The sequence below is a fragment of the Diadema antillarum genome, unplaced genomic scaffold, assembly GCF_040938485.1.
Source record: "Diadema antillarum isolate AM-2024a unplaced genomic scaffold, OU_Dant_1.0 seq00001754_RagTag, whole genome shotgun sequence".
Taxonomy (NCBI): Eukaryota; Metazoa; Echinodermata; class Echinoidea; order Diadematoida; family Diadematidae; genus Diadema; species Diadema antillarum.
In genome coordinates this window covers 106,623-243,132 of record NW_027272436.1, presented here as the reverse complement: position 1 = coordinate 243,132, position 136,510 = coordinate 106,623, and the positions used below count along the sequence as shown (strand labels likewise).

At 39.2% G+C, this 136,510-nt stretch overlaps 8 protein-coding genes and 1 long non-coding RNA gene across 9 annotated transcripts in view; 3 read left to right on the top strand and 6 right to left on the bottom strand.

The window, feature by feature from the left end:
- Positions 1-3,720: 3,720 nt before the first annotated feature.
- On the top strand, positions 3,721-8,437 carry LOC139712073 (tubulin beta-4B chain-like). The gene is made up of 3 exons (XM_071623908.1): positions 3,721-3,864; positions 6,060-6,395; positions 6,922-8,437. Exons 1-3 carry the CDS (start codon positions 3,808-3,810, stop codon positions 7,870-7,872), a joined length of 1,344 nt encoding a protein of 447 aa, XP_071480009.1. The 5' UTR covers positions 3,721-3,807; the 3' UTR covers positions 7,873-8,437.
- An 8,463-nt stretch (positions 8,438-16,900) lies between these two features.
- Positions 16,901-40,787, bottom strand: LOC139712056 (enhancer of mRNA-decapping protein 4-like). Its single transcript, XM_071623891.1, has 19 exons — positions 40,621-40,787; positions 39,733-39,880; positions 37,593-37,700; positions 36,696-36,892; positions 35,830-36,019; positions 34,655-34,829; positions 33,051-33,147; positions 32,487-32,587; positions 30,684-31,575; positions 29,609-29,749; positions 27,871-27,982; positions 25,474-25,669; positions 24,426-24,581; positions 23,858-23,973; positions 21,237-21,402; positions 20,662-20,848; positions 19,658-19,874; positions 18,356-18,519; positions 16,901-17,891 (listed from the first exon to the last, which is right to left on the bottom strand). Exons 1-19 carry the CDS (start codon positions 40,785-40,787, stop codon positions 17,714-17,716), a joined length of 3,708 nt encoding a protein of 1,235 aa, XP_071479992.1. The 3' UTR covers positions 16,901-17,713.
- Positions 40,788-41,406: 619 nt separating this feature from the next.
- LOC139712055 (enhancer of mRNA-decapping protein 4-like) lies at positions 41,407-47,236 on the bottom strand. Its single transcript, XM_071623890.1, has 3 exons — positions 47,205-47,236; positions 43,711-43,822; positions 41,407-41,526 (listed from the first exon to the last, which is right to left on the bottom strand). Exons 1-3 carry the CDS (start codon positions 47,234-47,236, stop codon positions 41,407-41,409), a joined length of 264 nt encoding a protein of 87 aa, XP_071479991.1.
- A 7,813-nt stretch (positions 47,237-55,049) lies between these two features.
- On the bottom strand, positions 55,050-60,743 carry LOC139712071 (uncharacterized). Its single transcript, XR_011709553.1, has 3 exons — positions 60,487-60,743; positions 57,302-57,323; positions 55,050-55,214 (listed from the first exon to the last, which is right to left on the bottom strand). It is a non-coding gene; the product is annotated as an uncharacterized lncRNA (long non-coding RNA).
- Positions 60,744-64,638: 3,895 nt separating this feature from the next.
- Positions 64,639-78,587, top strand: LOC139712050 (phenylalanine--tRNA ligase, mitochondrial-like). Its single transcript, XM_071623886.1, has 6 exons — positions 64,639-64,697; positions 67,074-67,728; positions 68,473-68,638; positions 69,529-69,660; positions 70,308-70,465; positions 77,727-78,587. Exons 2-6 carry the CDS (start codon positions 67,090-67,092, stop codon positions 78,012-78,014), a joined length of 1,383 nt encoding a protein of 460 aa, XP_071479987.1. The 5' UTR covers positions 64,639-64,697; positions 67,074-67,089; the 3' UTR covers positions 78,015-78,587.
- An 8,070-nt stretch (positions 78,588-86,657) lies between these two features.
- LOC139712054 (uncharacterized) lies at positions 86,658-93,548 on the bottom strand. The gene is made up of 3 exons (XM_071623889.1): positions 93,495-93,548; positions 90,917-91,096; positions 86,658-89,905 (listed from the first exon to the last, which is right to left on the bottom strand). The coding sequence occupies exons 2-3, from the start codon at positions 91,044-91,046 to the stop codon at positions 87,306-87,308; spliced, it is 2,730 nt and encodes a 909-aa protein (XP_071479990.1). The 5' UTR covers positions 91,047-91,096; positions 93,495-93,548; the 3' UTR covers positions 86,658-87,305.
- A 1,707-nt stretch (positions 93,549-95,255) lies between these two features.
- LOC139712075 (uncharacterized) lies at positions 95,256-112,866 on the top strand. The gene is made up of 2 exons (XM_071623910.1): positions 95,256-95,375; positions 109,647-112,866. The coding sequence occupies exon 2, from the start codon at positions 109,690-109,692 to the stop codon at positions 112,864-112,866; it is 3,177 nt and encodes a 1,058-aa protein (XP_071480011.1). The 5' UTR covers positions 95,256-95,375; positions 109,647-109,689.
- Positions 112,867-125,843: 12,977 nt separating this feature from the next.
- Positions 125,844-132,256, bottom strand: LOC139712072 (cilia- and flagella-associated protein 418-like). Its single transcript, XM_071623907.1, has 5 exons — positions 132,092-132,256; positions 130,613-130,688; positions 129,752-129,903; positions 126,490-126,638; positions 125,844-125,950 (listed from the first exon to the last, which is right to left on the bottom strand). Exons 1-5 carry the CDS (start codon positions 132,223-132,225, stop codon positions 125,844-125,846), a joined length of 618 nt encoding a protein of 205 aa, XP_071480008.1. The 5' UTR covers positions 132,226-132,256.
- Positions 132,257-135,773: 3,517 nt separating this feature from the next.
- LOC139712068 (p53 and DNA damage-regulated protein 1-like) overlaps positions 135,774-136,510 on the bottom strand; it is an 11,378-nt gene continuing 10,641 nt past the window's right edge. Inside the window, exon 5 of the mRNA XM_071623905.1 lies at positions 135,774-136,297. Within this exon, the coding sequence (XP_071480006.1) occupies positions 136,209-136,297 (89 nt within the window). The 3' untranslated portion in view covers positions 135,774-136,208. The remainder of the gene's footprint in view (positions 136,298-136,510) is intronic.

Here is a 136,510-nt window from a genome sequence, read left to right as displayed (position 1 = left end):
TCTAGTTGTTTTAATGATAGCTTTGTTAATAAGATAAAAACAATTACACATTACAGATTACAAATACACACTTTTGTTGTTGTGTAGAAAAAAAAGAAAGAAAAGGGACCCCTATCAAAAAATAATTTGTCCCAAACGATACTGACATCCTGACCATAATATTATTTACATTGTAATGAAATATAAAGTCTCCACGAGGGAGCTCATAATAGATTTCTCAACGAGGGAGCTCATAATAAAAGACTCCACAAAGAAACGTATGAAATATCAATTATTACGAAAATACTCAATAATATCTGCAATGATAGATATGTCTCCGAGAAGGAGTTCAATAGAATGGATGAATACCTGTCAATATGATCTCGTAGTGGAGGAATTGAAAAATACTAATGATCCGCAAGGTACAAAAAAAAAAAATACAATGTTAATATACAGAGAGAGTGTTAATACAAAGTGGCTCTATTATATGAAACGGAAGCTTTTCAAAGTTGGTTTTGAATCAAGTAATTTTTGTTCCGTTTGTAGACAAGACGTAGAAACATATCAACATTCATGTTTAGATTGCCCAAAAAGTGAAACGATTGTGGCATGAGGTCATTTGAAATTTATGTTCACAGGAATTAATATTGGTAGTGATGTTTGGACGACTATTTTAAAATGAATATCCGGCTAGCAAGAACTTACGGAAAAGCTGTCTAAAGTGTGTGTGTGTGTGTGTGTGTGTGTGTGTGTGTGTGTGTGTGTGTGTGTGTGTGCGTGTGTGTGTGTGTGTGTGTAGGCGTATTATGTGTGTGTAGACATATTGTGTGTGAGAGATTTATGAGTGTGTAGGGGGTGGGGCCCATGAGTTTGTTGAGAGTGTTTATGAATGCTAAGTAAGGGAGGTGTTTACACGACCGTATAGATCCCGACCGAAATCTTACTCCTTATACCCCCCCCCCCCCGCCCCCGATACACACACAGTGTTCTTCATTCCTTTTTTCACCTTCTCCTTATGATAATTTAGAATGCATTCACTTACCTGTCATACATAATTAATCTCAATCGAAACGCTGTACGCCAGTATGTTGTTTATTGTTGTACATGTGTGATGTTAACGCCATCTATCGGCAGTGGATATAGATGAAAAACCTCACCACTAAGTACCTTGAGTCTCTGGTTATTTTTTCATTTAATGGCGGTAATTACAGACTTACACACACATTATGCCAGTAGGCCATAGGCCTATTATCATATTCTGTCAATACGAAAAGAGTGAACTGTGTAGTACATAGCATCTAGCCAAGGAGGTGCGAAGAGACCTCCCTGATCTAGCAAATAAAAAAGAAAAGACCAATATCAACAAACCCTGTCTCATTTTTGGAAATATACGAGCATACCAAGTTAAAATATTTCTAGGTACAGGGCTTTTGTGAGTTTCAGAATAATGTAACGGGAACCTTCGGAACGATAAGTTCTATTGACTCCTGAAGACAACATCCGATTCAACTCATTAAGTTTGGGAAAGAGTTTACACGAATTCAATGGGATTTTAGGCTCGAAACATGGGAGGGGTAACACCAACAAAACTGAATAAAGAATGATGATTGTAAAGCGATCAAAGCGGTTATACCTTAAAATTTGGTATTTAGTATTCACAGCAGTGGCGGATCGGGGGGGGGGGGGTTATGGGTTAACCCCGGCTTCTTTTGTTGTGGTTTTGTTGTTGTTGTTGTGCTTGTCAGCGGATTAGGGATTAGAAGACTAGTGTCACCAAAAATGTGAAGACTTTTTTTCCATTAATATATATATATACATAATAACACACATATACATGTTAATATATATGTTAACAATATGTATATATATATATATATATATATTATACGTACATATATATATATATATATATATATTATACGTACATATATATATATATATATATATATATATATATATATATTAATGATATGTATACATATATTATACGTACATGTATATATATATGAAGGGGTCGGTGCAATGTAGTGCTAACCCACACTTTTGTCAAAATTGAGTTACATGCATTTTCATGATCCTTATCCTTAACTCTAACCTCCGTGAAAACATCATATTTGAATTCAACCAATAAGATGGTAAAAAATTAACGCATTCATGTTTTATTAATGTACAATGTATATGGACTTTCCAAACATTCAGCAGCGATTATCTCAAAATGACCATTGTGTGGGTTAGCACTATATTGCACCGACCCCTTCATATATATATATATATATATATATATATATATGTATAATATCTATATAACATGGTTCTTTTGCTTGTCATTGGCAATGGGTCACCCCACTTAGCAAAAAGATCCACCCCTGCACAAGAGATTGACGCCACAGAATTAATTTCTCCTGTTGCAAATCATTATATCGACTGTTGAATCGATATTTATACATTATCACATTAATATCTCCCTTTACATTGCACAAACAAAACGTGTTGGCTCAAGGGACGAACAGATGTTCAGGTACAGCAACCACAACGCTGCTATGATGTTTGCTAGCCAGGGCCAAAACACTTTTTTTCTTAATCGTCATATTTATCTTCATCAATTTGATATTTCGAGATAAACAGTATTCATATGCAAAAGGAGTCCAAATAACTTATACTAACGCCATATTTGTGTAACTCTACGCGCTTTGAATACGAATTCATGCAGAGCAACGTTGTAGTGCGTGCAGGGGTGCGTGTTTTGTTTTTGTTTTTGTTTTTCTTTGACAATGCCCTAAAGTGTGTTGAAAACAAAACTTCTACGTCTTCTGTCTATTCTCAAAGTGAGGTAGCTGATTATTTTTACAACCATTACCAGGGTACCGCGGTGGACACGTTGCAATGGACACGTACCAAAAACTCAGCTACAAAACAAGTTGTATTACCAACGCATATGTGCCAAGAAGAGCTGCAACAGCCAATGAATGGGTCCAATAGCTCGAATGAGCTCATACGACCAATATAACCTCACTTTACGCACAGTAAGGGATTCCCTCGGAAAAGCAAGCGACGCTTAATAACCGAAAAAAGTATTGCGTTATGATTCGTAAACTAAAGACATTACTAAGATCATAACAGTTGTTTCTTGGGATTTTCGGCTTTCTGCAAAGTGAATATTTCGTAAGCACAATAATGATAACGTCGCGGGCATTTCTGGTGGCTCTGCCATATACCATTAGGCCTATGTTATGCGAGTGTTATGTTGTTTATTTCGACTGCACAAACAAGCAATCAAGAAGCAATACATATTCTTGCACCTCATATAAAATAAGTATATGGTATAAAAGATAACGAATACAGTAATGGTAATGACATTGATAATGGCGATGCTATAGTTGCAGTGGGTTTGATGGCATTTGACTACCCATCATAATCTTATTAACATTTTGATGTCTTTGCTATACCTTGAGAATTAAATTCATCATCATTAGATAATGATTATCACCATCATTATCACAGCGGATTTGACGGTCTTTCGTGTTCTCGGAATGTGCTGGCAAAGACGCGCGCATGATTTTTCAATATGGTCCCTTAGCAATAGCTACCATTGAGTAGTCCATGTGTATTGCTTCAAAGGTTGTCTCCTGTACTCTGGCAGCGGGCGACACGCCCCCCCCCCCCCCCCCCCCCCCACCCCCATTGCAAATTTGGTATAAGATCTCTTCGCGCAGGACGCACACAACCACTTTGGACATGTTGGCGAGGAACGCTGTTTCATAGCTGAATCAGACATATCAGGGGGTTCTCAATAATTGTCCATTTTGATTGATCACATCACAAGCAAACATGCGGGAAATCGTCCATTTACAGGTCGGCCAATGCGGGAATCAAATCGGATCAAAGGTGAGTACATTTAACCAGTTTCTCGTTTTCCTGCATGATTATATTCTGTCGTGAATTCTATACTCTACTATATTTCTAAGACGTCACTTCAAAATAACAAAGTCAGAAAATCTATTTCATTTGGAGGAAGACTGGAAAAATGTCGAATAAGTCAGGTAAAGGAAGAGAGCTGTAATCGAAGCTATTATAGACTTTTCTTTTTTTACTGAACCCAATTTATCATGACATTTGTGAGCAAAGTATTTAGGCCTATATATAGGACTCTCGACAAGCCAAATTACTGACCGAATTTTATTCTATTACTTTTGTAAACTGCGTCATAACCTTGATTTGGTGTACGCGTGTTTTGTATGGAAATAAAGGTATAAGAGAGAGGGGCGGAGGGGGGGGGGGGGAGATTAATGGACTGAATGTGTGTGTGTGTGTGTGTGTGTGTGTGTGTGTGTGTGTGTGTGTGTATAGCCACGTATAGGTGCCGCAGTATGCGTGCATACATAAGTTTAAAGGGATGGTACAGTTTCCGTTGGAATGGGAAATGAGGTTTCCAAATGATGATTCTTTGAGATAATGAGAAACCTCTCAGGAGATATTAAAAAAACAACGTTCAATTCTAAGAGGAATTAAATGTTGATTTGATTGGATGAAAATTGGTTTTGAAATGGCTGAAATATACAAAACAAAGTGATCCTTATAAAAGGTGCATGGGACTCACCTTTTATAAGGATTGCTTAATTTGTTTTATACTTTGTTTTTGGATATCTCAGCCATTATAAAACCGATTTTTAACAAATATTCTTTGAATCCCTCTTTATAGAATTGTATGCATTTTGACATCTCGTAAAGTGGCATCTAAGTATCCCACAAAAGAGTTTCCCTCAACCAATACTATACCATTCCTTTAAAATAGAGTGTCCCACCCCAACCCCATCCCCACCCCCGCAAAAAAAAAAAAAAGAGGGAGAGAGAGACATAGGTACGTGTAGACAGAAGAGCCAATACTCTCAACAATATGAAGCGTGCATGTGAATAAATTTGCTGAAAGTTGGCATAGTGCGAAGCCACAGTGCTCTTTGGACTCGACTTTTGAATACCTTATCAGAGTAAACGGTTATGCTTGGGGTTTACTCCTGATTCTTGAATACCGACTCGTTCCAGTTAATACTGTTTGGAATACAGATTATGATCAACCAGTGATTAGCATAACGGTCCTACATAGTGGTCTCTTGTCGATATTTTCGAAAAATGCACACTGGAAACTTTTGCGCGCCAATTGTAACACAGGGTTGGACTGTGACCTATAGGCCTAACACATTTTGTCCTGCAACTCCTCTAAATCAAACCGAATTTCTTATGTCGCTGACCAGAATAAGTTTTTTTTTTCTTTTAATATCGATGTGGTTCTCCCTACATTTTGTTCAATTCACAGTTGCGATATTTTGACATTGCTTTTTATTGAGAACATCCTTGCCTTTGACAATGCCTCAAAGACCTATAAAAGAAAACATTAAAAAGAGCTTAACATTATTACAGCTCCGACATGGTGACGAGTGATTTAATTGTCGTCTATTTCTGAGTCGAATAATGGAGGAAAATAACTTCTCCATAAAACTCCGAAATCAAGGAAACATTGTGTGTTATGAATAGCGTTGTCATGACATCACATGGTGAAAAAAAGATATACAAAAAACAAAAACAACCCATAACCTGAAAAGGAACATATTGCTGTTAAGCTGGTCCTATGGATATGTCTTGTTTGATCATTTCGAATAATTATTCATATTTCATTTGGCGATATTCATATGAATCAATCTGTCTATTTCTCACATTGAATGTATAATGATAGCTACACCTGTCAAAAAACTAATCTACCTGTCTGTTTCCCTCTTGGTTTCTTATCCAGTCCAGTCCAGAAGTAGAACATACCCCCTTATCTCTTAGTCTCACTCCATTATTACGTATGTATATAATTATCTATCTTTCTATCTATGTGCCCCTTTAATTTTGGAAAGGCGCCTCCCCTTTCATAGGGAATTTTTGGCGCCGCCCCTGCACACCATAGAAAACACACACTGATACACATGGTGTATATAGGTCTATATTGTTTCTTGTTATTTCCGTAGTGGAAAAAGAAACTTGAAGTCTCACCATTTATCTCTGTATACTTTTAACCTTTCATTACTGCGTTGCCGACAAAGTTCTGGGAGGTGACGTGTGACGAGCACGGCATCGACCCGGTCGGGAACTACCAAGGCGACTCCGACCTCCAGCTCGAGCGGATCAACGTCTACTACAATGAGGCTACCGGAGGGAAGTACGTTCCTCGAGCCATTCTTCTCGACCTCGAGCCCGGCACCATGGACTCAGTTCGATCAGGGCCCTTCGGTCAGATCTTCAGACCCGACAACTTCGTCTTCGGCCAGAGCGGTGCGGGCAACGTGTGGGCAAAAGGCCATTACACGGAGGGGGCGGAGCTCATCGAATCCGTGCTCGACGTCGTGAGGAAAGAAGCGGAAGGTTGTGATTGCATGCAGGTAAGCAATTCTGAATCTCCGAGATCCTTTGAGTGAACCCAAATACGTGATGTGATGTGGCATTAATAATGTAAATCAAACACAGCAGATAATGATGTGGCATCAATAATGTAAATCAAACGCAGCAGATAAGTTTAGAAGCCTTTGAGAATTAAGGATATCATGCACTCGATCTTTTAGAACGAGGGTAAGTAAACATTGATGGGGAAAGACGGGAATAAATCACTAACTGAACGAAAATAACGACGGAAATTAAAGGACAATACCATGTACTTCACAAGATCAGTTAAAGCAAAGGAAAGAGGAGGAAAAAGGTCAAAGCTATAGCACAGAATATCGAGTGCCCGCTTTTAAGTGTATGCATCCTTTTTGGTTTATGTTAAAACAAAATCATATACTGTACACGATTTTCCTCTTGTGTAATCCAGCAAAATGAATGTATAACCGAACAATCAATGCAATAATAAAGTACATTTTGTCAAAACTTGCATGTTAACAAGAATTATAATTTCGTCACTTTTAACAGGGATTTCAGTTGACCCACTCTCTCGGCGGTGGTACGGGGTCAGGGATGGGTACACTGCTGATTAGTAAGCTGAAGGAGGAGTACCCAGACAGAATCTTCATGTCTTTCAGCGTCGTTCCATCGCCCAAAGTATCCGAAGTCGTCGTCGAGCCATACAATGCCACATTGTCAGTCCATCAGCTCGTGGAGAACACGGACGAAACCTACTGCATCGACAACGAAGCCCTGTACGACATTTGCTTCCGCACGCTGAAATTGTCCACGCCCACATACGGGGACTTGAATCACATTTTGTCGTACGCAATGAGTGGCGTTACAGCCAGTCTTCGATTCCCTGGACAACTCAACGCTGATCTTCGCAAACTTGCCGTCAACATGGTTCCCTTTCCTCGGCTCCACTTCTTCATGCCCGGTTTCGCTCCTCTCACCAGTCGAGGTAGTCAACAGTACCGCGCCCTCACCGTACCCGAGCTCACCCAGCAGATGTTCGACGCCAAGAACATGATGGCCGCCTGCGACCCGCGCCACGGACGCTACCTGACCGTTGCCACAATGTTCCGGGGTCGCATGTCCATGAAAGAAGTCGATGAGCAAATCCTCAACGTTCAAAACAAGAACAGCAGTTACTTCGTCGAGTGGATCCCCAACAACGTCAAGTCGGCCGTCTGTGACATCCCGCCACGCGGTCTCAAAATGTCGGCCACATTCGTCGGAAACAACACCGCCATCCAAGAGATCTTCAAGCGCATCTCCGAGCAGTTCACCGTCATGTTCAGGCGAAAGGCTTTCCTCCACTGGTACACTGGTGAGGGCATGGACGAGATGGAGTTCACAGAGGCTGAGAGCAACATGAACGACCTGGTGTCCGAGTACCAGCAGTACCAGGATGCTACAGTAGATGAAGAGGGGGAATTCGATGAGGAGGAAGGCGAAGTGGAGGAGGAGGCCTAGGACACGTGGTCGATGGACTGTTGTCTCACAAAAGAAAAGGGAAAAGAAGAGAGGAAATCACGCAAAAACAACAACAAACAAAACAAAACACACAGTTCATGTCTTCGTGAACACCGATGATTCTTGGGATAGCGTTTGATCACCTTCCGTAGCGAGGCGATTGTGAGCACTACTGTATTACATGTCACTTTTCTTTCCATTAACGGTAAGAATCCAACTTGGTAACATAAAGGAATAATGCTTCAACTGATTGACAAATTGCCCTATACATCGACGAAAATATTTGTCATTCAATTACAATAAAAACAACAACACTTAACTTTTAATTTGAAAAAAAAGAAAAGAAAAATAGATGCTATTGGCGCTTTCGTTTTATATCAATGAAAACAAGCTTCACACCTCCGGTATGACGAGGTGCCTTTTATTCACAATGGTTGCGCAAACACGATGATATATGAATAGAAAATCAAATGGTTTCAATGGAAATTCAACCATTACACATCAAATCTATCCAGCTCGTAAAGCTTCTTACCTTTTGCTAATGAGCAACTCATCTCAATTGGGGTGGGGGGGGGGGGGGGGGTAACTCGCAGTGTCCCGAGTTATCAAGACAACCTGCGCTTCGCATGTTCAAGGTTTCACTCTTCTTACGGTAATTACGGGATGTGCCAAACTAACTTAAACGTTGTGCCAAAGTAACTTAAACGTTATGCCAACGGAACTAAAGTCAGCTTTGGAAACTGGGAACTAATATCTACATTCAAGAGCATTTTATTTCAAATTGCCACTTATTTTGTCTTGAAACGTCTTTTCACATATCCACAATGATCCCCGAGCGCAAAATATTACCTCATGAGTACGATGATTGTATCAATAAAGTTTTATAGACTTTTTCACAGTACACGACTCAGACTTCGTGCACGTTGAATGATGTTGGCGTTTAAAGTTTGTGTTTGTGGATTTCAGGGTAAATAGCGCAAGAGATCCTTTAAGAAAGGGTGCGCTCAAGATCTCCGTTAACACTGTGTAGTTAGTGATCGGTGTGTCAACTCAAGATAGATCACTGTGATGCGGAACTTTGCTGTTTAAAGTATCGTATTATAGTATCGAGCTACAGTAGTAGATTACTTGAGTGTGTGACATACTAGTAGTGACTGAATACCGTAATGCCCGTTAATGCATGTATGTGAGTGTGTGTGTAACTGTGTATGTGTGTGTGTGTGTTTGTGTGTGACCCATAGAAGTGACGAATGTATAGGCCCTATTAGTCAAAGAGAATACATGTATGTAACATCTTTACTAGAGTTCTTTATAATTCAACCCCTCTAGTAACACCAATTAGGTCTATTGTGGCGGTGAATATGTAATACGCTAGTTTTCTTTGACGTCACTCAGTTATAAGATGTGGTCTATACGTCCACTCCGCGTCGGCCTCCAACAAATAGAGCACATTCAAACCACTTAATGATACATTAATCTACAGAACAAGACAGAAAGTAAGAAAGATATTCTAAAGTTTTACATAAGCGTATATTAGATGATTTTTGTCATGTCATCAAAATTCTCTCATTCATTAACATGCACTTATACCTTTCACTAAATTTCTCTTTTACAAAAATTCACGAAAGAAGTTATTGCATATGTCTATTCACAATTTAGAGGTTGTGACTATTTAGCAGTGACTATACTTTGTAAGATTAAGTTGGGGTCTAGAGAGTAATAATTGTTGAAATCATGGACAAAGTGAAGTATATCGATATTTTCAAGGAACACACGGAAAGATCGAATAGCTGTGAGGCACGACATCGCCTGCACTTGAATTGGAGGTGCTTGTGACCGATATTAATGTTTTACTAAAACATGTTACACTTTAACAAGACAAATAGTATTCCATTAAGTTCACATTTCATTGTTCCATTTGAAGGATCGACTTTATTGACCTTATCATAACTAACTTAAATGCAGGTCAAGTGGAGCCTCTGTTAACTTTTTTTCTTCTAGTATAGCAAAGGACACATACAGGTTCGAGACCGTCATCATTTTACACATACTGCCACATGCAGCTCAATTTCCTACACTGCATGCATGCATTGTGTCCGTGTCTATTTCCAACTTGCCTGCCTGCACACTATTATAGCAAACTCATGACTATCCCTGTAAAATAAACATCTCGCGGCATGTAAATACACACCTGGATTTCTCCATTGTCGAAGGGCGCATTGTAGTTGGACTTTGAAATATTTCTGCCGATAACCTTTCGTCTGCGTGAGCTACTACCGATAATACGTGGTGGCTTTTACATTTATAGAGATACATGAACAACCCATACATAATTTTACTTCTATCGAATTTAACATGGGGAAAAATGAAGTTAGTAGCACGGGATTTAAGTTCTAATTGCGCACCAAATTATCTGAAACATAACAAATACTGCACATTGTCAGCCTAAACGCCGTAAGCGTATCCGGGCAATTACCCCCAGAGGGCAATTACCCCCGGCTAAATACTGGTTAGTGGTAAGGCTAGAGTAAAGATTAGGGTTAGGGTTAGGTTCAGTGTTAGGGGTTAGGGTAAAGGTTAGTGTTACGTTCAGGATTAGGATTAGGATAAAGGCCAGGGAATGGTCTGGGGTAATTGCCCAGGGGGTAATTGCTCTATATAGACCCCGCCGTAAAGGCGAGGGACCACCTACCGGACCCTTGGCAGATCACACAGGTTAAATTTAAACGGAACTTAGCGGGGATTGTTATGGGATTGACAGCATTATAATTGGAACACAGCAACGAGGAAGTTTAAAGGGGATAATTCATTCTGATTATATAGACTGGAGAATATGAAACATGTGAAGTCCGTTCCGAAGTTTCACTCATTTTGTTTTCAGTATCTTGTAACTGATAATAATCAGTGGCAGCCCGAGATTGCACGTTTAACCTCATGAACTGCGACGCGGTTTTATTATTATGTAGTCCCCCCCTCCATTTGTTATGTGTCTCTGGAAAGGACGCAATAGTAATGAATTTTCTTTCTTTATCTCAGAGATAGAACAAGGAAAAGTAGAAATTACGCGGTGCGTAAAATATGTCCCCGCCGGAAGTAGCATTTAGTAGCAAAATGTACAATATAGGTAAAAAGATCAAGGTCAAAGGTGAAAGAAGTCAAGGGTCAAAATTCTATGTAGAAGTTTTGAAGCCCTCACCTAGTGCCATCACATAAAGCAAACGGAATCGAAATCGGGTTAGAAATGGCGAAGGAGTATCATTTTGTAGCCAATGTACAATATAGGTTTAAAAAAATCAAGGTCAAAGGTCAAAGAAGTCAAAGGTAAAAATTCTGTGTAGAAATTTTGAAGCCCTCACTTAGTGCCATCACTTAAAGCAAACGGAATTGAAATCGGGTAACAAATGGCAAAGGAGTAGCATTTTGTAGCAAAATGTAAAATATAGGTCAAAAATCAAGGTCAAAGGTCAAAGAAGTCAAAGGTCAAAATTCTGTGTAGAAGTTTTGAAGCCCTCACCTAGTGCCATCACATAAAGCAAACGGAATCGAAATCGGGTTAGAAATGGCGAAGGAGTAGCATTTTGTAGGCAATGTACAATATAGGTCAAAAATCAAGGTCAAAGGTCAAAGAAGTCAAGGGTCAAAATTCTGTGTAGAAGTTTTGAAGCCCTCACCTAGTGCCATCATATAAAGCAAACGGAATCAAAATCGGGTTAGAAATGGCGAAGGAGTAGCATTTTGAAGCAAAATGTACAATATAGGTCAAAGGTCAAGGTCAAAGGTCACAACTGAAATTCTGTATAGAAGTTTCAAAGCTCCCATGTAGTGCTATCATATAAAGCAAACAGAATCAAAATCGGGTTAGAAATGGCGAAGGAGTAGCATTTTGAACATTTTGATCACACACGGACGCACGGACAGACGGACACACGGACACACGGACACACAGACACACACACGTACGGAGCCCATTTCATAGTCCCCTGCTCGAACTCGTTCGGCGGGGACAACAAGCCACGTTGAAGAGTACAATTGGGAAACGACATCTGTTGAGGATTCTTAGTAACGATTCAACCATTTAAGAAAAGTTTCCCTCAAAATTCGTGTTAGCTTTGCGATATAAATACTAGATGCACTAACGCATTCTGCCACTTTTGTCTTGTTCTGACACTCAGGGAAGAGAAAAACTAGAAAATGATCTATGAATTGTTTACTCCGACCGGAAGGTGGTTGCTGCGGGCGAGGGATATCCTGGAAACCTCAACTTTCACTTCCTGAAACTGAAGAAAATAAATCTCAGAACGGCCTTGTACAATTACCTACACAGCCCGCAAATTTCGTCACCTTGGCATATGATCGCGCGCTAAGTCATGGTCCATATATAAATGCAAAAAGCCAACCAAATACAAATACTTCAACCTGAAGAAAAGCACAAATGTAGTAGTAGTAGTAGAAGTTGTTGTTGTAGTAGTAGTAGTAGGAGTAGTAGTAGTAGGAGTAGTAGTAGTAGTAGTAGTGGTGGTGGTGGTGGTGGTGGAAGTAGTAGTAGTAGTAGTAGTAGTAGTAGTAGGAGTAGTAGTAGTAGTAGTAGTAGCAGTAGGAGTAGTTTTAGTAATATTCTGTAGTATTATTATTAGTAGAGAGCACTCACACAAACTGTCATGTTTTGCAATAAACTGGTTTGCCAATGCAATATCTAACCCTAGAAAGGGAGGGGAGTGGGGCGGCAGAATCCGCACACAGTCAGTCAGTCAGTCAGTCAGTCAGTCAGTCAGTCAGTCAGTCCGTCAGTTAGTCAGTCAGTCAGTCCGTCCGTCAATCAGTCAGTCAGTCAGTCAGTCAGTCAGTCAGTCAGTCAGTCAGTCAGTCCGTCCGTCCATCAGTCAGTCAATCAGTCATTCAGTCAGTCAGTCAGTCAGTCAGTCAGTCAGTCAGTCAGTCAGTCAGTCAGTCAGTCCGTCCGTCCGTCCGTCCGTCCGTCCGTCCGTCCGTCCGTCCGTCAGTCAGTCAGTCAATCAGTCAGTCAGTCAGTCAGTCAGTCAGTCATCGACCGATCGATCGACCAATCAATCAGTCAATCAATCAATGACTTTCATGTTATGGGGTGAAAACATTTTCACACAGCTAAGTACTTCGCACATGTCTGTTCATCATTACACCTCAAAGATATCTGTCTCCTAAATTAGGTTTCTCTCTTGTCTCCCTGGTCTCAAATAAACCATTATTACTGGAACTTTAAATTACTATTGGTTGGAAACCTTGCTCAAGAAATAACCTCTTGGTAAAATGAGAGCTAATCTTGTTGGCAACCTGCCTCAATGAAGTGCTGTCATAGCTATTAAACATACAGACTGAATTTGAATTGAACTGAATTCAATTCAGATACGTTTAATCCAGTCAGAGCAATAACAAAATATATTGGAACATTTACGAACATGGAACTAGTTACACAATGATCTGATAAGGAGGACATGTCCCAAGAAGCTACATAAACAGTAGCCTGACTCGATGCTGACGACTTCTGAACAGCGACAGGGCTGTGTATAGTTACATAAACAGGTAACTTGTGTTGGATGCCCTGATATAACGGTGTGAATAAAATTGATACAAGAATGATGTACATACCAACATATACACATACACATAAACACACACACACACACACACACACAAAAGGTACACTTGTACCCAAATGCATCTCCTGAAAAATTTACCATACAACACAATGATCACATGTAATACACCAATTGAATACTTATTTCAATATAAACATGTTTATTAAAAACAAACAACAGTCTGTGACAGCATTTTGACAAGTGTCAAAATAACTCACATTGATACAGAAAAACTGGGCATCCGGGTAGTTTGACCATCTATACCAGTGAAAAATACTCTGGACTGCTAGTTTACATCACATAAGCTACAGCAGAGTCTTAAAGTCTCCTCTTTCAGCACTCTCAAATACAATGTATATAAAATGAATCGAAAGCTTACGGCTCAATCCCGCTTGTGATAACCACAAACACAAAAATCATCGCGACCTCCGGGCATGGGGGGCAAATCAGGCATTGACTTAGGGGTAACAACCCCACTTATCATCCACTTGGTTTCCCCACATCACCATACAACCATTCGCGGTCTCATCCACGCTTGCCACCGGCGGAGTTTTGCGCATAATCGGTGATGTGCGACCACAGACATTTAAAAAAAAAAAAGGAAAAGAAACATGCCTCTGATAAAACTGGAGCATAGCCTAATAAAATGTCTTCTTGGCATTCCACAAACAAAGATGAAAAAGACTACCCGCATCTCTGGCTAGCCAAGCCCTCTCTTGAAGAAATATCCGACATTTCTTGACCGAGAGAAATAGGCTGTATCAGTTGGAGAACCAATAGGTCACACCTGACCTCTTCCAGGAGCGATGCTGACATGATAAATTCTTCCCCCTTTTTCAAAGGACCTTCTGCGATTATACTCTAACATTCATTTCTATTTTGGGTGGCTGAAATATTTGACACATATGTAAATGGTGGCTGGAACACAAATAATCATCACTTCGGCCCTGTTTTATTTAGGATACTGAACATCTCCTATGCTGTTGTCAGTGCAACATATCGGTGCACTGTACCAATACGCTCACTCCAAAAGGAATATGATTACAAAACATCCCTTAATTCCTCAATTCTCAGCAAGCACATTTCATAAAAATAAGACTATTCTCTTCCGAGATCACTGAAAATGAAATGATCACCGTGCTCCCTGCATGAACGTAAGCAAAAACCCCTCAACGAAGGCATGGCATAAACGGTGACAGAAACTTTGCAGTAACCAAATGACAAGTACCTTCAATTTTTGACAAAGTAAGCAACAAAAAAAAAAGCAACATACCAATTGCTTCAATGCATTGCCATATTTTCAGATCGGTGGAAGCCTAAAAATAAAACCTGATAAAAGGGTGATACAACACACACAAGACAGTTAATGTAGAACATGATATATTGGCGGCACGAAATTTTCGCGAATTGGAGCTGACAGCCTTTTTTGTGGCAAGAAATTTTCGCGAATTGCCACTTGCGTTCAATGTATATAGTGTAGATGAGAAAGTTCGCGTGCATTTTAATTTCGCGAATCTTGGCGCTTGCGAAATTCGCTAAATTAAAATGCACGCGAAATTAAAATGCATTCCTCGTTTTACAGTATCATTCTTCTCTGTTTCGCTCTGAGAAATTCTGTACTTGCACATTAATATACAAGTTGTAGTTTGCTGGTCTTTAAAACGGTTGCTGTGATTTTTTTTTGTTGTATGTCATCACATTTTTGCACTACATAAACATAATATGCATGTAACATGTTCATGATATGTCTCTCATTGTTGAGAGAAAACTCGCAATGACTCATTCACTCTGGTGTCTGCGTTTACGCCTGGTGTGTTGTTTTGTGCTCTGTTGCTTCCAGATTAAAAAGAAAAAATTAGCACATTAAAACTTATACTCAGCATGCATAATCTTCAGACACATGTGCAAATCATATGATCGTAAAAACAATAAAAAAGGGGAAAGAAAACATGAAACAGAATACAACAACCTGATTTCATTTTCAATACCAGCACTGCTCTCCAATATAGAAGGCTCTGCCATGATTGCTACCCTGATGAAAGTCCGCTTGTATTTAGGTCATGTGCACATGGGTACAAATGACCTTCCATTTTTCTCAGATGGTTAGGCACTTTACTCATGTTTAAAGCAACATAATGCAAAGTCTTGCCCATCGTAGCAATGAAGTCATGTTCAAACAAAAATTGAACTGCATAGACCAAATATGGTCAATTAACACTTGGGGGAAGTATCCATTTCACTGGTTTGCACTGATTCCATTAGCAAATCTTTACTATCAATATTGCCAAATACAAATGTGTAATAGGCTTTACTGAACACCCTGTTGCTATTGTAAAGCAAGATATTTTTGCGGCATGACATTTTCATGAACAAGAGTGGACAGCCTTTTTCACGGCATAAAATTTTTGCAGAATTGCCCCTTGCATTCAATGCATAAAGTGCAAACAAGAACTCTTCCGGGCATTTTAATTTTGTAAATCTTGGCTCTTGTGAAAGTCATGAAATTATAATGCATGTGAACATTTCTGGCTGTTCAGTATCAGGTGGATGCGCCCTCAAGCACCATTTACAAGGATCACATGAATGAATGATCATTACATCACAGATGCTTCACTCAGTGAAATTAAAAAACAATTATCCTGTTGCCGGTAGCTCAAATGACCGAATCATGGGCAAAATGGAACAATGAATTGGCTTACTGCCAGATGCCTCGTCACTCCTATCTAGATTTTGTATTCAATAGTGCTTCCATATCAAAGATTTTAAAAAAAAAGAGGAGGCTGTGATAATTGGTTGCAACATGCTGTCTTTTTCGTCAACTTAAAAAAAAAAAAATCACTGCAATGGCCATCATGAGAGTTGACAAACTCCACTGATACATAGACTAACCATATTTGCCAATCAACCCAACTACATCTCTTGAAATCTCACATTGGAAACATTTCCTTCAAATAGCACACATTGGGTACTAAAATCAGTAAAGCAATTCCCCTTCACAACAGTATAGAAAGGCAGTCCAGAGCCGTAATCTGGATACCCCGTACCTTATGCAGCCATAACTTGTGTTTGTAAGGCAAATCTCAGCTTTTGACAAATAGTAGGGAAAAGTGTATGTAAATCAGTCCCTCACAAGATATTTGAGCCAAGAACTTGCTTGTTAATGCTTACATAACTAGACCAGTCTGTTGCAACAGACTGCACGGCACTGGCTCTCAGTATTTTGATATAATCAAGCATAAACTGGTCAAATTCTGCTCTATGAATTCTATCCCTTGATTGACATTATTGATGAGTCAAATCTTTCCATTACTAGCAATAATATTGCAACAACAACAGCAAAAAATATGAACAATGATTAGGAGTATATTCCTTATCATCTTTCATGATTTCATGCTCTAAAAAACCTAAACGCACAAAAACTTTTGAGAAATCTCATTTCTAAAATAAAATTGTGCTCTTATGAACTCTGATGAAGTGGTGATGGCTGACATATAGCACCCTGTATTTGTATTTTATGCCTATACGCCAGTTGCCAAACAATGGGTAAAAGATGATGTCTTTCTTGTCAACCTTACAATTCGATAGAGAATGTGTGCTATATATCCTGGCATTCTGTCATCTCTTTGGACCTGTGAAAGTGTACACTACATGTTTGTTTGTTTGTTCATCTCAAGAAGATAACGATAGCTGCAAACCCCTCCTTTACGATGTATTGACACTCTGAAGTAGGTCACGAGTGTGAAGAAAAGATGCTATGTGAATTTCAGTGCTTTGTCACCTTTTGCATTATAATCAAACTCCGAACTCGAGTCATATCAAATCACTCTCACTCACAAGAGAAAGTAACATTGAGAAAATACTAAGTTTTCCTCTCAAAACATACAGAGTTATGCGAAGACAAAAACCTCCCAACAAAACAACAAAAACATTAGAGACTGCATGAGTAATGATTTGTATGCAATTTCTATTATACCCAGGTACATTTTCACAGAATAAAGAGACTAGAATGGGGCGAGAATTAAACTCCAGGACATCAATGTCAAAACTAATGCGGAGTTATTGCAGAGTTTCTTGGACAGTCAATTACTCCCTTGAGTGGTGGATATCCAGCCCAAAGCTCTGGCATGCATGCAAAGTCTGCGACGCCAGGAGAAGAGATGCGAGTGATGACGGGCCGACCTCGCGAGGCTGAGATCTGAGATCGCAGGAGGCTCTCCTCCTCCTCCTCCCTACTTGAGGGACTGCGCCTGCATGAGGACCCTCTTAAGCTGCTTGGTCTGTGGGTGGTTCGGCTGGGTCTGGATGACCAGGGTCAGCTGGCGGCACAGCTCGGTCACCACGCCCGGCAGGTGCTCCTTGGTCACTGGGTAGGTCATGTCCACTGCCAGGAGGGCCTCGTCGATGTACCTGGACGAAGGTTATAGACAAGAGGAAGGAATACATTCATATCGCTGAATCCTAATCCTTGTGGGGGAAAAAAAGACACTACCAAAACATATTTCTGTCCCACCAGAACTTTGGTGCAGTCACCGCTGTAGTCTTGAGACTCGTTATGCTGTAAAAGGGAATCAATTTTTGTGCATTTTGTGCAACAAGAAACTAGCGCAATCATAAAAGCACACAAATTTTTAATCTTTCCGGGTCAAAACTCACTAAATATCCATGACACATGCCATCTTCCATCGCACCTATATATCACTCCAAAGTCTTTTTTTTTTTTCTTGGTCATGTGATCAATCACAACTTTTCCGTCAACAGAATCCTTTTCTTCCTCAGGAATGGATAGACAATAGGCTAGTTTGTGCTTAATACCCAAAAGTCAACTCTGATAGAGGATGAGAATCGAGACATGGGTAGGGGTGCCAACTTACGTGCACTTGATCTTGGTGTGTGAGGCCAAGTCTTGTGACAGCTGCTGGATGAGTGAGAGAAGGACGGGCTGCTCCAGGAGGCAGCCTTCGTCGGCGAAGATCGTATCGGGCGTCACCTCATTGCAGGTGAAGACGATGACGCGCAGGTCGGATGCATTCAGCGCCTGGGAGAGGAGAGCGACAGTACGTGGGTCAGCTCTATTAAAATACAGCATCTTACGTATGTGACACTGAGATCATGCTTGTGTAAAGATGATATCATACTCATGCAACAATGAAATATGGCAAAGTGAACCTTTCAAGCATGACATTTAAATGCAAAAAGTACAAACTTTGGTTCTTGCTCTTACATAACCAGCCATAGCAATGACACTTTTCTCTTCTAACAGGAGAGCTTAAAGATTGCAGGAGGAGATATCTGGAGTACTGCTGGGAAATTATACTAAAATCATTGCCTTTCTAAGTGCCTTTGACATATTCATAGTTTCAACATTTTTCAACATTTTATAAAGAACACATTTCTAAAATATTCATTGTATAATGTCAGTGAGAACACTTGAAGGCACACTCCTCAATAAGTCTTTTAATCCATTGAGGATTTTGTTACAAAATGCATTTCCCATAGAACCTGCCTGAGTATAATTTGGACTCATCCTCAATGGGTTAAAGAAACTTTAATATTATCATGGTTATTTCAGGGGGTTTCCATTTCTTTTTAAAGTAATTCTTTGCAGCATTCTCTTTATTTCCTTTTCTTTCATACAAATTATTCCATGTGGGTTTCTCCTTCCATTCATCCCATTAACCTGAAATCAGGGGAAAATGCAACATACAGAAAGTCAAGCATGACACCCTGACCATAAAAAGGAACCTTTGGTATGACATGTCCTATGGCAAGGATTTTTAAGGAGTGTGTTTTAAGGGGGAATTCCAGACCATTTAAAAGTTAGTCCAATAAAAATAAGTAAAAATTTATAAGTACAACAGTGAAAATATGATGAAATTAAGTAAAAATCAAGGAAGTAATGAAATCTAAAATTTTGCTTTCTTTTTTTTTATTGAGAGGTGATGACATCATCACCTCACTCATATGCATATTCATATCAATTGTTTGAGATTGTTGTTATTTTTGTTGTTGAAGAGATTAGCAAAACTTCACAATTTAGTAACATCCTAATTTTGATCTGATTTTGATCAAATTTTAAAAGTTATGATACTCAAACTTTAATCGTTTTTCCAGACCAATTTTTATTTGGTCTGGAATTTCACTTGAAGGAGTGCATGAGGCCTAAAGCAACTTACGTGCTGGAAGGCTGCGTTGATGTGCTTCTGCTCCAGCAGCTGCTTGATCTTGGCCTGGACATGCTGGATGTCCTGGGCCGCCGGCACTGGGGTGGGGGCCTGGGAGCGGATGGCAGCCATCATCTCCTCCTGCAAGGTAGCCTGCTGCTTCTCCAGGGCGTTGCTCATCTCCTCCCGCACCATCTCTCGAACTTTCTCCAAGAGCTCCTGCTTCATCCTGTTGGCATGGAAACAGGGAAACAGGGACAAGGAAGCGGTCAATCTCTAAACTTAATCGTTCCCATTTCAACAGCCAATCAGGAAGCAGGATTATTGTCAGTGCAATGACACCTGCCAGTGCAGCAAGAGTTGCTATCATGGCAACTTTTTATCACATGGTGCCCTCAAGTTTGATGCACTATAGGGGCACATAGTGCATGAATCTTCTCAAGGGGTAGATGGGGTAGATAACACAATTTCAGTTGGGTAATGATGAAAATGTGAAATATTTGCCAAGAAGGTTTGTCGAAAGTTTGACTGTCTAAAAGCAAACTGGATAGTGGTTGATAAGTAATTTATAAATTGATTACCGATAATAAACAAATCAGACCAAAGCAGTACCTATCGATCTTCTGCGCTGCAATGAATTGCACGCAGCTTGTTGGAAAATATGATTGCTAGGGCATAATCCATGGTCATGAAACATTCTACCTGCCCAATGCTGAACAGGGAGGGATCATATGGAATGAAAGTCATACACTACTACTGAAATTATTCTACGCTTTTGATCTCAAAATACTCCAAAACTAGTCTTAATCCTGGCAAATCGCACCGGCCACTCAAGTTTCTTGATAGACCTTTTTCGATGTATTGCAAGAAAATTTCAAATGCTGAGAGATGAAGTTTGAAGTTTGAGCCCTTCTGGGAACTATGTTTTGGCTTTAAAATTCTGTTAGGTGCTACAGGCCGAGCAAGTGTGGTGGGACAGGCCAAGCAAGTGTGGCTCAAAATCACTTGTGGCTAACCTCTCGGTTGTGGTGTGCAGCTGCTCGGATATCTCCCCCTGAACGTCCTGGAGAAAAGAAGCTTTCAGTGCGTCACTGCTCTCCCTCTGGGTCTCCACCAGCGACCGCATCTCCTTGAGGAGGGGTTCCTGGCCCTCTCGCTGCTTCTGCCTCGCCTTGCTCAGGTTGGCCTCGAGCTGGTTCACATCTGAATGAGGAGAAAGCAAAGATGGGGAACAAGGTGACATTCACCCATTTTTACTGACTGCTTTGAAACCAGAAACAAAATGAATAGTAATCTTCGATAAGATTCATGAAAAAGCTGATTCACCTCAGTACATCAGCATACAGCTAATGCAAGTTATGCAGCTGAAGCAAATTAAATTGCAAATACTGAAAATGTAATGTAGTAAAAACATTTGTCCACATTCATAATATCAAAAGGGGCGAATATCAAAATAAAGAAAAACAAATCATATAAAGATTAGAAGAAATGACAGAAGGTGTCGAAAAGAATGCAATGATGACAGAGTGGCAAATGCAAGTTATCAAAAGAATTTGAAATACTTGTAAAACTACACAGCCGGAGAACTTACACTCCTTTGTGCCTGCCTCAAAACTCATATTGATCTGCTGAAACATTGAGGAACATGCTCGCTCGAAGGCAGGAACAACAGTACTGTGGAAGGCATCTCTGTAGGTGGTCTGTATCGTGTTTGAGAGGGCGTTGGCTGCGGCTTGGCCCATGGTGTCTGCCACACCCTATGCGGCAAGAAAACACATCATCATGGTATCATTACTTCATTCAAAAACACAAAAGAATCCTGTGTGATTTTACAACTGTATTCAGAACAACAAAGGAAGGGATACCATTTAAATACTGGAATGATGACTAAATGCCATCAAATGCCCTATGAAATACCCCTTTCTTACAGAAAAAAAAATACACACTTAGCTGGCATATCGTGCAAATACTTCACATACATACACATAAAAACATGATACAAACTAGAAATGTTGCTATGGCGACTGATGCCTCCGCCATAATGCATGATTCTCCCAATAGGTGTATAGTACAATGCCTTCACAATGTGTGATGACAGTTTCACATAACTGGCAAAATATTGAAATGACAGGTTTGTCAGAAATATCTTGAATGTTCACTTTCCTTGAACTAGGTTTGCTATAATTGTCTAAGAGTGCAGGTACAGGTATTTGGGGAATTGAGGATTTTTACTTGACTTCTGACTGATCCTTTTATAAGTTTATGCATTGAGTAATTTTCAAGGTATGAAGAAAGAGTGTAATTACAGTACAAAATATATACATATATTTTTTGCATTTAAACCTGGCCTTTGAACCTTAACCTTTGACCTTCAGGCTGGAAATTTCCCAGAGAATCTCTATTAGGTAATACATGTATACATTAAGTTTTAAAACTAATAATGCAAGCATTGCATATTCTAGTATATGAGGGAAATAGTAAAATTTTGAGGAGTTGACCTGGACCTTTGACCCCCCTGACTATTGACCAATGACCCCTAAATTCCCTAGATAATCCCTCCTACCAGTCAGTACATGCGTATGTACCAAGTTCCATGAAGATACATTGAACCATTTGCGAGAAAAGTGAAATTGTAACATTTTCACCTAACCTTTGACCTTATGACATGAAACTCTCTCTGGAGAATATTTACGCGGTAGATGTCTACACTAAGTTTCAAGAAAATACCTTCGGGCATTGCATGGATACGGGGGAAATAGCAACATTTTTAGCATTTGACCTTGACCTTTTGACCTTTGACCTCTTGCCAATGTCACTAAATTCTACTCAACTAATTGCCCCATCATACATGATCCTTGGACCAAGTTTGGTGAAAGCTGCCTCATCCAGTTTTGAGTTATCACGTAAACAGATAAATTTTGGGATTCGACCTTGATCTTTGACCTTTGACCTCAGTCCGATTTCACTAAAAAACTAATCAAGTATTTGTCCCATCATACATCATCCTCGGACAAAGTTTGGTGAAATTTGCTCGATCCAGTCTTGAGTTATCACGTAAACGGATACAATTTCATGATTTGACCTTGACCTTTGGCCTTTGGCCGATTTCACCTAAAATCGAATCAAGTAATTGCCCTATCATACTTTATACTTGGACCAAGTCTGGTAGAATTCCAGTCAATATTACTCAAGTTATCGCGTAAACGAATGCGGACGGACGGACGAACAACCCGAAAACATAATGCCTCCGGCACCACTTTGTGGCGGAGGCATAAAAATAAAACACGATTATATTTGGACAGTTACCTCAGTCAGATTGTTGTCATTCTTGCAAAATATGGTTTGTCTTCAGACAAACTAAAAAAAAAACAAAAACCCACCACATCATACACAGCTTCAACTCCTGTTTACCATGTGTACCACAATCACAAAAATTACTTAAAAACTGTAGAAGTAGTTTTGCTCCACAAAGATTTTGCTTGTGTGTGTATTTGAACAACGCAGTTGTCATAGCAAGGGCTTGTCATACACTCTATGAAGTGCATCTTGCACATAAACATCCAAAGGTCACTACATTTGCCAAGAAGTTCTGAGAGAATTGTTTTTAAGCTCATTGCACCACAAGAAAATTTAAGATGATTTTGGCCTTGCTAGCCAAGACCTAAACTTAATACAAATTGTCAATGCTCCCTGTGTTCATGTCTGTTCCAAAAGCAATTTCACACTCCTAAGACAGGGCTGCACACTAACCGTTTTTTTCTACTGGTGCGACCTGTCCGTCAGACCAGTAGGTACCCAGTTTTTCCCTATTTTACCAGTCTAGTCCTGAAAAAGTTACTGGTCTGACAGTGATTTTTAATGGTCAGGGACCATCAGACCAGTGCCAGTGTGCAGCATTGCGTAAGATGACAAAAATGGAGAGACTCTAACCCCATGCACCTTCTGATCTGGAGATTCTCCCACCTGAAACCACTAGCAAACGGGAGACTCCAACTTGATGTGCGTGCAAAAATCCTTGTGGCCGGGGTCCAGCTCTAGGGTTCTAGATGTTATCTCATGCTATCTAAGGCTTGTTTTTCAACATATGACGACACTATGTAAGAAATCATTTCAAGTGGGAGAACAGGAGATTTTACAAAAATGGGCTTTCGGCGGGAGACCTCCCGTCGAAAGCGGGAGAGTTGGAGTCTCTGAAAATGTGAAAAATCTCACCCTTGATTTCACCAGCTTGCTAATGTTCTCCTTCATCAATTGATCGGTGGCGGTCAGCTTATGGCCTAGGGTTGTGTTCAGCTGGTCAGATAAGGGCATGAGGACCCGATGTAATTCTACATACATAAGACAAACCAAAGAAACAAAAATGGGATACAAATCCAAAGTTAACACATTAGCCATCAACACTCAAGTGGCTCCTGTGACCCTTATTCAAAATTATTGCCTTCACATCCCCCCAGGTACTGACACTTGATTATATATTTTTTTTTAAATATACACAGGCTCTTTCCACCATTGTATGGTGCGAAAACCACTTTAAAACATTTCACTGTGAATATTACATGCTTCTGCATCTCACAACAGTTTATGAAACAGTTCGTATGCACTTGAGGACATTCATTAAAACAAGTTTTCTTCACAAGTGAGTTGCAAAACATAACACAATATTGGTATGACAGTAAGTTTTCTTTTCTATGCAAATGAGTGTACGCCATCAGACACTGTAATGGAAAAGGAAGGGAGTAGAGGAAACAGAAACAGAAAAAGATAGATGGAGAGGACTAACCTGGAAGGACTTTTGCCTCGATTTCTGTACGCACAGTCTTGTCCAGCCGGCTGGTCACCTGCTGTCTCAGGGTCTGGGTGACCGTCTCCAGCAGTCGTTCCTGCTTCTGCTTGTCCACGTTGCTCTTCTCCTGGAGCACAGTGGACAGTCTCTGGCCTGAGTGACCGCCCCAAGGCTAAGGAAAGCACTCTCTGACACAAATGCCCTTGTAAACCTTGGTATGTGCAGCAAAGGGGAATCAGCTGTCTCATATCATGACTCACAAAGCACAAATCATATTTTGTGTGTGTGTTTTATCTATGTCTCAATCCCTAAGATGCTCAAAGCATTTGTGTTACTTGGAAGATGCCAACTGCATTCTAAGAAATCATTCGATGAACATGTTTGACTTTTGACCCTGGCGGGAGTTTGACCGCAAAATTTACAAAGCATACTTTCGTATTTCGCACACAGCATTCCGCAAATGTATCTTAAAGAAATCAATAAGGCCACCGATTGCTAAATAGATGTTTGAGGGATGGTAAGGAGATATAACAATGACGACTGCATACAGAGGGGCAGCAGACAGCACAAGGTGCATCACACCTTTGGCAAGGCGCCTGTATTCTTGAAAGGAGAGAACAGAAAAGTGGGAAGTATGAGTGAAGAATGACTTGGTGCGAGCATTGCATTTATGGGGTCAGGGTTTCCCTCCTCCCCATGAAGTGAATACCAAGGGAGTGTGGGTGGAGGTATACACAAAATTGAAAAAAAAAATAGAAAGGAGAAAAGAGGAGGAAAAGGGGACAAGACAACAATGAAGAAGAAGCAGAAGAAAAAAGAGATAATGAAGAAGATGGAGATGAAAAGGATGACAACAAAGATGAACAAGGAAAAGAAACGATGAAAAAGATGACAGAGAAAAAAGATGGAGACAGAGACAAAAGATGAAGAGGGTGAGGAGGAAGAAGAGGAAGAGGAGGAGGACAAGGAGGAGGACAAGGAGGAGGACAAGGAGGAGGAGGAGGAGGAGGAGGAGGAAGAGAAGGGGGAGCGAGGGAAAGGATACGTTCTTGTTCAGACTGCTTGCTGAGCATCGTCTCCAGCTTGGTCCCCAGCCCCTTCTCCAGCTTGTCGATCCTAGCCTTGGTGGACTGGATGATACTGTTGCTAAGCTGCGCCTTGTTCATCTCTTGCCTCAGCTGCCGGATCTCCTGCTGCTGCCCCTGGAGCATCAGCAGCATCTGCTCCAGGGAGCTCATGATCTGAGGATCAAAAACAAACGCAACCAAAAAAATCCAAGATAACTTCATGAGTATTGATCAACTGTGAGAACATGTTTAAGTTTCTGTTTGGATGTGCTGGTTCATGTGTGTGTGCTAAAAGAGTCAATCATTTTTTATTTTAATGCAATACACCGTTATCTCTTGTTTTGGGACTTTGGTCAAACAAAGAAAAATCAGATAATGTGATATTTATATAAACATAAGTAGCCAAGTTGGCCTACATTGCACATTATATATTGAAAACCACAATATTAACCAGGACTTTTCATCAACTGACTTTTTGCAACAAGAGCATCTCTATGACCACATCTTATTTCCTTGTTTTGCTCTGTTGACGTTATGGTAAGGATAGCTAACTCATTTATCTTTGCACCATGGTGTGTCTTTGGGCTTTCTGAAACTCTAAATCAGCTATTGTGGGGAGCAAAACAAGATGGAGGCTGAATATTTCTGAGCACAATTAGTACACTTAAACACACAAGATGCACACAAGGACACACTTTTATATGCCTTCACACAAAGATCAACTGCCCTGTAGCAAGATTTACCACCTCTTGACCAGCGGATCACAAACCTTTCTCTCTCTCTCTCTCTCTCTCTCTCTCTCTATCTTTTATTTTTTAATTTGAGACAATGGATCTTACTCACAAGCACTGACAGCTTATCACTAGCACCAGGCACCCTTATGCACCTGAAAACATGGAACTATTCACTAATGCACCTTACATGATCAATGGTGAGCTTTATTTTATGCAGGATGTGAGGTTATCCTTGGCTTTTACATTTTAAGCACAGGTGTCATACCTCAATAATGGTCTGGGATTAAATGTTATACAAACACACACAGTCACAGAAAGAGAACACATATGGTCACAGAGACAAAAGACACACACATGAAAGACAAAACAGACTTTGGTTTGACTGACAGCTGGATAAACCAACATATAAAAACGAATGGCAGAAATCAAAGGGTTAATGTTCCACATGTGACTATTAACCTTACCTTGTCAGTCCCTTTGCATAGCATGGTTTGATTGCATCTGGGGTGCTGGGATAAGGGGGCTCGAGACTTTCAAATAAACATCCACAGCAGGATGTCAACTGAATTTCACAACTTCCTGCTTCAGGAAGAGCACTGTCATGTTCCCCACCATGCAGTACGTTCATACCCATACATATCAAGATCAGTATATCTCCTGCAATGAACACGATGCTCTTCGAACCAAATGAATTTCGTGAGCTTTCTAATCAGCTGAAGTCAATCTGAGTAGACAAATCTAAAGTGCTGGTGATAGATCTTTCTATTAGTTTTCAATGGTGTAAACACAAATGAGAATTAACAACCCTCAAAAAAAAACAACAACAAAAAAAAAAAACAAACCACCCAAAACAACTACATAGAAACACAACAAATCTTACTTTTGTCTCCTGAAACTAAACATCATATCTATTGAAATGAATACTACAGATGTCATCTTGGATGAAAACAACTAGTCAAGTTTCTTAAAATTGTTTCAAGGCCACCATAGAACCTAGGCAAGGTGCTACAGACTCACTTGTCCTCTTCCCCCAGGGCAACTCAAACCTCACTCTTGGGCGAGCGATATGTATGGGCAGGTGACTGTGTTGAATAGCTTTAAGAGTGGGGCCCTCTTCCAAATGCCAATTCAGGCAAGTGGGAGATACATTGTACCATATGTCTCCCCCCAAAAAAATTACAATAGCACCCTTTGCAACGATAACTTTAAAAATAGTGAATCAATCCCAATACAATATCAGGGTATAATACTATAACTTGTTACTCACATCTTACAGAAAACCCCATCCGATTTGCTTCAGTGGTCAAAGAGAAATGAGGATCTTTGGAGAGCATGTCAGTAATCCCTTTCCTACAAGTTTTGTCCATTGTGTTCCCAGTTCAAAGAGCATCCAAGTCCAACTTGGAAGAAACGGACCCATGGCATGCTTTACAACGATCCACATTTTTCTGTGACCACTTGACCAAATTGAATGGGGTTTTCTGCAAAATGTGGGTAAGAAGTTACAGTTTTATTTCCTAAAATAGCATTCAGATTGTTTAGTTATTTTGAAAGTTATCAATGTAAAAATCTGATTGTCATTTTTTTTTGAGAGGACATGCTGTATAATTATTATCTATTGTAATGCCCTGCTGGGCTTACCTGGCCCAAGTCCCGTTGGTACTTGTCTTGGCTGACTGTGTTCTGGTGGTGTACCACTGGCCTCAAGTCCTGTGTCAGCCCACGGTTTTCATCCTGTTCCCCTTCATCGTGTCTGCTTGGCAGAAAAGAGAATTCTCTGGTTCATTAATCCTGTGATTTCTTTGCTAGTGCACTCCTGCCAATGCCAGGGCTCCAGAAGGAACAAAGGGGAGTTGAGAGTTGGCAATATATGATTTTTTGTTTTGTTCGAATCTCATATGGTTTATGATTAACAGATGCTCAAAAGCATAAGTATGCAAAGTTGAATAAAGCTTCTTTCCTTGAAAAAAAAAAATTCTTGCGAGAAAGAAGCAATAAACAGAGAGGAACAGTCTGACAGCCCCCCCCCCCCAAAAAAAAAAAAAAAACAAAGAGAAAAGAAAATCTTTGTTAAATTACCACATACCTTCTTCCAATACGATAACAGCTGTGACAGTTACTCTGCAAACTAAATTTGATTGGCTGAAACACATTTCGGAGACTTCTACAGCTAAAAATATGTGCATTCATTGACTGATATTTACATCGAAGAAAAGACAGAAAGAAAAAAAGAAAAAAAAAAAAAGAAAAAAAAAAACATGCTGTCAAGTTGATAAGATCTGACAGACCCACGCCCATAACCCAGAAGAATTATTCTGGGTAGGTTTTTCATTGTATCAAATGCTGTGAATGCTGGCACTCAGTAACAGAAAGAAAAATCAAGGCAAGTGCCAAAATGTGTCTTTCCCATTCGCGTAGAAGGAATTAGTGTTTTTCTAACTCCCAGAAGTTCATTGACCCCGCCTTTGACCGTTGACCTTGTGGTGACCTTCAACTCCCCAAGGGACATTTACAAGCCAAGTCTGGTCACAAATGGACATATGGATCAAAAGTTTTGAGCCATAATCGAAACGCGCCGTAAAAACTTGATATTTGGCCCTAAAAGTTTGTTGACCCCTGTCTGTGACCTTTGACCTTGTAGTGACTTTGAACTTCCCAAGGGACATCTCCCATCCAAGTTTGGTCACAAACGGAAATATGGATCAAAAGTTGAGCCATAATCGAAATGCGCCATAAAAACTTAACATTGGGCCCTAAAGTTCATTGACCCCTGCCTATGACCTTTGACCTTGAGGTTACCTTCTTGTTTGGTAAAATGCGTAACTTAGTAGAACCCCTCTTGCCTCCAAGTTTGATTAAAATTGAAGTCCTCAGTAGAGAGTTATTCAAGTTTTTGTAGCGTTACGGGCGTTACGGACGGACGGACAGATGCCGCAGGCGATCCATTAGTCTCCCCGCACCTGATTTGTGCATGTGAGGGGGAAATTTTGATATCTTGCAGAGAAATAAGGATTTGATGTCATGTCACCACAGAGCATATCAATTTCCAAAGTAATCGTTCAAGTGTGGTTTGATCTGTCGGGTTAAATAAGCATGACCTAGCTCCTTACAAGGCATTTCACCAAGTTTTGAGATTGAATAACTCATTTATTATGTAGGAGTTGATGAAAATATAAATCTCAACTTGTAGCATATAAATGATATTGAAATTTGGGTTTCAAGTTTGACAAAAAACCTCAGAGTTTCTCAATGAGCACATAAGGTAATGGCAGTATAGTTAGAGGCACATTCAGGAGGCTAGTGAAGACTAACACAAGATGCAATCCATTGGTACTCTGCCTGCAGCGGGAACATAAAACATTTCATTGAGTTCCCTCACCTTGCATGTTGGTCCCCTATGTCTTTCAGGACTGTTCCCTCTCCTGCTCCTTCGCCAACATTCTCCAGCTCATCACTCACTCCTTCGGCCGCATCACCAGAGCCTATTTGTCTGTCACCGTACGCATCTGGCATCACAGTCCTGCCAACAACAAGGACAATATCTAATGACCTCATGGATTCATGGTGTATTCACAGCAATATTCTCAGAGTACAGTCGTTGCTAATTCATCACAATGGTCTGAGAATAAGACCCAATTAATCAACTGTCCAGATCAAAAGAAGTCAACATGACTTATCAGTACAATACACATAGTTCAGTACATGGGGCAACACAATGCTCTAAAACTTGCATACACTAAAAGATCACAAGCACACTGAAGCTGTATGTGAAGTTTTGTGTATATAGATCAAAGACAAGCTTTTTTTCCGAGTTTTTTGTCAATTTTGACAGGATTGTTTGCTAAAACAGTCTTGTAGGAGGGATTGATTAATTCTCCAAAGAAAATGTCTATTTCCCACGAATATCTGATGAAAAATGAGTCTAATTAACTAAGTAACTAATATCACTTTTTATTTAAGAATTCAGAATAATATGCCTTGGAAATGATATACCATGATTCTGTCCCATTACAGAGTCATTCCCACTTACATGAGTTCCAATTAAATGGTGGTAACTGTAAGGCAACTTATATGAGAAACAAGCTGAATATATTGTGTATAGTTTGGCGTGTACATATTCATATGTAACAATAAAGTGTTTTGAGTACATACAATCAAATGGGTCTGACAATCTATTTTCTTGTTTCTAACACAAGCTTATGCCACAAAATGTGGTCTTGGGAATATTCTTACATATGCATTTTGCCTGCCATCAAGCATCGATCTATATAACACTTCCAGCAAAATGTCATGGCACAGGCATGAAGAATACTACAATTTCTTCCTATAATATAATACTCAATGTTTTGCACAAACTAGGGAATACAATTAGAAATGCTCATGAAGCACCACATAAATGGCTACAGACTGCTCCACTACACCAGGATGTCAAGATGAATTCCGAGAAAGATCACCTGGCTGGCAGCTCTGTGTACTCTTCATCTATCTCCCGGTTGTCATCTTGCACAGGTAGGTGTGAAATGTCCTCCATCTTGGCACTCATATTGCCTTCATCTGCCTTACGGATGTCCTGCTCATAATTCATCGCATCCTCCTCGTCATCCTCATCATCCGCATCCTGCCCCATGGCCTCAACCTCCTCCTCCTCGTCATCCCCGACGTTCTCGCCAAGGATCTGTGCGACCTCCACGCTGGAATCAGAGATGCGCTTCTCCTTGATGCGGGCGCTCTTCTGCAAGAGTTCTGCCACGTTCTCCGATGACTCAAGCAACCGGTCGCCCTGGAGATCGTTGATGTCTCCTCCGACGGGAGACGGGGGAGGAGATTTGGGGACCTCGTCTTCCTCCTCTCTGATGGAGTCCTCATATGGCTTGGACAGGGCATTGTTCCCTACCAGAGGAGCCTTAACGTTGTGGGGGGAGATGTGGTTGGAGGATGCACTTGCTGTTGGAGTTAGGGTCACTGAACTGTCCGGCGTGAGGGAGGCAATGTCGTTGGTGGCGCAAGAACTTAGGAGGTCCTCCCCCGACACGCTGGTGGCGGTGAGCTGGGTGAAGCTGCTGCTGGCACTGGAGGCACTGTCCCGGAGCACGTTCTGGGGTGTGGTCTTGGTCGGGGAGCGCGTACTCGAATTCATGAGTGACTCCGGCGTCATGAGGTACGGCTGGCTGGAGGAGTGGGTGGACTCAGAGGTGAAGGAGCTGGTTTCTGCCGAGGGTGTGACGGGGTCACGCTGGGGGGATGGAGCAGCACCCGCTGGGTCTAAGTGAGAGTGGTCCGTGTCCGAGGAGGCAAGAGATCGCTCCGTAGCACTGAAACTCACATCAGACAGGCCGTCCCGTAGGGCTGTAAGAGTCACAAAGGAAAGTGACATTCCATAACTGCATGTACCATAATACTTCACACCAATATCCTGAGAGAGATCAAAGCAATGCATATGACACTACTGTTTTGACAAGTTCCACTTTTTATAAAGCTACACACATAAGACCTAGTCCTACCAACTCTTTCTTTATACATTCAAAACTTTCACCAATGAGATCAATAAAAATATTGTCTTAAACAAAATCTTGCATTAAACATTATGAGCATTAAACATAATCTTAATAATCTCTTGCAAACATAATCTTGTCAATATATGCAAACTAACTTACAACAGGCCACAGAGAAGCACTGAAAACACAAAATGATTGGTAATCCCACTGTGTAAGTCATTCTACAACTCTTCCATGTTGTAATGACCTTAAAATATTTGCAAAAAGGACATCTCTTGTCGTCAAGAAATCTGTGCATATGAAATATTCATGTCTAGGGCATATTAGCTAACAGGAAATTTTAAGGAATAGGCCAAAGACCAGTCATGAATAAAGGAAATGCATTCTATAATTGATCTCATCTTTTCTGAATACTGAGAACTATTTCTCACATAAATTTTCTGCAGAATATTCATCACAGTACAAGGAATATATTCCAGCCTTTATTTGTTCAATGAAAAATATCAATAAGATATATATCAACATCATTTAGTGAAATTTCTCAGACATCCAATCAAAAGATAATTTTATGTGTGTTCAGTATCAAGCATCTCGCCACAAAATTATAACTGGCTGATACAAACACACACACACACATAACGATCTAAAAGAACATGAAAGCTGCAATGCCATAAGAATTCCTTAGAATGCTTCAGATTTGCCATGCAGGGGTTTAAGAAAAGGGCAGAGTTGGTGTGAGATGATACATCTACGTGGACATACTGTTGTCTCCGTTGGAGGTTGTGGTATTGATTGAACCCGCCATGACTTCCTGGTTGACAGATGGGCTTGGCTGAAAACGGATCTGAAGCTCTTGAAGTGCTCTACGGAAAATGATGTAAAAAAAAAAAAATATGATGAAGACTAACTCGCTTTGCTTGTCAAAAGTCTTGGGAGTGAACATTTGAAAATTCACCCAAGCATAGAGCAAAATATTACAACATTTATAAATATCAGTTCCACCTAGTAGGACACACCACGCAGAGTGACATGTCATCTATTGGCGATAAAAGAAAAATTAAAAGTCAGAGAGCACAGAACCAATAAGAAACATCTTAAGTACGTCTTACTGTACTTCCTACACTCTGCTTTAAGACTGAGCAGACATAAATTACTTGGTGACCCAGGGAAATTGTTTTTAACTACATTACTGGAAAGATTGGGAAACCAAAATGGATAGAATACACATTTTGACATTAAATTTTCTAAGTTGTACACTAGCAGCAAAGGGGGAAACAAATGCTCAAGCCAGACATCACTGCACTTTCGTAATTTCTAGCGAAATACCTCTTGAAAACACAGAACATCTTGACCAGGACATTGACGGGTTGCCTGTTGCCAACACTCTCCTCATCCTCATCGCCGGGGGACACCTCTTCAAACTCTACTGAAACGAAGAGATAATGGTCATCACGCTCATGTCTGCTCTACTGTAAACGCTGATATTTTTGCGAGATTAATATTTCGCACTGAGCGGCTCAAAAACATATTCGCGGGTTGTTGAATTTGCGCCGTGCAATTATTGTCAGCACATTCACAATGTGCATAGAAAGTTGTGAAGATATTTTCGCGGGTTTTAGAATATGCGCTAACCGGAAGTAGTGCGAAATACGCGAAAATTAATGTACCGCAAAAATGTCTGCGCTTACAGTATTCTTGTTTGATGCACATCTCATCTGTACAGACTATCTACGCCTTCAACACATTGTCATTGGCAAGCTATTGATTGTTTGTGTACTGAGGAACAGCCCTCATCATCACAATATATATCTGCAACCATTGGCCAATGTGCTTCATGTGCAATCCAAACACTGGTCAACAGTCACTGCCATCTCTCCCAGAACAAACATGTATGCAATGTCTGTGAGAATCCTCCTCCCATACTGTGGGGTGGGGCAAACTAAAATTAAAGGATTACCTATCAATTTCCATCTGTTACGCATGACTCTGATGCCTTGATTTCTAATCCGATAGTGCATTTCTTCCTCAGTCACATTAAAATGAGTGGTAAGCTTCAGATATTGATTGCATCATCATAATTACACACATTTGAATAAATTTCTCATGCATACTTCATGCAATCCTAATCTTGAATGTCCCAAAATGGAGCACCAGGGTTGGGGACAGGTTGACTAACCAGTGTACTCTACATAATTGTGTGGTCAAGGAAAGCACCGGTCTCTGTGAAGGTTGGCAAGCTCTCTCACGGATTGGTATGGTTTATTCAAAGGAAAACACTGGTCTTTGTGGAGGTCTGCGAGCCTGGCACATTCCAGTTAGACAACATACCTTACTGCACACTGAAGATGACCGAAACAAGGACATAAGCTATAAGATAGACTACTAATTCGATGTGCGTTAACCACGGGGAGAACCGATACTTAGACGATGCTATCTAGGCCGTGCTCAAAAGCAAATCAAAGTGAACCAAATCATACCACGCCAGATATGGATCGTTTGAACATTTGTGGAGAAAGCGCACCCCGTGAATTATTTCTGGACTCCAGTCAGAAGGGGTTCACATGTTTTTTAGCAACAGGGTCATGCACGTGCATTGCTTATGCTACTTACAGGTGTCCTAAGCAAAGGGAATCAACACTTTTCATTATGACGTAGTGGTGCGTGTTACATGCATTATTCTCATGCCAACTTCTGGCACGGTATGGTGCGCTTTTGGAGCATGGCGGGAAGTGGTCTCCTTTTTGGTTTGGTAGGGTATGGTATGGTACACTTTAGGAGCGTTCTGAGTACTCCTCTGGCACGGGCACGTTATGGTACAATACGCTTTAGGAGAGTGCTTGAACACACCAATAGACCACTAATTTGTAGTAGGCTAACCACGAGGAGAATAGACACCAGGGTGAAGTTATCGACTACTGCTAAGGACAAACCTGACTGGAGTTCCTCGCCGTCCTCAGCATCCTCCAGGGCCTGCTTCGCGCGACATCGGCCGGCGTCAACGATGGCGAAGCTGAGCATGGGCTGCATGAGGAGGAACTCGGTCAGGGAGCTGAAGTGGGCCCGCCCCTCATCATGCTCCTGGTGGAGCTGGATGACATACAACACCTGTAGGATAGGATGAGCGAGGACCAGAATAGGATAGAGAGAGACAGAGAGAGAGGCACATAGAGAAAAGATTACCAAAATGACAAAGTGAGTAATGAATAGAACAACATGAATATTACATGAAGTTATGACAGGTACATAGACAGAACACTGCTGTACTGAATATGTTCAAGCAAAATGTCCTCATTCTAAAACAACATTTATAATGCATCATACAAACCTACAACTTGCAAGAATGGCAATGCCATGGGCTAAGAGATGGAAGGGCACTATTCAAAGCTCTCTGAAATCAACAAAATTGTCTCTTTTTTTTTTCTAAACAAATGCAATGTCAAACTGATAATTCATGGCTAGCACACTGATAATGATAAAAGTACAGTTGAGAGTGGCAAATGCTATATGACACTGTCTCCAGGACTCACTGAAATGATTTCTTACAAAAAATACTCTTGATATACATGTATATATATATATATATATATATATATATATATATCTATACCTATAAAAGAATACAATGTTGATCTTTAGGTTAGACAAACTAATGACTTTACTTTATGCATGTGATTATCAAGGCAATTGAGAATTATTATCATCAATTCTTTTTAATAAGCTACTACTTATGAATAAAGTTCTTGGTTATTCCTGAGGTTATTTATATCATTTTTTTGGTGAGTTTATATATAAGACTGATATACCGTAAAACATGATATAATCGCGGCACGAAATTTTCGCAAATTGAAGCCGACAGCCTTTTACGTGGCATGAAATTTTCGCAAAATTGCCTCTGGCATTCAATGCATACAGTGTAGGCAAGAACTTTCACGTGCATTTTAATTTCGTGAATCTTGGCTCCCACGAAATTCGCGAAACTAAAATGCACGCGAACATTCCTCGTTTTACAGTATTAACATCCACAGAATCTATATTCAAGAACGACTGCCCCTATCAATTTTCTGCAGCTGAGAGTGCCCAGCTCTGCTCTAGAACCCTTTCTGACCTTTCTCTTGATGTCCGATGCCATCAGAAAGCTGGCGCTGAGGTCCAGCTTGACCTTGAGGCAGGGCTGGGGGTCGGTGTTCGGGCAGCTGAAGCGGATGGACTGCAGGCAGGTCCACTGGACGGTGCACCACACCTTCAGCTCCTTGTTGAAGTCGGCCCCGGTGATGAGGAAACGCCAGAAGGGCAAACTAGATACAAGAAGACAGATTATTGTCATATTTTATTATGAGGGCATCTGGAGGGATGCCACTATTATTTGTGAATTGTTTGAATATATGCCGGTGGTCTTCTCATATGTTGGTCTGAGAGATCTGACATCCTACCGTGGACAGTTTTTTAAAATCTCAATATAAGCAATGGAGTCGCTACAGAGGAGGATACATCATTGTCATTTATTGATGGCATTTGGAGGGAGGCAAATATGATTCACACCACTTTTAAATTTAAAAGACAAAAATTTGAAGAAAAAAATTAATCTCCATAGATTTTGTGTTCATCAAATTGACAAGAAGTGTGACTATAATAATATTAATTGCCATTATTATTTGTGAATTGTTTGAGTATATGTCGGTGGCCTTCTTATATGTTGGTCCCGAGAGACACTCATATTTATCCTACTGTGGACAGTAATTCTTATCTTCATATAAACAATGGAGTCGCTACAGTGAAAGATTAGTCAAAATTACACCAGACTTACGTCTCGCATTTGATCTCTAGTTAAACTCTAAGGACACAGAGTATTTTCCTTGTTCAAACAAGAGAGAGAGAGAAAAAAAAACATCTACAACCAACTCTTCCCTTAAAAACAATCATAGCAGAAGAACAATAACAACAAGAGATAGGGGGACTTTGACATTGCCCAACCTGGCATCTTGGTGCTTGTGGTTGTCACAGAAGAGCAGTGAGGTGACCGGAGCGCCCCTGTGGGGCTGGAACTGGTGCAGGCAGCGCGGCGGGTCGTCGGACACCTCCCAGTACATCTGCCAGAACTTGACGTTCCCGTCGAGGCTGGCGCTGGCTAGGACGGAGCCGTCGGGCGACACTGCCATGTCTGTGATTGGCTGCGGAGCGGATACAGGAAATATACAAATTATTTGTCAAAGCCTGCTGTGATTGCTTGTGACGCTCCACCATCAAATTGTTCAAGCCTTTGCCATTATTTCTAGTGCTTAACACCACGTCCAGTCGGAATCCATTTTACATACAATTTGGTATCAAAGGGTGGCGTGGATGAATGCATGAGTTATTCAACAAAAGATGTCCAAATGCTTCATGTTCTGTATGAAACTGATGTGACAGAAAATTTACAAAAAGACAATGGTTCTGCAAGTTATAGTATTTCTTCAGGGCCATAATGAAGGTTCTGTTATAATACAGTTTTAAAAGACAAATAAATTCTGTGAATGTTATAAATTGTCAATTAAAAAAAAGAAAACTATTCGAGTTTAAAAATGTATTATGTTTTTAAAATTTCATTCCTGACTAAATTCCCCATTCCGGGAAAAGAAGAAGCCTCCAAAACAGTAACATTTCATGAACACTAACACTGGTATTCAAACTTCATAAACTACTGCACAAAATAAGAGTGGTTTTGGTGTAGGAATAGCATGATGCAGAACATTCAAAACCACATGTGGAAATCAACTGGCATGTTACACTCCCCTCCCCTTTAAGCAAATGGATAATGCACACACTTTCTGAACCCAAAGTTCTGCAGAGTCTAATCTGCATACGTGAAGTACAATGGACACCATGGCTTACCTTACTGTGGCCGTTGTTGACTTTGATGAGTCCATTTTTGACCTGATCGTACTGGATGTTCTCTGTCCCAAGCTCCTCGGCTACCACAGTTATGTCCCATAATTCGGCCTGATGGAATGAGAGCATGCAACATCCCCTTATTATAAAATGGGTTCAAGAATGTAGCCAATAGGAAGCGCTGAAATGAGACACACCTCCTTCCTTTACTTCAGTACAATTGCACTGCCTGTAATCCTATGGTAGATTGCCGATCGTCTGTGCGCACGGCGGCTCCTTTGATGAATTGCATGCATACGCGCTGTCAATCCTGTAAACAACTTCTAGTTCGGGCTGCCGGCCGGCCGGCCTGTCTTCCCTTGTGCATAACATGTGTGGCGTACGTACGTACGTATACTCTACTATACGTACACTTTGTACAGTACAGTAGACCAAGCGTTATGGGACCGGACGCGTACATGGAGTCACTTTGAAGAGCAAATCCAATGATTTAGCAGGTTAATTCTCACGCCGTTTTCAGAGTATGTTGTCTAGTAGGCCTATATGAGGAGTCTATATCAAGTCTTTAAGGTAAAGGGTGCATGTGTAAAATAAGTAAGTTTTCATGCGGGAACTTAAGTGTCCGGAAACCCAACCCCCCATTATACTTATACTGTATGTGTGGGACTTCCGCGAGTGCGACGTGCGTAAATGTTTGGGACGAACATCTTGGAACGTCTTGACCCACAAAGGTACGTGAAAAACGCTGAAAAATGATGTTAGTTTTCGAATTTTCGACCCATTTTATAAAACAAATGATGCACAGGATTATTTCGTGGCGTTAGTGGAGGCGTAGCTCACTCTCGGGTATTTACAATGTAGTGCAACATGCACTCGGCTTCGCCTCGTGCATGTTTCACAATTGTAAATACCCTCGAGTGCACCACGCCTACACTAACACACTCTATCCTGTGCATCATTTGTATACAATCATGTGTCCAACATAGTCTCAATCTCACTGACACACATGACACATTGTATGACTTGACTGATGTATAGAGGAAAATCTCAAAAGCTTTGGTAACTGTTACAGGACCACTTAGATGTACAGATTTGACAGCAAATAAATAAAAGCCTTTGTTTCACATTGTATCTACGAGTCACCTTGAGGAAAACTCACAAAAAATATTCATATCAGCCCATACCTTGTACCACATCTTCACACAAAGTTATCACTGGCATTTACATCTGTCAGGCAAAGTGTTACTATGCAAAGATTTCAATCTTAACCAACAGCTTGTAATCATGATCAGATTTTGACCTAGATCTACTCATCAGTATGCTATGTGACAATACATCCGTCATTCATATTTCAAGTAAAAAGTGACATGGACATATCTTGGGTAGATAACCCCCCCCCCCCCAAAAAAAAAAAAAACACAACAAAACACCACACAAAACAAAACAAAACAAAACAAACAAACAAACAAACAAACAAACAAACAAACAAACAAACACACAAACAAACACACAAACCCACACACAACAAACAACAAAAAACAACCAAACAACAGATGTCTGGGTGGACAAGTGATGTAACATAAAACCAAGCTTTTTTAAAATACAAGCATTTGCATAATTGTTTACATAATTTACTCCATTAGGATTATCAATTTACTGTGGCCTTCCTCACAACACAAAGTACCATGAGGCCTTGCAAGATTCTGCTCACATTGGCCTGGGTGAAAATCATATCAACTTGCAAACAAGAAATGCTAAGCTTTGATCCATACAGATATGGCTAGCTTCAATGACCATGAAGAACTGATCTTTTCACTTAAGGATGAGTTCCTTCAAAAACGTTAAATGTGCATCTCACAAACACAGACTCCATTCTTACAGTTATGGTATAAGAGTGAAGGATGCAACATTCATGAATCATGTCTGAAACAACAAGAAATGAGCAGCAAAAAAGAATACACAAAATCTCTCAAAATTGATATCTGCCTAATTGAGTTTAAGTCTCCTGAGTATCCTGAGGCTGCTTAAATATGATGAGAAGCCCCTAAAGCATGTTCTTGAGTTCTCATAGCAAAGGCCTTAGGCACAAGTCAACACTGGGGACAACCTCTGATGCTCAGATCAGTCATTGACCCCTGCTCACCTTTTCTCCGTGGGAGACGGCGAGGAGGTTGCTCCACTCGTTGGAGATCTCCTCGTCCGGCGTGTCGTCAGGGAGGTACGGACACCAGACCAGGCGGTGGTACTCACTGGGTGGCTGGTTGCGATCCACTCGGATCTTGGGCATGAACCTGGGTTTTGGGCAGCGAAGTAAGACAGAAGATGGCTTGAAAGGGATAATACTTAGTCTAATTCTGTCACTGCAGTTCTCATACAATCACAAATACATCCACTAGGGAAATGTATGCAATCTATACATACAGTGCATTGCATTTGTGTTCTAAGGGGCAATTTGGAATGTTGTTTAATTTGCATGACATCAGCTGAAACGCAAAATTCACAAAAACAAAACCACAGCTAAAAAGGAGTTCCCTTTTGCAGCCATTAAGACTGGCACCTTAGAGGTTTCATCATCAGCATGAAATAAAATTCTGCACCGTGACAGTCCAGCATCTTAAAATTTCACACATTCAATAATTTTTTTTTAAAATTCTTTGCACAATTAAAACATCAAGAATTATGATACACTAGTATGCCTGCTACTAGATCACAAAGGATTGAATAGACAAAGACTATTTTCGTCTTTAACTAGTACTACACTCTGTACCATCAATGCTATGACCTGCCCTATAAATTCTGCCTTGAAGCCTGCTGGCCTGGCAAAGGGAGTACTTATATTTTGTTTGTTTTTGTGTGCTACTAAAAACGGAGCTGCATTATACTTAATGCTTCATGAACATCAATCACACACATAGAGAACATTCAGATTAAGAACAAAAAGAACAGCATGAACATGAGTCAAACATCAACTGATAAGAAATGTAAATAGTTTTAGTTTAGGGTTTATTTCTCTCTTTTTTTAGCCACTCACTCAATCTTTCCCTCTGTTTCTGTGATCAACCAGACCGAGAGGTTCCCTTTCAGGTCAATACAACCCAGCACATCGGCGTTGTGACAGGCGAAGGCAATGTCTACCAGGATGTTGGAAAATCCCTTCAGTAGTGCCCTCACGGTAGTACGCCGATTTAGTACCCTCATGCCATATCCAGATTGGACTGTCAATGTCAAAGGTCACAATGGGGTAATGGAAAGAGTTGAGATGGGCATTTCCATTTCTTTAAATGTGTCTACATCCATTCTATTGTGTATGCAGGACAGAACAAGCTGTCTGAAATGCTGTGCATGAGTGGGTACAACATGTTTACAATACAACCAGAGAACAAAGTAATTATAGTCTGTACATTTGGGAGAAGCCTTCATACTATGACAAGCTTTCACCAATATAACAATAACTAGCTGATATATGGCATGAAACTAAATATGCTGTTCAGAACAGGCAACTTAAATATTTCGAAATAGTATTGAGCCATTTCTGCTCAAGATCTGACAAATCACCTTGGAGAAACAAAAAAAAAAACAACAACAACAACCCCAAAACCAGTTCAGAACCATTTTGATTTGATGTACAAAATCACCTTGAAATGACACACAAAATTGCAATCAGACAATGACATTGTATAGTATGTTTCTCATAGTTCAACAGGCTGATTTCTTCTATAACCGACAATGCTACCATCAGAAAATCATAGAATGATATCTTTTGCGACAATACGCTGGTACAGCATGGAAAGAAGACAATGAAGTCTCAGAAAGGAGTTCACTCAACAACCGACTTACTCTTGAGAATGTAGACGAGGTACGTGTTGTTCACTGCCACCAGATTGCCCCAGTAGTACTTGGGCTCCCAGTCATAGTTGACTACAGGGGTGATCTTCACCTGACCAGACATAGAAACAAGTGTCATTTTCAGAGTAATCTTGAAATCATTTAATATTTAGCGGCATTCTTTTTTCTTTAATTTTCTTCTTTCGCTTTGTAAAATCAGAGCGGAGTTGATTTATTGCCTCTTTTGACCGCCTTTAACCCTAACTAGGCTGGGGGGGGGACCCTCCGAGGCCCCCCCCCCTCGACGTTCCGCGCGATGTATCGCAATCGCAAAAAGCTATCGCCGCGACGTTTCATGACTTTTTTCTTTCGAGTCTCCCGCATCTTTTGACACCAAATTTGCGACGCCCAGGCGCGCAGTTCCGAAGTTACGCATAAATATGTACGCATGTCAGACCAAAAATTGCTCAAAAACGTGAATTCGTGTACAATTTCAATGCAAACTGCGCTTGCAGGCAAATTTCATAAAAGCATGATTATTTTGGTGTTTTATTGATTAAAATCAATGAATATCATATTTTCTTGTTTGGAGCGATGTCGCGAACAAATTCCATAGAAAAAACGATGAAAAACATAAAGTCGAAAAAACAAAAAAAATACATAAGAAATTAAAAAAACAATAAAATACTTAAGAATTTTTTCAGATATCACAATTTTTTTTATTACATTTGCTTAGGACACTAAAAAGAATATTTACACAAAAAATGTGCCTGTTTTGAGCTTTATTTTGTGATTTATACCAAATAGTCTGATTTCATGCATCATTATGCATAAATTAGCATAATTTAGCATAAATGATAATTTTTTTGAAAAACTAACTTCATGGTATTTTAGAGTACATCATAGGCAATGTGTGTGCCAATTTTCGTCGCGATCGCGCGGTCGACGGCCGAGATCTGGAGGGGGGCCTGGGAGGCCCCCCCCCCCCCCACCGGCTCTATCAACTACCTAAATAGCCCGGCCTAGTTAGGGTTAAGGTACCGTACATGAGTATAAAAATGTAAAACATACACAGGTATATAATGTACAAGTGTGGAACATAAAGTGAGAAGAAATACAGTCAGTGCAAAAAAATTATCATGGTGCTAACAACATATGTTACCGTTACAAGTTTAAAATATTGTATTTCGCGATAAACTTTTTAGACATACAAATAATGATACATAGTGTCAGAAACTACTGTAAAAGTAGATATTTTTGCACGACTTATTTTTCACGTTCGGTTGGTTAAGACATCAACTACCAGAACATATGGCTAGCAAAATTATTCGCATGCTTTTATTTTCGCTCTAATTTCTGGTTGCATGAAATGCGTGAACATTTCAACACCGCAAAATTTCCACTTTTACAGTATTCAATGTTATGCCATTCATGTACAGTGTATTGGAAGAGCTACACGTAAGATTACTAAAGGCTAACAGTCCTGAAAGTTTTATAGGTTTAAGACTTTTTCTTCAGGTGAACTTTCTAGGAATGCAGTGTGCTTGAGAATATGGTTAATATCTTTACACAGAATGCAAATACGACAATACTATCAAAAGATTCTGAATTTTTTAGACATGCAATATATACAAGTTTTCATCATTTTGGAAGAATTTCAGCACATTCTTTTTTATTCTCTTCTACTTTTCCATTAAAATCCATCACAAAAAATTAAAAATAAATTATGGGGAAAAGCATATTTCACAACATTCTTAATGAATGAGAACTTGACAATAGAATTACAACACTGTGACATCATGCAACCTTTAATAGCATGACACCATGCATTAAATGCTACATGTTCCAGCAGTATGAGACATAGCCAGAATGAGACTCACTATTACCAGTTTTCATCTTGTACAATGTGTAGTTAAATTGTTTTTAGGTCTCCCCTAATGCACAAAGGATCACCATTACTGCATAATTACTAACTTCACCATTTCTTTCTTGAACAAATATGTAAGAGCTACAGCACTCATTTCTAATATGTCATCACCAAAGATATTACAGTTATGGTTGGTGAAGTAGTTCCATAAACACTAAACTGGCAAAGTTGCCATTATGTTTGAAATGCCATTAATATTCTATTCAGGACACACAAATACACACATACACACATGCATAATTGGTTTAGTGTCTTATCTTGTGTGGGGTTGCCCTCAGATCATCACCAAGTTGGGTCTAAACGATATAACCACAGATTGCATACAAAAGAAGGCAACCACTGTGACATACGTCTCTGATTAAAACTTACTTTGTTGCTGCCCGGCGTGGAGCTTTCCACACGAGAAGCACTGCTTGGGGTGATGTTCACCTCTCGGCCGTACACGGGTATTGAGCTGCCCCTGTCATCACCTTCCAGGAGGCTACAAGGCATCAAAAAACAAAAAAAAAATAATAATAATTTGGTAAACAAACAACAACAAAAAACGAACAAAGAAACAAACCAAAACCCCACTAAGATTTAAAAGCAGCTATAAATATCAATACAGAGATTCTAGGGAGAACTTTCTCCTTATCACTTTATAAAACAACAATACTTTCAATATGATTTTTCAGTCGTCTTCCAGGAGGCTCGATGGCATCAGAAAAAAAAAAATGAATGCAGAGGGGTGAATTAAATTGATACAGCCTGCAGGAATTACTTTAGAAAATATCACTTTTTATAAAATGGGTTCAAGAATGTAGCCAATTGGAAGCGCTGAAATGAGTCACGTGTGCGTGGGTTAATTTCTCACTAACATCCACGGCCTGACGTCACAATGTTTACACTAGCAGTGCGCACTCAATCAGTTGTTACAAGTGCGTCGCGCGCGACTATTACTCGCTGTCAATCCTGTAAACAACTTCTAGTTCGGGCTGCCTGCCGGCCGGCCGGCCTTTCTTGTGTGCATAACAATGTGTGGCGTACGTACAAAAGTGTACAGTACTCATATGTGCGGGATTTCCGAGTGCGACGTGCGTAAATGTTTGGGACGAACATCTTCGGACATCTTACAAAGGTACGTGAAAAATGCTGTTAGTTTTCGACCCATTTTATAAAACAAATGATGCACAGGATTATTTCGTAGCATTAACTCTATCCTGTGCATCATTTGTATAACAATGCATAAATACAACTGCACTTCTGACACAATTTGTACCTGCCTTGGCCTTGCACTTGTCTCCATTATGTTAGGAAACAGGTGTATGCAAGGTAAAACAAAAATGAGAGAATCTTATTCCTTTTGTGAGGCAAGTGCTTGACACTGTATCATTTCCTTATGTTGTTTCATCTGGTTAAGTGCTATCAATTTTAATTGTGGGAGTAACAACACTTTTTCATGATTGCATGTGATTGACAAATTGCCCTTTATCTACATAAATAAGCGCCGATTATTATGTGCTTCAGCAACAGTGTGTAGCCATGATTTAAAAAAAAAAATCAAGGGCATACAAGTGTACATACTCGGTTTGGTACAGTAAGTCATAGCGGGTGACATTGAACGAGATACCCCAAAAATACTGTACTCGCCAGGACCATACATTATTAGCATCAAAGATAAATGGTCCTTATAAGGGCAATATAATTTGATAAACACATAAATGAAATCATCAAAAATACAGTGTAATTCTGTTTTCTACGAACATTTCACATAGTTGTTACACTTGGAATTTCATCATATTCTCCATTACTTTGTCAGCAATGCAAAATCTAAACTACTACTGGCTGACAAATTACTTACTGCACCAACCATCATATAAAATTTTCGTGATAAAGCCTAAAATATAATTAACTATAATTATAACTATAATTAGCTATAATTAACTTGCATTTTATAGGAACACATGTGAATAAATGGGGGAGGGGTACTAAAATATGAGCAGCAACACTCTAATCTTCAAGTTTATGAACAGCAAAAGTGTGTTGACATTGGCTTTTGAAAAAAAATACCAACAACAAACTATATCACACAATAACTTCCACATAATTATGTAGAGCAAGAGTATTTCAATTTAATCCAGACATGGACCAGTGCACCAAAGAGCAGTAGAAAGAAGAAATGTGTCGATGAAAAATGCCAACTAGAGGTGAACAAACATGAAAATGCAGCAGAGTCACATCTACATGTATTTCCTGGCCTCTTCTACCAAAATATCAACAGTGCAGTCATCCGATTCAGAGGTTCAACTCGCACAAGACTGGCTTGCACCCACAGAAATGCCCAGTCTTTTTTTTCCCCCCTTGATGATAAATCACCGGCTGTACCTGCAGTAGCATGATTTGTGCAGATGACAGGTACACGCCGTACCTCCGCGTTTGTTGGCGAAGAGAAGCACCCTCCTGAGCAGGTCGCATCTGAGTGATAGCATTCTGACACCCGCAGTCCGACATTTGGCATTCCATCAACGTCTCCGTCCCAATCAAACCACACTGAGTCATCTACTGCGGGAACGGGATCACTATCTAGTCTTAAGACTCTGGGATCTCTTTCGAGATAGACCCACCAAATATCTTAAATTGCAAGCTTTACAAATGGGGAAGATAGTCCGCAACACGCAAACATTTTGAGTTTACTACGAGTGCCTGGCTGTCGAAGGGGGAAATTGTAGAGATGTATTTCCCTGCCTGAGGACAGGGTGGGGGTAGAGAAAGGGGAAACTGCTTTAGCCCTAATCATTAATGTCTGACTCAAGCAAGCCTACTTCCTCTTTCCCCACCCCTCTTTTTCCCTTCCTTAAACTAAACATACTCTAAAACCAGATTTTTTTTTTTGGTGTGCATGAAACTTTCATGAATTTCGCAAGGAGCCGCGGTTCACGAAAGTAAGCTGCGTGCGAAAGTTTTTGTCTACAAATTATACGTTAATGCATTGAATGCCAGTACCATGCTGTACGCCATCATGGTCAGCAGTTCTCAAAACTTTCTGTTGCGAAAAGGATCGACGGCTTCAATTTGTGAAAGTTTCATGAAGCGAATGTTTCTGGTTTTATAGTGCACTGCCGATTTGAAATAATATTTGTTTCAGCACATACATATTCCCAAGTAGGGGTCTGTCTTCTTATTCAAGTAAATAACCAATACATAATATTTACGTACAGAACTTGTATCTAGGCTCTATGAATGTACCATATATTTAGCAAGTCTGATTTTTTGCGAATCAGGACTTCGCAACATTTTCGTGGGTGGTTCGTGGTTGAGGAGTGCATTACTGAATGGAGAAATGTATTCACATTCATGTCGCGATCAGAGTTGATATTTCCATGTGTTTTAAAATTCACAAATAGTACCCGACTTGCAAAAATGAAAACCTTGTGAAATATTTTGCAGGTACGGTATATCATAAAGTAAAAACCCAACTGTGAATGAGCCTCCTCTTGTCACTTCATGACTATCATTCACACGTCAGAAATACATCATGGTGGCATTCTGTGAGAATCTTGAGGAAACGCGACTGCCTGAAGGACATCAGTGCCACACCCAAAGCCTGCATTAAGGCAGAATCCTCCCTGAGGCTCTCACGCTTCCCTAGTGCCATTGGAGAGAGCTGAATGTGTCTTCTTGATACTCGATCCATATCAACATCTCCGCATATTTCAGTTTACAAAGTCCTCAAGATTCAATAAACTGACACTGAGCGTTTCTAAGACACACACTAAATCTCTCAGAAACTGTCAGTAATATGAACAGGATTAATACATTCTGAATTCAATATGATTTGATCTTAGACATATAATGTGCGAAGTTAATGCACTGATTGTACTTACATGTTTTGAGTGACTTTTCCATCAAGGGCCATCAAGTCTTTGTTTGTATCAGGCAGCAAATTCTATGAAAAAGAAAAAGAAAAATAGTGAAAGTAACAAACCTGCAATTAGCAGTGGACACTTGATGCTTACATTGTAATTCAACTATGGCATTGACACATCAACACCAAGTATTTATGACAGCAATCACAATTCTTTTTCCAGCTACAGTCAAACCTGTCTATATAGCAGCCATCCAGGGGAAACAATAAAAGTAGCCACTATAGACAGGTTGGTGGCCATTTTGATTTTCTAACACTTGCATTGCATAATAGCATTTAAAATATTTTTGTAAAATTTTATTCATTTTAAAATTTCTTTTAGCCTACTTCTGTTCTTTTGATAGGACTCGGTAGAATTCATGCAATGAATGTAAAAGTCAATGTATTCATGGCTGATCTAACAGTTCAGCTAAATTCTTGAAGCCACTATATGCAGTTAGATATTCACCACGGGATACAAAGTAAGTGGCCTCTGACCACATTTGGCAGGTGACTGCTGTATATAATACAGCAATTTCTTGAGGGGGATTTTTCAGTGGCCACTATTTAAGCAGGTGGCTGCCATAGACAGGTGGCCACTAAGGCAGGTTTGACTGTACATGTATGAAGTCTGTGATATTTCATGTTTTGATTTTAAAAAAAAATCTCCAGACAAAAACTTTTTTGTTGATTCCAAATCTGTATATTTACCCTCCCTGACCTTATGCATCAACGAGTAACAGCCCAGACACAACATCTTTGCTAAACATGTCACAAATTCCACTGAGGGAGAGTAATTCCACCATAGTTTCTTTTATCATTGTCTGTGTCTAACTTCCTGTATAAAGAAACTATCAGCTCTGAACATTTGTCCCCAGTGGTGGCTACTCCATTGCGGGAGAGATGAAACGGTCATGTCTATTCAACAGCACTGACAGAAAATGACTACACTGTACTGTATGTACATGACAGCATGTACACGGACAGTGGCACTGAAGAACTCTTGGATGATGTACAAGTCTGTATCATGCATTTCCTGTACTAACCGGGGGGCCAAAAGCTAAAAACAGAGGTCGAGTTGCACTCTCTCTACAAACTAAGTAGACCATGCTTATTTTCAAGTTTTTATTGTATCAAACAACATTCCACTGGTCTACCTCAAAAAATTTGTTGCGAAAGCCTCCAAATCCAAGATGGCGTCCAAGATGGCCGCCATATTTACTGAATTTGTTATTTGAAAGATAGAATTTGATTGAAAGATCAGATTTCAACAAATGTGATGTCATATGAAAGAGAATAAAATTTTCTACAAGTTGATACCATTTTTGTGGGTTATTGTGATAAGTGGATTGAGATTTTAAGGAAAAAACACTCATTTTTTGATATTTTTCTGAAAAAAGGAAAATCATGAAAATGCTTGATTCGGCATAAATCAGAGAAAGACTAAAGGATTATCTTGAAACGTTTCAAGAATTTTGTTTGATATATAATTAATATTTGGAGAAAATTAGGGGTCAGTACCGTTTTTGGTTCAGGAGTTATAATGTCTCAAACTTGAAAACTCACTATGTAAAAATGGCCACTTTAGTTGTGACAATACCTTGTTGGTCGTAAAAAGAGCCTGCGCGCGCCAAGACTACTACACGCACCACTGACACTGGCGCTTGTAGCAGTGCCAGTGGTGCGTGTACTAGTCTTGGCAAACGCAGACATTTTCTTTGACAAACAAGGGTTTGTGCCTGCAAACTAACTTTTCATACCAAGTGGTAGCTCAGGTGACGCTGATTGCTATTATTTCAAAGTAGATTGTTCTGAAGCAGATGAGATGAAGCAAAGATATCTTTCAAATAGAGGTAGAAGCTTGAAACAACCTTGCTATAGAAAGTTTAAAACAAAATCTGGATCAATCACTCAAAAAATTCAAGATTGCAGGCCATCAAAGCTGACATAGTGTATAAAATTGCGCCAAAGTAAATGTATTATTTCGTTTTTGATACAATTTTGTCTGTTGTGCTATCTTAAACCGTCTTAGGTTTTTATAGACACATTTTTAGAACCAGTGATATTCTACTCTCCGAAAAAGAAAAAAAAACCCAAATCGAGTGGAAGTTCTTGCTTTTGATGTGAGGAGTGAATAACAAGAAAACGGTGAATTTAGAGTGAAATTGGAGTGACTTTTGAGTGAAAATGTTCATTTTCACTCACTTTAGAGTGACCTTAATAGGCAGGGCTCCACACTAACTTTTATTTTTGGTGGCCCAAAGGCAAATATCCGATCTTTTTTGGTGGCCCGATCAGGCCACCTATGTTTTCCATTTCTGACATTTTTCGTGGCCTGACGTGCGTTTTTGGTGGCCCCGGGCCACCGGACCACCGTTAGTGTCGAGCCCTGCCTTAGGGATCACTTGTCACTCTTCGAGTGATCCCCGAGGTCACTCTAAAATGAATGAAAATGAACATTTTCACTCTCGAGTGATCCTGATATCTAACATGGGAAAGCATCTACCAATGGCATAAGCTCAGATCAATTGTGACACTATAACCCACATGAAATCAGCCTAAAAACAATGTAAGAAAAATCTGGTAACAGAAAATACAGTTTCAGCATGCTTATTTGTAAATGTGAATATACAGCACGAATAATCAATTTGGACAATTTTATTCGAGCAATATACTGAAAAGTAATTTCGCACAACACATTTCGCACAACAAAGTTGAGAAATTGCCGCCATGTCGGATCAGAAGGGCTTTCAAGGACATCTACGGATCAGACATTATTACACATATACCATCATCATTCAGGCGTTTCTACAACAGCAGAGTAACATACAAGTAAAAAAGCATATCTTTGATACAGAAGCATTTCTTTTTTATCAAAGATTGGGCCTTACCCTTACACTGCAATGGAATGAGCTCCACCCCCCCCCCCCCCAAAAAAAAGACCCTCAATATGGTTTACACTAGCACAATATCATTCGGATGTATAGGAACATGTGATAGACAGCAATATAAGAAGATTAAAAAAATATATCAAATTATAAGTTATAAGTTGAGATTTAACTTTGACGCAACACACTAAAGGTATTCTACCATTGGGAGAGATATCACATTCGATTTACATGTGCATGCAGGTTAGTTGTATTACAAAACCTTCTACCATTAAAGCCTAAAACATACGGAGATATCACCATTGCTTTTCAAGAAACCATAGCCATAACTGTTGACAATTTAGTATATAAAAAAAAAACATTCTTATCAGATCTATTTAGTATATCTAACAATATTTAGCATTAATATACTGATTTCAGTTTGTACATTAGTTGTTCTATCCCTAACTCACAGTTTAGAACTAGTTTGAGGAATTAAGTAAAGCTGGGTTTTTGTTTTACGTGCACTAATGGTAAATAATGCCTTGAACGACAACCTCGATTAATTACCGCCATCTTGAATTTTGTGTGGATACTATTTTTATCGCTAAATATTACACATTGGCAAAATTTGTGCCAAATTCCAAGCTCCTATCTCTTTTTGGAAAATACTTTCTGTTCAATTTTATCTGCCTCAGAACAATCTACTATGATGAAATGCTACAGTAATAGCGATCAGCGTCACCTACCACTTGGCATGAAAAGTTAGTTTGCAGGTACTTGCAAGTCACTAGACTGTTACAGTATTACATGTGACTATGTAAACACATTGTATGCAAAATTTATAGTGCATAAATGTAATTTTTTCAAGTTTTAGACGTTAACTTGTCAATAGTGTATGATATTGCCTGTAATTCCAGAAATATGAATTATGTCTCAATCTCAGTAAATCTCAATCTCAATCGCAGGTTTCAAAATAATTCTTCAGTTCTTCTTTGATAAATACTACATCATGCATTTTCACATTTCTTCCTTTTTTCAAAACAATATAAAAATATGGATTCCCCCTCCCCCCAATTTATCACAATACACAGCTAAAGTGGTATCAACTTTTAGGAAGTTTTACTCTCCTTCATATGACATCAAATGTGTTGCAATCCAATGTCTCTATCAAATTTTATGTTTGAAATGTTAATTTCAATAAAAATGGCGGCCCTATTGGACCGCATCTGTACGTTGGAGGTTTTTGCAACAAATCTATTGAGGTGTACTTACGGAACATTGCTTAGTATGCTTAATATTATGTATGGTCTTGTTCATAGAGAGAGTGGAACTCGAAATGTAAGTACGATCTTGGATTTGACCCTCTGTGACGTCTTTGGGAACAGATGCGTGTAAATGCATATTATGTAAAATGGGATTTCAAGTTTGAGACATTATAACTCCTGAACCAAATACAATACTGACCTCTAATTTTCTCCAAATATTGATTATATGGGAAAGATGTTAATTTCTGCATGGTTTTCATAAACATTTTTAATCTAATTTTTTTTTAACTTTTTAGAGAAATATTCATCGTGCATTCTGAAAAAAATGTCTCCGTAAAAACCTAAGATGGTTTGAAATAGCATTAAAATGTTCAGAATATATAAAAGCTATATAAATAGACAGCAAAACAGACAAAATTGTATCAAAATCGAAATGATATATTTACTTTGGCGCAATACACTATGCCAGCTTTGATGGCCTGCAATCTTGAATTTTTTGAGTGATTGATCCAGATTTTGTTTTAAACTTTCTATAGCAAGGTTGTTTCAAGCTTCTACCTCTATTTGAAAGATATCTTTGCTTCATCTCATCTGCTTCAGAACAATCTACTTTGAAATAATAGCAATCAGCGTCACCTGAGCTACCACTTGGTATGAAAAGTTAGTTTGCAGGCACAAACCCTTGTTTGTCAAAGAAAATGTCTGCGTTTGCCAAGACTAGTACACGCACCACTGGCACTGCTACAAGCGCCAGTGTCAGTGGTGCGTGTAGTAGTCTTGGCGCGCGCAGGCTCTTTTTACGACCAACAAGGTATTGTCACAACTAAAGTGGCCATTTTTACATAGTGAGTTTTCAAGTTTGAGACATTATAACTCCTGAACCAAAAACGGTACTGACCCCTAATTTTCTCCAAATATTAATTATATATCAAACAAAATTCTTGAAACGTTTCAAGATAATCCTTTAGTCTTTCTCTGATTTATGCCGAATCAAGCATTTTCATGATTTTCCTTTTTTCAGAAAAATATCAAAAAATGAGTGTTTTTTCCTTAAAATCTCAATCCACTTATCACAATAACCCACAAAAATGGTATCAACTTGTAGAAAATTTTATTCTCTTTCATATGACATCACATTTGTTGAAATCTGATCTTTCAATCAAATTCTATCTTTCAAATAACAAATTCAGTAAATATGGCGGCCATCTTGGACGCCATCTTGGATTTGGAGGCTTTCGCAACAAATTTTTTGAGGTAGACCAGTGGAATGTTGTTTGTTACAATAAAAACTTGAAAATAAGCATGGTCTACTTAGTTTGTAGAGAGAGTGCGACTCACTCGTTAAGTAAGCGACTTTTTGGGGTTTGGCCCTCCGGTTATACTCTTTTGGCCTTTCTTCATTACTTTTCTCTTATCAATTCGTTGTTATTGTGTTTTTTTTTGGCATCCTTCGTTTTAAATCAATGGCCACTGATGCTCCAAAATCCGACTGGCATGCTTCAAAATCCGATTGGCATGCTCACTGCAGAAGAATATAATTTTGAAACTTTGCACAGCTACCCATTGCTGTTAACCGCAGAGGATAAACTACGGCTATGTTAAAACCACATTTGTATCACTTCTGCAAGTTTAGCACTATGATCAATAGTGTACACACATGCATACACTGTAAATACACACACACACACACACACACACACACACACACAGACAAAGGCCATTGAATATTGGTATCTGGATGGACATGGAACAAGAAATCAACCTCTTTTGACCTCTTGTAAAATCATATGGATATGATAGGAACAGCTATAGTGCACAGTAACAACAATCAAGGAGAGGGAATTCAGTTGTGATCCCCAACAGAAAATCAATACAATGCAGGCATTCCTCTTGCATCACAGTAAATTCAGATATCATATATGTACTGCCTTCTTCTTGTAAAAAGGACAAATCCTTTTCACCATGTGGCCTTTAATTTTATTTTTTTTTAAAACTCAATGTGAAATTTGTACACAATAAATTCTTAATTCTGAGTCTAGGTAGTTAAAACAATATATTTTCTCCTTTATCTAATTCACTGTTGATATGTGGTACCAGTAATTATGGTATAAGTATGGACAAAAAAGAAATGAAAAGTATGTTTTCATGCTAGTATCAAAATGTGCAAATTGTGTGGAAAATTTTCCAATCTAAAATTCCATCTTGTCCTAACTCCTCCTCCCACCCCCAAACCGACATTTTTGGAGAATTTTACTTTTGTGTTGTAACTTTTTATTTGTTTCATGCATATATATGACAACATCAGTCTTTGATACAAAAATTTTGAATCAAGTAAAAGAGTGCAACTCCAGTGACATAAATTTTGAACTAAGTAAAGGAATACTACTCCAGTGACATCAAAAGACACACTGATATTCATGGAAGAAAGTTGATTTATCAACTATCCCATTTTGGGAATTCATCCCTAATCCTCAAATATTAGAGAAATCTTGTATTATTAAAGGTAATCTGTACCATAGTTGGGCTGTATTTTGCTTATTAGCGCAAAAACTCTCTGAAATTAACTGTCAACAAGTAGGGTTTAAAGGTAATCCTCCTCATCCCTAATTTCCCTTTTTAAATATGATAATGGCCTCCCTAAGGCTACTTGAATTGATTGACAGACTTGCATTACTGTGAAGTTTGGAGGGATATTAAAGGAATGCTCACAAGATAGCTTTATTGTATGTTACAGCTTAGTGCTTGGTCATGTCAGAGGTTAAAAACCACAATTTAACAAGGAAAATTAGGAGAACAAACCTCTGTGCAAAAAGTATACACATACAATGTACATGTACAAGGAGAGTCACTACATTATACATCACATAATGTGACATCTAGTGGTCACCCTGAAACAATTGTCTTTTGCACATGATCAAGACATTACTGGCAAACTTTCTTGTTTGTGAAAGGACATATTTCACACATGACCCTGCTAAAGTGACATTGTTTTAATTTTAATGATGCTAGAACACTTCACCTTAGACAACATAAGTTCTTTCCCTTTAATATAGGCTGAAAAAAAAAACAAACAAAAAGAAATGCATGGAAGCAACCAATGAGGAATTTTCTTCGAGAGACATCCAGCAAAAGTCATGTGACTATGATGGCATTTTCAAAGTCTTCATAGGACTCTGTTTCAGACAACATTTGGACACTCAAAATGATTCATCCTTTTTCTTTGATGAGCTGGGCTCACAAAATTCCCCATTTTTGCTTTGATTTAACCAATCTGTCTAAATTTTTTGTTCAACATGCAAATTCCTCTTTCACAGTATTCAGCTTCCATTCCTTCCTCCCAACAGAATGACAAATCTACACAATTTGAGAAACAAAACAAAACAAAACAAAAAAGCTTGGTTTTCACCTCACAACAACCAAATTTCACTCCCTGAATCATGGATGCAGAGTTGTCATAGAGTACTAAAGCGATAATGTCACAGTCTTTTTTACAGCTTGGCTTGGATCCAAGTGTGAGCATGGTTTAATAGTGCTGTTCACAGATATTCAGGCTAGGTGAGGTTGTTTAGAACCAGTTTCCAAGGCGATGAATGGCTATGACATCAAACTTTGATGCTCTAGGGGGCCACAAATTTGAAGATGCTCATGACGGATATGTTCAAAAACAGCCTTTGGCTAAATCTTGTTGCCATGCTTAAATAAATGAATGAAATAAACCGAAACACAACGAAACCACAATATGGCAATATAAATTCTACAATATACTGTACATGTACAACCAAACGTCTTGAAAAGGCATATTTCTTTACCTTAGCTGATTGGTCTGCTGCAGCGTTCATGGTTGACAGGTCCATTCTGAGATTGACAAAAAACAAATAAACAAATATAAACATGTAGCTGATAAACTTGTATTTCTCCCTCCTCCTCTCAATGCATCTATTTTGTGTATTATCAATTGCATCTTTGTCGATTTCCTCACCATTGATAGCAAATGAAACTCTGTCAATGTTTGTTTTTTTCTTGACATTATCACCTTGTGATATCATTATCCCAATATTTTTCATACGCACAACTACCAAACACTGCAAAAGCAACCTGCCTTGTCTGCCTGTGATTTTGAAAATATTACACACATTGTAGTAGCTTGTGTAAGGAGATTATGGAGAATAACTTTTCCCAAACCCATGTATTAAATGAGATTTTTCTCTCATACTCGGTTATAAATACATGTATGAATACATATGGAGAGCGTAGCATAGAATTTATGTATTTCACACACTTTTGTACATTTGTTACATGGCATACCAATCAAACTGTTTGCTGCACAAGCTTACAATAGAAGGTTCTACAACCAAAGAAATAAAAATGAAGCTTGGTGCAGGTTGGTCGTACAGATGTGTTTGTGTGTGTGTGTGTATGTGTGTGTACTGTTTGTGTGTTTGCACTGGATCAGTGACAGACATGTCATTTCCCCAATTCTCGCTATCGCCAATGACGTAAAAAGTACCCGGATGGTGATTTAAGCGTCATTTACGGTGCATTATGGGATAGTCCGGTAGCAAAGTCACTTCCGTTCGTACGCGCGTGATACGTGAGTAATGCTATTTACACACACAACCAACTGTATTCTACGTGTACTTCCGGTTTTCTCGACTTGAATTACAGCTTTAATATGATTTGAAATTTCTCCATTCTGAAGAAATTGCTGTTAATACGACTATTGGTTGTTGCTGCGAAGCTGCCATGTGTTGTTCGCACGACAATAAATGAAAAAAGTCTGCAGAAATAGGACCCTTACTGGCATGCGAGACGTGACGTGGCAGCGTGGGTGAAGTTTGCGGGTGACTCCACAGCGCAGTACGTACACGTGCGACTTACTAGTAGTCAAGTAGTGGTAGTAGCACTAGATAGTAGGCCTAGTGCCTACGTACATTGTACGTACTTACTTGGAAGAAATTGCTTCGGAGACAGGATAAGTTCGAGATCACTGTTCGTTCCCGATTGTGTTCGCGACATTTCGACAGAGAACAAATTAAAAAAAAAGATGGGCATTCCACGACGATATACTGTATATCCAGGTGGGTGAATATTTTCCAGCATATTTTCAGCGTATGCAGAGATGACTGATCTGTGATGTGCACATCGATCGCATGATCAAGCAGTACGCGCTGTACCGGTATGTGTTAGCTTATGCGCTGCGTGCAGTGGTGGATGCTAATGCAAGGCCGGCCGCCGGCGGGGACTACAGTGTACGAGTATGACAGGCCTGGCCACTCGCTGGCTCGGGCGGTACAGCGGCCTACTGTACTAGTATCTGTGGTCGGTGCTGCGCTATAGGTAAGGTACACGTACGCGCACGCTAGCATTGTGCAAATTATGCCCCGCGCCGGAAGTGCCCTTGCTACCAAGTGCACTAAATCTTGACGAAAAAGCCACATCCGGGTACTTTTTACGTCATTGGCGATAGCGAGAATTCATAAACCATACTTTTCCTTTTATCAAGTGAAACAATTTAGCAGGCTGTATTTTGTTAATTAGCACAGAAACTGTCTGAAATTAGCTGTCAACAAAAAGGGTTCAGGTAATCATCCTTATCTCTAATTTCCCTTTATGATATGATAATGGCCTCCCTAAGGCTACTTGGACACAGATACAATCACATACAGTTCCACATCATGGTATGAGTATTGCCCACAAAAATCATAATTTTGTTCATGAAATTCCAGGGTTTTTACAGTTGCCTTTTTTTCTCTAGTGAAAGTCATCTTCCATTCATTTGCTTGGCTGCATACTACCAGTATCATAAACTAAAAATGCAAAGGATAAAAAAAGCGAAGGATAAGTACAACGGAATATAATCTCCACTCTATCTGTGGGAAGAAATGCTAGGGTCTGGTCATTGTAATATGACAAGTAAATATTATAATGTACACATAGCTTACCTTGGAAGCTTCGGCAGAGAATCTGTAATAGAATAAATGGTAAAAGATGGCAACTTAATCATGGAAGTAAAGACTTAAAGAATTGTACCTCGTCATCCCTAGTTATTCATAAATACATGTTAACTATTTATTTTTATATTAATTGTATATATAGATAAGCTTGAAATATTTTGTTTGAAATAATAAAACCACATATTGTTGCATTTTATGAAAAAATCAGATATGATCATTTTGAACACTTAAATTGGTTTTCTGAGGCACGGCTGTCAACTTGAGAGTAGGGCATCAATGACGTTGCACCTTTTGGCAGGCTCTTACACGATCGCTTGCAGGAATTATTTTTTAAAAATCGCGTACGGAGACAATTTTTGATGTCCACGCGTATAAATTGGTGAAAGGTTATATTTTTTACTCTTCTTAATTATCAGTACAGTGAAAATCTCAGGACTGCTTCCCTTTAACTTGTCTGTCAAACAAACTTTGTTAGCAACAACATTTACTCTAAATGTGCAGTGTATTAAATACCGACATGGTTTAAACACTATCATGACCACGTAAATCCTGGCATTACAATAACTCTCTTACTGCCTGCAAAATACATAATGCTCAATATGGACATACAGTTTGTACATGTACAATGGCATACATAATGTAAGTTAATTGAACATTCATAAAGTTCATTATTTCACAGAATAATTCCGAAAAAGGCAGTGGACATAATGTCCTCTGCGATAGGTTAATTATTGATCCCCTGCTTGAGATTATAAGGAGTTTTAGATTTTCGGGATGGGGACATTGAGAGGGGGAAAACCCATTCTGAGCATCATGTGCAGAATCGCTATCAAAGTTGATCTATTTAAAGCTTGCGTCGTCTGATTTTTTACGACGCGTTCTGTGCTATTCTTACATCTGCTCAATTCACAACGTAGAGAGCTACTGCATGCACCGATCATATGGGGGTGCCATTTCATTCTTTATAGATTGCGTCTTGGCATAATCTAAAGCTGCTTTTCAACACGACGCAAAGAAGAGGAGAACGTCCAGCTCAAGCGTGGTCTACCAAACGTCTGCCCCGCAAATCTATTAAAATCATTGTAGTAGATTTCTAATAACGCAGCATCCATTCATTTAAAGTCATTAATGATGGATGAAAGTTTAAAGCAAGTTACCCATGATTTGACCGTTTCCATGAATAGATCACTCGTACAAATATAAATTCCCTGAAATTCATGAATAAAAAATGGCGCAAATCAAGTGCGATATTCAAAGAGCACAACACTTCAACAGTGGGCCACGTCGCCGGACCCCTGAAATCATTGTCACGACCTTCCCAGAGCAGCTCGCATAAGCAGTTCAAAGGGTAAGTAATGGGTAAGTAAAGTTGCATAGCAACACATAAAGACTTGTTTCATTCCAAATTTTGTAGTTACAAGTAAGTTTATCTGCTTTGAATCTGTACAGCGTGTACACCTACAGCCACGGTGTCAGCAATTTCTGAGATAACTAGCACATTTATGCACTATTTTTATTTTGCATGCCACCGTGCCAGAATTTGCAATATTCGCCACAGTTCGACCGCAATGTGTATGCTTTGAATCTCTCACACAGAGTAGAGTATACTGTAAAAGTGGATATTTTCACGCGACTAATTTTTCGCGCTTGGCCTGACGAGAAGAGTTTCACATGTGTTTTAATTCCGCGGAATCAAGACATAAACCACTGGAACATATGGCATGCAAAAATATTCCCGTGCTTTTATTTCCGCGCTTGTTTCTGGCTGCACGAAATGAGCGAAAATTTCAACACCGCGAAAATTTCCACTTCTACGGTATCGAGTACCGTGCTCTCATAGTGCGATGTAATATACAGTGTGTGCATGGCAAGCGCGGCAATCCATTCATAGGCGGCGCATGGCGGTACGTCGCGAATTCGAAACATGGACATATGGGGTCAAACAATGAGCGCAGCCGTTCGAACGATGATCGCAACACAGGCGTTCGAATCATGCACGCTATTTTGCTTCCGCAATTCAGGCGGTCGAAAAATGGGTAACTTGCTTCACCACTGCACTGGTTGTGTTCTGTTGTGTGGCAATGCACAGCACCCGGCACCCCGTTTGTTGTTTCTTCTCAATCAGGCCGCGCAGGGAGGGGCATTAGAGCAACCATGTGGCGTACTGGAAGTGCTTTCATTTACGCACACTTGCGTTGACACATACATCATTCATACACACACTGCATCCCAAATCTCACACATTGTATTGACACAGGCCCACAGTACATTTACCGGAACACATGCTGTCAAACTCGCAGTGCCTGATATACATCATACGTAGGTCTATCTAGGTACAATACTCAAATTCGCACACTACTTGATTAGGAATCTCGCACTGAAAATATAGAGCCGTAAAGTGCAGAATTAATTGCCGATAAACATTAATTTGGTATAAACATAAAAAGGACTAAACAAGAAGCTTCCGTATGAGTAACCCCGTCACGGGGCGCTGTAATACATGGTACGTATTTGTCCGCATGGGGTCGCTGCTGCGGTTACCGTATGAGTAACTGTTAGTGTTAGTAACATACCTGCCAACTCTACCGCATTTGGCGGTAGACTACCGCTTTTGAAAGATTTCATTAGCATTCAATCTATAGCGCTGCTTGCATAGGCATCCTGGATTCTACCGCTTTTTCAAATGAAAATGTTGGCAAGTATGTAGTAAGTAGGAACAGTACACTCCACACAGCTTCACAGGTTAGGAGGGAGCTGGATATGGATGGAGAGGCCAGTGTAATCACTCACATTCACACTAGGTTTAGGCCCTTTGTCAGAGTATTAAGAGTAGGCCCAACGTTAGACTAGCCAACAATTTCATGAATTTGCAATCGGCTAAGTCAAGTTTATTTTCAGCTGTCACTTCATGTCATGCATGCTACACATTCCATGCACTTTAGGCCTAAATATACTTGTGAAAGTTGTAGCTAGCCTACGTTTAGACAACATTCAACAGAGCAGGGCCAGAGGCTCAGCTACATTCACTTCCCTACAGTAGCCTAACATGTTAAATTTTACAACTTCATATCAGCAGCATCGACCGCGCGCCCGCCCATTAATTGCATTGACATTGCTATGCATGCCTAGTAGACTCTATGTGGAGTACAAACGTTGATTGACTGTGTAATTACCTGTGCTAGCGTGCGGGAAAACTCCGCTGTTACTATTGTGGTTCTGCTGGGCCTTCCCCACATGCAGCAAATCTTTCAGAACTTGCGAGGCGTCACCAGCACTTAAAAGCCTGTTTAATTTTACACGGCTGTCGCTGGGAAGGGCCGGTTCCATGCTAAATTACAAGAGCAGAACATGCACAAATGTGGCCTTTCGTACAAAACAGTCCATTCAGTGCGTACGTACACGTTTCCAGAACATGGAAAAACAACCTAATGTAACATCCCAACAGGGCAGAAAGCATGTAGGCCTATTGCAGAGTAAAAGTACCTGTAATTGGCTGAATCCACTCGCTGATGACATGACGTCGTGTGTATGGTATCTTCACATAACGCAAGACCCCGCAAAACATGACCGAGTTTATAAAGTTCTACAAAGCAAATGCAGAAGGTGATGAAAAGTAACGAATGAATGAATAGATAGATAGATAGATAGATAGATAGATAGATAGATAGATAGATAGATAGATAGATAGATAGATAGATAGATAGATAGATAGATAGATAGATAGATAGATAGATAGATAGATGAATAGATAGATAGATGAATAGATAGATAGATAGATAGATAGAAAGATAATAGATTGATAGATAGATAGATAGACAGATCGATAGATAGATGAATAGATAGATAGTTAGATAGATAGATAGATAGATAGAAAGATAGATAGCTAGATAGATAGATAGATAATAGATAGATAGATAGATCCAGCCTATATATAGATAGAAAGATAAAGATTTGTAAGATTTGTAAGATTTTATTGTCTCTATTGACCCTCTCTCGGGGTATGAGAGTACAAACATATTTACAATATATGAATACAAAAATGATAATTGATAAGTGATAATGTACATGTTCATGTGAAAATAACAGATATAGATAGATAAATAGATAGATACTAAGTGGATAAATGAATGAATGAATAGATAAATAAATAGACTGAGAGACTAGTCTGTAGACATAAAACTGCGCAGTAAGTCACGTTCTGTTTACTCTGTTTTGTCAATTACACAAAAGCATGCATGGACAATAGGAATGATGAATTCACTTTATGATCAGGCGCGCCGGAAGCAGTTTTGGATTGGGGGGGCAAACATTGGAGGGGGCTCAAGATTAGACCATGCATATGTTACACAATATACACATACACACACACACACACACGCACACTCATCTATTATATATATATATATATATATATATATATATATATATATATGTGTGTGTGTGTGTGTGTGTGTGTAAATTTGACGGTCTGTATGCTTGTGCGTGTGTGCGTGAGCAATAACGGGACTACAATACATTACGGAATGTGATACATTCAACAACGCAGTCATTGAGGAACATTGTAAGTTTTCCTTACATAGATTATGGAATGACGGTGTGTAACGATCGACAAATTATATACTGTCAGCAACATAAGGTGAATGGCGTAACAATAAAATGCGAGCGAGCGAAGCGAGCGAGCTTGAAAATTTTGATATTCTACAGTTCCAAAACTGGAGTTTTAATTGTAGCTATATATTTCGCTTTGGAAATAAATGGGGGCGCATCGGGCGCAACAGCTGGCAATTATTGGCAGCAACATAAGGAGAATGGCATAACGATTCAATGCGATCGAGCAAAGCGAGCGAGCTTGAGAATTTTGACATTTTACAGTAAAAAAAAACTCCCGTTTGTAGCTATATATTTCGCTTTGGAAATTAAGGGGGGCATCGGTCGCAACTGCTGGCAACTACTGGCAGCAACGTTAGGAGAGTGGCATAACGATTCAATGCGAGCGAGCGAAGCGAGCGAGCTTGAAAATTTTGACATGTTCACGTCCCCAAACTCCCGTTTGTAACTATACCTTTCGCTTTGTAAATTAAGGGGGGGGGGGGGGGGGCATCGGGCGCAACTGCTGGCAGCAACATTAGGAGAGTGGCATAACAATTCAATGCGAGCGAGCGAAGCGAGCGAGCTTGAAAATTTTGACATTATACAGTCCCCAAACTCCCGTTTGTAGCTATATTCATCTTTCGCTTTGGAAATTAAGGGGTGGGGGCATCGGGCGCAACTATACTGGCAATTACTGTCAGCAACATTAGGAGAATGACATAACGATTCAATGCGAGCGAGCGAAGCGAGCGAGCTTGAAAATTTTGACATTCTAGAGTCCAACAACTGCCGTCGTAGCTATGTTTTTCGCTTTAGAAACTAAGGGGGAGGCGCACCGGGCTCAACTGCTGGATGCGAGAGAGCGAAGCGAGCGAGCTTGAAAATTTTGACATTTTACAGTCCAAAAGCTGCCGATTGTAGCCATATTTTTTCCCTTTTATTCATATATATACATATTTATTTTATTTTCTTTGTTATTCATTTGTTTTTATTATTATTATTATTTTTTTTTGGGGGGGGGGGGCTTTTTTGGGGGGGGGCGGCCGCCCCCCCTGCCCCCCCACTTCCGGCGCCTATGTTTATGATATAATAAATGGACTCTGGTAAAGTGCTAATATTATACCCAAAAGATGCTCATTTTGCTATTGTGAAAACCATGATATGTGATATGTTATTACAAAGTAGATCCATGATATAACATCCAGAACAAACAATGATGCAACAAATATTTAAAAGTTTAGATGTAAAACATTTACTCATAGAAAGAGGTAGGTTTAAAGGGATTCTGGTTCTAACTTCTCAGTGGCGGATTAATCGCTAAAAACAAAAGAACTAAAAAGAAAATAAAACCCGGAAGTGGCACTAGAAATACTAGTTATGGAGCCCCTCAGTTAAATAATTCCTGGATCCGCCCCTGCTTCTCACAAGATAATCTTAGAAATTAACTTTCACCAAGAAATATTAAAGAATATACAATTCTAAAAGCAATTCAAAGTTTACTTGACAAAAATGGTTATGAATGGCTCGAGATACCCAGAAATATGGTGTCCTAATAAAAGGCGAGTCCCATTTTTTATTGTTTTTTGATATCTCAGCCATTTCAAAATGGATCTTCATAAGATCAAATAAACTTTGAATTCCTCTTAGAATTGTAATGCTCTTTGACATTTCATTAAAGGGTTTCTAATCATCTCGCAAAAAAGTTAAAACCTGAATCCCGATTTCTACGCCGAAAACTGCGGGGCCGAGCTAGGCCCTATCCCTTTAAAAGTTCAATTTGAAAATAGAGGTGCAGAATTAAACAACTTCTTAGAATAAGTGTAGAAATAATCAAAATTAGATGAACAGATAGAAACAAATAAAATCTACTGACCGTATAGATACAGATCCCTGTTTAATGCGTCTCTTCTTCCAGCGTACTGCAGATACAGATATCTGGTAGCTATATAAACAAACTTAGAAGTAGAAGTAGACTCGTAGTATCTTTACTGAGGTTCATCTCTCTAGGTGTATGTCCTAATATGGAGATTACATGCTCTCTATCAATATAAGTTGTGAAATATTGAGTAATATACTTATTGTTGATTTCTAGTCATGTGAAAAAAGAGTTGATGGCATTGCCCCTTTCAAACTGTTCAATATTGTTGCCACATGCGCGAATGGAAATAGTGAACGCGATATCGTCGAATATTTCAGGTATGGTGTCTCTGTCGACGATGCATTACGCAAAAGACAGTCGAGAATGCAAAGGCGTTCATGCAATCAAACTACGATCTTTGACGCAATACACTGCACATATAGGGCTATTACTAGCCTATCTCAAGATATTTGTATATTTATTGTGCACACAAACTACTAGTAATAAGTCTAAATTCTCATCAAATATTAAATAAAACAATTGATATTAGATTGATATAAATTTTCTGCCGTAAGAAATCTAAAAAAATGCATGAAAATTTCGTGCCAGGAAATACCTCTCATTCATCTAACTGGAAGGACCTTCAAAAAATCTAGAGGTTCCTTCCTCATGATATCGCTCGCTCGCTGGCATGCGCCGCTTGCTGTATGTACCCGTACCACCACCCTTTGCTAATTGGCCCCTGCTAGCTCTAGTACAAAGTACTAGTAGTATGTTGCGCTGCATGCACTTCGTGGGCGTCTACTTAGCCGGAGCCGCCGGGCCACGTTGGTAGAGGGAGCTGGAACTAGCTAGCACTACAGCCGACAGTAGAAGAAGGCTACCGAGTATTCCACGTGAAGTTGCGATTTTTTTCTTTTTGATTTGTGTACATTGGTGAGTGAAATTTAGATGGTGTTCGATGTAAACTTATGTCGCTTTGGTTAGCTTGCCTAGCCTTGGTATAGACTCGTTGGATAGTCTGTGCTCAGTTTGACCGAAAGATCGGTCTGTACAGGGACTCCACCTCCCTGGTCTGTATCTGTCCGTCGGGGAATGTTCCGCGGAGACTACGTCTGGCTTCACGGATCCCCTCCGACAGCGTCAATGGCAAAATATAAAAGAGTCCTCCGGACAGACGGATCTTTCTGTCTAGTGCTCAGTGTGCTGTCCGGCCGGAGGAGTCTTTTAATTTTTTGACGTTATCGCTCTCCTCCGTAGATCCATGAAGCCAGACGCAGTCTCCGCGGAACATTTCCTCGACGACCAGATACAAACCGATCTTTCGGTCGACTTAGTATTGATTGAGCAAGGTGAAATCAGAATTAAGGAACACCAAACCCTGGCCCTGGCCTGGGGCGTTCCTTTACACAGTGTACTAACAGGCTACATCATTTTAATAAATTTACTTGGCATTCAGGCTGGACGCAGTTACACATACCAGTACTAACCATCATGTAACGAATAGTGTTCTAATTTACTTTCTAAGGCAGATGTAAGACTATTATCTTATCTAGACGATAGATCTACACCATTCCTCTGCAGTGCTAAATTTAGGGTACTACTGGACATGGTGATGTTGCTTTCAATTCAATTATGATCAATATGACAACGAACCATAGATCAAATGTTTTGATCTGGCATTGTTGTTATTATTCGATTTTTAAGGTATGTGTCATTCACTTATGAATATTTACGCCTAATAATACCTACTAAAATTTATACTAACGCTAATATTTTTTTTTTCCTTTGAAGAACATAAATTCAAATTAATAGAGTCTAAAGAAGAAAAAAAAAATTGCTGCATTACTGCTGCAATTTTGGAGATTCTAAAACAGACTGTCAACACCCACCATGGGCCATTTTTGCATATTTTCTTGCCAGCCCAGCAATTATTTCTTACGAAGTGAGTTGTGTAGTTTACTTATCACATCTCTCGGTTACTTAATTGATGATAGGATATATCCTATTGTTGTTGATGATGATTTATTCTGACCACACTGTCCACAGGGGAGGAGATCATATCAGTTCGGGAAACCCACTCACAAGGGGGGCCCCTCCTTATAAGTAACCCGTCCCCCTTATAAGTAACCCTGTCCCCCTTATAAGTAACCCCCGGGGCACCCCTTATAAGGAGTCTCCACGATTTTTTGCAATGCAACGCGAAAATGAAAGGACTGCGGCAATTCGCTTGATTATGTCCATAAAGCTTCACAAGTTTCCTAGTTACTCACGAAATTTGAGCAAAATCGGTTTGAGGCATCATATCTAAAATCATGGATTTAAATGCGATGTCAAACGACCCATGCGAATGCTGAAATGCGAGTGATTACTGGCGTGAGTGTCGCCAGGCGCGGCGGCGCGGCAATGCTTGAGTGCAGACGTGGCGACTGAGTTCATGTTCAGTGATGAAATCAGTCGCCACGTCTGCACTCAAGCATTGCCGCGCCGCCGCGCCTGGCGACACTCACGCCAGTAATCGCTCGCATTTCAGCATTTGCATGGGTCGTTTGACATCGCATTTAAATCCATGATTTTAGATATGATGCCTCAAACCGATTTTGCTCAAATTTCGTGAGTAACTAGGAAACTTGTGAAGCTTTATGGACATAATCAAGCGAATTGCCGCAGTCCTTTCATTTTCGCGTTGCATTGCAAAAAAGCGTGGAGACTCCTTATAAGGGGTGCCCCGGGGGTTACTTATAAGGGGGACGGGGTTACTTATAAGGGGGACGGGTTACTTATAAGGAGGGGCCCCCCTTGTGAGTGGGTTTCCCGAACTGATATGCTGAGAGAGAGAGAGAGAGAAAAAAAAAAGGTTTGTTATACTATTACATGTTGGCTATGAAAGGGAAGCATTTAAGCATTCTTTCCTTGAAATCTCCTCTAAAATGTATAGCCTCTTCAAGTGTACTGTGAACAAAATGCTTTCTATGCTGATGCTGGGAACTTCCTACAGTGTGTACAATGCTGTACAATGGGGTTTTCTTAGCCAGTCAACACTCAAAGCGCACAAATGGTTAAAGCAGCAGTTACTGTAAAAGTGGATATTTTCGCACGACTAATTTTTCGCGCTTGGCCGGGTAAGAAGAGTTTCTCGTGTTTTTAATTCCGCGGAATCAAGACATCACGCACAGGAACATATGGTAAGCAAAAATATTCGCGTGCTTTTATTTTCCCGCTAGTTTCTGGTTGCACGAAAAAAATTTCACCGCGAAAATTTCCACTTTTACAGTATTAGGTAAAAAAGTCTTCATTGTTTTTCTTTCGTAGGGCAGTTTGCATTGACATGCACCATCCAGTGCTGGCTCTGTTGTCGAGGGCATGTATGCCAAAGAGGGTGTTCTTGCAACCCAATGGAATGAAATGTGCCTCAGCATGGATTCTGTTCCAAGGGAGGACGCTGTCCCTAAATCACCTTCACGTGAAGCAGATATCCAGTCAAGCAGGGATGGAGGAGCCAGAGCTCATCATCCAGGGTCAGGAATTCACCAGAGATGATTTCACCACTGTCACCCCAAAGATCATCTCGCGCGTTGGTACCAACTTGCATAACCAGCCGCACCACCCTCTCTGCATCATCAAGGAGCGGATACGAGACCACTTCTACAAGAGCTTCCTCAATCGCCGCGGCAACCCCCTGTTTTCAATCTATGACCACATCAGCCCTGTCGTCACCGTGAGGCAGAATTTCGACAGCGTCTTGGTTCCAAAGGACCACATTTCTCGGAAGCGGGGGGACAACTACTACATCAACAGGGAGCACATGCTGAGGGCTCACACCTCAGCTCATCAGCACGAACTGATGCAGGCTGGGCTTGATGCGTTCCTGGTAGCTGGTGATGTGTACAGGAGAGATGAGATTGACACCAGCCACTATCCGGTATTTCACCAGATGGAAGGGGTGCGGCTTTTGACCCAGCATGAGGTGATTTTCCAGCAACTCATGACAAATATTGTAAGGTACATTTGATATTCAGGCAAAGCTTTTGTTCCAGATGAGCCATTGCAATGGAGCTCAAGTGTGTTCCATGAAGATAGTGTACAGTTTTAGCTTGTGTAAGCTCCTACTGATGCTCAGGGGCCTGTCTTATAAAGACTTGTGATAGAAATCACTCACAAGTTTTTTGAGAGCTGCAATGCAAGTTGTGATTGATTTAGGGACTTGTGCTTGATTTGAAGGCTTTATAAGATGGGGCCCTGAGCTTGCCTGGCCAATTTTGAGATTTTGTTTTCGAAGTCTACTGTGAACAATACTGTATGAGCTGTTATTTTTGCAAGGGTTTAATTTTCGTGAATTTTGCGAATCACAGTTGGATTGCGAATTTAACAAGCGAATATGTGAAAATATTTCTTGTGCCACTTCCGAGTTTCATTTCATTTTTTATTTTTATTTCTTTTGTTTTTAACGAAAAATAAAGGGGGGGGGGGGCGTGCGCCGGTTGCACCACCCCCTCTGGATCCGCCACTGCATACTGCATTGAAGATGACCTTCTGGGTCTCATTGCATGAAAAATCCAATGATAGCAATTCTTGGTATAAATGTAACTTCTTGTAGCAACAACCAATTGAGAAGCAGGATTCTTGTCAATACAAGTACATGTACACTTGCTCTTCCTGCGAGAGTTTCTGTCATTGCGACTATTCATGAAATGGACCCCTGGTCTCCCAGTTATTCAGCAGGTGTAATGATGCGACCGACCTCAAGCTCTTTGAGAAAGTGCCGACCAGGAGGACGCATGAGAAGCAGGAGACACACACGCTGGATGCGGCCAAGCTTGTCGAATTTGAGCTCAAACACATCATCACATCCTTGGCAGAGATGCTCTTTGGGAATGGTAACAGATTCTAGAAGAATATTCTTCTCTCAAGTCTATCAAAGCCTCTCTAACGAGTACCATAGCATTTATTTCATTATAATTTATAGAAGTTATGATTCCATATTTGTCTTGACCAGCAATAAACTTTGAGGGGAGGAGTCCACCAAGAGACTGACTTCTTGTAACAAGAAATTATGCCATATAACTTTTACCTTTCATGACGAGATTCCATTACATTGCTTTGCATATCTTCTCAGATATATCAGTGTTTACAGTGTTTATTTCTAGCTTTCAATAGTCACTCACGATTGGACTTTAGGTAAAAAATGTAACCTGTATATTCCAGTAGTGCATCTTGTTTGTTAGACAAAGATGAGTTTCACAAGCAGTTTAACAGTAAGGACACACTGTAATGGTGTAAAATGCTTAAGTGTTTAGTGTTTAAAAGTGTTAACTTTAATTCTTTTAATGTTCTTTGAGATGAATTTATATATATGTTTAACTTTTATACCAGTGTTTGGAGTGAAGTAAAGTTGAGGCGTAGGAGAGAAATTGTACATACATTGTATATTTGTTGAACATGACATCAGGAATTGTAAAAAGGATTATTAAAGTAATGTGATTTGGTGTTATGAATTGCAAAAAGTTTGAGCTGAGTACAAATTGTGCAACTTTAAATAAAAGAGGGTTTAGCATGAGAAGACAGAATGTTTACAATACAAGGAAACATAGCATGAATCTCTTGATCACAAAAAAGAGTTTGATTAAGAGTTTGAAGAAACATCTATAAGGATGCAGTTCTGTGATACTTTGTTCTACTTACGAACTTTTCAAAGTGCCTTTCTCAGACAGTAACTTTTATTACACTCTTCCTTTTCTTGCAAACTCTCTCGTTACGCAACTATCAGACATTGAATGCCGGTGGATTGAGACAGAATTCCCCTTCACACACCCCTCCTGGGAGCTTGAAATCCTCTTCCAAGGAGAGTGGCTGGAGGTCCTTGGGTGTGGCATCATGGAGCAGAAACTCCTCCAGTCTGGTAGGAACACCCCCTCCTCCCCCCCCCCCCCCCCCACCACCCCTCTTTTATAGGCACAGTGCTGTCACAGCTCTACACCAGCAAATGGCTGGAGGGCTAAATGATATCAAATCAATAACAAATTAATCAAGAGAGAAATAGAGACTTGCAACTTTTATTCTGTCTTTCCCCAGTGTGCGTTTCTGCTTATGTGCATTTTTAGGCGATTGGTATAGATGACTGGATATCCTGACACTAACTCTAAATGAAAAGGGATAAATCCATCCTTAACTGTATTGTGTCATAACCTTTGTGATGGACTGTTGCTGTCTTGTGCCTGAGTTTGTTAGCACAGTATACATTAATGTGAATTTGTTTAGGGAATCAATTAATTGCTAATAATAGGGCCTGCTTATACTAACAAATTACAAGAAAGTGCATAGGCACGTAAATGATATGTATCAGGTAAATGTTAGCTGTAGTTTCAATGTATAAGCCATTGACCAGATAAAGAATAGAAAAGAGCTCTAAAAATGCTGAAAAACCCCATAATCCTTGAAGACTAATAAAGGTACTTGTTTTGCAAGTCCATTTGGCAAGTTAAGCAACCATTTAAAATGAAAAGCATTAAAATATTATTTCAACCTCAAAATGATCTTCCCATACAGCTGGAGCGGGATCTTCCATAGGCTATGCCTTTGGCCTTGGACTGGAGCGGCTGGCCATGATCCTGTTTGACATCCCAGATATCCGCCTCTTTTGGAGCACTGACAGCAGATTCTTGTCACAGTTCAAGGTGGAGGATGCTACGCATGTAAAGTTCAAGGTAGTGTGTCTTGTTTGTCTTAAACCAAGTTAGTCTGCTATGGCTATAGCTTTTTCTGTTACAAGAATGTGATATTTCAGTATCAACTCAAAACATCTGAATTTCTGACCCCAGATCCTTAAATTGCTTTGGATATCATTGTCATGGCAACTGTCATGTAAAAAGATTGATGCAAAAAAAAACTAGAACCGGAATTTGTCAACACTGACAAATTAGGTGATCCGATCTCTTCGAAAATCAATGATTTGAGTCCTGATCCAAATATTCATGACCATACAGGTTTCATCTGTGTTGACGGGACATTCAATCCATTTTTACGAGGTGATGCCGTCATCCAATTAAAATGTTGTAATTATATTAATGAAAGATCATTTAATAAGCTACAACATACTGAAATCTGGGTGTAAATTGGCAAAGGATAAGTGAGATACGCTCGAGTAAACTTGAAATTTGATGACGTCATTTTGAAAATTTGCTTTTTTTACTTTATTAAGAAATTTGATATCTTTTCATCATTTTTCCAGCATCGCCAACCCATGAAATAACATGTACAACTCATCAGCTTTCAGAATATGTAAAGAAAATGGGGGGTCACTGTCCATCCTGACGAGTAAATTCAGATTTAAAATTGGCGGTTTTTTTGCATTGTTGCACTGTATATCGCTATTGACGCACGCGCGGAAGTTCAACTTTGACGGGCCCATATGACGTCATATTGAGTCGGATTGACTTGAAACTTGGTAGAAATATTCCTTGACATTTCAGGCATCCGATAAATGTAAAAAAAACCGGAAATTTATATTGCATATGAGCTGTGCGTAGGTATATGTGCGCGCGCGTACGCGTCCGTCCAATTTTTTCAATTTTTCAAAAAATGCTCCAAATGGTCTGAAACGTGTGCAAAAAAAATTTGAGCTCGATTTGAGCATACAAATATTTCAACGTGCACGTACGCGCACGTTTTAAGAGAAAATATGAATTTTGAGAAAATGAGTGGAATGGGCATAACTTGAAATATATGTGATGTAAATTTCATTGAAAAACTCCATTCCATTAATGAGATATGAGTGAGAATGTGTTTTCATATAATGACGTCATAGTGATGTCACCATCGACCAATCACAATGATATATAAAATTTGTCGTCTTTGGGACATGATACATATATGGTATGAGTTTGAAATTGATACTGTGAGTACTTTCTGAGTAAGTAGATACACAACTTTTGTCCAGAAATAAAGAAAGAAGAAGAAGACTAGAGATTGTAATTTGTCATTACTGACAAATTAAGGTGATCCGATTTTTTTTTTCATCAATGATTCGAGTCCTGATCGCAATAGGCATGACCATACAGGGTTTTTTAAAAAACGTTGGCCGTGTGATGTTTGAATTCTCGTTTAGAAAAGGGAGTCATATCTGCCATCTTTGGTACCAAATTCCGTATACACTAGATAACGAAGATACAACAACAAATACATACTAGAGATTGTAATTTGTCATTACTGACAAATTAAGGTGATCCGATTTTTTTTTAATCAATGATTCGAATCCTGATGACCATACAGGTTTCATCTGTGTTTAGAGACATTGGCCGTGTGATGTTTGGATTCTCATTAAGAAAAGGAAGTCATATCTGCCATCTTTGGTGCCAAATTCTGTATACACTAGATAACGAAGATACAGCAACAAATACATATGACCTTTGACCCACCTTTACACTCCCAAGATGGCATCTGAGGAAAAAGTGGTTATTTTGTGAAATAATTCTTACGACATCGTCTATACGTGTGCAAAATATGGGAAAGATAGGAGAGGTATTCACCAAGATACTAGATGAAAAATTTATGACCTTTGACCCTAATTTACATACCCAAGATGTTGTCAAATCAAGTAGTTGTCATTTTATGAAATAATGTACGTGACATGAACTAAACATGTGCCAAAGATGGGGGTGATAGAACCTGTTTTTCTTGAGTTATTGCAAAGAAAGTTGAAAAAGGAAAGAAGTATGAAAATACATCGAAGATAAGCTTTCATTTCCACAAAGTTTTTTGACGTAATGCCGACGTCGTATCAAAAAAATGGAGGCACATTAACGATAGCCCAAAGTCTAAACTACAACATATTAAAATCTGGGAGAAATTCACCGAAGGTTAAGTGAGCTAGGGCTCGATAAAAACATATCACGTCAATTTTCACATCTAGAAAAATTCTCTCCCATAGAGATAACACATCATAGCGAAGACACAGAAAGATGTACATATGACCTTTGATCCCAATTTGCACAGACAAGATGGCATCTGAACAAATAGTGGTTATTTTGTGAAATTATTCTTGTAACATGGTCTTTACGTGTGTAAAATATGGGAAAGATAGGACATGTATTCACCAAGATACAGGATGAAACATTTATGACCTTTGACCCTAATTTACATACCCAAGATGGTGTCTGATCAAGTAGTTCTTATTTTATGAAATAATGTACGTGACATGAACTAAACATGTGCAAAATATGGGGGTGATAAAGGCTGTTTTTCTTGAGTTATTGCAAAGAAAGTTGCAGAAAGAAAGAAATATCTCAACACATCTAAAATAAGCTTGAATTTCCAACAAAATTTTTGACCTAATCCCGACATCGTATGAAAAAATAAAGGGCACACTTACGGTAGCGTAAAGTCTCAGCTATAACACAGTAAAATCTGGTAGAAATTTACCGAAGGGTTAGTGAGCTAGTGCTCGAGAAAGATAGTCGTGTCAATTTTCATTTCCAGAAAGACTGCACTCCCATAGAGATAACACGTAAACTGGTCAAATTTGACAAGATTACATTCAATCCATTTTTACGAGGTGATACCGTCATCTAATCAAAATTTTGTAATTTCATGTTTGAAAGAACATTAAATAAGCTACAACATACTGAAATCTGGGTGAAAATTGACAAAGGATTAGTCAGATACGCTTGAATAAACTTGAAATTTGATGACGTCATTTTGAAAATTTACTTTTTTTACTTTATTAAGAAATTTGATATCTTTTAATCACTTTGACAGCATTGCCAACCCATGAAATGACATGTACAACTCATCAGCTTTCAAAATAAGTAAAGAAAATTGGGGGTCACCGTCCATCCTGATGAGTAAAATCGGATTTAAAATTGGCGGTTTTTTGGCATAGTTGCACTGTATATCGCCATTGACGCGCGCGGAATTTCAACTTTGACGGGCCCGTATGACGTCATATTGAGTCGGATTGACTTGAAACTTGGTAGAAATATTCCTTGACATTTCAGGCATCCGATCAAAGTAAAAAACCGGGAAATTTCTATTGCATATGAGCTGTGCGTGCGTATATGTGCGCGCGCGTACGCGTCCGTCCGATTTTTTCAATTTTTCCAAAAATGCTCCAAATGGTCTGAAACGTGTGCAAAAAAATTTTGAGCTCGATTTGAGCATACAAATATTTCAACGCGCGCGTACGCGCACGTCTTAAAAGGAAATATTTATTTTAAGAATATGAGTAGAATGCACATAACTTGAAATATATGTGACGTAAATTTCATTGAAAAATTCCATTCCATTAATGAGATATGATTGAGAATGTGTTTTCATATAATGACGTCATAGTGACGTCACGGTCAACTGATCACAATGATACATTAGATTTGTTGTCTTTGGGACATGATGCATACATGGTATAAGTTTGAACTTGATAGGCATAGTACTTTCTGAACTAACCTCTGCACAAATTTTGGGGATAAATAAAGAAAAATGACAAATTAAGGTGATCCGATTTTTTTTAATGAATGATTCGAGTCCTGATTGCAATAGGCATGACAATACAAGTTTCATCTGTGTTTAGAGACATTGGCCGTGTGATGTTTGGATTCCCATTTAGAAAAGGGAGTCATATCTGCCATCTTTGGTACCAAATTCTGTATAGACTGAATAACGAAGATACAGCAACGAATACATATGACCTTTGACCCACCTTTACACTCCCAAGATGGCATCTGAGGAAAAAGTGGTTATTTTGTGAAATGATTCTTGCGACATCGCCTATATACGTGTGCAAAATATGGCAAAGATAGGACATGTATTCACCAAGATACAAAATGCAACATTTATGACCTTTGACCCTTATTTACATACCCAAGATATTGTCCAATCAAGTAGTTGTTATTTCATGAAATAATGTTCGTGACATGAACTAAACATGTGCAAAATATGGTGGTGATAGGGTATGTTTTTCTTGAGTTATCGCACATAAAGTTGCAAAAAGAAAGAAATATTTCAATACATCGAAGATAAACTTTAATTTCAACCAAGTTTTTTTTTACGTGATCCCGATATCGTATGAAAAAACGAAGGGCACACTTACGATAGCCAAAAGACTCAGTTACAACCTGTTAATATCTGGGAGAAATTCACCGAAGGGTAAGTGAGCTAGTGCTCGATAAAGACTATCATGTCAATTTTCACATTTAAAAAATTCCGTCCCATAGAGATAACACGTCATAACGAAGATACAGAAAGAAGTACATATGACATTTGACCCCAATTTGCACAGACAATATGGCATCTGAGCAAAAAGTGGTTATTTTGTGAAATGATCCTTGTAACATGGCTTTTACGTGTGCAAAATATGGGAAAGATAGGACATGTATTCACCAAGATACAGGATGAAACATCTATGACCTTTGACCCTAATTTACATACCCAAGATGACGTGTGATCAAGTAGTTGTTATTTTATGAAATAATGTACGTGACATGAACTACACATGTGCAAAATGTGGGATCAATAGCCATTGTTGTTGTACATCTATCGCACAGAAAGTAGTAAAAAGAAAGAAAAATAAAGAAAAAATATGTTATTTTATAGAAATTTGAAGGAGAAGCATAAAAAAAATCAGAAAAAAGGTAAAGTTATGAAGGGAGATTAAGACTAACTAAAGAAAAAGAAGAAAAAAAGTATTTAAAAAATTAAAAAATATATTGGCAGGGGTGAGCCTCGAACCAGGGACCTTAGGATTACGAGTCGGATGCGCTATGCAATGACCTATTTCATGCTCCATAGGCCCTGTGTATTAAGCAAAATGACGCTGCATCGAAGCCACGTGCCATTTTTCAACCAAGTTTATCGACGTGATGACGACGTCGTATGAAAAAATGGAGGGCACACTTACGATAGCCCAAAGTCTCAGCTACAACATACTAAAATCTGGGGAAAATTCACCGAAGCATAAGTGAGCTAGTACTCGAAAAAGATAGTCATGTCAATTTTCACTGCCAGAAAAACTGCTCTCCCATAGAGATAACACGTAAACTGGACAAATTTGACAAGGTTACTTTCAATCCATTTGTACGAGGTGATGCCGTCATCCAACCAAAATTATGTTTTTATATTTATGAAAGAACATTTTATAAGCTACAATATATTGAAATTTGGGTGAAAATTGACAAAGGATAAGTGAGATACGCTCGAGTAAACTTGAAATTTGATGACGTCATTTTGAAAATTTACTTTTTTTACTTTATTAAGAAATTTGATATCTTTTAATCATTTTGTCAACATCGCCAACCCATGACATGACATGTACAACTCATCAGCTTTCAGAATATGTCAAAAAAATGGGAGGTCACCGTCCATCCTGACGAGTAAAATCCGATTTAAAATTGGCGTTTTTTTTGCATAGTTGCACTGTGTATCCCCATTGACGCACGCGCGGAATTTTGATTTTGACGGGCCCGTATGACGTCATATTGAGTCGGATCGACTTGAAACTTGGTAGAAATATTCCTTGACATTTTGGACATCCGATCCGTGTGAAAAAACTGAAAATTTCTATTGCATATGAGCTGTGCATGGGAATATGAGCGCGCGCGTACGCGTCCGTCCAATTTTTTTCAATTTTTCAAAAATGCTCCAAATGATCTGAAATGTGTGCAAAAAAAATTTGAGCTCGATTTGAGCATACAAATATTTTAACGCGCGCGTACGCGCGCTTTTTGAGATAAAAATGAATTTTGAGAATATGAGTAGAATCCACTTAACTTGAAATATATGTGACGTAAATTTCATTGAAAAATTCTATTCCATTAATGAGATATGAATGAAAATGTGTTTTCATATAATGACGTCATAGTGACGTCACGGTCGACTGATCACAATGATACATTAGATTTGTCGTCTTTGGGACATGATGCATACATGGTATAAATTTGAACTTCATAGGCATAGCACTTTCTGAGCTAACCTCTGCACAAATTTTGGGGAGAAATAAAGAAAAAAAAGAAGAAAGAATCCGTACAGATACAGAAGGTGATCCGAGAGGATACTCGGATCACCTAAAGAAGAAGAAGAAGAAGAACAAAGAATCCGTACAGATACAGAAGGTGATCCGAGAGGATACTCGGATCACCTAATAAAAATAACTTGGCAGAAGATCAATTAGGGACTTCATTGTGTCAATATTGGTATTTATTTGTGATTACAATTATGTGTAAGTGCCAACCAACTGCATTATTCACCACCTGACAAGCGGAGGAACTGCCCTCGGTAGTCTCACTCATGCTACTAGGTCCTGGCTCAAAGATGCAGTCTTCAATGCATGGGGAAAGAGATAACAGAGCAGAAAGACCATAAGCAGGAAGAGGAAGAACAAAAAGTGGTTTGAAGAAATGGAGCAGAGAATAGAGAAAAATATATCAAATTTTTCATAATTAAAAAGTTTTGTACAAAACAGAGGAAAGAATGTATACAGTCTTGTATCTCGTCAAGAATAATTCCACACTTCTCCCGTGTCATTGTGAGCATGATTGCGAAGAATCCAACTTCTGCTTTGAGGCCATTTTTGCAAAATTTCTCCTACTCTGTGTGTCTCCCGCTTTATTAATACAATTCAGTTCTTTCCTTAACATACATAAGTTTTGTCATATTATGATAAAAATAAGGCTAAGATAGCATCAGAGATCATCTACTGAAGTATAATCCTAGAGCAGGACCCTGGCTGCAAGGGATATCCCGCATTGTGCTCATCACATACACTACGCTTTTATGATATTGTGTATATGTTGGTGTGATCAGAGTCTCCAGTTTGCTTGGAGGGTCAGGGATTATAATCTCCAAATGAAGAGATACTAGGGGTTGGAGTCTTTGTGATTATCATACAGATTTTTTGTTTTTCACAACCCCCCCCCCCCCATTTCTTACTCTCCCCATCCCCACCACTTCTTTCTTATTCTGGGTCTTGTTCATCTCCAGCCATTCAGCAAGTATCCTCCCCTCATTCAAGACATGTCGTTCTGGTGCCCGGACTCGCAGTATGAGTCCAATGACTTCTACGATCTCGTCAGGTCCATCGGTGGGGAGTTGGTGGAGCAGGTGGCACTAATCGACGACTTCATGCACCCCAAGACGGCCCGCAGGAGCCACTGCTACAGGATCACCTACAGGAGTATGGACAGGACTCTGACCAAGGAGGAAGTGAGCAAAGTCCACTCCTCCATAAGAGAGACAGCGGAGAGAAGCCTGCGTGTAGAATTAAGGTGAAAAGCATCTGCAGACGGGACTGTCTAAACCAAAAGCTTAAAGTGTGAGTGGTGGAAGCACAATCTGTGTTCATTATCCTTTGAGGAAGTCGCCGCCTCTCTGTCACTGGATGACTGGGTTTCTTTCATCATCTTCACCAGTCTAAAGGTGTTGGACTCACATCTCTATGCAGTTTGCATTTATAATTTCTATAACTGGTGATTGTTTTCATGTACAACGTATTCTCTTTCGAGGAATTGAATTGAAATCCAGCCTTTTCTTTAGTTTACCACAGTCTTGGCAAAGAAACAATGTGCAAGTACGGTACTTTAATGATGTAGGCGACCATGAAAAGGGCCCTTTCAGTGGTTTCTATGTGTACACTGTCCTTGTGTATTGACAGACTCTGTTAGTGTGCAGACTGAGAAAGATGGACCATTTTTCATCAAGACTTGACAATGTTTTACTCTGTCCAGATGCATGGAATAGTTGTAGAATTATGCCATCATGATTTTTAATGATATCAACAGTGACATCACAGATATTATGTGAGAAAAGTTTGTGATGTAAAATGACAAGGTGATTATGGAGGAAACATCAGGAGCAATGTTGACATCAAAGTCTCAGCACTGGAGACCCAGAGATGCTTTCCTATTTTGTATGTCTTTGTCTTTCAAATGAAAAAGAAAAATCCAATGAAAACATTGAATACAGTGCACTCCCGTTATAACGAGCACAGTTATAACGAAATTCCACTTACACTGATATAAACATTCAGCCCGCAATATTACTGGCTTTTTGTTTTTTGTTGTTTATTTGTTCGGTTAGAAATCTGCCAGTCCCGAGGACTTCGTTATAACGGGAGTCCACTGCATAGGAAAAAGTGATCATTATCTTATGGCTCATTTTCCTTGTACTGGTACATTGAGGTCAGAATATATGCTCCTTGTGTGGATATATATATATATATATATATATATATATATATATACAGCTGTAGTTCATCATTTTTTTTTTCCAGGATGCACAAACAAATTGCATTCTGCAGTCACGTAGCAATGCTATATCCAGACAAATTTTTAGTTTCCAATATGTGAAATGTGGCAAGCTGAAATAAATATTTGAGTAAACCTATATCGATTTCATTGTTCAATGACTGATTTGTTGTGCATTCACTGTCATTCTAAGGGAACAGCATGTTAAAGGGATGGTATAGTACTGGTTGAGATAGGGATTCTGGTTTTAACTTCTTACAAGATAATTATTAATTCCCTATACAAATTGTATGAGATATTGAAGAGCATACAATTCTAGGAGGAATTCAAAGTTTGACAAAAATCAGTTTTGACATTGCTGAATCCAGCAACATGGCATCCTAATATAAGGTTGGTCCCACCTTTTATTAGGACCACTTTGTTTTTCTTTGTTTGTTTTTATATTTCAGCCATTTCAAAATGGATCTTCATCAAATAAACTTTGAATTCCTCATAGAATTTTTTATGCTATATAATATTTCATACAAGTGTTTTTGAATCATCTCAAAAAAAGTTAAAACTGCATCCCCGATTCTACCAAATCTATACCATCCCTTTAGGTTGTCTGTGTGACGAGATAGATATCTGATGATGGTTAATGTTAAAAAGGTCTGCATTTTGAAGAGATGCCATGGAATGACTATGTACTACACAGTTGAAATTTCCTCATTATGTCAGGCATCTTGTTATGTAAGGGATAAAATCCAAAGAATATAATAGAATATCAAAGGATGGGATCTGCAAATGTATCTTTGTGTCAGGTATCTCAGTGTATCATACATTGTACCTTGTTACAACAAGGTTCCACAGTACATTGTACACTGTATGATGAATGTTTGAAAGTTGAATAAACTTCAAATCACCCAACTTCATACTATCTGTCACCAACTATATGGGTCTCCAGATAAAACTGACTCCATTTGTCATGCAAGTCAACCACCGGTATTTGTCAACATGTGTATGCTGATACAGTGTACATGTACATGTACTCAATACATTGTACATATCGTGTATATCAAGCATTTTCTCAAGCCTATGAAGTCAATTCTATGTAATACAAACACATCCACACAAACAAGCATGCATTCTTTATAAAGAGGCATTCAGATGTACACCTTATCACTCTTAGAGGGTTTTCCACAGTTGACCAACTGAACGCAAGATATCTTCCTCTTGGACTAACCACAATTCTTGAAAGGCAAGACTTGGAACAAATCAATTCTTTAGTGTGAACTGCATCAAACTACATGTATACGCATTCACCCATCCGTGAACTGCACCAAACTACATGTATACGCATTCACCCATCAAGGTTGTCAGTGTTTGCCAACTTTCATCCACATTTTACAAATTACTACCTGTAGTACACACACACACATACATACATACACACACACACACACACACATACACACTTTGTACACACATACTCCCCTCTACCCCTCTCTATCACTCTCATATATCATGTAGCTGTATACAGTGGACTCCCGTTATAACGAAGTCCTCGGGACCGGCAGTTTTCTTTCGTTATATCGAAATTTTGTTATAACCGAACGAATAAACAATGAAAATACATTAAGTGGACAACGTTACGGCCCGAATTTTTACTTCGTTATAACCGGAATTTCGTTATAACCGTGTTCGTTATAACGGGAGTGCACTGTATTTCCATATGTGATACAGTGTATGTACAAGATAGATAATTTCGTTCAGTCAGTTTGCTACAGAACTTGATACACAGATATTAAGTCGAGCAGAACATGAGTGATAATGTTAACATTTTTCTGTTTTATATGCACCGCAACAACATGAGTTCAATGAGTGCTGCATATGTTACAGTAACATCTGTCAAATGAAGACTAGGTATGAACACCAATGAGACACAACCCTCTGTAATCGGTCCAAATGACAAGCACACATAAATATTTAAAAAAGGAAAATATTACATTATGGTTTGTGAGCATGTAAACATGCACAAGATTTTCAGAATTTACAGTATTGTGCTGCAACTTGGCAGTACAGCACATAATTGTCACCAAAACCCAAGTTATTCCCTTATAATGAAGTGGCAAAAATTGAGATAATGTATAGTATATCAATGGTCATTGATAAATTCATCTTTAAAAATCTCAGTTTGACAGCCTGGTACATGTATATGCAGATCTGGTCAAAATGAAACACAACTTGGGGATTAAAAAAAAGACCCCCCAAAAACGGACTTTTTTGTTCTGCCTTCAAAAAAATTAAAAATCACAATCATGAAAAGTACAGTCAACCTTGCCTAAGTCGAATCTATTTGGACTGGAGAAATAGCTTTGACTTGGACAATATTAGACTTACGAGGGATTAAAATCAACAAAATATAAAGAGAAGAGGGCTTGAAAAGACCTTCGACTTATTCGACTTATGTGAGGTCGACTTTAAAGCAAGGTTGACTCTATAAACTTGTAAAGGTTGCCCTAACCAGAGCACCACTGGGAACAAATGATATCATCTGCATATCTCTCAGTCTTCTTTCTCTGAGTCAAACACCTGGTGATTGTCAGAATGGCATTAAATTTCCTGCTTGATTTTGTGCCACAATGTGCAGTACATTTTCATTCTAACACACTTAATGGGAAGCAGAAATTCATCAGTAAATATCTGCGGGCCATGTATGACAAAAGCAAGCACCTCCTATTCACTCCTGGTATATCTGATGCATGTGATGGTATCTACAGTACATTGTATCATCATTCCTGTTCACATGTGTAATGCTGGATTGGATCTTCTTAACACAATAACTTTTAGAGGAGAAATAAAAGTACAATTGTATATTAATTCTATGTCTCATGCAAAAGTATGACTTTGAAAAAGCGTTACAGAACAAAAACAAACAGAGATTCATGATTCCACTTTTAGTACATGTATGTATGTTGAACACATGAAATAAAAACTAGAGATTGTAATTTGTCATCACTGACAAATTAAGGTGATCCGATTTTTTTTATCAATGATTCGAGTCCTGATCGCAATAGGCATGACCATACAAGTTTCATCTCTGTTTAGAGACATTGTCCGTGTGATGTTTGCATTCTCATTTAGAAAAGGGAGTCATATCTGCCATCTTTGGTACCAAATTATGTATACACTGAATAACGAAGATACAGCAATGAATACATATGACCTTTGACCCACCTTTGCACTCCCAAGATTGCATCTGATGAAATAGTGGTTATTTTGTGAAATGATTCTCGCGACATCGTCGATACGTGTGAAAAATATGGGAAAGATAGGACACGTATTCACTAAGATACAAGATGAAACATTTATGACCTTTGACCCTAATTTACATACCCAAGATGTTGTCCGATCTAGTAGTTGTTATTTTATGAAATAATGTACGAGACATGAACTAAACATGTGCAAAATATGGGGGTGATAGGGCGTGTTTTTCTTGAGTTATTGCAAAGAAAGTTGCAGAAAGAAAGAAATATCTCAATACATAGAAGATAAGCTTTAATTTCAACCAATTTTTTATCGTCATCCCGACATCGTATGAAAAAACAAAGGAAATAAAACGATAGCGCAAAGTCTCAGCTACAACATATTAAAATCTGGGAGAAATTCACCGAAGGGTAAGTGAGCTAGTGCTCGATAAAGACAATCATGTCAATTTTCACATTAAAGAAAATTCCCTCCCATAGAGATAACACGTCATAACGAAGATACAAAAAGAAGTACATATGACCTTTGACCTCAAATTGTACAGACAAGATGGCATCTGAGTAAAAAGTGGTTATTTTGTGAAATGATCCTTGTAACATGGTCTTTGCGTATGCAAAATATGGGAAAGATAGGACATGTATTCACTAAGATACAGGGTGAAACACTTATGACCTTTGACCCTAATTTACATACCCAAGATGGTGTCCGATCAAGTAGTTGTTATTTTATGAAATAATTCACGTGACATGAACTAAACATGTGCAAAATATAGAAGTGATAGAGGCCGTTTTTCTTGAGTTATTGCAAAGAAAGTTGCAGAAAGAAAGACATATCTCAATACATCGAAGATAAGCCTGAATTTCAACCCAATTTTTTGACGTGATTCTGACATCGTATGAAAAAACAAAGGGCACACTTACGGTAGCGTAAAGTCTCAGCTACAACATATTAAAATCTGGGAGAAATTTACCGAAGCTTAAGTGAGCTAGTGCTCGATAAAGATAGTCATGTCAATTTTCATTTCCAGAAAAACTGCACTCCCATAGAGATAACACGTAAACTGGTCAAATTTGACAAGATTACTTTTAATCCATTTTTACGAGGTGATACCGTTATCCAATCAAAATATTGTAATTTTATGTTTGAAAGAACATTAAATAAGCTACATCATACTGAAATCTGGGTGAAAATTGACAAAGGACTAGTGAGATATGCTCGAATGAACTTGAAATTTGATGACGTCATTTTGAAAATTTACTTTTTTTACTTTATTAAGAAATTTGATATCTTTTAATCATTTTGTCAGCATTGCCACCCCATGAAATGACATGTACAACTCATCAGCTTTCAAAATATGTACAGAAAATGGGGGGTCACCGTCCATCCTGACGAGTAAAATCGGATTTAAAATTGGCAGTTTTTTGGCATAGTTGCACTGTATATCGCCATTGACGCGCGCGCGGAATTTCAACTTTGACGGGCCCGTATGACGTCATATTGAGTCGGATTGATTTGAAACTTGGTATAAATATTCCTTAACATTTCAGACATCCGATCAAAGTGAAAAAACTGGAAATCTCAATTGCACATGAGCTGTGCGTGCGTATATGCGCGCGCGCGTACGCGTCCGTCCGATTTTTTCAATTTTTCAAAAAATGCTCCAAATGGTCTGAAACGTGTGCAAAAAAATTTTGAGCTCGATTGGAGCATACAAATATTTCAACGCGCGCGTACGCGCACGTTTTAAGAGAAAATATGAATTTTGAGAACATGAGTAGAATGCGCATAATTTGAAATATATGTGACGTAAATTTCATTGAAAAATTTCATTCCATTAATGAGATATGATTGAGAATGTGTTTTCATATAATGACGTCATAGTGACGTCACGGTCCACTGATCACAATGATACATTAGATTTGTCGTCTTTGGGACATGATGCATACATGGTATAATTTTGAAATTGATAGGCAGCGGACTTTCTGAGCTAACCTCTGCACAACTTTTGCGGAGAAATAAAGAAACAAAGAAGAAGAAAGAATCCGTACAGATACAGAAGGTGATCCGAAGGATACTCGGATCACCTAACTAGAGATTGTAATTTGTCATCACTGACAAATTAAGGTGATCCGATCTTTTTTTTAATCAATGATTCGAGTCCTGATGCTGCAAAGTCTCAGCTACAACATATTAAAATCTGAGAGAAATTCACCGAAGCATAAGTAAGATAGTGCTCGATAAAGAGAGTCATGTCAATCTTCACATCTAAAAAATTCCCTCCCATAGAGATAACACGTCATAGCGAAGATAGAAAAAGAAGTACATATGACCTTTGACCCCACTTTGCACAGACAAAATGGCATCTGAGCAAAAAGTGGTTATTTTATGAAATGATCCCTGTAACATGGTCTTTACGTGTGCAAAATATGGGAAAGATAGGACATGTATTCACCAAGATACAGGATGAAACATTTATGACCTTTGACCCTAATTTACATACCCAAGATGGCGTCTGATCAAGTAGTTGTAATTTTATGAAATTATTTTCGTGACATGAACTAAACATGTGCAAAATATGAAGGTGATAGGGGCTGTTTTTCTTGAGTTATTGCAAAGAAAGTTGCAAAAAGAAAGAAATATTTCAATACATCAAAGATAAATTTTAATTTCAACCAAGTTTTTTCACGTGATCCCGACAACGTATGAAAAAACAAAGGGCACACTTACGATAGCCCTACATCTCAGCTACAACATATTAAAATCTTAGAGAAATTCACCGAAGCATAAGTGAGCTAGTGCTCGATAAAGATAGTCATGTCAATTTTCATTTCCATAAAAATTGCACTCCCATAGAGATTACACGTAAACTGGTCAAATTTGACAAGGTTACCTTCAATCCATTTTTTCAAGGTAATGTCGTCATCAAATCAAAATTGTTTAATTACATTAATGAAAGAGTATTTCATAAGCTATAACATATTGAAATTTGGGTGAAAATTGGCAAAGGATTAGTGAGATACGCTCGAGTAAACTTGAAATTTGATGACGTCATTTTGAAAATTTACTTTTTTTACTTTATTAAGAAATTTGATATCTTTTAGTCATTTTATCAGCATAGCCAGCCCATGAAATGACATGTACAACTCATCAGCTTTCAGAATATGTAAAGAAAATGGGGGGTCACCGTCCATCCTGACGAGTAAAATCCGATTTAAAATTGGCGTTTTTTGGCATAGTTGCACTGTGTATCCCCATTGACGCACGCGCGGAATTTTGAATTTGACGGGCCCGTATGACGTCATATTGAGTCGGATCGACTTGAAACTTGGTAGAAATATTCCTTGACATTTCGGACATCCGATCCGTGTGAAAAAACTGAAAATTTCTATTTCATATTAGCTGTGCGTGCGTATATGTGCGCGCGCGTACGCGTCCGTCCAATTTTTTCAATTTTTCAAAAAATGCTCCAAATGGTCTGAAACGTGTGCAAAAAAAATTTGAGCTGGATTTGAGCATACAAATATTTCAACGCGCGCGTACGCGCGCGTTTTAAGAGAAAAATGAATTTTGAGAATATGAGTAAAATGCGCATAACTTGAAATATATGTGACGTAAATTTCATTGAAATATTTCATTCCATTAATGAGATATGCATGAAAATGTGTTTTCATATAATGACGTCATAGTGACGTCACGGTCGACTGATCACTATGATTTTACTTGCGCTGTCGTCTTTGGGACATGATACATATATGGTATGAGTTTGACATTGAGAGGCAATGCACTTTCTGAGCTAACCTCTGCACAACTTTTGAGGAGAAATAAAGAAGAAGAAGAAGAAGAAGAAGAACAAAGAATCAGTACAGATACAGAAGGTGATCCGAGAGGATACTCGGATCACCTAATTATTTAAATGAAAAACCCAATCAAAAGGTTGTTTTACTATGAGGATGATCATATGAAAGTACAGCTGATGAAATTTTTCAGACAAACCTGCTTCTATGGATCACTGCTGTTTTACCTCGAGAGGTGTGATCTAAACTACCACAGCTGTTAAGTTATGACCAAGAATGCTGTACAGTTATACAATGTACTTGTAAAATGATTATGGTGTGATATAACTATATGTCCACAATTACTAATCATGTAGCGTACTTTTATCACTTATGTGCTCATGATGAAAATTAGCATGACTGACGCCCAAGTTGTAATCTACAAGATTGTGCTTTGAAATCCATTGAAATTATCAATTTCTAATTTTAATCAACTAATTATGCAAATTAAGCCCAAGATCTGACTGGATAGCCTAATTAAAAGCATTAAGAGTCTACTTTTGGTTTGTATATCTGTTTAAACATATTCTTTATTGTTTAAATTAGCATTCTATCTGGTAGACTACTAAATGCACTACTGCGTACTGTATAAGCTATTATTTTCTTGAATTACTGTCGGACCGTGCATTTTACAACACATGAAAATGTCATCATGCGCTAGGGTAATAGTGCACTTATGATAGCCTTGATGTCTATTCGCAAAATACAACTTCTCATGAATATGTCCCTGACCTTCTAATTCGTGAAAATACATGTATCTGTATGCAAAATTAACAGCTTATACAGTAACTGGCTATTTACTCCTAGGTAGCAGTACAAAATAATCATGTCTCACTGGGGATGGTGGTATTTTGATTGCAAGGGAATAGTTTCTCCCAGGAATAATATTTATTCTCAATTTGTAGCTGTGGTGTCCAATTGTAAATACTGAATTACAGTATATGACATGTAGAATACTTGAAAAGGATACTTCAAAACTTAGAGCAACTGAACGTGCTTTGTCCATATTCAGAGAAAATGTTACGAAACTCAAGACATGATATGAATATTGCAGCTTAGACTGCCGGTGGTGTGAGACCAAAGTTGACATCAGTTACCAGAGTACCAATACCATCTTCAGATGAATTAGACTTACAGAGGGCTGCCAAGGAGTGCCATTAATGTCAACAAGCATGCTTCTGATATATGAGACTTCCTATACCCGGTATGCCCTTCAAAATGGAATTTCTGTGTCCGTCCTATGATGCACTGGATACTTCATGGACGATGGTCTCCACTGCGACTGACTGCACATTCTGCATGTTGTGCAGCCAAGTGGCAGCTGCCATATCTTCCTCGGACACCATCCTACCAGACTGATCAGCATCGGGACCCTCGTCCACCTCGAGAGCGCCCACCTCACCCATGTTGTCAGTTCCTACAGTTCCTACCGTTTCCGTGGTACATATCTCGGTTTCTGCCTGCACTTCCGGGACAATGACAATGGTTTCTCCTTCCTGCACCATGGGGAGGCTCTTGGATGCAAGGGTTAGCAGTTCCCCGATGGTGGTGGTCTGAAGATGTTCCACGACATCCTCATCATCCCCGGTCCCATTGGTAACGATCTCTCCCTTCTCCCCAAGAGCTAAGATAACCTGTTCCAGCTTTTTCTGCACCTCCTCACTTTGATCCAGAACGGTCACCTTCTGCTCCTGCATACCATCTCGGCCTGGGATGACTGTCACCACTGAAAATGACTGCATATTAGCCTCATCAAAGACTGCAACACCTTCATCCTCCCCCTCTGGAGGCATTTCTTCCTCGCACATCTCATATTCCCTCGGTCCATCGCTTCTTTTGTTTACACTTTCGGCGACCTCAAAGAAGCTAATGTATTCTTTGTCATTTGCATGCTGTTTTCGTACATGAATCACATATTCCCTAAAAGAATTTGACGAGAAATCAGCACATGCCCTGCATATGTACATCTGGACTCCTTCATGCAGTTTGGTGGTCAAAATATGCTTCCTAAGATTCTGCTTATTGTTGCACTGGTATGGACAGAGTGGGCACTTAAAAGGTTTCTCACCAGTGTGGATGATTTTATGCCGTGTCAGGTGGGTCGACAGGCGTGCTCTGTAATTGCAATTTGGGTGATTACACTTAAATGGTTTTTCGCCCGTGTGCAGGCGAATGTGCTTTGTCAGACTGTACTTAGTTGATGTTGCATACCCACACTGCGAACATAGGTACGGTTTTTCTTGGGTATGCATTCGCTGATGAGTAATGAGGGAGGAGCGATACTTGAAGGCAAATGTGCAACCCTCAAAGGTGCAGGGAAACTTGCGCTCAGGATTGTGCTTCATGTATATGTGTTGCTTCAGCAGTAGGTTGTCAAAGAAACCAGCTCCACATTCTTCACACTTGACGGATCGTGTCCGCTGCATGTGTGTCCTCATGTGCCGGTCAACACCATTCTTGGTCAAGCTCTCAAACTCGCAGAGGGTGCACTTGAATGGCTTTAAACCCTGGTGTCGGTACATGTGCTTCCTCATGTCAGCCATTTGAGGACACTTATAGTCGCACAGCTCGCACTTGAACTGCTTGTCGGGATCGTGACTTCGCAGGTGGGAAACCAAATTTCCTTTTGTGGAGAATGTCTTGTCACATTCGGTGCAACGGAATTCGACGAGGTGATTCTCAGCTGCAATGTGCTCATTTAACAGATCTTCTGTTTCAAATTCTTGCTTGCACTTACGACACATAGCAGCTTTGTGTTCTTTGCTATGTGTGTCAAGTTCCTCAGCTGTCTTGTATTTTCTGGGACACTTTTTACAGGCATGGAGCTCAATCTTAGCTTTTTGTGCATGTATGATTGATCTCAAGTGTCGATTCAACATCTTCAAATTTTTGGTTTCATAACCACACGGAGCACAATGATACATTTTGATTTGTTGTAGTTCTGCAGGATCTTCCTTTATTCTTCGTCCTGCATGAACTGCGTGCCCTTCCTTGGCTCTCTTTTTGTGCTTCCTTGTCGCACAATGTATTTCGATCTTTTTCTTTGTGAGACAATAGATGTCACAGATGTGGCAGTAGAATTTGCCATCTTTGATGTAAACTGGTGTATCTTCTTGGCCGTCATGTGAATCACCTTCTGAAACATCACTACTCTGCTCATCTTCTGCAGTTTCTACATCTGATTCACCTTTTCCTTTTCGAGCTCGCAGTTTCAATTTCTCGCCAGGTTTCACTGCCTTCTGCTTTTGCTGTTTTGTCTTCTTTTTGTTACTCATTACCTGCCCATTTTTCTTTCGTCTACCTCTTCTTCCCACCTGACTCCCACCAACTACCTTGATTTTCAGCACAGATCCCTTTTTGGCATCTCCAGCATCCTTATGTCCGATTTTGTTCTTGCCTTGCAGCGAATCATTTCCGCTCGCTTTTGCAACTGTAGCTGTCCTATTTCTCTTTCTTGTGGATGCACTATCAGCACTTTTCTTGTCAACCCTTTCTCTTTTCACCTCAACATCCATCTTTGAGTCACTACGGTCAATGCCAGACAGAAGGTCTGTGTATGATATCCTGATTCCTCTTCGGCTTGATCTCCGAGGTGACCCCTGAATGTCCACTTCTTCCTCCTTGTTAGTCTGTCCTCTTAGTCTCTTCTTGGCAGAGTCCACTTTGGGAGATGACTGTGGGATGAATAGCTTGCGTTTCCTACCACGTCTTCGCTGCTGATTATGAGGAGGACTGCTGGCAGGTCTGCTTGCAACGGATGGCTGTGTATCGTCTCTTTCTTCAGTATTCTGTTCCTCATCTTCACCTTTTCTTTGCCCTGATGATTCTTCATCTCCTCCTGTTGGTGTATGCAAGATCAATGAGTATGAATAGCAAAAATCAAAAGGCATGAGCTCAATGGCAAAAACACAAAAAATTCTACACTTAATAGCAAAAACTATAGTACAATGTGGATTTCACATAATGATATTGGATAAGTCATTTTTGAATTGCATTCAAGAAATTCACTTTCAAGATTAATATGACACATGGCCATGACAAGACTTTGGGGATCTTAATATTTGTTGCGATTATAGTTCAGTTTCAGACATTAACTTTGTTTAAATATCACCTTATTGTGCATTAGTTTCAAGCACAAAACATAGACAATCCCATGATCCATTTATGCCGATTCACTGACTTTGTGTAGTAATCCACTCCAGAATAAAAATAATTGGAAGCTGACAGTCTACAGATTTCAGTATATCCTTCTATATCTTCTCTCCAAGAGACCACTGAATAAATAATGAGTAGAATATTACTATTAGATTAGATGACAAAATCATAGAAGTATAAAAAGTAAAACCCAACATTTTCTGCATGATGTATACTTGGCTGTGACATCACAAAATGAATCAATTCTCCATATCAACTAGCATCGCAGCATACATCAATTGTAGTTTGTAAAATTGAAAAGTGTCCATCAGGAAGCTCCTTTGCATTTCAAAAAAGTTCTGGAATCATGTAAAAGAGATTTTTTAAAATTATTATCATTATTTTTTTTGAAGGCTGTACCGGTAAATTATATGCATTTTTAAGCAGTTGTCCTGTTCACACAGGTATATTACGGAAACACTTCTGGCAAATTAAAAAACAACAACACACATTTCTGATTATCATGACTGATGTAAGGTACCCAGTATACCCGGTATATATGCAAATATCCTGGTAGCATCATTTAAAAGTATACAAGAGTAGAGAAAGAGAGAGAGAAAAAAAAAAAGAAGAAGAAAAAAAAAAAAGAGAGTATTCAAATCTAGAAAATGAGAGGCAGGGTGTGAATTGTTTCAATATGCAATGCTTTTTATACCTCCTTTCCCTGGAGGACGGGGACTGCACAACACAGAGCATTTTGACTGCCGGTGTTCAACATAAGACATTAGCCCCTTGATCTGGGTGTTGCATCGAAGGCAGACATGCACATCCTCCTCGGACTCCATGTCAAGTACCGGTATGTCACTCAGGCCAGATGTAGACAAGGGCACTTGATCTGTAAACCAGCATTGTGGAAAATTACATTATAAAGAGTTATACATTCCACAGGATTTTCTCAATGTGAACATTATTCATGTAAAGCTCTGATCTTGCTGATTATCTCACAGTGTGTGGACAAGTCCCCCTTCATATACATGAGGATTGAGAGGATGAAGCAATTATCAGTAGAACACATCAGTGAAAGTTTGGGGAATATTGGACAATCCATTCAAGAGTTATGATTTTTTGAAGTTTCAGTGCCACCATCACTGGATGAGAAGATCATAGCTTGTGATGTCATGTGCATAGAACGAAAAGTTATGAATTTTCAAAGTTTCTGCACAGTCACTGCTGGATGAGAAAACTACTAGTTAGTACCGGGTAGTACAACATGTATGATGTTTCATGCGCATGCGTAGAATTTCAGGGAAATTGTGAGATATCTTATATTGATTAAAAAAAAAAAAAAAAAACATTACCAGGGTGTTGATGTGATGAGTGGAAATTTTCGCTGTGTTGAAATTTTCGCGCATTTCGCGCAACCAGATGGAGAAACTATTAACGTTAGAGCTAAAATAAAAGCACGTGACTATTTTTGCCTGCCATGGCGTATATGTTCCTGTGCGTGATGTCTTGATTCCGCGGATTTAAAAACACACAAAACTATTCTTACCCGGCCAAGCGTGAAAAATTAGTCGCGCGACGAAAATATCCACTTTTACAGTAAATTTCATACAAGTACAAGTAGGCTAGATATCACTTGCACTACCAGGTAATATCTTCATGATCGTGTTGATCTTTGTTGTTGGTTGGTACAATCAATGGTCAATGTCATGACTGTCAACAACTAGATGCAGTGTTTAATTAAGTCTGAATCAAAGTAATTTATCTAATTCAGCTCTAGGGTCTAGACTGGCGTAGAACAATATACACTGTATACATGCCATGGCCCATGGGGCCATGGTCATGGTGACAAAATCTGGAAAGAAACGGCAGCAATAGATGCCAAGATGGAGTGTGACGGTGAACCAGTATCTTCGGTAAAGGTATTAAAGGTAAAAAGGGAGGCCTAGCCCTAGGCCTAGATAGAGGAGTCTCTATCAAGTCTTTGTCTGACTCCCGAGGTAAAGAAGGGTGCATATTCTATGAAAAATAGGTACCGTAAGTTTTCACAAACTAAGACGTTAAGTGTCTGGAATCACAACCCCCCATCATACGCACAGACACACAGTTCCCAGTTCATCCCAGTACGGGTAAAGGGAAAGAGTTCCTTATGTCCCCCCCCCCCCCCCCCCACCAACTTGCACAAAACAAACTAACTAACAGTGTTACTATTCCTTTTTACCAATAATAAACTAAAGGTTATGGCATGTCATTTATGGAAAGACTACCCATATTATTACTATTAGTCCACCCACCATCTGCACAAAAAAAAAGGAACCTATCTATTAAAGGACAAGTTCACCTTCATAAACATAAGGATTGAGAGAATGCAACAATATTAGTAGAACACATCAGTGAAAGTTTGAGGAAAATTGGACAATCGATGCAAAAGTTATGAATTCTTAAAATTTCTGTTTTGGAACCGCTGGATGAGGAGACTAATACAGCTTGTGAGTCATATGCGTACAACAGTATAAAGAAAATATAAAGAAAATTCAACATATTTTCACTTTTTTCGCATAATAAAAGAGCACTTGACTTGCCTCTTTCTAAAGGCAGGGGGAATAATATTACCCATAACATTTGTCGGTAACGAGTCGGGGGAATGTGTACTTTTTTCATAAGATGAAATTTTGTGAAATTCTCTTTATATTTTCCTTATATTGTCGTACGCATGTGACATCTAAGTTTTTCACACACTGCAGTAGTCTTCTCATCCAGCGGTTACTGCACAAAAACTTAGAAAATTCATAACTTTTTAACGGATTGTCCGATTTTCCTCAAACTTTCAATGATGTGTTCTACTAATATTGCTACATTCTCTCAATCCTTATGTTTATGAAGGTGAACTTGTCCTTTAAGTGCAAACTAGTGGGGGGACATAAGGAACTCTTTCCGGGTATAGCTTCATGTACAAGCTGCTTCAAGGGATTACTAATAGTAATACTACATCAAGGTATCAAGACATGGTCATGTACAGTTCCGCGCCAAAGGTATTTGATTGTTGTCGCCGCAGTAGGAGAGGCATACCTTTACACACTCATCTACACAACTGACTGCGCGACGCGCGGCGGTCTTTACGTAAATTTACTCTAGAGAAAGCCGAGTTGATATGACATTTAAGAGTGCAAATATCTGCATACGTACGAATCTATATGTACATATACCATAATGAAATGGCTAAATAATATCTTAACATTAAAGAAATTCGTGTTAAAATAATGAATAAACTTAATTCAACGACAAATTACCTTCGAGAATGTCGCAATGCGCCCAAAGTTGGCTGGTGATGTTAAATTATCAACTACCATAAGCGCCGTCTATGGTACGCCACTCTGCTACAGTCAAAGAGATTTTCTCTAGTCGCGCATTTCGTGCCTTTGAGCAAACAAAATGAACAAACGTCAACGAACAAACAGAAAAGAAAGAAATACAAACTTAAAAATGTACGAAATACACAACATATTTCATTGTTTGGTGTTAAGTATGAAAGTAAACCGACTTGGTCACTATCTACATTCCTGAAATATATATAATATATGTAGGCCCCTACTGGTATATATATATATATATATATATATATATATATATATATATATATATATATATATCTTATATACATATATTATATATTTACAGCAGATCTTTGTTTAATCGTGTAGAGGAAAATTGAACAAGGGCCTAAAAAGAAAACTATAACATTCCAAATATGTCAATAGGACCTAAATACTTCTATGAGATGATACCCCGCAGGATCCATAAATAGTGGGCCTACTGAGTCAGGATTGGTAACGCTGTGCTTGTGAATATAGAAACATTCCTGTTAAAGCAATATCTTATACACCTGCACAAATCAAATAAAAAGGGGCAAGTTTTAAATGATCAAGCAAATACACGGTCACCTACACTGCTTATATGATCACTACATATGCAGGTATCACAAATCAGTCAAGCGGTTATCTTTCACTAAAATTAATAATTACATTATGTTTACTATCTTGGAAAAGCCTTTTAAGAGTCATCAACTTATAGTTTTGGTTAGATCGACCACGTACTGGATAAGAAAGCTGCAACAAGTTATTGTGTCTTTGGCAATGGATCGAGTCCATATGTATGCCAAGAGAGAGCAGAGAGAGAGATGGAGAGAGAGAGAGAGAAAACCTTTGAGTTCCAGCTGTAGATGTATATGTGCACCATGCAAAGGAATGCATAAGGTGTACATCACTTGATCCCCCCCCCACTTTTTTAAATAAATAACATAAATACGCAAAGAAATAGATAGAGATCTTGAAGTGTGAGTGTGGTAAGATTATGTTTTTGCGCTGAAGACCCCCTTTTCATTTATTTATTAATTTATTTATTTTTTGCTTGTCAGCTGAAGAAACCCGAAAATTGTTTTTTTTTTGTTTTTTTTTTTTTGCTTGTCAGAAGATATATATATATATATATTTGCTTGTTAGCTCATGGAACCCGGAAGTGCCCCCCCCCCCACCATGATTATTAATATTAGGCTAATATTAGTGGAAGTTGGAATATCCACGGTATACATAGCACATTGCAATAGGCCTACTCACTGAGTCACTGATTCATTTTCCTGATATCCAGTTACTAGTAACTTGTCGTTTTTGAGGTGACTGATAGTGATAAGACTGACAAAAATGAAATAAAATGAAATAAAATAAGGCGTCGACTTGCCTATTACTCCCATCCCGAGGACTTTGTTACACAAAAAGAAATGTTGTTATTCGTCTGTCTTCTGAAGAAGGTAGGGCCTATTACATTGAGTCAAATTTTCATAAATTTGTGCTATATAGAAATGTGAAAATGATATGTAAAAACTATGCTCTCCGTGTTTTCTTTGTCGCAATACCAACGATAACTTTGTAGCGCTTCATACTTTACCAGTTGCATTTTTGCGCTTCATCTCCTGTCACGTGATAGTTTTTAGTATGACGACAACGTTGGAATGTCACGTGACCTAGACAGTCTTCGTGAGAAAAGAAGAAGATGGACTTCAACCAATTTTATGAGTGTGATGACAAAGTCAGTCTTTCTTTCCGTCAAAAAATGGGAACGCTCTGTTTGTCAGAAATCCAGAATTGCAAGTGATGTGAAGTATCAATATTTCCCAAGTAAGTATTTGTACATTGGTGTAATACTTCAGCTGTATTTTAGTCGTTATTTCTGAGATGAAACTGATCGGTTGCAGCGACTTGCATTTTTACTGCTGTGCTGGCATCGCATCAGCACATCGCGGTTGGGCATGGCATGGTTGGTATGGTACGGGGGCTTGGTCGGTAGTAGATGACGTGCAAAAGTCTGCAACTAAATTTACAGTCTCGTCTCCCGGTGGGGTGACGATGACATCTCTAATTTTCTAAAGTTTTTATATAAAGTTTAATTTACACTAGGCCTACTGACTCTAGTCTAGACTAGCTAACCGACATTACACCGACAGAGACTCCAACTCAGTTCGGGAAACCCACTCACAAGGGGGGCCCCTCCTTATAAGTAACCCGTCCCCCTTATAAGTAACCCCGTCCCCCTTATAAGTAACCCCCGGGGCACCCCTTATAAGGAGTCTCCACGCTTTTTTGCAATGCAACGCGAAAATGAAAGGACTGCGGCAATTTGCTTGATTATGTCCATAAAGCTTCACAAGTTTCCTAGTTACTCACGAAATTTGAGCAAAATCGGTTTGAGGCATCATATCTAAAATCATGGATTTAAATGCGATGTCAAACGACCCATGTGGATGCTGAAATGCTAGCGACTACTGGCGTGAGTGTCGCCAGGCGCGGCGGCGCGGCAATGCTTGAGTGCAGACGTGGCGACTCAGTACATGTACTCAGTCGCCACGTCTGCACTCAAGCATTGTCGCGCCGCCGCGCCTGGCGACACTCACGCCAGTAATCGCTCGCATTTCAGCATTCGCATGGGTCGTTTGACATCGCATTTAAATCCATGATTTTAGATATGATGCCTCAAACCGATTTTGCTCAAATTTCGTGAGTAACTAGGAAACTTGTGAAGCTTTATGGACATAATCAAGCGAATTGCCGCAGTCCTTTCATTTTCGCGTTGCATTGCAAAAAAGCGTGGAGACTCCTTATAAGGGGTGCCCCGGGGGTTACTTTTAAGGGGGACGGGGTTACTTATAAGGGGGACGGGTTACTTATAAGGAGGGGCCCCCCTTGTGAGTGGGTTTCCCGAACTGAACTCTCCCGTTTTCGACGGGAGATCTCCCGCCGAAAACCCATTTTTGCAAAATCTCCCGTCCTCCCGTTGGAGATTTAATTTCTCCCGCCCTGGCTCAATGTCTCCCGTTGGAAAGGATTTCTTACTTATTGCTATCGTATGTTGCAAAAATAAGCCTTAGATAGCACCAGAGAGCATCTATAACCCTAGGAACTTCGCGCTTCGCACACATAAACTTGGAGTCTCCCGTTTGCTAGGGGTTTCAGGCGGGAGAATCTCCAGATCAGAAGGTGCTTGGGGTTGGAGTCTCTGCACCGAACGAAGTTGAGTGGCTTGAGCTGAGACGACGACACTCGACAGCTCGACAGAAAGCCATTTTTGCCACTGTTGCTGTTTGCTGATGCTGTGATCTGCTCTGTGCTCTGCTGGGGGGCATTTCATCAAGGGCTTTGTCATATTTTTCGCCCTAACCGTGCCGTGCTAATAACTTTACAATTTTGCTCTCATCGCCAATCGGCATGATCAGGCCTTTGGGTGCAACTAAAGTGTCTAGACTATTTAAACCCCTGGCCCTGCCCTGCCCTGCCTGCCCTGGCCGGCCTGAATTGCCTAACTTTACTGGCTACTGTACTGTGTGTGTGTAGGCCTACTCTATTCATAAAACTAACGACATTAAGCATGACATGCTAATTTTTGTCAGACAAGAGATCTGAGTATGATAGGTGTCCAACATTGACACTAGTAAGTAGAAGTCTAGTCACTAGACTACTCTCTAGTCTATACGTCTATTCATTGAAAGTAGAAACGGACACCCCCGTTTTTATCGCATTGCGTGTAAAGAACGAAAATGCATGCACGAGACTACGCGACGAGCCCACACGCAACAGTGCCAGTGGAGTGGTGTTTTTATTTTTCACTGGCCCTTTTCTTGACTGGGCATTAGCCGTTCGCGTTACACAATGACAGTAATGGGAATTTAAAATGAATTTATTATATGGTAGTTTACCTAGGTTCTATCCAAATAGAGGTGTTCTATTACTGAAAAAAAAGAGAGATTAACAGTATTAATACTCAATAGCAACAGCAAAACAATCATTGATAACATGGCATAGCATAGATTGTATATAGATGCATGATGGAATAGTGTTCAATACATGCACTTTGCTGGTATTGCAATTCATAAATGTTTGGGTGTCAGTTTCAGTGAGTGTGTCAAAAATAACAGTACTTACATGTACCTGGTACAGTACAGAGTTAGTAGCATTAATCATTCACAAAAGAGGTATTAAACATATGTATAGTTAAAGGACAAGTTCACCTTCATAGACGTGGGTTTTGTGAATGCAGCAATATTAGGAGAACACATCAGTGAAAGTTCGAGGAAAATCGGACAATCTGTTAAAAAGTTATGAATTTTTGAAGTTTCTACTCAGTCACAGCTGGATGAGAAGACTACTATAGCTTGCGATGTCACATGTATAACCAAGGAGGTACTAGGCTTGCCTAGTACCTCCTTGGTATAACGATGTAAAGAAAAAGTAAAAATTCAACACGTTTTCACTTTTCTCGCATAACAAAAGAGCACTTGACTACTCTCTTTCAGAAAACAGGAGGAATAATATTGCCCTTATTGCCTTAATGTACATCAGTAACAAGTTGAAGAAATGTGCACTTTATTTGAAAAGTTAAGTTTTGTGAAATTCTTTTTTATTTGTAAATCCTTAATTTGTTTATTTGTAAAATTCATAACTTTTGAATGGATTGTCCGATTTTCCCCAAACTTTCACTGATGTGTTCTACTAAATATTGTTGCCTTCACTCAATCCACATGAAGGTGGACTTGTCCTTTGACACAGTGACTCTTGAAATAATGTAGAATTTGTGGTAGAATACATATAAATTATTCATGGAAATCAGTTTTGTAGTTGTGTTGGGGGCTTGGAGCTGTAGTGCTGTTGGTGTGCGGCCTCTACCTACCCACACTACTGAATGGAGAGGGTGTTTTCTTACAATGATCTATGAAAAAATAAGATCATTTTATACTATAGATCTCAAAATAATCCAAAACAACTCATTGTCAATTCAAATAGGGTCAGCCAGACAAGGTTCTTGGTGTCCCCTTTTCCTTTCAGTATATTACAAGCTAATTCCAAATGGTGGGAGGTGAATTTTGAGACCTTCTGAAGTTCTGTAAACTATGTACATACCTTTAATTCAGCCTTTCCTTCTTTCTTACTGTCCACATCATACCTCGGTCACGTCACTTCACACACAACAGTGTGGGTGCTAATACCATTGTCATCAGGTGATGGCAAGTTTGCTGCTAGTAGTAGTAGATCTTGATAAAGTACATGCTGCTGTCGGTGCAATCTAACAACCTATATTCTGTAGGCCTGAATTCACGAAGGTGGTACAGTTGAAACCATGGTTTATGCAAATTTATACTGCGTAACTACGATTGACAGATTGCATATGTCACCAGATGTCCAGCAGTAAATTTGCAATGATACACGCATGTCAAAGGTACAGTTGAACCTCTCGTATCCGGACAAGTCGGGACCGGGGCTCATCCGGATAAGGGATTTGGCCGGATACCGGAGACTCAATGCTTTATACATGTACATATATACATACACATGTACTGATGTAGCCCATTGTAGTACCACATGTAGTAATGTGTATACTGCAACCTTTTCATTGTTACATTTGGGGATGGTTCGGGATGTTGAAATGTCTGAGGGTTAAGGTAAGCAATTTGGAAGGAAATTTGATGCAATGTATGTTAATCATATTGGAAGTAATATGTAATTCATGTGTGTTTGGGTAGGAGTTCTCAAGGAGTTGGGAATCCCCCTTTCTTCCCGTAATTATTAAAAAAAAATCATGGCGAGATTGCGTCCGGATAATAGAGAGATCCGGATAAAGGGAGGCCGGATAATAGAGGTTCAACTGTATGTCTAAATTCACGTTATTTATAAACCATGGTACAAATTTTGTACCATGGTCTAAGTCTAAACCACCTTCGTGAATTCAGGCCCTAGAGTATCAGTGACAATCCTTCCCACACTTGATATCAGTCAATGTTCGCAGGTACTAGTAACTGGTTGACAGAAAGAGCCCCCCCCTCCCCCCCCCCCCCCCCCCCCCCCCAAGCTCCCTGTAGCATTTCTGAGTGGAAATATACTGGTAAATGTTACAATTAGAAAACACATTCTATTGTATGTGGCTGGAAATGATAGTGGCCTGATTGCTAATATGGTGAGAAAATTGAACAAATGGGGTTTAGGAAATGTTTGATTATGGAGCCCTGAGCTGGGAAGGACGTCCGCATGTGGATTGATACAGAGTCCTATGCCTAAATTCACGAAGGTGGTACAATCTTTGTCAATCGCCAACCAATACTGGACGTCCCCTTTAAACCATGGACAAAGATTGTACCACCTTCGTGAATTCAGACCCTAGGGGTTGGTTTAGGTGAAGTTAGGGTTTTGGTTTGGTTCATTTTTTTGTTTTCAATGTTTCTACTATTCTGCCGTAAAAAGTACCACTCCCCATTTTCAAATAAAAAGCAAATGTGTTGCACCCTCTTTTCCAATGTTGGAATGTAATTAGCAAGAAACAAACAAACACATTTGGAGTGGAGAGGAGTATACGAAGGGAAAATCTCTTCCCCAAGCTCCACGAGAGCTTAAATGTGTGGAAGATAGAGCATGTTACCAGAGTGCAGATTGCTACTAGTTCATCTGATGTCACTACCTGGCAGTTTGTACACTTTTTTTTTCATGAAGGCATAAACCATTTTCTATTAAACAGGAATTGTCTAATTTTCCATTTCAAATATACCTGGTAGTATCAGTGGTTGAATGTAAAAGACTCGTATTCTATATGTTTTCTAGACAGACGTTGTCCCCCATTGTATGCATGAAGTACAATATATATGAAAAAAAGATGGATATTCCATAAATCAGACTGTTGGTGTTGATTTAACACAGTCCTTTGAAAGATAATGCGTGCTATCACTGAACAGTAAAGTCACCCATAATATGGCCTACTGTATAAATGCCAAATATTTTGCAAGGTTTTTGTTTTCATGAATTTTGTGAGTCGGGTGCTATTCGCAAATTTACAGACACATGAAGAAATTGACTCTGATCCTGATATGAATGTAATGTGCACCAATAATGTTTGATTGATGAATTAACTGAGTTTAATAGTGAACAGCCAGAACATTTTAACAGTGAATGTAGACGACCCTGGTATTCCAAGTGGAATGAGAGCTGTATTTTTCAGTGAGTGAGTAAAGATATGATGTAATGTGGTATCATTCACAAAAAGGGGCAGTATGTTACAATAATGGCTCTTGAATGTTGCTAATAAAATACAACTGTAGGTACGGTACCGTACCAATTTCCTGCAACAAACAGGAAAGAGCTCTGTTTCATTACATAGCCATAAAGTGGACTGAAGGTCCTAAAAGTTAATCCCATTTCTCAGTGCTTAGAGCTGTACAGTGCAGTGTAGAGAGTCTGACCCCAAATTTAGCACATGCCTGCCAGGCATTAAACTTTTAAAGGCATTATTTACCATTTGCACAGGAAACAAGAACCCAGCTTTATTGCTTCAAGATCTAAAATGTCAGTTAGGGATAGAAACAGCCACTGTAGGAATGTTGATCAGTATAATCAGTGTTAAGTATTGTTACATTTAAAATGTAAACAATAATTATGATAAAATTGTTTCTAGAATAAATCGTCTGCAGTTATCATTTATTGAGCAAATAATGATATCTCCTCAGTAGACTTATTGCAAAATTTGTATATTATGGTTGGATATTTTGTGATACAACTGATCTACACATATGCATCAAATCTGGTAACGCAAACATTTTTTGAATCACTGCTCCCAATGATAAACAGTACCTTTAAATTGATACATTTCAGTGAAAGTTAATTTGACTAGAGGGGACCAAAAACAAGGGACTAATTTGCCATCCCAGCCAACCTAGCTTGGCAGACAGAGAAAGTATACTGCATTTGCGTGGTCCCTTGTAGTCATGTTTTGTGAGCAATAGAATGCATCCTTTTATGCAGGCTCTGGTATTGCATTGGCATGGAAAGGGAATTACAATTGTAATTATTGCACTTACCGTACATGTAAGTGTAAACACTAGAACTTGGAGTTTTTTCTTTCTCTTTCTTTAAGTTGGCAATACCAGTGACTAGTCAGTTCAAGAACATTGGTGGTCATCTGGCTTCATAGAAGTTCCAAAATAGGTATTGTGTGTCAGAGTTCGAAGCCAGAACTTTTCTTTTTCTTTTTCTCAGAACAGATACTGTGAAGTAGTGTGATCTTTTTATGGTAATTTGTAATTATATAATAGTAATCTATTGATGCCTTGCTGTAAGGGATAATGATGTGCCAAGTGTGTAGCTTTCATCACAGCTGTTTTGTCTACAGAGGTTATACTCTGTAGATCAGACATTTATCCAAATATTGTATGACTGGGGGCTTAGGTAACTTAAGGCTGCATTAGTAGCACACTGTTGATATTTTCCCAGAATAGCCTGAAGGTCACTAGAGTGTAAACATCGCTTGCATAATTTTCGTCACTTGTTTACTACTGTACACAGAACCCCCCCCCCCCCCCGAAAAGATTTAAAAGAGATAGTATAAATGCACTTGTGTGAGAGAAAGAGAGAGAGAGGCAGATACAGACAGCCAAACAAAAAAACTAGAGAATTAGTGTTGTGTTTGAAAGCAATGTGCATAAATAACCGATGAATTGAAATGTTAGCAAACGAGACAAAATCAGCAAAGTTATAGCCATGTGATTTTCAGCCAGTCACCTGATATGATAATTTCAAGGGGATTTCCAAACAGCCAGCTTGGTCACATGGGTGTGACACTAATGTTTCTGTATGTGTGACCATTTGTACCAGATTCCTGAAACAGCTTGAAGTGGAAATATGTATCTATTTTTAAAAAATATTTGCCATCGTACCGTATGTGTTTTTAAAAGCTGTATGATTCTACCGAATAGAAATCAGGGAAATCATGTTCTTACCCATCATCCAAGACAGGAAACCAGTGCCTTCATGAAGATTGAAGAATGATTTGTTATGCATTCGAGTAGGTGGGCAGGTGATTTTTACTGCTGTGTGGCTTTGCTTGTAACTTTATTCCTCTCAAATTACTGTTTTGACTGAACTGTGTGTAAAAGACACAAACGAATTTGCTACACTGATAGAAATTCTTTTATACCGATCTCTTGGAGAATGATGGTTTTAATGGGATGTTGATGAAATGTGTTGAAAATTTGAGCAATGCTAAAAAGTTCAAAGCTAATGTAATGTTTTCAACTGAGCAGAAATGTGGAGCCAAGTCTTGTAGGTGTTGCTACTTCAGAGTTTGACAAACTGATGTTCTTTTGTCATGGATTGCTACAAACACAGACATAAACTGTACAACCTCTGAGTGCTTCACACAAGTTTTATGGCTTGTAATTTACTATTCTTGGAATATGGGACAGTTGCAGTAAGTGAATCACTTCCAACAGTCTTCGTACATCTGAACGCACTCAAGAGTTCGGGGACAGTCAGCAGCATCGCCTGGAATCCCACGAGACCCGCATATTTTCTAATTATAACCACTCCTGTCACCGTCTTCTTCATCAGCTTTTCCTGCCGCTCTTGCTTCGGTCTACAGGCAGAGAGGGGGCTCTGCGACTAGCGACTAATTTCCTATCCAATAAATAGCAACCTCACCGGGGCAAATCACATGACTCGGCGGTGGGTAACGTGCCCGATCAAGTGACACACCAAGCGCTTTGTGAATAATGTGGTTTTTGTCGCAGTGTGAATGAAGATAACCATGGGAGTGGAAGTGTGCAGAAGTCTTCTTTGTGTTGATGGCCTTCAGTTTTAAGTCTCCTCTCAGATCAGATAGTATTCTCTTTGATGAGATGCTGTGAGTCTCTTGACAGTACCCAAGTTTTGTGGAAGTGGAACTAGCATAGATCCTCAGTAGCTGCATTTCAGAGGAAGGTGTGTGTAAGTTTTGAAAGTTTTCATTGTGCTTCAGATTTGCATAAGGTCAAGGAGGAGAGCATCATTTTGTCCTGTATTTTCAGGTAGGCATGGCAAGCTTTCCTTGTGGAAAGGAAGGATGTTTATAACAGCTTTTATGTATAGTGATTGGTACTTTCTAAGTATTGCAGGTTGGGTTAGTATTCTAGATTTTAAGTTAAAGGGACTGTACAGCACTGGTTGAGGTGAGGATTCATGTTTTGAACATTTTTAAGTGAGATAGTGAGAAACCTCATATGAAATATGAAAAAGCATGCAATTCTAAGAAGGATTTAACGTTTACTCGACGAAAACTGGCTTCCAAATTTCAATTTCAATTTCAATTTCAATTTCAATTTATTTTCATATTTCTCGATGAAAAATTACATCAAATATAACAAAATTAAATGAAATACATGACATACATAGAATATTGCAAATATGTAAACATAATAGTGGTCGATCTATTCAGTTTGGAATCTGTGAATGAATGCTAAAGAAATATGAAGGAACCTACTTAAAAAGCGAGCTTGTTGAGCGTAGGTCCCGGTAGGTCCCGGTGGCGTAGGTCCCAAATGGCTGAGATATCCAAAAAAGCGAAAATAATAAAATGCGACATGCCACACTTTTATTAGGATCTCTTTGTTTCACCTTTTTTTCGGATATCTCAGCCATTCCAAAATCGACCCCCATCAAACAAACTTTTGACACCCCCCAGAACTGCATGCTCTTTGACATCTCATAGAGTGGTTTCTGAATATCTTGCAAAATGTTAAAGGCTAGATTTTCACCACGACCAGAACTGTACACACCCTTTAAAGTCAGGTAAATGTGATATTCTTTTGCTGTTAAGTTTGCATTTCGTTGCCTAAACTAAAGAGATGGTTACTGAGAGATAATGTGTCAGGTAGCTATATTGTGTCTTGTAATCGTAAGACTCGGCTTGTCAAGTCTTCTTGGAAGGCCAGGATAGTTTTCAATGATCAGCACACAACCTTTGACTCTGAGATAGAGAATGAAACTACCTTCACCGTTAAACCTCATTAAACAGGTGATGATCGATGAAATTGCTGCTACAGTTATGTTGTGCTGTCTAGGTGAAAACAGGCACAATGTACAAATGATATTCTGGTTTTGATATTCTTATTCAGTTGTACTTTTATCAGCATTACATCAGTAATTAAAAAAAAGAAAAGTAATAAGGATGATAGCATAAGTGGAAGAAATGGTATGGATTCATGTTCTCCTTTGGATTCTTTGAGATTAGATCCTTCCCGAAATCAGACAGTTGCTGCTCCAGGGGTGCAAAATTTGAGGTCTGTCATCTCGCCTTGTAATCTGTTTACCCAGATATCAGAGTGACACGGATGTAGGTGGTGAAGTATTTTGTAATGAGCTCATCTGTACAAGCAAGAACGTGGGAAGCCCAGATGAAGACTTAAAGTGTATAACATATTCATTTTTTCCCCCTCAGTTAATTGAAGAAAGAGCTTTAAAAAGACTTGCCAGCCTTTTTAGGTATCTGTTACAGCCACTGCCTCAACTCCTCATATCGTGTGTCAAGATGATTTGATGTTTCTAGACATGACACCTCCAGGGGGATAAATGACAAGGTAGTTTCATTCTCTATCAGAGTCACAAGTTGTGTGCAAGATTATGGCTTGTAATGTAAATGCAGAGTCAAACAAACTTGAGGTATTGTGTTGGGTCATTTCTGAGCTTGACTGGTGTGTCCTAGTTCACATCAACTCATTTGATTAGTAGTTTTGATAACATTCAGATTGGTTTAAACCTGTTCTCGATTGAAGTTATCCCACACACTTGAAAGTGTTGGGGTTAATGAAGACAGTACACTGTGAATGGGAATGATTGCCTGGGCATTGCTTTGCCAGAGTAAATTTTGACGAAAGAAATGACCAAAATTTAGGCAATCACTAAAGGGTGCTGAATGGCGTGTTGTTGTTTTTTATGTGCAAAGTACCAGAAGATATTTAACTCGATGCAGAGCAATGCATGCAGTCAGTGTATAGTGCAGACCACAATTTGCCCTTCCTCTTCACAAAGGAGATTATTACTGTAGCTGCATGTGATTTGGATTGCGCTTATAATGAAGTGGAACGATTTGATGTGGTGTGGTGGCAGGGAGTAAGAATAGCTCTGTAATAGCTGACTGGATTAGAATAGTGCGAGGGAGATTAACACAGCTGGCTTGGCACATGGCCCAAGGGAGTTATGGATCACCTGACACATTGTCATGTGACCGTTACTGCCCTCTTGATGCACATAGTGGCAATTCATGCATGGCAGTTGAAGGTTGGTGAGCTCTAATAGGCAGCCTAGTGAAAACGTGAAGAGTATTTTGGAGTATAATGCACATTATGAAAAAGCTTTCTTTTTAAATATCATATATTGAGCATCTGCAATGGCCATTTGTGTACTCATTGTCCCATTTCTAACCCAGGTTTTATGCGCTTACTCGCCCATGACCTCACACAACAGAAGTGTTTCAAGTTCTGATTGACAGTGCAGTTCCTCACCGTGTTCCCGTTTGCCATTGAAATAAGAGTAAAATCAAAAGAACAGAATAGCAGAGTATTAAATCCCAAACTGGAACAAGCTTACAAAATTTTTTTCAGTTTCACATGTTTCACCTTAACCTGCACATATAATTCTTCATTAAAATTTCCTCTCTCTCTCTCTTTTTTTTTTTTTTTTTTGGGGGGGGGGGGGTGCGTAAGAAAATAGTAGGAGTAACATCTCTTGCATCAGATTACTGTAGTCCTGTCTGTAACAGCCTACCAGTTATAGACCAATGAGGAAAGGGCTAGTCACACCTAAATTATCAACCAAAAATAAGATTTTTATGATTTTGTATGATTGATACAAACTAATGTGTGAGTTGTGAGATGATGACATTATTTTCTCATCTAATTTGCTCATATTGCTGCAACCAATGAGGTAAAAACATGCAAAACTCTCATAACTTCTAGAGAGATTTTTTTTTTTTTTAATGCTATGTTTGACTTTGATGTACATATTCTACCACTCTGTTTGTCTGACTTTAGTCTTTACAGCATGTACACTTGTATCGCAGTCAACTCAGACATGGTGTGGCATTTACAGTTAAGTCTGCTTTTCAGGTAGTCTGTTTGGATGAGAGTTAGCGTGGAGCTCATGTTTCCCCCCTTCTATTACTGTAGATAATTGATTTATTGATCTTATGAGACAAGCAAACAGCTGCATAATGGAACTTTCTATGGGTGTAATGGTTATGATTTCCTGGGGAAGTTTTTTTTTTTTGTGACGATCAAAGCCGGAGGCCAGTTGTGAATGGTCATTGAAGTACAATTAATGTACCTGTAATTGTGTACACTACTGGCAGCATTTTGGTTTCGTATTGTCCTTCCCTCGATCTGTCCATCTGGTTGACATTGAGGCAAAAACCTTTAAGAAAGATTATCACGATGCCCTGCCCATACGGTAGGTTAGCTATATCATGGCTTGTACATGAGCTGAGTAGATTTTGGGGCAAAATCCTCCTCCAGGTCACAACAGTTAAGGGTGACTGAACCTAAACATTAGAATGGCATTTCTCAGAGCTGTGTCATCAGCAAGGAATGTTCAGTGATATTATGTCCTGATAAGAAGGAAGATGCTGGTGAATGGCAAACGTCAAAGTGGAGGATCAAGTGCTGTATCTGAAATAGTTGTTTTCAAACCATGTGTCAGTATACAAAATAATGACGTACAGGTTTGAGTGCATCAGTTGAAAATGTGTTCATAAGGTAACTATGGAATGCTTAACCGATGAAGCGAAGCCGAGTGGGTTTAGACTAAATTCCATAGTAACCACATGCACACTATTCCGACTGACACATGAGAAGACATGTGCGTCATCTGTGTTATAAAATGGGACAGTTTTCGTGCCAAAAATCAATTTTTTGATCATGTTACCCAATGACGAATTTACTGAATGCATTTCCTTTTGGCTTGCCATAGATGAAAGCCTGAAAATCATGCATTTAGTACTTCAAAACCATGCATTCAATGATTATTGGATGCATGATTTTTCACCCAATAGGCATCTCATACTGAGTGTATGAACGCTTGCTTAGTGTGCGAACCTTTGCTACAAGTGCATGTGCTCGTGCTATAAGAGCACTATAACATGTTTACCACTGTGAGACAGCGTGTAGCCAGTCAAAAATCAACACATGTCTCTTGACTAATGGTGTGGGCCAATTATTTAAAAAAAAAGTATCAAAGGATGATTGGTAGATCATTTTGTGGGAATGCATGAAAAGTCAAGTATAACTCAATTTAAACAAAGGGTCATGCTTAAATAATCCTGGATGTTGATGCTTAAACAATCCTGGATGTTGGTGCTTAAACAATCCTGGATGTTGATGCTTAAACAATCCTGGATGTTGATGCTTAAACAAAAAATTGTAAATGTGAAAGAGAGCAGAGGCTCCCAGTCTCCTGTGCAAAAAGTATCAAAAGTTGCACACAAGTAATAAATTCTTGGACCTTTACATTGATAGCAGAGAACTGGAGTTTTTATGTAATCCTTTTTATGCCTCCGCCAATGAAGTGGCCGGAGGCATTATGTTTTCGGGTCGTCCGTCCGTCCGTCCATCCGTACAAAATTTTTACATACACTGTACGTCCGTCCCGTTTTGTTTTTGTCGATATCTCAAGAACCGTGTGGTGGTTTTACATCAAACTTGGTATGAGGGTATATCCTGGGGGGATAATACTTTGTTTGGATCTTAGGGTCACAGGGTCAAAGGTCAAAGGTCACAGGTTATTTGTGAAAAAAAAGGTTGAAAATTCATGTTTTTCTCCATATCTCGCAAATGGTTCAAGGTATCTTCATGGAACTTATGCTTGTTCCAATGGGCAGTGATTATCTAGAGAAGTTGGTGGTCATGGTTCAAAGGTCAAGGTCAACTCCTCAAAATATCACTACTTTCCTTATATTTATGCAAGATTGCCTGAAGTTTTTTTTTTTCAAACTTGATGTATACATGTATTACCCAATAAATATTCTGTGGGAAGTTTCTTGCCAAAAGGTCAAAGGTCAAAAGGTCAAGTGAAAGTGCTGAATTGCACTTTTTCCTCCATATATCTCAAAAGTAACTCAAGGTATCATCATGAAACTTACATATTTATGCATGTTCAACCTAACAGTGATTCTCTTTGGAACTGTGAGGTCAAAGGTCAAAGGCCAGGTTTAGATAATGCTATTTTCCCATTTGATACTGAAATTGTACTTTTTCTCAATACCTTAAAAATTACTCAATGCATAAACTTATAAAAGGGTCAAAAGTCAAGTAAAAATCATCAGTTCCCCAAATACCTGCACTCTGACATTTTAATCATTCATCCAATTGAACCTAGTTCTAGGAAAGTGAACATTCAGCACATTTGTGTCAAACCTGTCATTTTAATATTTTGCCAATTGTGTGAAACTGTCATCACACATTGTCAAGACATTGTACTATAGACCTATTAGGAGAACCATGCATTATGGCGGCGGCATATCAGTCGCCGTAGCGATATATCTAGTTTATGTTAGAATTTCCTGTACAGATCTTCACTGCTTGCCCCTCCCCCCCTCCCCCCCTCAAAAAAAAAAAATTATCTGGTGGCAAACCTTTCTCTTGAGTGAGGTTCTTTTGAAATTCCACCAGTCTGTCACCAGTGATTTGGAGCTAATGTCATTGGAAACTCACTACTCTGGCAAAAATTCTGGCTTTTGTTCACATGGCTCTCCACAATTTAATGACATAATGAAAGTGCATTTGACTTAACTCCTCCATGACACAGGGAGAATAATGTTACCCCTAACATATGCAAGTATTAAGTCAAGGGAATATGTACTGGTACTTTATGATTGAAAGAAAAAGAGAACACATTTTTGAAAATGACCGACTTGTAAGTGAATTTGTGGAGATTTTCTTTTATATAAATTATACAGTGGTGGGTAGAATGCTCCTGGTATAAATCTTGTGATTTCTGTGCTCCTAATAGTTATGACTCATTCATGGATAACTGCATTTGACAAATTGACTGTTCTTGTGCAATAATGCTAATTTTTCCCACCATTTCTTTTGTTTTCTTTGTTTTTCCACCCAGGTCAGAATGCATGATTGAGAATTGACTGAGAATTGTTGACGCAATGGAAGAAGACACAGCTGTCAGTGGGAGAGTGCTGGTAGAACCCATAGAGTTTGTAGATCTGCGGGATATTGCCCAGGGCAAGCATGGCAGCCATCGCGGCAGCCCCGAGAGGGAGCTCCACGCGAAAACTGCAGCCAAGGGCATCCTAGCTCACGAGGATCATTCTTACAATTGCCTGCAGTTTGCGATACAGGGACAAGATCCTGTGTGTGGGGAGGAGAAAATGCCCTCTGTTGTCTATAGAGAGAATCCGCCAAGACCAGAGTCAGATCTAAGGACACCTAGCAAGGATGAAGTGCTCTCTGTGGTCATCCAGAAACTCACAGAATTGGTGAAGAACAGTGAAAAACAGCGTAAAGAGGCTCCAGATCAGAGCAGTCGCCCAGAAGTCAAGAGTGGTCAGAATGAGGCAAGGGGGGCCTTACAGACAGACAGAACAAGACTTTATCAGTGCCCAAATTGTCCCTGTCTGTTCGCTGTGTCACATTCCCATAGGAAGGATCAGCTCTGTTCTTGTTGTTCGAAAGACACTGTCAGTGGACTCCCAAAGCGAATAGCAAAGGACCTTGATCAAGTGCACTGCTATAGGGATGGCAAGGACCACAGAGGTATTGCTTGTGATGTTTGCAGTGTGAAGGTCAATAGCTATAACGACCTGCTGTACCATTTAGCCACTCATGATGCAAACATCTTCCGCTGCAAGTTTTGTAACTTTGTTACCACCAGCCATGCTGCCATCGAAGGCCACCAGGAGGTCCACATAAACCAGAGAGCCAAGAAATGTGTGTGCAACCTCTGTGGATTCAAGACTGAGGACTTCCAAACCTTGCAGACACACATCAAAGTTGTCCATCAGAGTGTTAAGGAGATATTGTTGAAGTGCTCGGAATGTGGATACAGCACAAAAACAGAAGAGGCTCTGCGGAGCCACATGTGGACACACGTGAAGTCAGGGAATGGGATACAGCTGCCCAAACAGGCAGGCAGTGAACCCAGCAGGCAGAAGCCTAGCTCTGCTGCCAGGCCCAGCGGTGAGGCGCCCATCAAATCGCTACCTTGCAAGGACTCCAAAGTGCGCTCGCATTCTCCCGAAACCTCTGATGCAGCCACAAAGCTATTTAAGTGCCTTCTATGTGGATATCTGTGCGAGAAGATATCCACCCTAAAGGCACATGCCTGGAGGCATGCTGGGCAGGAAGGCTGTTCGTACCCTGTCATGCACAAGGTAGAGGATATCACTCAGATGCCAGCTCAAGAGGAGTCTGAGGAGGCCAGTGCAGTCGATGAGGGAGCATCTAAATTCAATTTCATCGAAGTGAACAGGAATTACGATGGTGAGGTGGCAAACAAAGTGCCAAGTAAATCAGGTTGCCACTGCTTTCCCATAGTGCTGCCAAAGGAAGAGCATGAAATTGTGAGCAAAGTATTCGCAGACGCTACCTCAGTCGACACAGAGCCCAGCGTGGGCAGTGCTGTCTCCAACAAGGCTGGTGATGTCCATGAAGCTGTCTCTGTGGTTTCCGCGCAATCTCCTCCGAGTGTCACTGAGAAGGTGTCACATGAGGCAAAAGATGTGGACTCCAGTGATGCTCTCCCCAAAGTTGCGTCCTGTGACAACAACCCAGTGAAACTGACTGAAAGTGTGAGAGAGAGTCTTGCCGCCACAGAACCCCCAAGTAGTACTGCCAAGTCCACGTCGCCCCAACCAATTCCCCATGAGATGGATTCTTCTGAGGATGTGGTGGAGGAAGTGGTGACAACAGATGAAGTGTCATTTGCAGAAATGAATTTAGTAGTGGATGCTGCAACAGAAGGCTTGACTGCATTTCAGCCCAGATCAAACAGTGGAACTCATAATGAACCGAAAGATGCATCTGTAGCAACAAAGAAAGAGGAAACTGTGAAACCTAAGCATGGAAAAAAACTGAAAAGGAAGATGCCAGCCCAGGATATTGAACATGATGGAAAGAAATCCAGAACTAAAGCCGGTATAAGTAAATTGCTGCTCAATGCTGTTGATGATGCTCTGCAGGTTGGTGTAGGTGATGTGCAGGGATCTAACACTTGTCATGATCAGGACAGTCCATCAGTGTGTAGTAAGACTTTAGGCATAGCAGAAGTTGGCACCTCACCAGCTAAGCCTTCATCTGACGATAATTACCAATGCCCAATCTGCAGACACATATTTCCAGCTACCATCAAGACCCATGTGTGCAGCCAGGGCCGCACACCAATCTTCAAATGCCACAAGTGCCCGGCGAGTTTTTGGCACCTTGGCCGCCTTCAAGCGCATATGGCAGGCCATGAGGCCATTCTCAAGTGCAGCAAATGCCCGTTCAGCTGTGGCTCCGAAATGGCGTTACGGGATCATGTTAAAAAGGCCCATCTTCCCTCCAAGTCGAATGTATGCCCTTCTTGCCATAAGGATATTGCTGAGGAGTCCCCCAAAGCCCATGAGCAATCCTGCGTGCTGGAGTGCTGGTACGGATGCCGGGAGTGTGACTACGTGGCCAGCTCACTGGAAGAACTCCAGAAGCATGGCACTGCAACCCACCACAAACCCTACAGATGCAACCTCTGCGACTACTCATCAGCAACACCCAATGGCATTAAGAATCACATGAAGTTTCACAATGCAGACAAGCCATACAAGTGTCACCTGTGTGACTTCAGTGGTGCCTACCCTCAGAGTCTGAGATCTCACATGAAGAAGCACTCAGCCAGTGGACCTGGCCAGTCCAGCGATCAGTACAAGTGCAAATTCTGCCTGTACACAAGTGGCCACCTCCCCTCCATGAAGTCCCATATGTGGCGTCATGCCAGTAATCCTGGCTATGACTACGATGGCCAGGACATCACTAAGATGGTGGAGAAGGTCAGTGGTGGGATCAGCAACACCAAAGTCGAGGAAGACCCTGTCACAGACACAGCGCCTCCGGCTCAAGCTCATGACGTGAAACGTGTAGGAGATCCTCCGAGGAAGAGGTCCAGTGGCACCACGCCCACCAAGAAGGGAAGTGAGGTTGGCCGAGGGAAGGCCAGCTCCCAGCCGCCACAGTCAAAGCAGATTCAGTATGGCTCGGTCATCTTCCAGTGCTCTCAATGTGGGTTCAAGAGCAATGACCACAACCGCCTCGTGGAGCATCTCAGAGGGCACTTGTCCGATGGAGACTAGACTTTCTCCGAGTTGTAAATAGGCTCAAAATGCTAAAGCCCTAATGAGCCCTTTCCCTTAAAGTCTCTGCCTCACCCCCACCCTTATGTGTGCTGAGAATGACAATCATATCGCGTTTATGTAATAAAAGTTTATGAAATCTTTTTATCCAAAATAACTTTATAGCCTGTTGAAGGAATGTGGACTTGTCTTTTTTGCAGACAAATCAGGGATTTCCTCGTGTGTTGGAAACCTAAATGAGTGTGGAAGCCTAAAGAAAAATAACAACAGACAGACAAAATTGATATATGTGGGTTGTTTTTGTTGTTGGTTTTCTTTTTTTTTGGGGGGGGGAATTCCTACACTTTGTGAAATACGATGGATGAAGTTTGCTGTTAAGAAAAATAGGAAAACAATCCACCTTTTAAATGATTCAGAAATTAAGGGTAAAATGAACTCTCTATGCTGCTTTGTGATTTTGTCATAAACTGTCATCATTGTAGCTATGTGAAAGAGTAATGATGTAGATTTCTGGGTGTAGAATCATATAATTTGCTAGTGTGCCCTAATTTGACAAATAGTGTGCATCAAGAAGAAATTCGTGTGAAGATTCTTTGCTATAAACATCCAAATTTAATGATTCAGTCATATTGAGATGCATATCAGTCCAAGTTACCTATACACTGTTACACTTTCAATTCTTTAGCACATCAGATAGGAGACCTTATGGTAGAAAAACTTGATTAGTCATTTTAAAATAGAATGCTTTAATGTGCCTTGTCATGGAGGGCATTGCAAAAGTGTACAGTACGTGTGTTTATGTTTCATGGAAGCTGTTTGAAGTGTGTACCGGTATACGCGTTAGGTTCAGGAAACATATGTTGTGACACTTCATAAAAGGCAGGAAACACCCGGCTCTCGCCTTCCTTTTCTAGTTCTGCTGAATGTTAATTTTGTTTTTATTTGCTTGATATTTTCCCAATTTCCCCCCTCTCATTCAGCCAGGCTATCTTGTTTCATTTTCCTGCTTTTCACTGGGATATCTGAACTATGTTTGACCAGATTATCCTGAAAGTGTTGCCCTCATTCTCTCTCGCTCGCTTTCTCTTTTAATCTGCTCTGATTTCTGCCTAGTCTAGATTTTGATTCCTCCCTCTGGTTGGTTCCTCACTCTTTCCTCGCTCTTTGCTCTCAGTCACAAACGGTTTCTTTCACAAATTTAATCAGGCATTTAAATGAGGGTTTGTTTTTGTCTCTTTTTTTCCCTTGCCAGATTAATCACTGAATACAATAGTTGAATAATGCAGGAAGAACTGACATTATATCATCATTGCTTTAATATCATGTCTACTGACAAAACTCTGTTCTGTTATGATGGCAGGCAATGTGGAGCTGATACGCTTATATTGCAAAGTATGATAAGTTTCTCAATTTTTTGTAGTATGTTTAATGACAGGGTATACATGTAGTATACATATTAGAAATAGGGTAGATATATGTCTATCATAGACCCATTCGAAACTATGTCATTACCATGTTCAAAATTTGACATTTCCAGGAAGTAATTTGTTCACCACTCAGTATTTTTTTTTTACTGCCTATGTGCAGACCCCACCTTAAAGACTTGCCATGGATATCAAATTAAGATTATTTGAAATGTACCTGAGTTTACATTTAGCCGACAGTATATCGAAAAAAATTAGACTTGAGACAAATAGTGTTCCTCAGCACTTTTACGACCACAATAACTGCAACAAACAACATAGTTTTTGGTAAACTGATTGTATGAGCACTTGGGCCAGTGTCCAGTATGTTCCAAGAGTGTAAATCCCTGTTTTGTTTTTGTGTCGCATTCATGTAAGGACATGGGACTTTGTAGAATTCTGCAGTATTTCAAAAATGAAAGAAAGAGATCGACAATATGTAGTGATAACCAAATTGGTGGTCTTGTCCTGTCTTTTGTAAAATGTATTATTCTATTTTGTTGCTAGCTCCACCTTGCAGTGGCTGATGATGTCTACCTTGGCTTTTTCACCGATTATTAGGAGTAAAGGACAAATTGTATGGAGAGACATTGTTTTGAAGTCATAATTTAACATGATAATCACAAAATGACATGGAAGAGCCCGCACATTTGGCTGCCATCTAGAATGTGTCTTGTGATTAATTCGAACCTCAGAATACCCATGCATTTTATGTGCACCTACCCTTGTAGCCTGCTGTGTGACTCATTCTACCATGCTTGCTGGTCCTACAAATCATTGAAGGGATTTGGTGGATATTGACCTGATAGAGATTGGAACTACAGGAGGGGAAAATGTTGGGGACTGTCCCACTACCATGATCCATTCTTCTTCTTCTTTTTTACTGCCATATCTTGAAATTTTGTCTTCTCTTTCTCTGGAACCCTTTTAGCTACTTTGAAAGTGCAGATGAAAGTTATTGCATCTTTTTTTTAAATGAAAATGGTTTATTTTAAATGTGCCTTGTAAGTGAACTGAAGGGCTTTTGTACAAAAGAGTTTAGACAACATTTTCTGTGTTCATGCATCTTAACACTCGTGTGTTTGTTTTTTTAGTCATGTGTATATGGATTTTTTTTTTCAGTTTTGTTAACAATGTGCATCATTTATAAGCCCCCTTCTTTCTTTCTTTTTTCCCTGTGAGGGTTGCATGGCTATTACTTTTGTTCCTTTGGCTACAGGGCATACAAGGCGAGTTCTCAATGTTGGGGTAGGTAATGAAAGAATGCAACTCATTTTATGATAGAAGTTAGTCAGCTGAAAAGGAGAAGGTGCCACATTCCAAGATGAATGGCTAGAAAACTAAACTGAAGCAGTGTACAAACCATACATGTGCAAATCTCCAGTATTGTATTATGAGTTATGTGTTTAAACATTTTCTATGTGACACAATGTGTTAAATGTCATGGCTCTCTTATTTATTTGCTGGTCACTGGCAATACATATTTATATCCTGTGCCATATTCAAATGCTGAAGACAAATAATGATGTGCGTGTACAACGTACATGTCGTCGCCAGCATGGCAGAAGGGCCTAAGTATTGCGCATTTGAAAAATCACAGTGACGATACCATCATATGAAAGAGCTCTCGAAGCTCTGTTGAATTATGTCACAAATCAAAATTTGATTTTGAGTAAATGTTGAAATTTCAATGTTTGGGCCCTTCTGCCAGGCAGGCAACGATTTTTGTAGTTGTGTTTTTAAGCTGGTTGGTAGTGGTGAGAAATGCCAACAAAAAAATCAGTCTTCTTTGCCTTTGTTCATCCTGAGCTTTCATGATGTTTGATTGGGGTAACAATTTCAATGTTTGCTGAGCAAAGTTAGAGATTGATTTTGCAAGGTGAAGGGGAAAATGTGGTTGTTGCTGGCAAAGGAAGAAAAACAGCCGAGGAGTATTCAAAGAATGGTGAAATTCACTGTTCTGTCTCAAGTTGCGCAAAGAAGTGCTCAATTATTGAGAACAATTAAGAACTATTTATAACAGTGCTAAAACAGTATTCATTTGCTGAAAATTGGACCATTTTGCGTGACTTTGTGGTGGAGTTTTTTGGGTTTTTTTTCTTTTCATCTTACCTCAGCTGAAGGCGAGAAGTAATCACATTGCGTATTTATAAATAGTTATAGGATTGATCGATGTTTTAATGATAGATTTGCAGGAACTATTCAACGTCAAGAAGCTGCCAACTCATGCAACTCAAAATATGTTCAAAATCTTCAAAAAACAGCAAAAAAAAAAACAGACTCTACAAAAGAATGTAACATGTAGAGGTGTTATAAAGATAAATCTCTCAGTCCCAGTGGCAGCATATTTATGTACAATGTCAATAGATGTTCAACACAGTGGGTCTGAGAAAATTTAAGGTGTTTGTCAGTTTTCCGACTTAGTATTGTTGATATTCTTTTCTTTTCATCAGTGGATGTACAAGTATGTTGGGCGAGTGGCAAAGCATTGTCAAGGGAACTTAATTTACTAGGTTTGAGGTGTTCACTGTTGGGTTAGTGTCGTGCCCCCAAAGGTGTTCTTTGCAGGATTCATTGGAAAGTTGGCACAGATATATCCTGCTTGTATGGTTATCTGAACTGGAATGGAATCATGGAATGTGTAGTAGAGATGTCAAGATGATGATAAAATATTGCATGAGATTCCTATCACGTACTAATTAAAAATAAAAATATAGAATCATAACACAGCAGAATCATTATGATAAACGGCTTGTCACCACTAAAATCATTTGGTTATATTTATTATTATCATTTGGCTGTATCAGAATGTTAAATAAGGCATTTGAAAAACAAAAAAGCACAGAGGAACTTTGATTTGGGGGGTCCAGTGTGTTGTTGAAGTAATGTTATGTTGAATGCTATTTCCTGCATGAAATATGAATTGTGAAAATATTGCTGCTGTGGTGAAATTGTTGGAAGGATATTCCTTGTTTTACTCACGCAAGTTGCTATTTCTTTTCAATCACTGACTGCACACTTTAGCTACTTTACAACATGCTGGATGAAATGTGTATGGGTGTTGAGTGGCCTGTCCTCAATCCAAAAGTTCATTATTCTTTGTTTTTACAGTCAGTAAAAGGAAAAAATATTTGAAGCAGAGACACATGTTGAAACTAAGTAAAAAACAAAACAAAACAAAAAACTGCCAATGTTGAGAAAAAGAAACAAAAATGCAAGTAAAGTTCTTCATGAAATGAAGAGTGTGAGAGTACTTTGAAGTGAAAAATGACCTGTTGTAACCTGCTGTGTAATGCACGCCTCATAGGCTGGGGCTAGTAGAGTAGTTGATTGTTGTCAGTTCTAATCATTAGGGCAAACAGCAGGAATGTTACGATTCATTCATTCAATTGGTAGCTAAAGAAGCACTGATTTAGTAGCAGCTCTGCAATCGGCAATTGATTAAGGGCATTATCCATAATGAAGTAATTGACAATGAATTACATGCTGTATGATTTTGTTGCCTTGATGAATTACAAAACCACATCAAGTCGTGTACTGCATAAATTTGATTCTACACTCTTGGTCTGTATGTGTGTCACTTGTAATCATTTGAAATAACCATGTATAGTGATATAAAATCTGTTGATTGTGTTGTTTTAGAGTTTTAGAGTTTGCGTGACATAATATCAGGTTTGTTTGAATCAAGCAATATTTTGCAAATGTGATTTGCATTTTGGCGTATCCCTTGCATGGTTTTACTTTCTTCATTTTTTAATGTAAGATTAGCATATTTTTGGTTTTGTTTTGTTTCATATCAATACCACAATGCTTATGAGGATGCTTGCACTGTGGATTAGAGGTCATTGAACTTTCATTTCCTCCCGCACACATGGGTAAACTGAAGTGGTCTGTTAAATGCCTCTCATGCAAGCCAATACAAAGTGAGAACAATTCCTTGTTTCAGTGATGTTTACAGGTATGTTGCACTCACATGACTTCACTGAACAGAGTGTGGCCAATTTGAGGAAGCATTGATTTCATGCACTTTGATAGCTCTTGACTCTTGTGTCCATCACAGACTTTGAGGTGCTCGTTTCTCTTGTGATGAACATAATTACAATTGTATGTCCACTTGTGATAATACTGGCATGCCTGCAAACAATTTTTGTTTTGATTCACATGTTACAATCTAGTACGTACCATAGTATACCACTTTGGAGATATTTGGTATTTTCTATATGTTGGATTTTGTGTGTGTCTTGTTTGCATTTTGAAAGAAATTTGTACATTCTTTGACCTGCCAGTAAATTTCTGAGATCATCATTACAAAGTCAGCAATACATAGAGGTAATGGTAGGTTTGGACCCCTGTGATTTGGGTTACTATCAACAGTTCCAAAGTACATTTCATTCTTGCAGCTACATACCATGGTAAGAAAAAGGCAACGACCATTCAGCTTTAAGGAATTATCATCACTGCTGTAGCTGCCTAGAGCTTGCTTTAAATTGCAGCACAAATTGCACTGAATTCACAGTGCAAGTGGTTGCAGAATCTGTTTAAAAGTTTCAACAGGGTAAATGCTTGTTCTGTGCTAAAATTGATAATCTTAGCATTTTTAGCTCACCTGAGCCGAAGGCTCAAGTGAGCTATTGCGATCGCTCTTCGTCCGGCGTGCGTCGTGCGTCGTGCGTAAACTTTTTACATTTTCATCTTCTTCTTGAGAACCCCATGACCGATTTTCACCAAACTTGGCAGGTAGCACCCCTAGGGGAATAGGATCGTAATTTGTTCAAATGGGTACCATGGCCCATCTGGGGGGCCCCAGGGGGGCCCAAACACCCTAAAATCAAGGAATCTTTAAAAATCTTCTTCTCTAGAACCAGAAGTGATAGGGCTTAGTTGATACTATGAGTAAGTACATTGATGACTGTAGTTTCAAGTTTGTTCATGGGGGAATCAAGGGTGCCCCCCTTGGGACCCAGGGGAGGGGGACGGGGAGGGGTCCTGATGGGGCCTAAATTGTACATTTTCGTCTTCACTTTGAGATCGCCATGTCTGATTTTCACCAAACTTGATAGGTAGCATCCCAAGGGGGATAGGATCTCAATTTGTTCAAATGGGCACCATGGCCCACCTCTGGGGGCCCCCACTGGGCCCAAACCCCCTAAAATTAAGGAATCTTTAAAAATCTTCTCTAGAACCAGAAGTGATAGGGCTTAGATAATACTATGAGTTGGTACATTGATGACTGTAGTTTCAAGTTTGTTCAAGGGGTTGGCGGAATCAGGGGTGGTGCCCCCACCCCCCTTGGTACCCAGGAGAGGGGATGGGGAGAAGTCCTACAGTTGTAATGGAGCCTGAATTGTACATGTTCATCTTCTTCTTGAAAACCTCATGATGAATTTTGACCAAACTTAGCAGGTAGCATCCCTAGGGGTATAGAGTCTCAATTCCTTCAAATGGGCACCATGTCCCTCTTGGGGGGCCCCTAGGGGGCCGAATCCCCCCCCCCCCCCCCCCCCACACACACACACATTTGGAATATTTAAAAGTTTCTACTCTAGAACAAGAAATGATAAAGCATAGTTAATACCATGAGTTTGTACATTGATGACTTTAGTTCCAAGTTTGTTCATTGCAGATCCAGGACTGCCTTCCCCCACCCTGGAGTTGAGGGGGGGGGGGGATCCATATGCAGACCTAAGTTTCTAATGTTCTCAGTTAAGAGTGTGCAAGAATGCATGGAAGGGGAAATTGCGATACTCAGGTGAGCGCGTGACCCCCGGGTCTCTTGTTTTTCACATCATTTATAATGTTTCATTTTGCCCTAACTTATTCAAACACTTACTGTGAATGCCAGGTCATTGGCTGAAGGCATACTTGTGTAATCATTGAAACATACTTCATTCTATGGGAAGCATGAAGGTTGCTATTATCTGTCTCTATGCATATATGCATGTAACTTGAACTGAGACTAGGTGAATCTATTTTTGGTGCAAGGCAGAGGGAGCCTTTTAAACTGTACTTGATTCTGCAGCCTGTAGTCGATGCTAAGGCCTTTAATGCTTGGCAAATGAGTGTGGGAACTGGTTTTTGGCCTCCTTTTGAATGCAGGCTTCCACTACAGTGGACCTTTGTTTGTTTTACATTTGTTTTGATCTTGTTGGGATTAGCATGGAGTTTCATACAAATGTGGCTGCAGAACGAGTAGTGTATTGTAGACCATGGCAGTTTCAAGTGAAGCAGCCTGGGTGCTAAAGTATTTCTCTTGTCATGTCAGATGATTGATGGCCAGTGGCATTCAGATAGCCATAGTAGATGATGCTAGAGTTGTATTCTCTCTGTGCATTTTTGAAACTATTAGAAATAAAGCTGTGAGCCCTTTCAGAGGGAATATCAACATACTGATATTGATAGTCCTTCCGGAAGTTGTAAATTAAACTGCTGTAACACATCTTTTTCTGAAATAATAGCCGTAGCCAATCAAATTTGTATCAGTGAGACGGTTTGTTGTCATTCACTAGCATCCCTCTTTTCTGCAGAATTCCCTCTGCTCTTTCATGATTCTCGGTGTTAATGTGGTTAATGTAAAGTACTTTCCCTGATTTGATCGGAAATTTGAGTATTTTCGTGTCTGGTCAGTCTCTGAAAGAAAATGTTCCAATTCATTGATGACTGATGTCTGACACTGTTGGTAGTTAGGAGAAAGACTTTGCAAAGGATTGTCTGCCTGCTGAACAAGTTGCCAAGACATGTGGTCTCTTCTGTGTACTCTGCCAAACCTGTAGATGGTGAGATTAGCTTCTGCATGAATGTACTTTGTATATTCTTATTTTAGTTGCTGCATTCAATTGTACCAAGGAGGTGTACAGTAGTGCTAGATTTTGTGTGTGAGTGAGTGTGTGAGTGGACGTGTGGCCAAACTGATATCAAATTAGAGTGTGAATTCTGTATTGCAAGTGTTTGCTGCAATAAATAAGTTAATGCATTTTGGTCAAGACATTTGCCAAATGTGTGCTTTGTTGAACTTGTTCTTCATGTTTGTTATTCATCCATATCCATTCTATTCAATTCTATTACTGGTATGTTAATATCACAACCATGTACATTTGTATTGTCAAATTATAAACTGCAAAAGTGGAAATTTTTGCATTAGTAATTTTTCGTGCTCAGTCGAGTAAGGTGAATTTCGAGTGTTTTTAATTCTGCTGAATCATAGTGTATTGCATACAGGAAGCAAACATTTTTGAGTGCTTATATTTTTGCGCTAGATGCACATCACATGAAATGGGTCAAAAATTTCCTTTCTTTTGTCCATGTATATATATTATACTATATATACATGTATGTGTGTGGTGAATGTGTGTATGTGTGTGAAGTAGCTATATCCAAGCACACAACTGTTGAACAAAACATCCAAAGCAAAATTTGTTTTATTTTCTGTTTAAGCAGGTTTTACTCAAATACATAAGTCTAGAATCTATGATGATCAAATAAACATAGCAAGCTGGATTTAAAAAGGGGAAAAATGCACCTGAGCATTTGGTCTTTAGAAATTAACTTTCAGTACAGATCAATACAGCAGATCCTGAAGCTATGCCACTGGGTTCCTATGTGTAGTAGACACAGGTAAGTACATGTAGCTGGAATGAAAGAGATGAAAATCATTCAACAAATCATATGACAATATGGGATCGAACTCAATTTCTGAAGGATTCAATCCTGCATGAGCATTCGGCACAAGGGAACTTTGCCCCTCCCTATTATGCTTCTGTTACTCTTGATATTACAGTTTCAAAACTCATATTGGGTAGTAAGGGTCTGCTGAACATGTTGATACAAAAGCTTTAACCCTTGGGCAACAGTTTTCACTTGTTGATGAGAGATCCCAGTTAATTAGATTAGCAGATGATCAGTACTTGTGAATATGTGCTGTGCATTATCTTTTAGAGTTTTGTGTTGCACATTTATTTGTTTAAAAGCACATGATGACAGATTGCAAATACAAACATACAAACACCACAAACACCTCAAGAAATAAAATAATTGACCTGAAAAGACCGGGTCATCCCACTAGACCGACACCCACGAGTCATACAGCCCACGAGTTCGACATTGAAAACAGGCCCATGAGTCAAACAACTCGGGAGTCATACAGCCCATGAGTTCGACACTAGGCAAATAAAGCCCATGAGTTCGACACGAGGTAAAAACAGCCCACAAGTTCGACAGATACAACACGGCGCATAATGTGTCGGTCTCGTGGGCCTTCTTGGCTTAATGTCGAAGTCATGGGCTGTATGACTTGTGGGCTGTATGACTCGTGGGTGTCGGTATCGTGACATGCACCTGAAAAGACAACATACAGGCAATACATAATGAGTGGCACAGACAATTCGTAGTGTGGAAAGGGGGTCTTTTTCAGATACACAGATACATGTTTTTTGATAACAGTGGGTACTGCACTGTATCAAATACACAGAATAATAATGATGGCTTGTTGTGATAAGTCTACAGCTACATGTACATCCCACAAATATTGAAATGAAAACAATGCATACAACTGGTATTTGAAATGATTAAAAAAAAAACCAAACAATTGCACAAGTACATTCTCATTTTTCACCATCCATATTTGGTCATCAAATCAAATGAAAACCTGTCAGGTACTGGGTTGATGATAGTAAACACATAGATGGCATTAAAGAGCCATGATGAACTCCCAAGTACATGTATATGTAAAGGTGATGTGCACAAAACATCAGAAATGAAACAAAGGTTATAACCATGGCTAGGTACATGTATATCACTGACAATGAAAGACGAGTGGGAAGAAGAATAGAACAATTGAGTGAGTACCGGTACGCACATAACATACTGCAGTTTGGACACACATAAATAAATGAATTGGTGCTTGAATACATCACAAAACAATGACCAACCACACCAAGGTGAAAATCCAATATGTCATTAGAAAACAGAAATTCAACACAAAAATACACAATTGAATATGACATAATCTCATCAATTTTGATTTTTCTTTTGCTTGGCTGATATGAATAAATACACGTAGTAGTGTACAGGTGTGTTTTTTATGTAAAAGCAATCTAGAAGCTATATATTCTTGCATCAAGGTATAAGAAACACTTGGAAATCAAAGCATGAAACAATAAATATTGGAATAACACCTTGGCATTCAATCACACATCAAATAAGGCAGGTACATCTGCACAAGGACAGCTTTACTTGCTGTAAAAGCTGCCATTTTTGCAAGGCTTCAGTTTTCGCCAATTTCACAAATCACTGTTGGGCCATGAATTTACCAATACATGTATGCAAAAAGAACACAAATGGACAGGCATTATACTGTACTTGCAGTAGCCTTGGTCTTAAATTGCAAAAAACAACATCCTGCGAGAATGTTTGTGACCTTATTCACTAAAAATATCTGTATGCAAAAAAAAAAAAATCAGCTTTTATAGTAACACTTTAAACCATAGGTAGAACTTTTGTTTGTCATCCACATCTGTTAATCACTGCGTAGGATTCAAACAAGATGCCAAGAGGAACTGAGAATGACATCAAACACTCTAAACGTATACCAACACTTGGTATCATATTGCAATATTAAATGGGTTAGTCAAATACCGGCTACTGATTGGCTAAACAGAGTCACGTGATGGAGGTACATTCGTTACGTTCTCCCATGGGCGAACATTCTTGGTAAAATAATGTTCTTCCATGGGAAAACATTTCCACGTAACAAATGACAGAAGGCAGGCCTAGGACTGCGCGCGCACAGTGAATTTGGCTCTGTGGCCGTGGCTGCAAAGTTCGTACACTGAATCTCTACGATCTTTGGTGGTTGACGTTGACGTATTTGACCAACCCATATAGTATAACAGATGATGACTTTTGTTGTCGGGAACATGTACCAAACGTTCCACCCTCAGGGTTTGAAATGCTATTTCGGTTATAAGTCCCTCGACTTCGTCTCGGGACTTATAACCTCCCTCAATAGCATTTCAAACCCTTCGGGTGGAACATTCGGTATGTTCCCTCCCCCGCCAGTCATCATCTATATAATGTTTTACCAGATGAATAAAACACTCCAGCAGCTGTACCACAGACAAATGTCACATTGGAAAAAAATGGTATTCATTCAAAGAAAATGGCACTTATTTCAACTTGTATTACATCATATCTAAGTGGAAAGTGACATGGCTTTAAAAATAGAGACACTACCTTTGTGCCTAAAAGAATGTTTGCCTAAAGAGTACTTGATAATGTGAAGTTCATTTACTTCCATGAAACTTGCCCCTTTACATGGGAAAGAAAACCTTCATCAGTATATCACAGACTACATTTTGCAAAAAGGTTTAATTTCTACTCTGTTAAACCACACGACCATGAAGAAATAGGAGTTCCACTTTAAAGTATCAAAATCAAGTATAAATGAAGTCCAACCAGTTTCTATTGATCCGCTCGAAACCTATTCTTGGGCTTTACATAAGGCATTTCAACTACAATATTGAACTGAAGTATAGATATAATTGTTTTCCTCCAATCTGGGAGCCAGAAAACATTAAACTTTCACAGACTACCCCTCATAACTTTTCGGGTCCTCTCTCCTATAAAGTATTTTCAAGACTTTCAACACTCTCCTAGATTTTCAAATTCAGTAAGCCATTGCATCACTACAAATATGCTGCAACATATGAGGTTTCATATAATTAGTGTATGGACATCCAAATGCCACGAACCTGTGAAAATTATACAATAATTGATTCAATGCTGAAATCTATACCCATTTAATGGGTGGTAGTGCTCAAGTGGTACCGGCCTCAGAAATTTAGCTTCGGTCACGTTACTGACAGACTGCTCGTATGATACTCCACACAGGCTTTGCAATGTCCTCACTTATCTCATTTGTTTTTTGGTTTTTTTTGAGGGGGAAACAAAATTTCAAGACATCGCTTGTGACAGACTTAGGATTTCTTAGTTTACGAGACATCTTTGAACATAATGGCAGAAGATTACTTAGTAAAAAATATTTGTGTAACAAAACAAAAGCAGCCAAGACATGTAAAAGGTTTCTCTGACAGCAAAAATTTGAAGCAATTCTCTCCTTTCAACCCTTTACTTTGCTGTAAATTTTCAATCTCTTAAGTATGACAATACAGTACATGCTGTACCCTGGCTGTTCGACCTTGAGAGTTTTCTTCAGCATTCATGAGCAAAAACATTTTAGCCACCAGTGAACAATCATACATTATAACAATATACTAGACAATCAAAATCATGTTACTTTTACATGACTACTTAGTACATAGCAAGTTTTCAGAACTCTGTCTCATTTGCAGTAGGTAGTCTATTCATCTTTTATCACACACACACACACACACACACTCTCTCTCTCTCTCATTATGTCTTTAGTTTGTACATATCTCTCATGCTCTGTCTCTCTGTTTCTCTCAGTGACTCATCCTCTCAAGCCCCCCTGGCCCTCTCTCCTCTGTGGGGGGTGAAAGGTCACCTCGTGTGCTTGCCACAAACCCACTTCAATTCGTGATCTTCACCGAGGTCCATTTGGGCTTTCACTGATCTCCAGCTGCACTGGCAGGCATAGGCTCTACACCCTGATCAATGAAGGAGGAAAAAATATAACAATATGCTATTACATATCACATACATATTGAATAGGTAACATTTATGCTCTAGCTGTACCTGGATAAATTTTGGATAAATGTCACTTGAATATTGTTTATTGAGTGATCCACATCTTACACGCATTGCTTTTCAGATCACCCTCTTCCATCGCTATATTTGTTTCTTTGTTATTAGTGCACAGTATGTATGGTTTCTGTCATTATTCATTCCCGCATATAGTTTGTATTTAATTTCTGACTTGCACTCTGAAAAATTGATAATACAATATAATTTGACAAATGCTTCCTTATTCATTACCTTGTTTGATAGAAATAAAGTAAATTGAATATCAAATGCCCCCCAAAAAACAAACAAACAAACAAACAAAGAAAGATGGACAACTATCTCATCTAATTTCTATTTCTGAATCATTTCTATTTTAGAACAAACAAACACTTTGTGCCTGATGCCATCCAACTGGCTACACTGTATATCACTTTTTCCCCAACTCCCAGTGTTTTTGGCCTACCTTTTCTCTTTTTCAACTTGGCACGAAGCTTCTGGAGGTCTGGCACGTTGTTCCTCAGGAAGAGGTAGTTGCAACTGGCATCCCACTCCAGGTCGTCGTAGCAGACGATCCTGAAGTCACATGACGTGCATCGAAGTTGATCACATGCTCTGTGATGGAAATAGAAAGTAAGAGGATTACCTCTCATTAGTAGCTTTGGCCAGTCATTGTCCCATTTCAGTAAATGATGAAAATGATTATGCTAAATTATTTTAGAAAGTTGACTATGGTACGTTAATATCAAATATTCTGTTGTTGGGTTTTTTTTTTCATCATCATTGCTATTAGTATTGTCTTTGCGCAATAATTTGTTTGGTATCCATGGCAACAGTACAGCTAATGCCCTTCCCATCATTTTGCGCAAATGGAGGCCTTCTGTTGTCAGCCAAACACAAAAGCCAGTTCTGACATGATTTTGCAGTTACATCTTTAGTACATTTTCGCCTTTCAAAATGTGAATAAAAATCTGGGAAATGTTTTCCCAGCAGATTTTGCCCACCACGTCACAGCATTACATCCGCCCTGCAAAACTAAGACAAGGAACCCATGTTACCGGGGCTATGCTGGCTTTGTCAAGCAAAGGGCACATTTTCACACAGGTAGTTTCCACACATCATGGAGAACAGCCTGCATGATCACTGTGCCAAATGTTATATGGCTCTGATAATTAGTGCACGCTAGGATGGGTGACCATGAATTTCTTAATGATTCTCTAATGTAAAGACAAATATTCCATCTGCATGTTTCAATTCTTCACAGTATGTTTCCACTTGTATGGTCTCTTAATAGTGTACCTTGGTTAACCACCTAAAATTTTGATAAGTGATATACCATTAGCATTGGGAATCTCTTCTTTTAAAGACCAATCAAGAGGTAGAAAACAAATATTGTCAATCATGTTTCTCTGTTATTTTGTCATTGTGTTCATATAAGCTTTTAGTAATTGTTGCTGTTGCCTGAGGGGTGGTCATACTCAATGTCTGATAAAATTTGACGAGAACTTTTGCAACCCTTACACAACAATATACAACACAACTTTAGGTACCAGTATTTGTTTCATGTACGCAATAAAAACTACATGTTAGGACCAAGGAAAATAACAGGGAATAGAGGGCCTCTTTCTTCTTCCAAAAGGTTTAACCCATTGAGGACTAGTCCTGAGCATACTCGGGCAAGGGTCTATGTGAAATGCATATTGTAGCAAAATCAGCCCGTCCTCAACAGGTTAAGTTGCCCTTGTACCCAAATTCCCTAACCTATTAAAAGCACATCACACAATATGAACTGCAATTTGGCACATCATCAGGTCGTTTGCTCCTAATGAACAGCTTACAGGACAAGAAGGTTTATTGGCCATAAGAGAGTAATTTGCATTGCCCTTCAAATACTGATTAGCCACATGGGACCAATTAGCCATTGTACACCATTTGAATTTTTTTGGCATCTACGGAACAGAGAGATTTAAAAAAAAGCCATTTAGCCTTGTTTTCCTGTCCTTTTTTTTTTTTTCTCTCTCTCTCAATGGTATGGAAGGGAAGGAGTGAGAGAAGATGGCATGGCACTGCACCATAAACTCAATGCAAACCCCCATCCAAAATTGTCACATTGTTTGTACAACAGGTGAAACAAAGAAGATGTTCATGTCGACTAGCATCTCAATATGATGTAAATTAAAAAAATAAAGTTGTTGTGGTTACTTTTCTTTATAAAATATGTAAACAAGAGACTAGTTTATGATGGAATGGAAATGCAGGAGAGGAAGACTACAACTAGAGAGTTGCCACATGAATCATTCTTAAAATCAAACCCTTTCATCATGCCTCGAGATTCCTGATTTACTGTAAAAGTGGACATTTTCGCGGTGTTGAAATTTTTGCGCATTTCGTGCAACCAGAAACTAGCGCGAAAATAAAAGCACGCGAATATTTTTGCTTGCCATATGTTCCTGTGCGTGATATCTTGATTCCGCGGAATTAAAAACACGCGAAACTCTTCTCACCCGGCGAAGCGCGAAAAATTAGTCGCGCGAAAAATTAGTCACGCGAAAAATTAGTCACATGAAAATATCCACTTTTACAGTATGTGCCTTTTTATACGGATGTAGACCCAACAAAAGTGTTGTATGAGTGAGATTTCTCCAGTGCATCCACTAATAGTAGGGCAGATATGTAGCAAAAATTTGTCGAGATGCTCACATCCGGCGGAAAGTATGAAATTTTGCATATAGGGGTATTTTGGGGTGCTGATTTCAAATATTGCCAGATCCAAGAGATCTGACCACGAGGTCGGCCGCCATTTTGAATTCCAATATGGCCGCCATCACAAAACAAATTCAAAGATCCCTATCTTCAGTTCTGAATAATCTGTGGCACCAAAAATTGGTACACATGAGTGTTTTGACATATTGAATTTGATGACAGATTGATTTGAAGTGTCTGACAAACATCGAATGGCCGCCATTTTGAAATCCAATATGGCCGCCTCGAAGAAATGTTCAAAATCCCTATCCCGATTTCTAAGTGGTGAGTGACGCTGAAATTAGGTGTAAACAAGTACAACATACTGCGGTAAAATATCAACTTATGTGATGTGTCTGACAAACGCAATGCCCGCTATTTTGAATTCCAATGTGGCTGCGAAGACAAACATCATGACTAACTTTCACGGGCATGCTAAAAAGTGCAGCAAAAAGGATGCACAATGCACCTTTCACTGACGTTACAATGTAAATACAGCAGCGCGCACTCAGTCAGTTACAAACGCGCGCTCAATCAGGTAGCCTAATTTACAAACCCGAGATAGAGATTTTCAACACTCTAACATGGCAACTATGTATAAAAATTCAAATTGGTTACCGTGCAGCTTGTCAGACATATCAAATAAGTATGTTATCAAAGTCATCATATCACCATGCTTTTATGTATCAAATTCCAATGGCTGATGTCATTCAGAACTGAAGATAGGGATCTTTGACGGCGGTCATATTGGAATTCAAAATGGCGGCCGACCCCGTGATCAGATCTCTTGGATCCGGCAATTTTTGAAATCAGCACTTCAAAATACCCCTATATGCAAAATTTCATACTTTCCGCCGGATGTGAGCATCTTTTTCACATATCTGCCCCACTATAAGTAATTCAAAGTGACACTGACATGACTTGTGCATGTACAAAAAAAAGTACTAAGAATAAAAATAAAAATGATGATGGTTTGTACATCTTACTTTTGTACAACAGTTGAGGCAACACCAAGGGTCATTGAGCTCCCACCAAGGAACACAGGAAAACATTTCCTCTCCGACGAGACTCCATTGACTGCGCTGGGCCGTGATGAAGATGACGAGGCCAGAGCAGATGGTTTTAGTCTCACAGACTCCTACGAAGCAACAAGATATGGTGATCTTAAGAAAAGCATCAATGACGAGAAAGGCCAAAATGATCAACATTATCATAGGAGAGGATTCTAACACTGACCAATGGATTTTTATTTTTATACACCTCATTTGATTAATCCTCAATTTTGATAGAATAGATTGAACAGAGGCGAAGTCACTCGTTTTTATTATACTGCCTGGCAGTCAGCTAGCAGTTTTTCAAGAAGCATGCCCATAAGAATATCTTGCACGTTTGTCTACAATATTTGTGCACTGTGAAATTACACAGTTCTATTATCATTTCTCTGACAAGTAGCACAACAACTTCATTTCAACGCCTCCATTTAGCATAAATGTTTTAAATAAAGCGGGATGCAGGATACATGACAAATATCAATTGCTTAGTTTGGGGTTATGGCAAAAATCATTTGCCTTTGGTGATTTCTCAATAGTGCTATACTCTCAAGATGTCTAGGGGCACAGATCTGTCTAGAAATCACCTATGGGCAAACAGTTTCACTATTATAGCCCTTCAAAGTAGTCAATATCAATGTATAACAGATACTCATTAATTGACAAATATCATTTTACACACTATGCCTTCATGCATGAGATCTACATTAAATTCATGTACCGGTACACTATAAGGTTATAAAGAGCTAACACTTTGAATTGGGGAAATTACGAAACCATGCACACCAAACAACTTACCGGAGGATCAGGAGCAGCGATAATGTCATCGATGATGGAGTCAAGTTCATCTTTCTCCTTTGATTTGGCACTTTGGCTGTCAAAAGCAAACCAAAATACATAAAGTTCAAGGTATTTGATTTTTTTTTTCATGTAAAAAAAAAAAAAAAAAAAAGTCTCTATGATTCACAGTCCAGGGAATAAAATCATCATGTTTACAAATACAATGTTAGAATGCACAAAGATTTGTCACTGCTACTAGTATTTAGTGCTAAAGATATAACATGAGATTTTTTAGAATGAGAGTTCATACATAGCAGAATTAATATACGATTTCTCATGAATACTTATTATTTGGACTGAACACCTCAAGTTGTAACAGATACCAAACAGTGTCACTCATCAGTCTAGTATAATTATGGGCATACGAGCATTCCTCAGTAAAACATAACTTTTTGCCATGTGATTATGTAAAACCATCTTCTAAAGGCACTGTCGTATACCCCCAAGGGGAATGACTAATGCAACTCACTACACTACAGTCAGCCGAGTAGGCACAGTGATAGCGTAGCTGCTACTTCTATTAAACATCACATTAATACTTTTGTTCTACTATCACATTTTTTCATGCAGCTTCTACAGCACAAGTTACTACTGTACTGTGTAGGTCTATAACAGTTAAGGAGAAAGCTGGCAGGCAGTATGTTTAAGAATGTTATTGTTAGTTGTTTGTTACTTTATTATCTATTGGTTGCCCATTACAATGCTATACAATTACATTTGTATTAATCATATTTCAATTTATGGTCTTGTGTCAATGTGTCTGACTTTTACAGAGCTTGAGCTAGAGCAAAGTTGAGGTTTCTTATAAATGTTCTTGTGAAATTCTTCTGACTTCTGTAGAGTGTTTACATACCATTAATAACTAGCAATACTTTGCTTGGTACTTGGTAGGGGCCTACATGGTAAAGTGATCCTCCAAAAGACCCCAAGCAGAGCGGCAGAGGGTGAACTCAATTTGGGAGAATATATTTGGAAATCATGGTCTTAAAAGTACTGCAAACGTACACATTGTAGATACTGACAAAACTGGACCATTTGACTGTGACTGGAGAGGTCACTGTGCAGTGTGAGAGATAAATTTAAAGACAAAGTAATGTTGAGCATAAACTGTTGCAAATGATCATAGATAGGCCTACCATCTGGTACAGAAAATAAGGCCATTTCCTGCTCAATTTATGAATGACAGAACCATATCTTTAATGATTATGAATACAGCCTACACATACAGTGCAGCCCTATAGTTTAGTCAATCAATCGCTCGCCCTCATAGTCATAACACTCAGTCCCACTGCATTGCACCGCAAATGTATGTATGTACGTCGCAGCCACCCGGACCCGCGGCTTGCACAGCAACAGATGGCAAGTGCAAGTCCCCCGCCTACCCGATCCCCGAAGCTTTACGGGTAGCCATGGCAGCAAACCGCTATCTGCATTTACCTCGTCGCTGTCGTTGCTTTATTCTTAGGGTGTCCCGTTCCACTTGTTTTCGAGGCCGTCGATGATTTGCTCGGGGATTTTACACAGAATTTCGTCTCAACTTCGTTGAGAAGGTCGTCGATGTCGTCTGCCATGACTGCCTGTTTTATCTTTCACCAACGAATCAATAAAGATCAATTATCCAAATATCCGTCATTCATTCTTCTTAGGTGGCCTGTGCGTGGGATGACACCAACTCTCGCCTCTCGGCCAGCTGCCGCTGCTGGCGCTGGCTTTCGGACCCTGACGAGCGGATCATCAGCAGCAGTCCCATGTGTGTCTGCCTATGTATGATACGTATAATACATTTCATACACAGCGGCCACAGGGTCTGCATTCAACGCATGGTGTGTGTGTGGTGTGTGTGTGTGTGTGTGTGTGTGTGTGTGTGGGTAGGGGGTTGTAGCGCTGGTTGAGTACCATCAAACTCAGTGGGAGTAATTAGCAGTATGGGCGCCATTTCTTGTTTACCGGCATGCCACTGGTGTGCAGTGGATTTTGCTCATTTGTGTGTATTGCTTCATTGTTTCGTTCATATTTTCAGAATTTAGATGTGCGAGACAATGGTTTATTTTGTTTCATCAAATCAACTATCAAACTGTTTTCTTTGCTAATTTATTCAAAGTTCTCTAATCTATTCCTTTTTTTATGCATCTCCTACGACAATCAATAGTCACAGAGCTGTTTTAGTACTGTACGAGCTGAAATTTTCGCGTACAGATATTTTCGCGAATTGCTACTTGGAGGACATTTTAGTGTGTTGTTAATTTCGCGGTTGCGAGGGTCTACGGTAACTAAACTTAGTTATTTGTGTTTTGTTATTTTCGCAAGTTGTTATTTTCGCGGTTGAAAGGCGGATTCACGAAATTAACGAAAATAAAACCATCGCGAAAATTTCAACTCGTACAGTTAAGAAGAAAGAAAAACACAAATGATACCATTACATTTCATTGACTCATCATTTTCATTATTTTTGTTTGTTTGTGCTTCATTGTTCCTTGAAGAAAGAAAACAGGTGAATCTGATTCTTTTGAAATGGAATATCTCTGTCTGACTGAACATATATCTGGGGTTTATCGTGAGATTTGGATGATCCCATTGAGGATGATCTGTATTACCATTTTGCAGTATCAAGGTATTTGAATAATAAACCTCAATGCAATTAATGCAGCCATCAGCTCCGCCATTTTGATGCTTTCTTCAAGGGGAGAGAATATATGCATACATATACATATACACACACACATGTATATAACATACATATATATATATATATGTATATAACATATACATGTATATATAATATATGTATGTGTGTGTGTGCGCGTGTGTTCCTCTGTTTATATATATATATATATATATATATACAGTGTATGTGAAGAGCTTGATCGCAAAACGTGTTAAATCCTTTGACAATTTGGTTATTTGCAATGAAAAAATTTAAAAAATAAAACATGGGATAGTTTTAATCACAACTTCAAGAATATTTCTTGTCATAGCAAGTATTTAAGATATTGGGAAAGTGTCATTTTGGTCTAATTGATGATAGACCTAAAATTGTACTTTGGTTCATTGGTTATCTCTCCCTCTCCATCTCATTCTCACTACCTATGTTTTTCTTTATCTACCTATCTACACACATCTCTCTCGCTAGCTAGTTAGCTATCCATCTATCACTTCCTCTCTCCTTCTTAGGTTCTGCAATACAAAATTACAAAATATCTGCATACACTGACTGTAAACTGTAGAACATAATCACAAGTGAGCCTATTCCCAAAAAGCTCTGTTTTTTTCCCCAAGGCTCCTTTGTCTCACATTCTATCTCATTATCTCGTATACCAATTATTGGTATACAATGAAGTTATTTCCCATGAGTGCTTATTTTTGTTGCTGTTGTTCTGCACACTATACTACTTCAGTGTTTATGTTATACCAATCATCATGCTGCACTCAGATGTGGGGACCAAAAAAAAACAAATAAATGAAAACTAAAGACAAGCTTAACAATGAGAAATATCATGCTACACTATACTAAGTAATGTTATAACTAAAACATGAGCTACTTTTACTGCTACTACAATATCATACCTGCAGTAAATGTGATTACAGTGTACTACTATCACTGCAAGTACTACTGTACCATAACTGCCACCACTAGTAGAGATACAGCCTGCAACAACATACAAACACATAAATACAGAGACACAAACACAGACAACAACAAAAAACCCTAAGGCATTACTGTGCACTCAGAATGATTTTCCACTTCACCCATTATAATCTGATAAAGAAACGAATAAATCTAAACAAGACCATGATTTGATTTTAAATAATACTGTACATTGCACAGATTTATTAAAACTTTCAATGAAAGTAAATGCTAAATATGAAAACATAGTTAGAAGCATTAGAAAGTTCCAGAGCCTTCTATAGTAATATATGTACCAGTTTATTACAGCCCTTTTCAATGTGTGATATATTTTGTAGACAAGAGCTTTTCCTTGACTACCAAGTAATCAGTGGTTTTCTGGAGCTGGAACTGATAATCAATGTGGACCTTTCATTGACGATGGTCAAATGTGCCGTTTATGCAAGCAGCAGGACTGTCTCCACAACAATACATGTATTTATCCACAGACCTATTATACAAGTTGCACAAAATTTAGCAGGTAATGATCACCTCCAGGAATATCTATCCGTGGTATAGAATTCCATATTACTACCACAGGCAGTTCATTGTGCAGAAAGCACTATAATCATAAACCACAACCTTTTCTCATTTCATTGTGTCTCACTGGTTAAAGGTACAGACTCCATTATTGGTCCCATGTTTGCTTGATAAACAAAAATATCCGATCACATGATTAAACCCCATATTAACTGGGGGGGGGGGGGGGTCAAATTGACCCTCCCCTCGACGTTTCGCGCCACGATTCCGCAACGTGCAAAGATTTTGCAGAGTCGTTTTGTGACTTTTTTCACTGAAGTCTCCCGCATATTTTGAGACCAAATTTGAGACGTCCGGGTACACCGTTCTGAAGTTACGTAACGTTTTGCATATGCATGTCAACCCAAAAATAGCTCAAATTCATGATATCGTGTGCAAATCCAATGCAAATTGTGTTTTTTTGTTAAATTGATATAAATTAGATTATTTCAAGTTATAGTCATAGAAATTGATCAATTCTAATGTAGATAAGCCTGAAAAAGTCCCTGCAACAAATTTTGGCCAAAAAACAATAGAAGACAAAAGGTCGAAAAAACAATAAAAATACATAAGAAATTAACAAAACAGTAAAAAACAAAAGAAATTGATTTTGACTGTGCTATTTTTTTTACAAGAAAATTGTTTGATGTGTCTTGAGAAATTCTGACACAAAACTTTAACAATCCTTCAGCTTTTTTAATGGAGTTACAGGTCGAACTATGATTTCATGCATAAATTTGCATAATTAATTTACTAAAAATAGAAAGCCATTATTTTTCTATTGTATGACCATGTAATCTTATAGATGACATCCCGCTCCATGTTCAGGCAAAATTTTGCAGCCATCGCGTGATCGGCGGCCGAGATCTGAAGGGGGGCAAATTGACCCCCCCCCCCAAGTAAAAACTTGGTCTCAAATAGCCCAGTTAAAATAGGGTTAAACACGATTTCTCTCTGGCAGGAGGTCATGACACAATGCTACTTCCAACAATTTCTTTTTTCCTACTTCGAATGTGCAAAGCAAATCATGTACACGTATTTCCACCATATTCATCTCGTTCACACAAATGGGAAACCACCAACTGTTTTTTACATGCCATATTTGATGATCTGATAATTCAGTGACATGAAAATGGTCAATAGTCCAGCATCTGTGATTCTTTTGCCTCATTTTCTCAGATATTGACTGATTCATCACTCTGCATTCAATGCACGGTCACATTGTAACTCCTTGCTTTGGAACCACAAGATTCAAAATTGATAGAGCTACATTCTACTGTGACTGGCTCTGTCTTAGCAGCTGCAAGTTGAGTGGATTGGTCTTGTGACGGTCAGCCTCGGACGCGACAAGAAAGCAGCATGGACAGGGTCCTACTTGAGTGCTATGCCTGGATGATGCAGAGCGGTCATCTCCTCCCTGGACATGGCCTTGAGGTCAAAGCCCTTCTTCTCTGCTTTCCCTTCAGTGCAAAAGATAGCAAAGATGATGGACGGTAGATAAGGATCATTTTGACGTTTGTATTACCCATGTATATTGTTTGGAAATGAAAATAAAACAGGAATGAATGAATGAATTCACATGAAACATGCTCCTTACATCACTTCCTCATTTTTTTTTTTTTTTACCTCACAATGTGACAACAATGTTGCCTCTCACACCAGAGTCGCTCTAA

What these genes read in the sequence shown, in the direction of transcription:
- LOC139712050 (XM_071623886.1), top strand. Translation starts at nt 67,090, where the DNA reads ATGCACCATCCAGTGCTGGCTCTGTTGTCGAGGGCATGTATGCCAAAG. An exon ending in GGCTTTTGACCCAGCATGAG is followed by an intron (nt 67,729 to 68,472) that starts GTGATTTTCCAG and finishes CTGGTCTCCCAG; the next exon opens with TTATTCAGCAGGTGTAATGA. An exon ending in GCAGAAACTCCTCCAGTCTG is followed by an intron (nt 69,661 to 70,307) that starts GTAGGAACACCC and finishes CTTCCCATACAG; the next exon opens with CTGGAGCGGGATCTTCCATA.
- LOC139712073 (XM_071623908.1), top strand. Translation starts at nt 3,808, where the DNA reads ATGCGGGAAATCGTCCATTTACAGGTCGGCCAATGCGGGAATCAAATC. An exon ending in GGAATCAAATCGGATCAAAG is followed by an intron (nt 3,865 to 6,059) that starts GTGAGTACATTT and finishes TTGCCGACAAAG; the next exon opens with TTCTGGGAGGTGACGTGTGA. An exon ending in AAGGTTGTGATTGCATGCAG is followed by an intron (nt 6,396 to 6,921) that starts GTAAGCAATTCT and finishes CACTTTTAACAG; the next exon opens with GGATTTCAGTTGACCCACTC.
- LOC139712075 (XM_071623910.1), top strand. Translation starts at nt 109,690, where the DNA reads ATGGAAGAAGACACAGCTGTCAGTGGGAGAGTGCTGGTAGAACCCATA.
- LOC139712054 (XM_071623889.1), bottom strand. Translation starts at nt 91,046, where the DNA reads ATGGAGTCCGAGGAGGATGTGCATGTCTGCCTTCGATGCAACACCCAG. An exon ending in CCGTCCTCCAGGGAAAGGAG is followed by an intron (nt 89,906 to 90,916) that starts GTATAAAAAGCA and finishes ATACACCAACAG; the next exon opens with GAGGAGATGAAGAATCATCA.
- LOC139712055 (XM_071623890.1), bottom strand. Translation starts at nt 47,236, where the DNA reads ATGGCCCTTGATGGAAAAGTCACTCAAAACAT. An exon ending in GGAAAAGTCACTCAAAACAT is followed by an intron (nt 43,823 to 47,204) that starts GTAAGTACAATC and finishes GATGCCTTGTAG; the next exon opens with CCTCCTGGAAGGTGATGACA. An exon ending in CCACGCCGGGCAGCAACAAA is followed by an intron (nt 41,527 to 43,710) that starts GTAAGTTTTAAT and finishes ATGTCTGGTCAG; the next exon opens with GTGAAGATCACCCCTGTAGT.
- LOC139712072 (XM_071623907.1), bottom strand. Translation starts at nt 132,225, where the DNA reads ATGGCAGACGACATCGACGACCTTCTCAACGAAGTTGAGACGAAATTC. An exon ending in AAAGCAACGACAGCGACGAG is followed by an intron (nt 130,689 to 132,091) that starts GTAAATGCAGAT and finishes TGCTTTTGACAG; the next exon opens with CCAAAGTGCCAAATCAAAGG. An exon ending in CAAGTTGAAAAAGAGAAAAG is followed by an intron (nt 125,951 to 126,489) that starts GTAGGCCAAAAA and finishes TTCATTGATCAG; the next exon opens with GGTGTAGAGCCTATGCCTGC.
- LOC139712056 (XM_071623891.1), bottom strand. Translation starts at nt 40,787, where the DNA reads ATGAGGGTACTAAATCGGCGTACTACCGTGAGGGCACTACTGAAGGGA. An exon ending in CATCGGACATCAAGAGAAAG is followed by an intron (nt 34,830 to 35,829) that starts GTCAGAAAGGGT and finishes CCTATCCTACAG; the next exon opens with GTGTTGTATGTCATCCAGCT. An exon ending in AACCTCCAACGGAGACAACA is followed by an intron (nt 31,576 to 32,486) that starts GTATGTCCACGT and finishes TGACTCTTACAG; the next exon opens with CCCTACGGGACGGCCTGTCT.